The sequence below is a fragment of the Brassica napus genome, chromosome C3, assembly GCF_020379485.1.
Source record: "Brassica napus cultivar Da-Ae chromosome C3, Da-Ae, whole genome shotgun sequence".
NCBI lineage: Eukaryota > Viridiplantae > Streptophyta > Magnoliopsida > Brassicales > Brassicaceae > Brassica > Brassica napus.
In genome coordinates this window covers 59,172,939-59,314,762 of record NC_063446.1, presented here as the reverse complement: position 1 = coordinate 59,314,762, position 141,824 = coordinate 59,172,939, and the positions used below count along the sequence as shown (strand labels likewise).

The 141,824-nt window shown below is 35.1% G+C and overlaps 14 protein-coding genes, 1 long non-coding RNA gene and 6 other non-coding genes across 23 annotated transcripts; 8 read left to right on the top strand and 13 right to left on the bottom strand.

Moving 5' to 3' along the window:
* The first annotated feature begins 17,638 nt into the window (after positions 1 to 17,638).
* Positions 17,639 to 20,424, top strand: LOC106379762 (probable WRKY transcription factor 13). Its single transcript, XM_013819642.3, has 3 exons — positions 17,639 to 18,165; positions 18,668 to 19,018; positions 19,954 to 20,424. Exons 1-3 carry the CDS (start codon positions 17,792 to 17,794, stop codon positions 20,135 to 20,137), a joined length of 909 nt encoding a protein of 302 aa, XP_013675096.2. The 5' UTR covers positions 17,639 to 17,791; the 3' UTR covers positions 20,138 to 20,424.
* Positions 20,425 to 29,259: 8,835 nt separating this feature from the next.
* LOC106381986 (protein BRASSINOSTEROID INSENSITIVE 1-like) lies at positions 29,260 to 33,649 on the bottom strand. 2 transcript variants are annotated; one of them, XR_007320413.1, is made up of 3 exons: positions 32,660 to 33,648; positions 29,798 to 32,575; positions 29,260 to 29,609 (listed from the first exon to the last, which is right to left on the bottom strand). XR_007320413.1 is itself a non-coding variant. In XM_048750331.1 (2 exons), exons 1-2 carry the CDS (start codon positions 33,454 to 33,456, stop codon positions 29,848 to 29,850), a joined length of 3,525 nt encoding a protein of 1,174 aa, XP_048606288.1. In that variant the 5' UTR covers positions 33,457 to 33,649; the 3' UTR covers positions 29,671 to 29,847. The 2 variants fall into 2 exon arrangements, 1 of the variants encoding a protein (XP_048606288.1); XM_048750331.1 differs by lacking the exon at positions 29,260 to 29,609 and having other exon boundaries at positions 29,671 to 32,575; positions 32,660 to 33,649.
* Positions 33,650 to 45,891: 12,242 nt separating this feature from the next.
* On the bottom strand, positions 45,892 to 47,943 carry LOC106381985 (UDP-rhamnose/UDP-galactose transporter 4-like). The gene is made up of 5 exons (XM_013821931.3): positions 47,689 to 47,943; positions 47,323 to 47,481; positions 46,848 to 47,233; positions 46,609 to 46,770; positions 45,892 to 46,487 (listed from the first exon to the last, which is right to left on the bottom strand). The coding sequence occupies exons 2-5, from the start codon at positions 47,450 to 47,452 to the stop codon at positions 46,158 to 46,160; spliced, it is 1,008 nt and encodes a 335-aa protein (XP_013677385.1). The 5' UTR covers positions 47,453 to 47,481; positions 47,689 to 47,943; the 3' UTR covers positions 45,892 to 46,157.
* Positions 47,944 to 49,263: 1,320 nt separating this feature from the next.
* On the top strand, positions 49,264 to 52,641 carry LOC106381984. The gene is made up of 9 exons (XM_048750330.1): positions 49,264 to 49,456; positions 50,045 to 50,163; positions 50,251 to 50,456; positions 50,557 to 50,789; positions 50,865 to 51,081; positions 51,177 to 51,722; positions 51,816 to 51,932; positions 52,088 to 52,257; positions 52,389 to 52,641. Exons 1-8 carry the CDS (start codon positions 49,278 to 49,280, stop codon positions 52,232 to 52,234), a joined length of 1,764 nt encoding a protein of 587 aa, XP_048606287.1. The 5' UTR covers positions 49,264 to 49,277; the 3' UTR covers positions 52,235 to 52,257; positions 52,389 to 52,641.
* A 3,151-nt stretch (positions 52,642 to 55,792) lies between these two features.
* LOC106381983 (ubiquitin carboxyl-terminal hydrolase 27) lies at positions 55,793 to 58,126 on the bottom strand. Its single transcript, XM_013821929.3, has 9 exons — positions 57,822 to 58,126; positions 57,624 to 57,750; positions 57,443 to 57,543; positions 57,140 to 57,376; positions 56,985 to 57,056; positions 56,746 to 56,874; positions 56,523 to 56,660; positions 56,393 to 56,455; positions 55,793 to 56,311 (listed from the first exon to the last, which is right to left on the bottom strand). Exons 1-9 carry the CDS (start codon positions 58,077 to 58,079, stop codon positions 55,973 to 55,975), a joined length of 1,464 nt encoding a protein of 487 aa, XP_013677383.1. The 5' UTR covers positions 58,080 to 58,126; the 3' UTR covers positions 55,793 to 55,972.
* A 3,133-nt stretch (positions 58,127 to 61,259) lies between these two features.
* Positions 61,260 to 61,384, bottom strand: LOC125584848. Its single transcript, XR_007321755.1, has one exon. It is a non-coding gene; the product is annotated as a small nucleolar RNA SNORD14 (small nucleolar RNA).
* A 40-nt stretch (positions 61,385 to 61,424) lies between these two features.
* LOC125584815 lies at positions 61,425 to 61,548 on the bottom strand. The gene has a single exon (XR_007321723.1). It is a non-coding gene; the product is annotated as a small nucleolar RNA SNORD14 (small nucleolar RNA).
* A 55-nt stretch (positions 61,549 to 61,603) lies between these two features.
* Positions 61,604 to 61,728, bottom strand: LOC125584837. Its single transcript, XR_007321744.1, has one exon. It is a non-coding gene; the product is annotated as a small nucleolar RNA SNORD14 (small nucleolar RNA).
* Positions 61,729 to 61,754: 26 nt separating this feature from the next.
* Positions 61,755 to 61,858, bottom strand: LOC125584931. The gene has a single exon (XR_007321829.1). It is a non-coding gene; the product is annotated as a small nucleolar RNA snoR99 (small nucleolar RNA).
* Positions 61,859 to 61,960: 102 nt separating this feature from the next.
* LOC125584826 lies at positions 61,961 to 62,085 on the bottom strand. Its single transcript, XR_007321733.1, has one exon. It is a non-coding gene; the product is annotated as a small nucleolar RNA SNORD14 (small nucleolar RNA).
* Positions 62,086 to 62,756: 671 nt separating this feature from the next.
* On the bottom strand, positions 62,757 to 67,201 carry LOC106381982 (ribonucleoside-diphosphate reductase large subunit). Its single transcript, XM_013821928.3, has 17 exons — positions 66,710 to 67,201; positions 66,460 to 66,521; positions 66,279 to 66,366; positions 65,933 to 66,196; positions 65,606 to 65,846; positions 65,439 to 65,515; positions 65,171 to 65,341; positions 64,996 to 65,088; positions 64,760 to 64,909; positions 64,589 to 64,675; positions 64,338 to 64,502; positions 64,137 to 64,256; positions 63,829 to 64,031; positions 63,575 to 63,724; positions 63,343 to 63,490; positions 63,145 to 63,228; positions 62,757 to 63,062 (listed from the first exon to the last, which is right to left on the bottom strand). Exons 1-17 carry the CDS (start codon positions 66,935 to 66,937, stop codon positions 62,946 to 62,948), a joined length of 2,448 nt encoding a protein of 815 aa, XP_013677382.2. The 5' UTR covers positions 66,938 to 67,201; the 3' UTR covers positions 62,757 to 62,945.
* A 9,057-nt stretch (positions 67,202 to 76,258) lies between these two features.
* Positions 76,259 to 78,136, top strand: LOC111206177. The gene is made up of 2 exons (XM_048749828.1): positions 76,259 to 77,963; positions 78,036 to 78,136. The coding sequence occupies exons 1-2, from the start codon at positions 76,259 to 76,261 to the stop codon at positions 78,134 to 78,136; spliced, it is 1,806 nt and encodes a 601-aa protein (XP_048605785.1).
* Positions 78,137 to 84,620: 6,484 nt separating this feature from the next.
* LOC125583418 lies at positions 84,621 to 88,208 on the top strand. Its single transcript, XR_007320412.1, has 3 exons — positions 84,621 to 85,654; positions 85,770 to 86,377; positions 87,885 to 88,208. It is a non-coding gene; the product is annotated as an uncharacterized LOC125583418 (long non-coding RNA).
* Positions 88,209 to 96,802: 8,594 nt separating this feature from the next.
* LOC106379761 lies at positions 96,803 to 97,350 on the bottom strand (the record flags this gene model as incomplete). The annotated part of the gene is made up of 1 exon (XM_013819641.3): positions 96,803 to 97,350. A coding segment is annotated over one exon (375 nt), but the record flags the coding sequence as incomplete, so codon positions are not given.
* A 15,467-nt stretch (positions 97,351 to 112,817) lies between these two features.
* LOC106381981 (basic-leucine zipper transcription factor A) lies at positions 112,818 to 114,026 on the bottom strand. The gene is made up of 4 exons (XM_022699985.2): positions 113,875 to 114,026; positions 113,421 to 113,746; positions 113,256 to 113,339; positions 112,818 to 113,167 (listed from the first exon to the last, which is right to left on the bottom strand). The coding sequence occupies exons 2-4, from the start codon at positions 113,713 to 113,715 to the stop codon at positions 113,082 to 113,084; spliced, it is 465 nt and encodes a 154-aa protein (XP_022555706.2). The 5' UTR covers positions 113,716 to 113,746; positions 113,875 to 114,026; the 3' UTR covers positions 112,818 to 113,081.
* Positions 114,027 to 115,791: 1,765 nt separating this feature from the next.
* Positions 115,792 to 116,887, top strand: LOC106381979 (glycine-rich RNA-binding protein 10-like). The gene is made up of 2 exons (XM_013821926.3): positions 115,792 to 116,053; positions 116,315 to 116,887. The coding sequence occupies exons 1-2, from the start codon at positions 115,943 to 115,945 to the stop codon at positions 116,702 to 116,704; spliced, it is 501 nt and encodes a 166-aa protein (XP_013677380.1). The 5' UTR covers positions 115,792 to 115,942; the 3' UTR covers positions 116,705 to 116,887.
* Positions 116,888 to 119,300: 2,413 nt separating this feature from the next.
* Positions 119,301 to 120,858, top strand: LOC111204700 (phenylcoumaran benzylic ether reductase 1). Its single transcript, XM_022699984.2, has 5 exons — positions 119,301 to 119,576; positions 119,664 to 119,798; positions 119,938 to 120,175; positions 120,291 to 120,494; positions 120,588 to 120,858. Exons 1-5 carry the CDS (start codon positions 119,394 to 119,396, stop codon positions 120,752 to 120,754), a joined length of 927 nt encoding a protein of 308 aa, XP_022555705.1. The 5' UTR covers positions 119,301 to 119,393; the 3' UTR covers positions 120,755 to 120,858.
* A 938-nt stretch (positions 120,859 to 121,796) lies between these two features.
* LOC111198008 (protein RER1A) lies at positions 121,797 to 123,427 on the bottom strand. 2 transcript variants are annotated; one of them, XM_022699982.2, is made up of 4 exons: positions 123,272 to 123,427; positions 122,601 to 122,953; positions 122,275 to 122,455; positions 121,797 to 122,009 (listed from the first exon to the last, which is right to left on the bottom strand). In XM_022699982.2, exons 2-4 carry the CDS (start codon positions 122,951 to 122,953, stop codon positions 121,968 to 121,970), a joined length of 576 nt encoding a protein of 191 aa, XP_022555703.1. In that variant the 5' UTR covers positions 123,272 to 123,427; the 3' UTR covers positions 121,797 to 121,967. The 2 variants fall into 2 exon arrangements, with proteins under 2 accessions (XP_022555703.1, XP_022555704.1); XM_022699983.2 differs by having other exon boundaries at positions 122,601 to 122,959; positions 123,272 to 123,387.
* Positions 123,428 to 123,692: 265 nt separating this feature from the next.
* On the bottom strand, positions 123,693 to 124,735 carry LOC111204699 (40S ribosomal protein S25-4). Its single transcript, XM_022699981.2, has 4 exons — positions 124,594 to 124,735; positions 124,422 to 124,496; positions 124,077 to 124,211; positions 123,693 to 123,959 (listed from the first exon to the last, which is right to left on the bottom strand). Exons 1-4 carry the CDS (start codon positions 124,594 to 124,596, stop codon positions 123,846 to 123,848), a joined length of 327 nt encoding a protein of 108 aa, XP_022555702.1. The 5' UTR covers positions 124,597 to 124,735; the 3' UTR covers positions 123,693 to 123,845.
* A 166-nt stretch (positions 124,736 to 124,901) lies between these two features.
* On the top strand, positions 124,902 to 125,923 carry LOC125583417 (protein FIZZY-RELATED 2-like). Its single transcript, XM_048750329.1, has 3 exons — positions 124,902 to 125,266; positions 125,411 to 125,533; positions 125,612 to 125,923. The coding sequence occupies exons 1-3, from the start codon at positions 125,222 to 125,224 to the stop codon at positions 125,738 to 125,740; spliced, it is 297 nt and encodes a 98-aa protein (XP_048606286.1). The 5' UTR covers positions 124,902 to 125,221; the 3' UTR covers positions 125,741 to 125,923.
* A 1,828-nt stretch (positions 125,924 to 127,751) lies between these two features.
* On the top strand, positions 127,752 to 127,835 carry TRNAY-GUA. The gene is given in 2 exon segments: positions 127,752 to 127,788; positions 127,800 to 127,835. It is a non-coding gene; the product is annotated as a tRNA-Tyr (tRNA).
* The last annotated feature ends 13,989 nt before the right edge of the window (positions 127,836 to 141,824 follow it).

Sequence of the window (141,824 nt, the reverse complement as noted above, 5' to 3'; positions counted from 1 at the left end):
CAAGAGGCCTATAGGATGAAGATCTTTATTCATCGTTGCTCTGTTCTTTTTCATTACCATGTTTTTTACATTTTTATTGATCATTCATGGATGTTAGTTATTTGATGGTTACATGATATGGACCAGACCACATATACATTTGCCTTTTGAAACCCTATTCTGAGTAAGTATGATGTCTTCCAACTTTTGTAATATACAACCTAGGTTTTAATGCATTACTCTCTAAAACTCCAAATCACAATTTGAAATTTCCTTATTTTTTGTACTATACAATCTTATCTTTTGATCTCATTTCAATTTTAGTTCAAACTTCTTTGCTAGAAAGAAACACAGTAATATTCAACTATTCTGGAATCTCATCCTGAAACTTAGAGTTTCTTTCCAAAGTTTGTAATATAACGTTTGCGGTTAAATTCATTTATGTGGACACATATATCAGATGATTCACCTCGGCCTAGCGGCTAAACCACCTATATTTCCAAATCTGAAACACTTGTCCTGACCTTGGTTCGATACCCCTTGGAATCAGATTTTTTTAAAAAATTATAGTTGAATACAGATAAAAGAAATATATTCCGTTACTTACTTCACCTAACGATTGAAACACACTTGGTCTAGTGGTAGACCTTATTCTGCCTTTCCTCCCAGACATTTCAGGTTCGAATCCTGGGAGATGTGTATATTTTTATTTATTTTTTCTCCAAATTTTGCTAATCACAATTTGTACGGTTAAATATGTTTATGTGGAAAAATCTACTAGATGATTCTCCTCGGCCTAGCGGCTAAACCACCTATCTTTCAAAACTGATACACTTGTCCCGACCTGGGTTCGATTCCCCTTGGAATCAGATTTTTTTTTTAACGGTTCCTTTCTAAAATAGACATCATATATCTCAGTAACCGTTTAATAATCGAAAAATTACTTTCTAAACCATTTTATAGTAATCGAAGGGTTACTTTTCGTTCTATATATACAAGGGACGATATCATATCTCTTTTTTTACTGACTTCATTTCTTCTGTGTTTATTCTTTTCGATCTGAGTTAGTTTTTGGTTTTTCTCATTCATTCAATTTACAAAATTTTCTCATTCATCAAGTTTCAATGGAAGGTTCAAAGAAGATGATGAAGCGTCCCATAAAGGAGGTTTACGGATCTGATGCTTCTGAAGGTTTCAACAAAGGAAAGGCGGAAACTGTGGAACGTTACATGGCTCTTCTTCGTTTGTCCAATGAACACAGGCTATCCGAAATTGAATGGCATCAGGCAGCCAGCAAAGCAAATTCCATTGCTTCCCAAATCGAGTTGCTTGAAGAGATTATCAAGGCTAAAGGAAAATTTGACTTCACTGCTGAGTTGGAAAAACTCAAAGAAGAACTCATGGAAGCGGATGGAATGCTTGCTGATGTGAAGGTAAAAGTCTCTGATTGGTGTAAGCTTGAGGAAAAATGGCTGTTGGATGAGTAATCTCATGTTATGATCTTCTCTTTTTTTATGTTTTATGAAACCACATTATGATTTGTTTTAAGAAACCACATTATGATTTATTTTAAGAAACCACATTATGAGTAATCTCATGTTATCATCTTCTTTTGTGTTGTGTTTCAGTCAAAACAAAACAAAAACACTGATTAGAATGTAGAGGATTAGTGGTCTTATATCTGGTTAATCTCGGTTTCATATTCGTCTCTGGAAAGTCATCCTGAATTTGACAAATGCGGTTAAATTCATTTATGTGGACACATATATCAGATGATTCACCTAAGTCTAGCGGCCAAACCACCTATCTTTCCAAATCTGAAACACTTGTCTCAACCTGGGGTCGACTCCCCTTGGAATCAGATAATTTTTTTAAATTATAGTTGAATACAAATAAAAGAAATATATTCCATTACTTACATCACCTAACGATTGAAACACACTTGGTCTAGTGGTGGACCTTATTCCGCCTTTCCTCCCAGACATTTCAGGTTCGAATCCTGGGAGATGTGTATATTTATATTTTTTTCTCTAAATTTTGCTAATCACAATTTGTACGGTTAAATAAGTTTATGTGGAAAAATATACCAGATGATTCTCCTCGGCCTAGCGGCTAAACCACCTATCTTTCAAAACTGATACACTTGTCCCGACCTGGGTTCGATTCCCCTTGGAATCAGATTTTTTTTTAACGGTTCTGGAAAGCCATCCTGAATTTGACAAATGATATACTATGCTTACTTATTTCAAAGGTAACTCTATTTTCAATTCATTCACACTCATATTCAGCTTAATCTCTCGTAAATCTACAAAAGTATAAAACTTTGTCCAATCATAAGCATGATTCATCAACAATTTAAACTTTTAACCGTAGATTCACATAGAGAAACAAGAACAGACTGCTTAAACAACAGAGCAACCATCCTAACACATCAGAACAGAGCACAATCCTATGAAAGAAGACATTAAACAGACACAAACATCTAACAAAACTGAATGATCACCTTCTGCAACCTTCCTGGAAATCTTTATCCATAAACTGATCGAACATCTTACAACATAGCTTGCTTCGTAAATCCATCGCAGTATCATCATTTATACTGGACATTTTCTTCAATCCTAATGACCTGCATTCTAGCATCTTGACAACAAAGAGACCATAATTGAAAGGAAGTTTTGTCTTCGGGAGCCCTTCTTAACTTGAAACGGGAAGATATCGTTGAAGTTTATCTCTTCATTCATCATTTCCAATTTTATGGCAGGAATCAACACTGTCAGAACACCAAAAAAATGTTTTCATATTCGTTTTTGGAAAGTCATCCTGAATTTGACAAATGATATCCTATGCTTACTCATTTCAATGATAACTCTATTTTCACATAGAGAAACAAGAACAGAGAGCTTAAACAACAGAGAAACAATCCTAACACATCAGAACAGAGCAAAATCCTAAGAAAGAAGACATTAAACAGACACAAACATTTACCTGCCAGTTTTTGGATTAGAGGGTTTTCTTTAACCTTGTGAACGCCACATTGAAAGATTGTGATTGTGTTCTCCATCAGATGTATCTCCACCCCAATGAAGTGATCCACAAGTCTTTCATGAACGACACCATAGACAATGTCAACATCTTGCATCCACATCTTATTTGGACGTATTAAACCTCTCACAACTTCGCCTACCCAACCCTTTAAGATGTTTATTCCTTTTTTATCTGGCTTCTGGAGATTTTCATAACTGTATCCAACCGTTTCAAAGAACTGGACTGGTACAAAGCAAGCTTTTGGGATACCTTGCTCGCTGAACCAAGAAGATTGCTCAATTCTCTTTTGATTTAGCATTGCAAATGCAGTATCTACGTGCTGCCAAAATAACAATATAGTTAGAAGATTTCATAGACACAGTGGAATTTTGACACAATCGAATAAACAAGAATAACATCACGCTATGTAACCACCGAAACCAACTTTATTTTCTGAAAAAATCCACAATTGCAATAACAAGAACATCTAGTATAGCTCAACCTAGTCTCTTCCTATTCATATGCACAAAGAATAGTTGTGGGATATGAAACATATTTTAAATTAATTACCTTTTCTTTGAGATTGTTTTCTGCATAGTCAAGGTATTCAAAGATATCTTTCTCTATTTTGTTTCCATTGATATAGAGAGGCTTGTACTTGACAAAAGTTAAAAGTATCAATCAAATCTCTGTCAAAATAAATTACGAATATTTTATACAAGGACAGAATTTGCTTACACATAATGTATGCCACATAGCTGCATCCAATATCCAAGCCTTGAAAACAGAGGAAATTCAGGTGTCACAAATGGATCAATAGGAATGATAACCTCAGGTGTTAAAGGCATATGAGGGTTTCTAGGTACTATTGGCCTCTTCTCTTCTCGTTGAAGAAAAGCAAGACGATCTACTGGCTGAGCAGTTGCTTTTCTCTTTATACCAACAACATGCTTCCCCTTTAATTGAAAACAAATACAAAGTATCTTAGAAAGATAAAAATTCAGTATCATTTTATCTTTTATTCATGAAAGCCTTCCTAATATGATGTATAAATATTTCATACCTTTTTTGCATGATCTACTGGCTGAGCAGTTGCTTTCCTCTTCATACCAACAACAGGCTTCCCCTTTAATTAAAAACAAATACAAAGTATCTTAGAAAGACCAAAATTCAGTATCATTTTATCTTTTATTCATGAAAACCTTCCTAATATGATGTATAAATATTTCATACATTTTTTGCATGATCGTCTTATCTTGGCTTCACACTCTGAGTCTGTTATACTTTTATCTGAGAAACAAAACCGATATATCAGAATATTGAAGTGAACTTCAATCTAAGTGGATCTTAGGCATTTGGTTTACCTCTTTTTCCATATTCCAAACACCATCTACCCATTCTTTAGGTATGCGCAGATCAGAAAGGTTGAACTGAATGAATTCAGTAGAACTGTTGAAACGGACAGAATATATGTCATTACTTAAAATTATATGAACTTCTCCACTGCACCAGCCGTCATTGTGGTACGCCTCCACCTTATCCATCAGTTCAAAACCTTTTGTATCTCCAGGTGGTGGTTGAGGACGGATACTGTCAATGGACACACTTTCCTAAAGTTTCTTTGTCCTTTTCTCTTTGTCCCGAAACCGTGTTGAGTACTCAACCTTCAACATCTCAACCCCATTTTGAATATCTGTCTTCAACACAATTCTTGGATACCATTTCACATATTTGTCTTCATCTTTTGATGCAATCTCCACACTAGTACCAACATCAAAGTGAGTTTGAACTCTGGGTTCTTCGTTCTGTGAAGATTTTTATTCAAGGATATAAGTCATTTTTGATAGTAAAACAAGAAAAATTAGGAAGGCAATCCTAAATATGTATAACATCAATGAGTAATACCTTATTTTGCTCTCTTAAAATTTTTGCGCGAGCTCGAGTAAGGCGTTGTGTGTCCGAAATGTTTTGTGAAATGTTCTCATTCGTAGGCTCCTTAGTATCCTGAAGTCAGGAATGGGAACATGAACACGTACAAGGGTTTCTAAAAATTAATTGAAAAGTCCAAGATGTTTTTGAGCATGTACCTGTTGCGTCTGATCTGGATTGGCTTCATCTTGTCTGTAAGCCGTCTCATGCAATGGAGTATGTGCAAGTACAACAAAAATCAGGATGGCAATCCTAAATATGCATAGAGAATTGTAGTTCAACTTATCTAAGATATATAAATTACCTCATCTGCCATCTTCCACACTCCATCTAGCCATTCTCTATGAATTCTCAAATCTGAAGCTTTGAATTCAAGTGTTTCCATCGAGCTATTCAGATAAACAGAAAATGTGTTCTCACCCAGAATCATTCTGACTTGTCCACTGCTCCAGCCTTTACTGTAAAATGCCTCAACATTATCCATCATCTCAAACTTCTTTTCTCTGTCATCAGCGGGTGGCTTAGGGCGGATTTTGTCTGCTGCTACAGTAACTCTCTCTTGGTCCGCAAACAGTGTTACTGCCACCTTCTCTACCCCATCACACAGATTTGTAGCAAATACATTTCCAGGATACCAGATTCGACAAGTAGCGTCATCGCTAGTTGCAATCTCAACATCTGCCCCGTTTTCAAAGAGAATAGAAAGTGGTGAAGATGCACTTGTCTGAAGATGTTGTGTTTCTTCAATAACTCGTGAAATTAGTGAAGAGACTGGAGAGGAAGGTGTGTTATGCACAACATGTGTATCCTCCTGTAATAAAATAAAAGAGGTAGTTATTAATGAGTTTCTACGATTTAAAGTTTAAGTTGAAGCTATGAAAGAGTTTTTATGCTTACCTGTTTATTGATTGCTGAAATTATTTCAGTCAAAGGCTCTTTATTGGTTGTTGAAATGATTTCAGTCAAAGGCTACGTAGAGTCATACGTTCCCTCTGTTACCATCTGCAAAACAAACAAAAAAGTCAGAAATGGGATCATGAACAACTACAAAAGCTTCCAAATATTAATGTAAAATTTTTTTGAGCATGTAAATGATGCGTCTGAATTGGAGTAAAAAATGGAGTCTCAATACTCTGTGGAGCTATTGGAGAGACAGGTGTCTCATTTGTTGCCTCTGTTCCCACCTGCAAAGCAGAGAAAAACAGGATTTGGATCATGAACAAACACATATATCAACTTAAACAAAGTTAAGTTGAATCTATGAAAGAGTTTTTATGCTTATCTGTTTATTAGTTGCTGAAATTATTTCAGTCAAAGGCTCTTTATTGGTTGCTGAAATGATTCCAGTCAAAGGCTCTGTAGAATCATACGTTCCCTCTGTTACCATCTGCAAAAAAAAAAAAGTCAGGAATGGGATCATGAACAAGTACAAAAGCTTCCAAAAATTAATGTAAAAGTCCAAGATTTTTTTGAGCATGTACTTGCTGCGTCTGAATTGGAGTAAAAACTGGAGTCTCAATACTCTGTGGAGCTATTGGAGAGACATGTGTCTCATTCGTTGCCTCTGTTCCCACCTGCAATGCAGAGAAAAACAGGATTTGGATCATGAACAAGTACAAAAGCTTCCAAAAATTAATTGAAAAGTCCAAGATTTTTTTGAGCATGTACCTGTTGCGTCAGAACTGGAGTAAAAACTTGAGTCTCAATGATCACAGCCGCAGGCTCTATAGCATCCTGGGAAAAACATTTTCTCATTAGTTTCTCTACCAATATACCATCAACTATAATTTTAGAAAAAAATCTTACTTCATCGCTAAGATTTTATTTTTCATTAGCATTGGATGGCGTCTCATATGATCGCTTTGGGTCATTCTGCAAGAAAATCAGTAATGCCTTTATATGTACAAAAGCTTACAAAGCTACTTGTATACTCCAAGTGTAAATCAATATTTTTGAGCATATACCTCTGGTGTCAAATTAGGAGAGAATTATTGAGTCTGAAGGGAAGTGTCTCATTCAATGGCTCTCTCCCACTCTGTAAAATTCAGGAAAGGTCATCCCAAATGTGCACAAAAGCTTCCAAACATTACTTCAAAACTCAAAATGTAAAACAATATCTTGAGCATATACCTCTCGCGGCAAATTAGGAGAGAATTCTTGAGTCTGAAGGGAATGAGTCTCATTAAATGGCTCTCTCCCAGTCTTCAAAAAATCAGGAAAGGTCATCACAAGTGTGCACAAAATCTTCCAAACATTACTTCAAAACTCAAAATGTAAAACAATATCTTGAGCATATACCTCTCGTGGCAAATTATGAGAGAATTCTTGAGTCTGAAGGGAATGGGTCTCATTAAATGGCTCTCTCCCAGTCAGCAAAAAATCAGAAAATGTCATCCCAAGTGTGTTCAAAAGCTTCCAAATATTACTTCAAAACTCAAAATGCAAAACAATATCTTGAGCATATACCTCTCGTGGCAAATTAGGAGAGTATTCTTGAGTCTGAAGGGAAGGGGTCTCATTAAATGGCTCTCTCTCAGTCTGCGAAAAATCAGGAAAGTTCATCCCAAGTGTGTTCAAAAGCTTCCAAACATTACTTCAAAACTCAAAATGCAAAACAATATCTTGAGCATATACCTCTCGTGGCAAATTAGGAGAGAATTCTTGAGTCTAAAGGGAAGGGGTCTCAGGCTGTTGAGACATTGGAGATAAAGGTGTCCCACTGGATCGCTGTGTGTCAAAAATTAGGAGGGCATTCAAGAACAGTACAAGATTTTCCAAAAATTACTTGAAAAGTCCAAATGTAAAACAAAATTTTTTGAGAATTTACCTGTTGTGTCACATTAGTGGGAAAAACTGGAGTCTGAGTGTGTGGAGCAACATTCTGGTTTCCTTCCAACTCTGACACACGGGCTTTAAGCTCCATGTTCTCTGCTTCCAGTAAGGACATTCGATCCTTCATGCTCTTGGCATTCTCCATCATTAACTCGATGATCTTGTTCAGTTTGGTATTTTCTGAGTCATCCTCAATCGAAGCAGAAGCTTGGGTAGTCTCCACATTTTCCGACATATCAATAAGAGCATCCAATGTGTCCAACGTGTCTACAGACCTATTTTCCCAATCATCGGCTTTAAACTTGTACCCTTTCTTGGATATATCTTTCACAGATTCCAACTCGTCACTATGTTCGTCTTCCTTGGAGACATTATCTTCTGGATCATGAGGAATAGGAGGTAGGATGCATGTGACCTTCAGCTGAAAGCATAAAAAAAGAGAAACCAATGAGAATAAGTTTTTAAAAAGAAGAAGCGAAATAAACAGAGAAAGATATCAAAACAAGGTCACTGTAAAAGCTTACCTTTTTATGAGCTTCAATCTGTAAAACCCGTTCAAGTGATGGATTTTCTAGCTCAGTGTATTTCTCACACAAGTAAATCGGTCCAGGAACATCAACAGTCGGTGCCCAATTACTGAACTTATCTCGTAGCAAGGGAATGGACTCTAGTATCCAAAGATGGAATACTAGAGGATAACCTTGCAACTCGAATTTTGAAGTATCCTCCAGGTGGTTTGCGACAGCTTTTTGAATTGACCTCAGGAGCACCAGGTAAGCGTCTCTTCCCCATGGATACATCATATCCTTTGCTTTGTTGACATACTCCAAAGGGAAAGTCCCTTTGTTGTTCTTCGGCAGCAATATGCTCTCTACCAGGAGGAGCATTGCAGGCAAACTCTCTCATCAGAAGCATCTACTCTTGTCTTTTTGAGCTGGTTCAACACGTCGCTTAACTTATGAGTACGCCCCTTTAGCAAGTCCCACTCATATTCCCCTCGTGGTCCTTCTACTTCACCATTACTTTTCAAACCGGTCACCATATGAAATTCTCTTATAGAGAACTTCATTGGCTAACCAGCGAAATGGAACCAAGCTTCATTCTTTTTGACAGTAACGATGCTTCTTGTGAGAATAACGTAGACAGTCTTTTCTGATAATTTCATTTCACTCCTCCCACTGAGCCTCATTACAGGTCCCAAAAACCCTCGTACTCTCTCAATCTCATCTGCTGTTGGAATACTTTCAACAATGGAGATATACATCGAGGTTGAATGTTGGTTTATTGACACCTTTTTTTCCTTTGGCTCTGAACCAATAGGGTACTTGAGCTCAGGCAGAGTTAGTGTGAGAGGTAATGAATCTCCCATGTGTTTCTATCCTGCGTAAACAAGGGGAAAAAAATTTCAAACTTTTCTGGAAGGCTTTCCTGAAACAATACAAACCCTTCCTGAATTGAGAAAAAGAAACACACACACTTTCACAATCCTATCCATTATCAATGCAACTCTATCAATACCTCAGACCCAAATTCAAAAGCAACACAAACTAGGAAGGATATAAGTCATTTTTGATAGTAAAACAAGAAAAATTAAGAAGGCAAACCTAAATATGTATAACTCTATCAATACCTCAGACCTCAGATCCAAATTCAAAAGCAACATGAACTAAAAACACACACTCATGAACTCTCGGATTTCACCAAGCCTATACACAAGCAAGAAGCAGTAGACAACGAGATCACTCACAAAGAAGTTTGAATCTGCAACATACCTCAAAGAGATGGTTTATGTCAGAGAATATTTGAGCTCCAACAACTTTGTTTTCCCACAATTCAAAAGCCTTTGCTTTGAGCTCCAACAACTTAAGGATATTTGCTTCGCTGGAAAACAAACGCAAGCTTTTCGGGTTAACAGGAAAGAATACCAAACAAATCAAATTCAACTTTTCGATTAGGAAAGCTAAGCTAAACAAATCAAATTCAACATTCAATAGAGTTGAACAAACAACATAAATGAATATGCAAAGTAGAAATCAAAATCAAAAACCCTAATTTCAAAATCCCCAAATTTTAAAGAGAAAACTCTAATTTCAAAAACTTACATCGTGATTTGTTTCCAACGGGATTTGTGTCCGAATTTGAGAGTAAATAGTGTGACAGTGGTGGTTCTGTGCGATTTTTCTCCGGCGGCGTCTCAATGGAGGCCTCGGTGTCGAGAGAGGAGGAACACGATTCCTATTCACAGGATCTTCGTCAGCGTCGTCGCAGATGAAGAGAGTCATATTCGCCGGAGACTATGGAGGCGTGGTGAGTGTTTGAAGAGGATCGCCGGAGACGATGGAGGCGCAGTGAGGGTTTGAAGAGGATGCCGGAGACGATGGAGGTGAAATGAAAGAGATAAATCGATTTCCTTTTTTTACTTTTGTTATTATACATTATAACACAAGGCTAGTAGTGACATTCTAACCTTAATGAATGTCATATATGTGATTTCTCCTTCTAAGGCTATTTTTGAGAGAGAAACTTCAGAAGTGATATTTTGGACAATTGCCCTTCTTTTAAATGGTCGCTCTGATTAGAAAACGTACGGCGCCAATTTCCGATAGTGATGCAATCGATTATTGGGCAAAAAAATGCAATCTACTATTATACATATGATTAATAGAATTTCTATTGTTGGAGAGAAAATTTCACATTAAAAAAGTATAAGAGATTTGAGTAATATAAAAGAAAAATGGACTATCCACTCACTCCCAATAATCGGGTTTGAAAAGTGGTTAGTTGATGGTCTGTAGAAGGTTTAGTCTCGCCAAAATTGTTAAAAAAAATAAAGCATTGTCTCGAATGAGGTATGAAATATTATGCGAGATTAATGGTTAAATGCATCATTATTTCGAGGGAAAACTTATATTAGAAATATGTAAGGGATCCTAAACTTAAAGTAATATGAAAAAGATTTTAGCTATTCCATTTAGATTTAAATTGTTATTGTTAACCATTTACCATTTAACCATGCATATCAATGTTGAAACAACCGCTGAAAGTAAAAAGTAAATTTGCATTGAAAATATGTAAGAGATTTAAGTAATATAAAAAAAACTTGAGCTATTCCATTTAGTTTTAAGTTGTTATTGTTAACCATTTAAACATGCAAATCAATGTTAAGAACACTGCTGAAAATAGAAGATAAATTGCATTCTACATACAAAAAAAAAAAAAAAATTCACTACCTAACTAAAATTTTATCTTTTTACCTATTTTCTCTTCATTTTTCTTCTATTCTCTTTTTCATAATCTAATTTTCTATTTGCGGTTATTTGGCAATTATTTGGCAAATAAACCCAAAATAGAACACTTGGGTCAAAGTGACATATCCACGTTAGTCAAAGAAAAAAAAGTAACATATTTACGTAGTATATATGAAACCTAATTGTTTTTAATACTTTTAAATTTTAAAGTTTCCTGGTTAGTGATAAATTTTGTGTAAGGAAACAAGACGTGTATCAAAACGGTACTATCTACTGCCAGTCGAACGATTTATTAAGGATTTCTAGTTTGAAGAAGTTTTTACTTAACTCAATTCATGTTTTTTCGACCAGTGTTATTTATGTTTTCTAAAAGTGTTTCTTACGGCAAAAGGGTTTATTTTTAGCTAATAAAGTAAAGAGAAATTGAGCTGTGTGACAAAGAAAAAAAAGCCTAATTCACCGAATAATCAATTTCTCTAACAGTTCTATACACACCGTTACATTTATATAATAATACAGTGTTATCCTTTCCATCAACCAGCGCAACCTGATGAAAAATAATTAAATTTTTAATTATTAACTTCAAAAAGTAAATTGTGGCTTATCCGACTTCACATCTTCCTTTTTTACTTCCTTCGGTAACTTCTTTGCATTTGACGGTTCTTCGGCGCCGATTTGCTCCAGAGCGACACCTCTTCATGATTTCCAGATCTTTGTTGATTTCCTCTTCACTATTTTCACTCGCGTCCTTTTCTACTCTTGTGACATCGTCCCACACCGGACGGCGTTGAAGTTGCAGCGGCGGATACTAACAAACCGTTTCTATTCCATAAGATCCATCTTCTCTCTGTTGCCGTTAGATTCATTTATTTTTTCATCACCATCAGTTACTACTTAGTAAAATTTGATCGGAAAAGATAATCTTCTTTTTGTTCTATTCTACATTACACGGAATAGAAATGAAATGATATATGTTTTGAAATTGTATTATTGATATTAATATCGGTTTATACGTTAACAACGCTAACACAAGTGATTTTTTGCTAAATAAACACAACACAAGTGATTTACAAACTCAATTTTAACATTTTATTAACCACATCCACACAAATGATTTTAGTTCACAAGTACATTTCACTTTTTATTTTTATATGGTATAGTTAACATTATAAAATAGTATATATTATTTCAGATTTTACTTTTATTCAAAATATAATAACTATATCTTGTAGTTTACATTTGGATTTGGATTTAGTGATTAGATTTTATGGTTTATTATTTATGAATTGGAGTAATGTTCAATATTTAAGAGATGTGAATGGAGTCATAATCGTATATTACTTCGACCATGTGGAATAGAACATTCAGTGTATATGTATGTGATCATCAATATATAATATTTCAGATTTTAATTTTATTCAAAATATTATAACGTTTACATTTGGGTTTGGGTTTGGGTCTGGGTTTAAGGATTGGAATCCAGGGTTTAGTATTTAGGAGTTGGGGTAATGTTTAATATTTAGGAGTTGTGTATAGAGTTTTAATCCTATACCATTTTAGCTATGTAAAATAAAACATTCAGTGCATATGTATATGGTCAATAAATGTGTGACATGCATGATTTCTTCTCTTTCATCTGAAATAGTTTCTATGCACGTTTAGCCATATAGTATATGGATTATTTGGATACATAAAAAAAAGAATTTACTGAGTAATGACAAATAGAAAAAATATAACCGGATGAATTATGATATAAATGTTAATTTTTTTATTTTGTCAAAATCATTGTTATTTACCTAATTTATTTTTTTAATATGGCTAGTACATAAATAAACCCTAAAGTAAAAAGACGAAAGATATTTTTTTTACTATCAGCCGAAAACAAAACAAAATATATTAGAAAAAAAAGAACTACCTAATAGTTTTATTTTTCAACCAAAGTATGCTGAATTGTTCTGTTTTAAATTTCCCCCTGTTTTTGACAAACCAGTGAGAATTTGTCAAAAAAGACTGCCCCCTAAAAAGGCTATAAATACTTGATGTTATTTTATGGATTGTTTCTATTAATTTTAGAATAATCTAACAACAATTAAACTATATTTGATGTGTGTCTTAATCAAAACAAATGTGATGTGTGATAAATGAATTAACAAACAGATATATTATTGGCATACTAGTGGTATCATGAAACGACTTTTATCAAATGTTCAATAGGACCGTATAAACTTCTTTACATATGCTAAGTTACGTTCAATTACAGCTCACAATATTCCTGAATTAATGTATGAAATAACTAACCAAAGTCATATTTTGTTAAATGGTTATATGAAACAAATATCCTCTAAAATGGATAAAGAAATTAAGGAGGTACTTTGATGTATAAAAAATATGAATTACTTCAACTATAGAAATATACATATGCGTTGTCATATAACTATGGACGTGCAATTTACCTAGTATTAATACATAAAAGCACTTTGGTATGTTATAAGAATGCGGATATGGGTTATCATGCTTGTATATATATATGCACAAATGTATACATAAATGAACAAAAATAAGTTGGCTTGGAATATGATAAACAGTGGGGTTTCTAAACTCGATGAAACTATTACAAAATGCAAATCTTGCAAAAGGTAAAACGAGAAAAAGGTAAGAAACTTTTCTATCTTGTATGATTGTATTTTTTATGAATTTAATCTATCTCCCATTATTAGGTGCATTTTTAGACGAGAAAAGGTCAAATAGGAGCCTAATTCATCAAATCATAATCATGACAACCTCACATAGCATACAGAGGAATAGATATGCACCTAAGATTTTTCATCATTGCTCCTCCTAATCAATATATTCCTTTTTGTATTCCCAAAACAATACAATCGTATAAATATTTGGGTAGTACATCATTTTGTAAGAAAATATGAAATCTTAGCTATAAGAAAGTGATAGATGTGTATATTCCATTATTCCCATCACATCTCCAACCATTTTTTCCATGGAAAATGATTTCAGAATTTAAATATATATGTATGTGAAAAGAAAATCTTTGTAGAAAACGCCAATTCTAGAGGTTTGGATTTGGTTGACAAAAAAAAAAAGAGGTTTGGATTTGTTTTTGGGGAAACAATGATTACAGAATGGTGCAATTATTCCTCTATATTCTTTCAAACTCTTCAAATATCACATAAGGATTTTTTTGTCAAAAAGGTAAAAGTGCTCGACATGTAATCTTCAGTTCATAGATTTCAAAACATGTCTTTTGTCCAACAGATCGTAGTGCCTTTGTATAAGTAAAATAACTAGAGTTTGGATTTCATTAAGAACAAGACTTAGTTTCATCTCCTAAGATGAATTTTTAAATTTACCTCCCATTTTATTACCAATCAAAATGTTATTTAGATTAATAATAAAATAGATTAATTTTTTTTTTAAATCTGAAATAATTAAAAAATAATAATGACGTCAATTTTAATGACGATAACGCCACTAAATACCTAAATCCTAAATTTTAAACCCTAAACCTTAAATTTAAACCATAAATTCTAAACTTAAACTCTAAACCTTAACTCCAAACTCTATATCTTAAACCTAAATTCTAAACCCTAAACTCAAATTCTAAACCCTAAACTCAAATCCTAAACCTAAACCCAAACCGTCAATCTTAAACCCAAACCCTATATCTTAAACCCAAATCCTAGACCCTAAATCCAAGCCGTAAACCGTAAACCGTAAATCCAAACCCTAAACCCAAATCGTAGACTCTAAATCTTTAACCTAAACCCTAGACTTTAAACTCAAACCATATACCCAAACCTAATCTCTAGACCCTAAACTTAAATTGTAAACCCTAAATCCAAATCTTATACCCTAAAAGTTTGGGTTAATGTTGATGTTGTTCCTTTAGGGTTTAAGGTTTGGGTTTAGAATCTAGGTTTGAGTTTAAGATCTAGGGTTTGAGTTTAAGATTTAGGGTTTGGGTTTACGATTTACGGTTTGGGTTTAGGGTTTAGGATTTGGGTTTAAGATATAGGGTTTTAGTTTAAGGTTTAGAGTTTGAGTTTAGAATTAGGATGTAGAATTTAGGGTTTAGATTTAAGGTTTAGAGTTTAGAATTTAAATTTTATGGTTTAGTTAGTGGTATTAGCATCATTATTTTTTTTTAATTATTTTAGATTTTTTAAAAAAATTAATGTATTTTATTATTAATCTACGTGATATTTTAGTCGGTAATAAAAAAATGGGTGAATTTTAAAGTTTATCTCAGAGGGTGAACTTAAGTTTTGTTTTTTCATTAATTAGTATTTTGTAAACGTTTTTGTTTTTAGGTCGGCAACATAGTTTTTTTAATCAACGTAAGCAACACACCATATGAACGCCGTTTCAGGGACGTAGCTGGACGCCGTTACAGAAGCTGGCTGCCGTTTAAGCGACACGACGTTAACTCGCACTATCTCTCTTCATCTTTCGCTCGAGTGCCCTGACGGCTGACGCGTTTTCTCCTTTCTCTTCTTATTTCTTTCTTGATTTTTCTTTTTCTTATCACATCAACAAAATATTCCATTTTCCTTTCTAGACGACATTAGTTCAAAATAATGCATCTAAAGGTTGAAATAACACATATTTATCTCATGCAATTCGTAACAACCCTCGTGAGCTGGCAATTAAAAACACTTTTTAAATATCTAAATTAACTTTTTACCCTTTATTTTAGACAAAATTTAAACTGAAATCAGCTGTTTCTGTATTGTAAAAAGGTTAAGTATATTGCTACAGAATAATCAGTGTTTTACACACACACAAAATTGATTTTAAGAGCGCAAAATCAGATTAATCTTTGTTTGGAAAAGCTAAGTGGACGACAACGGTTCTACCTATGTAGTTTTTTACCAGAACAAATGAATCTCTTTTCTTTTTTTTTGAACTTCAGAACAAATGAATATTGTTATATCGAAGTGAAAGTTGCAAGGCCATTGAACCAATAGTTTTAAAAAATATTAAGAGAGTAGATTGATATTTTTAGACATTACGTGTGAATTAATTAGTAAAATCTTGTAGCATCAACGGCCTACAACTTTTACGTAATACCGTCATACCAAAAGGACACTATAGGTAAAAAAAGGACACTATATACAAATTTATAGTAATTTTTTGGTTGCTTTGATATCGCAACAGGTAATATATAGTCCCATAGATAAGGCATCGTAAACACACAAAAATATAGAGTTTACTATATGGAATCATGGATAATCCAAATCAGTGAACCTAACAGTTTGGGCATATATAAAAAAATCCTCTCAGACCCGTTTCCCTAGGTGCGCCATTTCGGATGGATCTCTTCCTGTCCAACTTCGTCGCTTCTCCATCCTCCCTATGAAGCAACCTTGTTCCTCTTCCATGATCCTGATGGTCACTGCTCCTCCTCCGTTGCATATCAGACCTCCTCCGGATCCGCCTCTGTACGAATATCCTCCGCTTGAAGCTCTCTCCTCCGTCGCTCCACCAGAACCTCCAGACCCTCCAGACTCTGTCTTTCTCCTTGTTCTTCCTCGAAGCCTTGAAGCCTCCGCCAGATTTTCTGCGCCTGATTTAACCCAAATCCTGGAGTTTAAGCTTCTTTGTACAATGGTGGCGACAAATCTCAGTGGTGATGGTGCCCGTCTTGTGTTCTTTAGTGACACTGCTTTCACCTTTGTGTGTTTATCTCCTGTTGTGCAGGTCGTGTCCTTGTTGGTGTGTGGAATGATCTTTTCTTAGACCTTGTCTCGACCTTCCCTTTTCCCCTCCTGTTACAGTCCTCCAGGTTCATCTTAGTTCTCCACTCTTTGCTAACCATTGTTCTGTTGAATGGGTTGGTATGCTAGTCGATTGGATGACACTGGTTTTGTGGCTACTGATTTTAAATGATGTTGTGCTGATGGACTTTGTTTCCTTCGGCTCTAACCTTGTGCCGTTGAGTGGCTTTTATATCGTCTCAGTGCGATCCCTTACTGTTGTATGCAGTTCTCTCATTGTATTCAGTCTGGTTTTTGGTGTTGTGTTGTTGTCTTTCTCTTTTTGGTGGCAGTTAGAAGAGAAACCCAATGGTGTATTTCTTCCAGTGAATACGGTGTTAACGGGTTTTGATTTCCCGGTTGGTTCCTGTCTGGACCACTCTCATCTCCCAATATTTCCTCTTGTATGGAGTGAATTGGATGTCCAAGTGTTACTGGTATTGCAAGGATCTTCCTCGCAGCTAATGCACATCTCTGCTTTTGGTGCAGTGTTTGTGACCTTTGGGGTTACATTAGATGTGATTGTTCAAGAAATTTATGAAATTGTTGTCAAGCGATTTTTATGGTTTCTTTCTGTCATCTGCATCTTCTTTCTATCATATGTTTTACCAGTCTCTTTTATTTGGCTTCTTATAGCTTTGTTCTATCCTCCTTTAATGGAGTGTAAACTGTAAACTCTTCTAATTTAAATGCAAGTTTGGTTTGATAAAAAAAAAAGGATAATCCAAATCAGTGTTAAAATTTTTAATTACAAATAGTGGGAATCAAAAGATGTAAATCTTAAACAAAGCCAAATCAATTGGACCCACCTGCAACTTTCTTTTTCCAACATTTATATATTTATCGAAACACACTGCACACACATGGATGGATTGGCTTGTCACAACCCAAAATCGAACCAAATATCCACCAAACCAAAAAAATCCCTCTCCTCTCTCACACACACACAATCTCATCTCCTTCAAACTTTTGCGTCTCCTTCAAGCTTTTGCGTGAAAGAAAGAGGAGATGGGTACGATAAACCAAGGAGTAAGCTTGTTCGATGAGCCACAAAACATCATAAACACTAATAATACTAACACTCTAGGTTTCTTTTTCTCTTCCCCTAATCACACATTATCTTCGTCATCTTCTCCTTCTTCTCTTGTGTCTCCGTTTCTAGGTCATCACTCCTTCAACTCATTCATTCACAATAACTCCCCTTCCTTTGTAACTCATCCTCGAGATCCCATCAATCCCATGGCGAATCTCCCAGAAACCCTAATCTCGATCTCCTCTTTAGCCTCATCAAAACAAAGGCATGATCATGAGGGTATTGTTAACCTTGATCAGCATCGTCTCACTGGTGATATATCATCCCAAAGACCGTCTTTAAATCCATGGTAAGCTTACTTTTCGAAAGTAATAAAATAATTTAAAGTCTCTATGGATTTATTGATCTAATTATATAAAACAAATAAAAATATAAGGGCCAGTCTATAGGTTGTCTACAGGCTAAGCTTTATATCTGACGGATCTCATAAGATAAAGATATTGATTCCCTTTACCATGGATTTATCATATAATAAATTATCGTATACTATAATAGCTAGGGGGAATTAGCTACAAATAGCTACAAGTTATCAAGAGCCTACAATTCGAAGTGTTTTTAGTGCCTTTTCTAAAGATTCATAGCATAGCTCATATATATCTATGCACACGCCTACTATACATTCCGTCATTTAAAGTGTACACACTTTTGTATTCGAAGAAAGCCAAATTTAAATTATAAATTTCAGAAAACATTTTAAATCCTATATATAGCAGAATTTTTAATTGGTCTGAGTTGCCATGCACACATTACACATTAGCTTATGTCAAATGCGTTGTGTTAATGTAATTTAGGGCATGGAGTAGTCAAGCAGGATACGAATACAACAAGAAAAATAACCATACAAGTGAGATTGATGTTGATCATAATATTGATGTTGATCATAATATTGATGATGATGGTTGTGATGGTGATGGCGATAATGATGATGATGTTCATCAACATCACGAGACTCGTCGCCACAAAATTAACACGTCACCATTGGGAATAATGTCTACTCTGAAGATGAAGAAGCCTAAGACAAGAAAAAAAGTGAGGGAGCCTCGGTTTTGCTTCAAGACACTAAGCGATGTTGATGTCTTAGATGATGGATATAGATGGAGAAAATATGGCCAGAAAGTTGTCAAGAACACTCAACATCCCAGGTTTTTGTTTCTCTTATATGAAGTTAATTACATAGCTAGTTTTTTTATAATGATTCGGAACTGGTTTCCAAGTTTTTAATCTATTTCAGTATTTGTTTAGGTAATACATTTATACATCCGTTATCTATTTTCCTTTCATTATTGCTTGGGGGTTAACGATGACTTATCATAGAAACTTACAGGCTTGAATCAGTAGATTTTTCAAGTTTCAACTTTTAAATGTTAACTAATATGATGAGAATATGAATAGCCTCTTAAGAGTTTGATTATGAGCTATGTAAATACTGAAATTTGCTTCAGGATTTTGCTAATGAATTGAATTTTTTTTAGCAGAATCTTGTTGGTGTTTCTCTGTATTAATTATCGGATATGTTATAAGAAGATTATTGGCTCAGTGGGATTAATAGTTAAAAGTAAGAACAGATAATCGTTTATCAAACAAAAAGAAAAGTAAATGATTTCATGTGGAAGCATTTGAGTATTATGTGAGACATATGGGGTTTCCTTAAGATTCCTCTCTCTCAAGTTGACATTTGACATTTACCAACAATGATTTGTTTGGGTAATTGGTATAGTTCTTGAAAATTATGTTTTCGCTGTTTTGTAAAGTTCTGTCATGAGCTCAGTATTAAAGTTCCATTTGTCATCAGTTTCATATAGCAATAGATATTCGGTTTTCCATACGTAATAATATGTTCCCCATTAAATAAATTCATTTTCCCATATAGCATGATTATATATGTATAAGGTTGATACATAAATCTTGATTCATTTCATAACATGAAATTGTTTTCTTTGGAAATAGAAAGAAAACTATCTTCTGTTTGGATGATTAATAGATATTACTCAAATTTATAATGTATTAATGCACTTTTCAGTAAGTTTTGATTAAATTAGGCTAACTGAGTAACTAATATTTTAATTTTAAAACGCAGGAGCTATTACAGATGCACACAAGAGAAGTGTAGAGTGAAGAAGAGGGTGGAGAGATTAGCAGATGATCCAAGAATGGTAATCACTACTTACGAAGGCCGACATCTTCACTCTCCTTCTAATCATCTCGACGACGATCCTCTCTCCTCGTCTCACCATTCTCCTCTCTCCACCTTTTTCTGGTGATGTTGTATTTTTTTGAATCAAAAACTATTCCATCGTGCCTCGAATTAATCATCGCTATAGTAATCAATGCCTTCTTAAAAGAAAGGAAATAGTAACTACATATATGTTCTCGTTAAGAAAAGGTACGATGATGTTTTTATATGTAATGTGTTCGTGTGGTTGTTTAGGTTTGTCTCTTGTAAGATGATTAATGTGCCTTTTTCAATCTGAGGATTATATATGTGAATGTGTCCGGAGGTGGAGACGACTTGTTATTTGTTTCTGATATGATTGGAAGTTTAGAGCTTTGTATACTTTGACAAAATTAAAATTTTATTTATTTTAAATTACAGTTATAATATGATGTTTGAATTAATAAATGATTACATAGCTAATAATTGCAGAACTATATGTTAAGAATGATATATATATATATACAGTGTTCTAATATACGGTCTAGACGCCCGCGTAGGCGCCGGTTAGGCACTATACGGTAGCCAACCGTACTGTTTTTATGTTATTCAGTGTTTTATGCGGATTTATATAATTCGGGTGAATAATAGCGTTTAGGTAGACATTATCCGTCTAGGCGTATACGCATACGTCTAGACGGATTTTAAACATTAATATTCAAAAAAAAAAACTATTAGTATTATTATTATATTTTATTAATATCATTATTTATATTACTTTACTTATTTTGTGTATTTATATGATTGTAGATATTAGTATAATTAATGCAAAATCTTTTTATATTTATCATTTTTATATATTTAAAATGGCTTTAATTTTTATAATTTAAAACTATTTATATATGTTAAACATATACTTATACATAAAAGTGGATTTATAATATATTATGTTCAGTTATTTCAAAAATAATGTATATATATTAATTTTATACTTATATTTCATATAAAAATATATATCTGTATATATCCTGTTTAGACGTCCGCCTATACAGATAGGCGCTATATAGTCATCTAATCTAACGCGTAATGAACGTCTAGCGCGTTTTAAAACACTGATATATATATAACATGAAAAATGAAATTGATAATGCTTTTCAAATTTTTATGTTCCACTCGCTAACAAAAATTTGATTCTGTCTAGTGTTCTATAACGCCGTGCAGGAGAGTGTCTAGACGAAAATTGACCATTCGAGTGATTTATGCAGAATTTAAATAATTTGAAGACATAATAACGTTTATCGAACATTATACGTCTACAAAGAATTAAGTGGATTTTAAGCATTATAAATTTTGAACATATATTTAAATTTATAATTTGAAACCATTTATATACCTAAAATAAACTGTATTTTTTATTCATAAATTTTACATTTAAATTATATTTTATTTTCAATTTTCTTAAGCCAAAAATATGCTAATTTTATATACATAAGATATATTGTTTATGTAAAATATTTTTTCGTAGTTAACAAAGAGAAATAGTTATTTGTCTAGGCTCTGTTAGGTATTCACGTATAGGCTATAGACGTACGGTGCTAAAGATTCGTTTAACATCTAACAAGTGCATAACGATCTAGAACACAAGTGCATAACAATTTAGAACACGGTTTTGACTTTTGACCAGATATTATATGTATATTGTAAATTACTAAGTTGCACAAAAGCTTCATCGGACATACGATTCCCGTTTCAGAACCGGGATCGGAATCGAAACCTTGTGAAAACTTACGGAATCTCGCTTCCAAAACGTTTTTTAATATTTTCTTTAAAAACACAATGGAAGCTTACGATTCTGTTTTGGAATCACTCTTTCATTCTTTAAAACAAAACACAATGTCTTATATCAATAAAAATATAAAATTATAGTTTTTAATTTATATAAAATTCAAATTTTAATAGTGTTGAATAGATAAATATACAAATATTAAAATTAATATTATAAATTATCTTTATGCATTGTAGTTTTTATTAAAGATAAATCATATATTCAAATATATTATGTCAATTAATTATAAAGCATTAAAAATAATTAATATAATAATTTATTTTAATTTTAATTTATGTGTATTTTCACAGTTTTAATATGAAATCATTTCAAAATTATTATAAATGAATAAATGCTTTATTTTAAATTTTAATCATATAATTTTTAGTGCTAGATTTTTTTAAAAAAAATCTTATATATATATGTGGATACGCTTCCAACATGTATCCGCTTTTTTTTTTTTTTTAATTCTTATATCTATATATATATATATATAGATACTCTTGCTTGATTTCATACGCTTACGCTTCCTTAACTAATCCGGTTCCATTTCTACGTAACATAGGTAACTTATATGTACATAATGTATCTTTACCGGGCCTTAGTTAGTCATTGCTGGACATAAAAATATACTATCTAAATTATAAACTGAGTGCTGAGCCTACGTTTGACATTAATGGGTTTCTTATGTCTCTTAATTCATAATGTATTCATTATAAAAAAAATGTTTTATCTTAGTAGGCCAGAAGTGATTAAATGGTCTTAGATAGTAAGTCATGGGCCTTCTCAAAGAGCTTACACTTGCGCATCAAAGACAGTTTTTCTCGATGGCCCGGTAGACATTTCTAAGTCCACGAGCATATGACCACGTGGCAAACATGGAAAGTTGGCAAATGGAAAAGCGTCAAACCACGTGAGCGTTATTATGACTCCCAAAGTTTAAATACTCCCTCCGTTTTCTAATATAAGTCGTTTTAGAATTGTGCACACAGATTAAGAAAATCATTAATTTCTTATATTTTCTAAACAAAAACATCATTAATTATTTACCTAACCACAAATTAACCAATAATAAAATAGAAGGTATATTATCATTGGTCATATAACATTAACTGTTATTAAATCTTACATAGAAAACCGAAAACGACATATAATTTGAAACATAAAAATTTCTCTAAAACGATTTATATTAAAAAACGGAGGGAGTAATTTTTAAAAGTAGTAACACGTTGATCAACTTATACTTACGGAACCTTATTATTATCAAAAAGAAAAGGAACAATAAAATAATTAGTTAGGAGGACATGAAAAGATGTGACCCGTTTGCTCCGCCGATTTCGAGGGAGACTCCCACGTGATTCCCTCGTGGACCGCACGTCTCCCTTATTCAAAGCAAGGTCCTATAGTTTTTATACTAATTACTATATTTAACAAAATTAATATTTCCTTTCTTTCATAATAGCTGATGTTTTAGAAGATGTTTCTTGTTTCAAAATAGATTAAATTTTGATATATTTACATTATTTTTAATTTTATTAAAAACTGTGTAATCAATTAGATTTTAGAGTCATTTTTTAATTGGTTAAATAATTTTTAAATTATATTTGTAAAATTTTTTTCTTTTTTAAAATAGATTTTTTAATCTTTGTGCAATGAGTCAAAACATCCTCTTTTGTTTTGTGAAATACAGGGAGTAACTTATTTATTGTGTTACATCATCTCAAGTTTTCGATAAATGATTTCTCGTAATTTATTTATTACTACTAACTTAATAACATTCTCTTCAAGCAATTCTAATAGGAGTAGTTGGAAGCAAACGTAAACGTGATACTGACTCTCTAACATTAATATTGAATTAAGTAACTACTCCATTTGTGTGAAACAAAGTAAATTGTTCAAAGGAGATTGGGAATCAAAAGCGAGAAAGCTGGGGCTGCGAGGAGATGAATATAATATTTGAAGAATCACTAAACGATATTGGCGAAATCTGAGCGGTCACTTTTTGTTTCTTTGTCTCTTCTTCGTGAAAAGAAGGAAGATTCCAAGGGGAGATGAATCCACCGATTTATTTGAGTAAACTATCTTTACCATATGAAAAGTACAATTAATTATATCTTTATTAACCTGTAATAGTTGTTTCCAGAAGTCTTAGCAAAATATATATATATATGGCAGAGAGCTCGCACTCATGGGAATGGGTTTGCAAACATATTTCTTAATTATTGTCTTTTTGTAGCTTTGTGTGGTTCGTACTTCGTACACCATCGAAACCTCAGAATCTGTAAAGTAGTTATTTAAGAACGAGCATTCTCGCACGTGAGGGAGAATTGTACGTGAGATAGAAGCCTCGAGTATGAACACAAGTACGATTAAATTAATTCTTCAGATTTCTCAGTCCCATATGCAGCTGTATGTATATATACCGTTTTGTGTAGTACGTACACAGTACACATCGCAATCCTCCACTAATATCGATACAGAAAATTTTAAATGCATGTCTAGAGTATTTGAATGTACTTGTACTTAACATGCAGATACATGAATTTCAACGTCAATATTTGATTTAGATAATATTATGTCAATTGCCTTATTATATGGAATTGTGAATTATGTTCAGGTATTCTGTAATTTACCAACTTTATGATATACAAGAAACATCATTCAAAAAAAAAGAAAAAAAAAAAGAAACATCATTCTTTCACGGGTTTGCAAACTAATTATGTTTCCTAACAAGGTAACATACATTTTTAATATTTCCTATTTTGTAATTTATTAAGGTTTTATTTAAAGGCTTTGTATTTTCCTAAGGCTTACCTTCAACTTCTCAATTTTCTATAAATTTTATCACTTAAGTTTTTTTTTGTGTGGATGACTTAGGGTGTTTAGGCCCAAGCTTAGACTAATTCTCAGAGATTGGTTCTCCGATAACATGTAAACCCGATTATCCTCTAAAATTTATATTCAGATAATGTTTAAAATATTTCTAAAATTTAATCAGTAATATTTTGTATATTTTGTGATGAAAATAAAAATATATGCATATCAAATATTTTTGGATCTTTTTCAATTTTATTTATTATATTTATAATTTTTTTAATATAAAAATATAAATTTTTAAAAAAAATTGAACCCCTTAACTATTAATATACGGGGGACACGGACTTGGAACCAAGACGGTCGCCCCCATTGTTCCCCAGCCGGCCTTGTTTACTTGCAAGGTAATTTTGTTGGTTAGTGGATGTTCGCATTGTGCTTATTCATGAAATTAATTATGTCTTTATTTCTTGATATCAAACAAAGAACAATGAAAGTCACGTACGTAGCCCCAATTATTCCGCGTTAGTAACAGTATTATGGACAGTTGACACGTTGTCAACATAATACTGTCAACATAATACAAAAATCTTAGGCATATGAAAAAATGTATTAAGAATATCTATTTAGGATTTAGGAAGATAATAAGTTAGTTAAGAAAGTTGTATGGATGAGAAAGATACATACGTGGGAGAGAGAGAAAGAGGTCCATTCGGTGGAGACAGGAAAGGGACGGCGGTCCACGGCGGAGGGAGACGTTGTTATGGGAAGTTACCGACAAGAACAGCTTGCATGCATGGTGGTCCACGTGCTTCGTACCCACCACCGTCGCGCGTGTTTGAGCTTGATAGCTACTCATCTGAGTATCTCTCTCCCTCTCCACAATTTCACTAGTTTAAGCGAGTGCGTTTAAACAATATCTATCTACACGCGCGTACGTCAGAGTGTCGTCTATACAGAATTGCACATGAAGCCTGTAGGTTGGTATGTAATGTATGATACATATATGTAATTATCCGTCATTTTCCAAATATTTTGTTCTTGGAATATATGGGTTAACTCATATTCATATTAGAAGCATGAATAATTTATTGGTAGGTTATATCTTATATATTTAAAACAGAAGTCACAGCTTTGATTCATGTGTGGTTTTTTAAAAAATGAACATATTCTTAGAAAGTCATGTTACATTAATTTCTAATCTTATCATTTAAATTTTGGGTCTACCAAAAATTTTTATTAGGCTATCAATAATTAGATTTAAACAATAGATAATCCATTAGATTTATAGATAGTATAAATTAAATAGATATAATTTAATGTTGTAATACTATACCTCCATATGTTAATAATTTAATAAATATTTGTCGCTTTTAACTTTTAAAATTATAAAGATTTTTTTAGATAACAAAAATCATATTATCTAACAATGATTAATCTTTACTACCTTAAACCAATGAAAACAAATTTTAACTATATAGTTTATTTTAAAAATTAAACAAAAAATAAATGTTTAATTATTTACTCGATAATATAAATCTATGAAGAGAAAAGTTTAATTTCTTAAAAACTATCTAAATTTGTGAAATGTTACATATTTTACTAATCTTTATATATAAAGTTACGATTTTAGTAATGAAATAATAATCCGAAAATATATATATTGAAGAAGATACAAATACATGTGAAAGTTTGAAATAATCAATTCAGTGAAAAAAATATACCGTAAACTTATTATGTTTTAAAAATTGATAGACACAATATATATTATAATATATACATATTTAGAATTGAAAACAAAATGTTTATCTAAAAATAAATGAAAACAAAAATATGAACGGATCGAGATCTAGTTAATCTTAATACTGCTTGCAGTGTATATATTGATTGATACAGTTGTCTAGACTCTAGACTATTCTAGTTTCCGAGAAAGACACAAATTATTAAATATATAGGTTTAGATCTGTATGGTAATTGGAGGATTCTGTAATTACCTAAAAAATTTTTTATAACTTAGCACAGCAGAAAGTCTGATTCAATTCAGTTACAAAAAAGGTCTGATTCAATAAAACCAAAAAAGACATCACGACATGAAAACATCTAAAATGAAATCGTACAGACTTGTAAGAAAGACGAAGAGGTATTTATATAATAAGAAGAGACGAAGCGTCCGATTATTAGGGTTTTCTTCTTTCTCACATGATCAACGGCCCGGATCTACCCGGATGAAAATCGAGATGCATATAGTAGTAATGGGCGATATTTATTTTGCAAGGCCATTTTATTTGGGCTGAAACACAATCACTTGTATCTTTAGATGCCCATAACTAAATATCTTTGCAATTGTCATGTGTGTTGTTAATAAGAAAACACTCTACACATATGTAATTTACTGAACAAACTAGATTAAACTTGCGCGGAATAAACATTATATATATAAATTATTTTATGTATTATATGTTCTTACATATTATGAAATAATAAATATATATTGAATAATTAAAAGTCAGTAACTATTACATATATAATTAAATTGATGCGAACGTATAAATCAATTTTATTAATCCAAACAATTTTTTTAAAAAATTGATAGGATATGTAATTAAATTTAAATGAGATTAACATAAATAGTATATTTTTAATATTAATGTCTATTTTTTTTAATGATGTATTCTACTCATATGTTTTTTTGATCATGTGTATCTTTAACAGCAAAAACTTTAAATTACTGATAACAAAATTTTCATTGTGGGATTAATAGTTTTAGTAATTGATAATTTAAAAAACATTATCAATGTTAGTTCAAAACTTTTATCAAAAAAATTAAACAAAGTAAATTTTGAAACTAAAATATTTATTTATTCAATATGGTTTATAGTTTAATTTAGAATGATATATATACATATATATTTTAAATCTTAATGATTAATTAAATTAGACTTTTACTTATATGATTTTGTAATCATTTGTATTTTGTCATAACAAAAATTTTAAACCATGGATCGCAAAATTTGAATGTGAGACTTTTAACAGTTTTAGTAATTTATAGTAATTTTTTCAAAATTCAAAATATAAAATATACAGAAAAATCTAAATTTTTATAATGTGGTTATTGTGTTTTAAAAAAAATTATTTTAATAGTTTTAAATTAAACAAATTTGATAGAAGATATTTTTTTTATCAGATCTTTATTATTCAAAATCATTAATTGTCATATATACTTTACCCACATTAGGTAATTCTGTAATCTTTATTTAAGAAAATAATAAATGATATTAATAATGAATTTATGGTTAGTTTAATAAAAAGCTTATTATATAATTAGATGAACAAACCTATTTTTCTAATAATTCACAGAATCATCCTAGTGATGACATGTGGCTACAAAAAGAAGTTGTAATGTTTCACAAATAATATATAGGGGATCTTATCATTTAAATTTTGGGTCTACCAGAAATTTTTATTGGGCTATCAATAATTGGATTTTAACAATAGATGATCCATTGGATTTATACCTTCATATGCTAAATATTTAAATATTAGGTTAAGATCTGCGCCTTGCGGGGGATGAACATTATATATAAAAATTATTTTATGTATTAAATATTTTTACATATTATGAAATAACATATATATATATATATATATTGAATCATTAAAAGTCAGTAACTATTAAATATATAATAAAATTGGTGCGAACATATAAATCAATTTTATTAATCCAAAGAATTTTTTTTTTTATATTTGATAGGATATGTAATTAAATTTAAATGATACTAACATACATTGTATATTTTAGTATATTTTTAATATTAATGTCTATTAAATGATGATTTCTACTCATATAGTTTTTTGATCATTTGTATCTTTTATAGAATTTTTTTTTTAAATTACTACTGATAACAAAATTTTCACTGTGGTATTAATAGTTTTAGTAATTTATAATTTTTTTTAAAAATAAGTTGTCAATGTTAGTTCAAAACTTTTATAAAAAAAATTGTTCAAAGTAAATTTTGAAACTAAAATATTTATGTATTTTATATGGTTTATAGTTTAATTTAAAACGATATATATATATATATATTAATTTTAATAATTAAATTTTAAACCATGAATCACAAAATTTGAATGTGAGACTTTTGACAGTTTTAATAATTTATAGTCGTTTTTAAAAATTCAAAATATAACATATACAGAAAAACCTAAATTTTATCATATGTTTATTGTGGTTGTTTAATTTATTTAATAGTTTAAAATTAAACAAATATGATATAAGATATGCTATTTTTTATCAAATCTTTATTATTAAAAATTATTAATTGTCATATATATTTTAGTCACATTAGGCAATTCCGTAAATTTTATTTAAGGAAATAATAAAGTACATTAATAATGAATTTATTGTTAGTTTAATAAAAAACTTATTATATAATTAGATGGACCAACATATTTCTCTAATGATTCTAAAAATCATCCTAATGATGATATGTGGCTACAAAAAGAAGTTGTAATGTTTCTCAAATAATATATAGGGATGGTTGGAATGTCGTTTCTGATGAATTAACTTTGTGAGACTATTTCGATTGGTGAAATTCTTAAACAAAGGAATTTTATAAAAAAAAGCCTTGAGAGCAACGTCATACTATTACATAGTTTTAAAAGAGACTTGTTTAACTCTCACACACGAATAACAAGACAATCTTATACTCTACTAGAAACTAGATTACGTTATATTGTACTTAACACTGCACAAATCAACAGACACAAATGTAAATGAGACGCTTTTTGATCAACTTTATTGTTTCTTCTCTACTGTTAATGTTTTAACTTCCACAAGAGAGAGTCCTCACGGTTTGTCAAAGAGCAAACCATCTGTGCCATCTTCGTCTCATTGTCTTCTTCTGTGCCTTCATCCTCTTTGGTTACTTACATCTGGCTTCTCCTGCATCACACGCAAATGTCAATTTGGCTGTCCAAGTAACAACAGAATTAACACAAAAGAATTGCTGTGTCTACTGTAAACTTAATTTCATCTGCTGCAGCACGCGATCGCATACATTTAGAAAAATAACATATACATTACATTTAGAATAAAGTAGAAAAATACAAAACGTAGACCACAGGACTGACCCTTGGATGATTGATGTTCAAAAGAATCAGCTTTGGCTGTGTCCCAACTCTCAAAACTTTCCTTCCGGAACTTCTTTAATACTCATATCGACCATCTCTATTGATCCAATGGTGGACTGCGAATCTAGCCCCAACCCCGTTTGTATCTCCTTAAACATTGCCATGACTTCTAACATGGTCGGTCTTCTCCAAGCCCGATCATCCAAACACGCAACCGCAATTTTTAAGTGTTGTAAAAGTTCAATCTCTCTCGCTGGATCTTCCTTGATAAGTTGAGGATCGAACACGTCCCTAATCTGCAGTTTAGCATGCTGTCTCACCCATCCAACAAGGTTATTATCTCCAAAATCCGGCGAATCGGTTGGCCGTCTACCCGTAAGCAGCTCGAGCAAGACCACACCGTAACTATAAACGTCTCCTTTCGTTGAACACCTGAAACTTTGGTAATACTCAGGAGGGACATAGCCCGGCGTACCGGCTAACGTACTGACACTCAAATGCGTGTCCATGGCGCTCATCAGCCGCGCCATGCCAAAATCCGAAACCCTGGCTTCCAAGTTCTCGTCCAACAACACGTTGCTCGATTTCATGTCTCTATGGATGATATGTGGGATGCAGTTATGGTGAAGAAAGGCGAGCCCTCTAGCCGCTCCGATAGCGATTTTCTGCCGCGTGAACCAGTTCAGTTTCACGCCAGCTTTCTTCTTGGGGTCGTGCAGTACATCTTCCAAGCTACCGTACTTCATGAACTCGTAGACAAGAAGCCGCTCTTCTCCGACTTTGCAGTAGCCGAGAAGCGGAACGAGGTTCCGGTGTTTGATCTTCCCGATCGTTTCCATCTCCGCCATGAACTCCCTATCGCCTTGACCACTGATCTGGATCAGTTTCTTGATGGCCACGGCTGTTCCATCTTTCAAAACGGCTTTGTAGACATCTCCAAACCCGCCGGATCCAATCATACTGTTCACATGGAACCCGTTCGTAGCCTTGAGAAGATCCGCGAAAGTGAGTTTCCGCAACGGCTTCTCGAACGCTGCGAGGTTAATACTCAACGCTTCTTTCGCACCAGTCAGCTTCCAATCCGTGTTGTTGTTAGCTGTCGTTCCATCACCGGGGTCCTCCATCGCCGCCTCTCTCATCCTCCGCCGCCTCCTCATCTCTCTACCGAAGAGTATCAGCCCACATATGCATACAAAAGAGAACAACAACCCCATCGCCACGCTCCCCGCAAGAGCCGGCTGTTTCCTTCCGTGAGAACGGTGTGCAAACGCGTCTGCGTTTGCATCACCGCACCGCGGAAGCGGATAACCGCAGAGACCAGAGTTGTTCAAGAACTTCCCGGGCGGGAAAGTCTCGAACTGACCCATCTCAGGAATCGGACCTGTTAACAAATTGTTGGACAGGTCAATCTCAGTAAGCATGGTAAGAGCCGACATCGACTGAGGGATCCTCCCGTCCAGCTTATTACTCGAAAGATCAAGAATGTTCAGCCCTCTCAGATCACCAACCTCGTCAGGGATAGAGCCAGAGATGAAGTTATGACCCAAGTTGAGAATAAACAGATACGGCATCGAACCGATCTCCTTCGGTATGTACCCAGACAACATGTTGTAAGACATGTCGAGGAACATCATCGAGCCGTTGTTATCAAACGTCGGTTGAGTGTGACCTCCATACACTCTCGTGAAATTACACGGGTTCCGGGTCGAAACCCGGTTAAGCTGCTCCGGTCTGATTCCTTGGAACTCAAGCAAGTTACCAGCTCCGTGGCACAGTTTATTCATCCCGTCGTTTTTTATGTAAACGTATCTCTTCCCGGCGATGAAATTCGCAGCTATTTTGCCGGACTGTTTGAACATCTCCGGAGGGATCGTACCGTTGAAATAATTAGTGTTGAGATCGAGCCAGATTAGGCTCCTGCAGTCCCCCAGCTCAGCAGGAATGTTACCGTTGAAAGAATTGTTGCTTAGCTTGAGGATGGCGAGATTCTCTAACCGTCCGATCCAGCGAGGAATCTGACCGGTTAACCGGTTATTGGAAAGAGAAATCCAATTCAGATTGGTGCAGTTGCTTAAACCGAAAGGGATTTCTCCGGTTAAGTCGTTGAAGTCGAGGATCAGAGTCTCTAAGGTGGTGAGATACATGAGCTCTCGAGGGATCTCTCCTTGAAGCATGTTCATCCACAGCTTCAAATCTCGGAGCTTCGTTAGAGAGCCGAGACTCGACGGGATGGTCCCGGAGAGGTAGTTGAAGCTCAGGTGGAGGGAAACCAGGTCGGAGCAGTTGCTTAACGTCGGCGGAATCTTCCCGGTGAAGGCATTGTTCTGGAGGTAAAGCTCCTGGAGCGTGTTTTCACCGTTACGGCAGAGAGTCTGGAGAATCTGACCGGAGAAGTTGTTGGAGCTGAGATCCAGCGTAGTGAGGGAGAGATTGGCCAGAGACTCGGGCAGCTCGCCGGAGAACTTGTTGAAAGACAGGTCGAGCACCTTGAGCCCTCTCATCTTCAGCAAAGTATCCATAGGCAACTCGCCGGAGAAGTTGTTGGTGGATAAAACGAGTGACTCCAGAAGAGAGCAGGAGGCGAAGAAAGGAGGAACCGTGCCGTGAAAGTCGTTTCGGGAGAGATCGAGTCCGGTGAGTGTACCGCACGCGCCGGAGAGAAGCTCCGGGATCTCGCCGGTGAATTTGTTCTCGGCTAGAGATAGATACTCGAGGCTTTTGAGCGGTAGTGAAGAAGAGATGGGTCCGGTGAATGCGTTGCAGGAGATGTTCAAAGACCTGTGAGAGAGTTTAAAAAAGTGTATTTTAGTTTACAAATAATAATATAAAACATAATTAAATTTTTTTTATTTTGAACCGAACCTTAGGTTTGTGCAAGAGGAGAAAGCAGTGGAGAAGTCACCGGATAATTTGTTACCGGAGATGTCGAGGTGTTGAAGAGCGGAGCAGTCACCTAGATAGGGAATCACAGTGGAGAAATTGTTGGAGGAGACATCGAGAAACTCGAGATTCACGCAAGGAGAGACATCCGCATCTCCACTGATCTTGTTCCCGCTTATATCCAAGTGCTTGAGCTCTCCACAGCCGCCGGAGACAATCCAACCAACGAGGTTAGCACCGGATAACAAGTTCTTGGAGAGATCCAGAACTTCCAAGCTGCTGCTACTAAGCTTCAACCCACCACCTGAGATTTTCCCCGGAAATTCCAGAGAGTTGGAAGAGACGTTAAGAGACTTCAGTCCGATGCAAGAGCCGAGGCTCGACAAGGCTGACACAGGACCGGAGATGGAGTTTCTCGACAGATCCAAGCTCGTGAGAGAAGCAGAGCACTTGGTGCCAGAGACGGAGCCGTTGATGTTGGTGTTCGAGAGAAACAGGGACTCTAGACCCGTGAGAGACAATAGAGAGGAGGCCACGGCGCTGAATCCGAGGTTGAGTGGCTTGGAACTGAGATCAATTGAAGAAATCTTGTCGGCTCTGCAAGTCACGCCCTCGAAGGTACATGGGTTCTTGTTGGGAGACCAGTCTGGGAGTAGATTCTTGTCAGCAAGAGCGTTTTTGAAACTTATAAGCTGATGGGTTTGAGATGTGGAAGTTTGAGAGGAGAAGGATAAGGTTAGAAGGAAGAGAAAGAAGGTTGGGAGAGTTTTCATTCTCATGATTTTGAGATATAAGTGTGGAAGTTTGAGACTAAGAAAAGAGGGATCTAGGGTTTTGGTTCCACCATTAGAGAGGAAGTGGGAGCTCTAGAGAGAGAAGAGAAGAGAAGAGAAGAGAAGAGGAGATGGATGAAGGTGTTTAATTATTTTATCAGACATCAACGATGGGAAGAGTGGTCACAGCTGTGCGCTCACATGGCATGTCACCTCTTCTTCTGACTATTACTATTATTGAAATGTTAATTTTAATCTTGCTAACAGATACAAACAAATAATACAACTTTTCATTATTGAATGTGTTAAAAGAATAATCAATGCAAGAGGATACAAACTACTATTAATAAGATAATGGCATCGCAAAATCCTTAGTCTCAAAGCTTTTTTTAGTTATGTTAAAGAAATGACGCAAGTACCTGTGAAAGGTGTTTAATTAACGTGAGATTTGGGGATGGGATCAAGTATTTCACAAGCTATATAGCATCTTAAATCTCATCTTAGACTTTATTCAATTAGTATATTCTACCTCAATCACCTAGCTGTTTCCAAAAAGGTTTAAATACAAGTCTAGTGTGATTTTTGGTTTGCTGCTTGTTTAACATTTTTTTGTTCCAACATGAGATACCCAGCAACTAACTAACTCCACATTTGTGGAGTAATGGTTAAAATTTCAGTGAAAATGGAACATAGAATCTAAGGGGGTGTATTCAACTGAGAGTTTTAGGTGATTTGTGTTAAAATGATAAATCCACTGTTATTGAGAAGTGAATTTTAAAAACTCATTTAAAATCCACTGTTATTGAACTTGACATTTTATAAAGTACTCTGAAATATACTGTTATTGAAAATATTTTAAGTTGTGGAATTTTAAAGTTTTCATGTGATCTAAGATTGTTTGGATGAAGTTTCTTAGTTAAAAAAATTAAAACTCAAATCTCATAGTTTTAGGTGATATTCTAGAGTGGTTTAACAAAAATCATTTTATTCTCTGCAATTCCTTAAAATCATCTAAAACCTCGTTAGAAATCCAATCACCTCAAATTTTAGATTGAATACACTCCCAAAATTCTTTTTTATTGATACTCATATACAACAAGTTTTGAGGCATTGAAATGTGATGGTAAGAAAAAAGTTGAAATTTACTTTAATGCTAATGTAATTTACATTAATAGTTTTACATGACTTTCAGACCAACCACAAACATTTTAAATCAATACTCGTATCTTGTTCACTCGCACTTGTGTCTGGAAAAAGTGGAGGAGAGGTTGTCTCTCTAGCTTTTTACAAAAGAGAGAGAAAAAAAACTAGCGTACGTGTGAGCGACGATTGGGACATGAGTGTTATCAATGGCAGATTCCATCTCTTTTTAGTATAAATTATTAAGTTTGTTATGCATACGGAGGATATTATTATTAGTCTTTGCTAATTAATTATTTTTCTCATTAATACTATTATTATCTTTGTTAATTAATGCACTAAATTAATCCCTCTTTCTTTTAATTTCAGGCCTCATTCGTGTTCTCTGGCACTTACGTAGACGGATAGATTAGACCAAACTTTACATTTTCTACTATCTTTTCCTTTCTCGCAGTTTTTATAAATGTGTTTCGTAATTATGTTCAAAACCCCACGTGCAGCTGTTTTTGGTGAATACACGCGTTATAGCAAATTTGACAATATTCTTTTCAGCTTAAATAATCCTCCGGCTTTTCTCAAAAAAAAAGAAAGAAAGTATTTTCAATATTTTTGCTTAATTTTTAGAATATACTACTATTTTCCTAATTTGCTGAGAATTAATGATACTCTATCTATGCAGATACAAGCCTCTAGTATGGGTGGGCGTTCGGGTTCGGATCGGGTATTTCGAATTTTTGGATATTTCGGTATAAAGATATAGAGGTATAAAAATTGTTCGGGTATTTCTACATTTCGGGTCGAATTCAGATATTTTAAGTCTGGGTTCGGTTATTTCAAGTTGGGTTTGAATATTTAGATTTTGAAAAAAAAATTAAATTATTCATTGTTTAAGTTTTTTATATTTAAAATATATACTTTTAACTTAACTGATTTTTTAATTTTTAATAGATTAAACTATTAATAAGTTTGAAGATAACATTTTAAAAATATAAATACACTAATTTAATTGTTATTTTAATATTTTGGATGCAACTTTTGTTAATCAAAGAAATAAGTGGTTGATATGTATTTTAAGTGATTAGCAAATAATTTTGTACATAATTATATGCATATTATATGGTTTTGAGCCATGTGCAAAATCAATATAAATATTTTGAATACAAATAGAGAAGTAAACTAAAAATATATAGTCAAATATTCATATATTCGGTTATCTTCGGATATTCATTCGGGTTCGGATATTATATGTTCGGGTTCGGATATCCAGTATTTTCTAATTCAATACTCGTTCAGGTATTTTGCTACTTCGGTTCAGATTTTGGTTTGATTTTTCGGGTCGAGTATGGATATGGATTCGGATATCGGGTAAGATATCCACCCATAGCCTTTAAGAGCATCATTATTGTCGAGTCCTTAATAATTGGTCCTTAAACTTTTTTTTTATCCGATTTAAAAAAAAATTAAAAACAAACCAATCGCGAGCCGCCACGTTTCAGTGGGGCCCGCGAACAGTACATGGACCAAGCCAAAATGTCTCTTAGTTAGGGACTTTCTCCCTCAGTTCTGGTGTTTTTGTGGACTCCTTCCTCTTGAGGACCAAACTAAGGACTGCAATAATGTTGCCCTAAGATACTATAGTTATCTAGTACTATGTTGGTACAAGTAACCTTTTTACACGAACTAAAATGAAAAGTGTGTTTACTGATGTATTTATTTTGTAAATATCTGATAATAGAACATTGTATTGTTTTTTTTTTTTTTTGAAACACCGAGCATTGTATGGTATATATATAACATCAAAGTTAGGTAAAAGGCCAAGAGATAATAGATTCTTAATTTCCGGAAGAGACGAAGCTGTCCTCCCCATACTGATTAAGCGTTCGTGTGGCCAAACACCCACACTCTCTCTTCTTGCGTAAGACACAGACGATGTCTCTAAGCACGGAGCTATTACAACGACGTGTGTGTTACAGGCGCTCACGGAGCCGAGTTTAATTGGTGGATAGTGGGTCTAACTAAAGTGTGACTAACATAGACGTTCGTAAATGTTTTCAGTGCAGTGTAGTACACTGTACGAGATGGTCCCCAACGGTTTGAAACCAATCCCAGCCATTGATGTCATCTCAGCAGTAAATAAATGCTGATTTGCCTTTTCATTCTTCCTCAGTTCTTCGGTGAATCTAATGTAACAAACCGTTATATGTATCTAGCAGTAAATCTAGTGACGATGTTGCTGACTTATACTATATAATTTTTTTTTGATCAAAATACTATATAATATGATTTAGAACATCAGCATCATTTCTTATGCCCTTCAGGAGCAATTTGGAACATCAGCAAAAGTCTTTCTTCGTCTTTTTTTTTTTACTGGCAAATGCCTTTTTTGTTACTAAACAGCTAGCTACTTACTGGCAAACGCATCTTATTGTTTTCAAATATTTTTCATCTCAAGATTTTAAAGTTTAACTATTTATTGACACTATCATAAAATATCCTTGATAAAATTTGGAATTTCCAAAAAAAAGGCAATTCTCTCAGATAGTCGTTTTAAGTTTTTGCCACAAAAATAACCCTCAAGAAAAAAATGACCAAAATAGTCTTTTTATTTTAAATTTTTTAATATTTATTTTCTATTTTTTAAATTTTGAAACCTTATCCCTCAAACCTCACCCCTTAACTCTAAATCCTAAGTCTAGATTAGTTAACTCTAGGATAAAAATACATTTTACATTTTAATAAAACTTATTTTGATTATTTTTTTCGTTGAATGTTATTTTGTGACAGAATCTTAAAAAAAAACTATCCTAGGAAATTTCTAAAAAAAAAATTGGAATTCCCCTTTAAAACTTTATATGAAAAATTTATTACAAACAAATAACCAATTTTTTTAAAAAAAAATTAGAAACTTTAAACTACGGGGGTGTATTCAATTGAGAGTTTTAGGTGATTTGTGTCAAAATGACAAATCCACTGTTATTGAAACATGAATTTTAAAAACTCATTTAAAATCCAGTGTTATTGAACTTGACATTTTATAAAATACTCTAAAATCCACTGTTATTGAAAATATTTTAAGTTGTGGAGTTTTAAAGTTTTCAAGTGATTTTAGAGTGTTTGGGTGGAGTTTCTTAGTTAAAAAAAAATAAAATTCAAATCTCATGGTTTTAGGTGATATTTTAGAGTAGTTTAACAAAAAATATTTTATTCTATGTAATTTTTTAAAATCATCTAAAACTTCATTAAAAGTCAAATCACCTCAAATTTTATATTGAATACATGTTGGCTACTTGCAACAATCAGACTAAAATAAATTTCCCACGAAAAATGGGCGACCCTGTATTGGTAGGCGATATAATAACATAAAGCCAACAAAAATCTATTCATAATATATGTACCCCCTTGATTATATGCGTAACGATGGTAAACAATAATAAACGTTTTTTCTTCTTAAAGTGCAATCTCTCAATACACCGTATGCAGTTGTATTTGGACCAAATTATATAATTATTGATCAATCATTGTAATAGGAATCGCCGTCAAGCACAATTGTAAATAACCTTCTTTTCTGCTTAAACAAATAACCAATTATTTAATTTTTTTTTTTTTGAGAAAGGGCTTCCAATTATTTAATTTTCTACCGTGGTATAATAAAGATAGATTAACACCATAAGTCCATAACATTTTGACCCCCGATCTTAATCTAGATAGCTGGCTTAAATACAAAACCACAAAAAAGCATTGGTAGAAAACATTTACAAACTAGCACCAGAATAATATGAATTATCATTTTATTTCATATGCGTTATACCCACAAACGCATGTTCCAGTTTCATATTCAAATTAAACTATGTGCCATGATGGTATCTAATGCTCAATGAACACTACAAGAAAACAGCGGTATTCTGACGGGCATTCCAACGGAAAATGAAATCCTCGGAATATCCCGAGGAATTTTCGAGGAAATTCCGAGGAAACACAAAATTTGGTTTCCTCGGAATTTCCTCGGAATATACCGACGGAATTCCGAGGAAATATCAATCCGTCGGAATATTCCGAGTAAATTCCGAGGAAAAATGTGTTCCTCGAAAAAAACCGATGAATTCCGAGGAAATATTATAGCCGTTGGAGAGCCGTTGGGGGATTTTACAAAATTCCGAGGAAATTCCGACGAACTAGCCGTTGGCGTCGGAATTCCGTCGGAATTTCATCGGTCTGTCGGCAGGATTAAAACTATAAATACAAGCAGTCCTCTTCCTCTTCATTCACTCCATATCTTCATCCTCCCTCTTACTCTATTTACACACGAATTTGATTCATAAAAAATATGTCTCTTCAAATTATTTTCGTTCTTGGATCGATCGACCTCATTTGGATCCGAACACGAGATTGGTTACGGAAGAATACCAACGAGGTATAACCGAATTCATGGGGTTAGTTCACCGACAACCGGAAGCAAAAACAGGTATGTTAAGATGTCCTTGCTCTAATTGTAAAAATAGAAAGGTTATTAAAGAGTGGGATGTTTGGACTCATCTATATTTGAGTGGGTTTACACGAAGTTACAAAATTTGGTATCATAATAGGGAAACTGATTATGAACATGGTAGTACTAGCGAACCTAGTGTATACCAAGCCCCAAGATGAGAAAATTTGAGTAGATTGAGTGGTCAGTTAGTTTGAATCCTTTGAACATTCTTAAAAGCATGGATGTTGTTGGTTGATCAATGAATGTGGCTTTTCCATGTTTCACAGCCTGCAGTTGATAGCTGAAAGAATGGTACTCAGATATTAGTTATTTGGTTTATCTAGCAAGGCAAAGCTGAATACGAATTAAAAACTACTCAAAACACAACCAAATAAAACGAAGAAACCATGTAAAAGAAATACGAACTCATAATTAAGAAAAAAAATAAAAAAAAAACTAAGTTCAAAATTAACCGAAAAGGTTATGGCAGATTCCTAAATGGAACTATTACAAGTACCCTCCCCCAGACTTAGTTTACACCGTCCCTGGTGTGACAACATAAAATAAGACCATAAAACGTTAGAATAGAAAAGAAAATAAAATAGCGCGGTCGGAAATCAAATGGCAATCGATCGATGCGTTTTTGTACAAATACGGATCGATCGATGCGTTTAAAAAAAGGCTCCCGAGATTTTGTTCGATCCATCGATGGGATAATCTAATCGATCGATCACATTGTTACGCTTTGGTCCATCTTAGTGATCGATCGATGCGTTTTCGGACATATATCCATCGATCGAGCCGTTTATAAAAAAACTTACAAGATTTTCCGAGGACATTCCAAGGAACGCTTGAGATTCTCGATCGATCGATGGGATAATCTAATCGATCGATCACATTGTTACGCTTTGGTCCATCTTAGTGATCGATCGATGCGTTTTTGGATATATATACATCGATCGATCCGTTTATTAAAAAACGTACGAGATTTTGTTCTCGATCGATCACATTGTTACCCCAAACCCTGTTTCCTCGGAAAAACCTCGGAATATTCCGAGGAAATTCCGAGGAACACCTGATATACTCTATCGATCGATGCGTTTTGGTACATATATCCATCGATCGATCCGTTTAAAAAAAAAATTGACGTATTGAAACCCAAAACACTAGTTCCTCGGAATTTCCTCAGAATATTCCGACGGAATTCCGAGGAAGAAAAGGGTTTCCTCGGAATTCCCTCGGAATAATCTGAGGAAATTCCGAGAAAATAGAGTTTTTAAACCGAAAACAACGTTTTGCGGTTTGAATAACACCTATATAACCCTTATTAAGTGTCTTACGTTCATTATGAAGTCAAAAATTTGTTCCTTACCGTATAATTAACATTTTTCCGATTGTATGAACGAAATCCCACAACATAAAAGAAACACTTATACCTTTTAATGAACGGTAAAGGGAATACTTTCAATTAGTTTTGAAATTTGTTATTTCATGGTTTATGCTCATCTATACAAAGAATCCTCAATTGTATGCATTACAATTGTATAAGAAATGAAATACGGTAAAAAAAATTGATGTTTTGAAACCCCAAACACTAGTTCCTCGGTATTTCCTCGGAATATTTTCATTTTACCGGGCAAATATTTCGCGAAAATTGAAATTAGAATTTCGACGGAATTCCGACGGATAATGTCCGTCGGACCCTAGGTTTTATAACCACGAGCCCCTTCTTCTTCCCCATTTCTCTCTTCTTCCTCTGCGCGACTCCTCTCTTCTCTCCGGCGATTTTCCCCTGAAATCTGACGATATCTCCGGCGATCTCCCTCTTCTCTTACACAAATCATGTAAGGACCGTATCCCACTCTCTTAGGTTCTATTTGTTAGGTTTTTGTTTAGTTTTGATAGATTTTTGTTAGGATGATTGGTTAGGATTGTGATTTGGTTGTATAATAGGTTTAGAATTGTGATTTGGTTGAATAATTTGTTTTGTTGAATTGATTTAGAATTTTTTTATAATTTTTTTATTTTTTTTGTATTTATAAAATAGATTTTTGTATATAAAATTGATTTTTGTATTTTACAAAACGATTTTTCTATATAAATTCGATTTTTTGGATTTTATAAAACATTTTAATATCTATAAAACTTTTTTGTGAGTAAAAACTATTATTTGGGATTTAAAAATATTTTTAATATATATATATATATATATTATTATTAAAAATATTTTTTGTAATTATTAAACTATTTTTTATTTATTAAAACTATTTTTTGTTTATTAAAACTATTTTTATATATTTATTAAATATTTTTAATATCTATAAATCTTTTTTTGTGATTAAATTATTTGGGATTTAAAAAAAAATTAATTTATATATTTCTGTATTTATTAAATATATTTTTTTAATTTACAGGTCTCATGATGATCAGATCCGGCCTCGACAGCATCCTTGAAGGACAAGGATGATCGCATATCTTTGTTGGAGACCCAGATGGCGGCTCAACAGGCGGGCTATGAGGCACAGAGGAGGCTGAACCAGCAAATGATGGAGATGATACAGAGGATGTACCCGAACGAGGTGTTCCCGGACGTGCCAGACCCGTAGTTTTTTTTTTTTCCAAAAACTCGGAATGTTTTATTTTTATTTGTGAAACTTTGAATATTAATTAATGTGATTTCAATTTTAATTTTAATTTTATATTTTCGAATTTAAATTTCAAAAATTTTATTTTTAAATAAAATTAAATTTTTTTACATTCGGAGGAAATTAATTATATTTTTTACTCGATCGATCGATGCGTTTTTGGACATATATCCATCGATCGATCTGTTTATAAAAAACGTTCGGAATATACCGAGTGACATCTTCCTCGGAATATACCGAGGGACACCTTTCCTCGGAATATACCGAGGGACATGTTCCTCGGAATATACCGAGGGACATGTTCCTCTGAATATTCCGAGGAAGATGTCCCTCGGTATATTCCGAACGTTTTTTTTATAAACGGATCGATCGATGGATATATGTCCACAAACGCATCGATCAATGAACTTTCGAGAAAATATCCCGACGAAGTTCTCCCTCGGTATATTCCGAGGAGATTTCCGACAAACTAGTGATCCTCGGAATTTCCTCAGAAATTTGTTTCCTCGGAATTCCGTCGGAAAATTCCGAGGGATTTTCGAGGAAAGAAGAAATTCCGTGGAATTATTTTCGAGGATTTGTTTCGTCGGTATGTCGTCGGAATAACGTTATTCCGACGAAATTCCGACGATTTTTTCCTTCAGTATCGGAAAAATCAAATTTCTTGCAGTGGAAGCGTCCTTTCAAATCAAATTTAAATAATGTCCGAGCTGTTTCCAGCAAAAGCATTGATACATGATTTTTAGGCCAGATTAGAATTTTGTATGAAATATTATATTAAGATCCCAAACCCATATAAAATCAAATGTACTTCAGGTTATCGAATAATATGTTCAAAAACAATTAAAATAGTACAAATTAGCCTCCGTATATTTTAACTATAGCTAACATGTATGGTACATATTATCCAGCTAATGCAAGCTCAATACAAGTTGACTTTTAATATGAGTGTGTATATTAAAATAATATTCTTTTTGTGTCCTAAAAGTTGTTATTTTCCTATCAAAACATTATTTAAGCTATTTTTTATAACTGTTGAACTTAAAAAACAATATTAAACTAGGTGTTTTCCCTGCACCATGTGCAATAAAAATTTTTTTTAAATCTAACTTATATTTAAAAATAAAATTTATTAAATATTATAGATTTTACTATTTTCTTACTAATATTTAATATAGATTTGATATATGTTAAATCAATTTGTATAAAACTAATAAAAATGTTATAAAATTGTATAATTATCAAAAATTTAGCCTAAAAATTATTTATAATATTTTAGATATATAAGAAACTAATGATCTTACGATTAGATATTTAATTATTTTTTAAATTGTAGAAATTTTTGAAAGCTTTGGTAATACAAATTGTATAATTATACAAAAGTAATAATATTTCAAAATTTGAAATGTTATATATGAATATATTTATTTTATAGATGATGTATGAGCTATTACCATATTTTAAAAAAGTTTACCAAAAAGAAATATCAATATTAAATGTAATATATGAAGTATTACCATATTCTAATAAGTTTGCCAAAAATATAAATCAACATTAAATAAAATTATCCGTATCATATTTTTTCAGAAACCATGTCATCAATTTCAGTAGCCATGTCATATTTGTTTTGTGAAATTGATTGTAGAGATGACATGTGACAAAATCACTTCTCAAATATAGTCTAGGGGATATTAAAACATGGACTTATGATATTCTGAATTTGATTTATGCAATTCAAACAAGTGTTTTACAACTCATTTAATTGTCTATATCAGATGAATCTCTATAATATTATTTGAGAAGTCAATTTTCTATGTGTCGCGCTCACGTTAGTTCTTATAATGGTTTATAATATTGTTAACATTAATTAATTAATACTATTTTTAATTGCCCTATTTTTTTCGTTTTTAGTATATATATGTATATATATAATCATATCAATATCATTAAAGAAATTTAGTATCAAAAAGGAAATATCTTAAAAGTAAAAATAAATAGCGATTTGTTATATTTTTTTTTTATTTTTTTTTACAGCAAGAAAATTTACAGACTCATAAAGACTCCGTAAACCAAGGTGGTAACTCTGTATCCATGTGTATGACGAACGACGGTTGTATCCTAGCACTACGTGCCAAGCGATCCCCCATTTTATTGTCCGTCCTCGATACATGAATAACTTCTGAATTGGTGAAACTTCTTCTCAAAAGCTTGATATCCTCCAGGTAACTCCTAAATACTGGTCATTCCCCTGGTTCCGAAACCATCTTCACCAGTTGAGAACAATCCGTTGCAAACGTAACCTGATACTGTCTAAAATTTTTCATACATTCCATTACCCAAGTTAGTGCCTCTATCTCCGCATGTAATTTGACAATAAGAAAATTCATTTTATATAAATCTCAATTTCATAAACTATTTTACTAATTTCCATTACTAATCTTATCTATTTGTATTTTTGTTTTTCTTAATATGTTTTTTTAAAATCAAATATCATATGGAAATTTAGTATCAAAAAAATCTTTAAAACATATTATTTAAAACAAATGAATTTCCTTTTATATAAAACCTCACTCCATAAAAAATTCTGGAAATTTTTGTTCAAGAACATTTTTATATGATTGTTAATAACGTTAGTTAAATATTTTTCATTTAAAATATAATAATTTTCATAAGAAAAAGTCAATTTAGTTACTAAATCAGTATTTACTTTAATACACTAAAGAAAGTTCTTTTTTTTTAATTATAAATTTTCTTAAATATTATTTATTTTTTTGATAGTTATTCAATCTCTTATTTTAAACAAATTCTCTCACAATTTCATACAATTTTTATTTTCATAATTATAGATTCTCAAGCCTAATATTAGGCTAATACTACGTGAATGTTTCAATATCTATTAAAATAAACAAGTAATTATCTCAAATCCAATTCCATTAGCAAATTGTTTTCCTATGAATGTGGTATTTAATAAAAGTAATTAGGTTACTATTAAGTCTAAAAACTCTAATGATCGACGTGGTTTTAAGAGATTTCAATTTGATTCACTTATACAACTTCTGATAAACACTTCAAAATTTTCTCATAAATTTAAGCCAAAACAAAATATATCAATTATTAAATACATATTTAGAAATTTGAGAAAATAAAATTAGTTATATATAATCTGATTTAGTATAATTAAAATTCAATTGGAAAATATATACAACTCAACATACAAAAAATAACTTAACCGATCCAAATTATTATACCCAAAATCAAATATTTAAACAAGATAACAAAATAATGTAATTTAAAACAATATTATATTTGTCTTTCTAAAATATAAACTACAAAGGAAATTAAACTTATCAATAAATAAAAATAAAAATTAACCAATTATAATGATTTTATTATTTTGTAAATGTTTGCATCCGTGCACGGGAAAATCCCCTGGTAACAATTTATTTCACATGATATCAAAAAATGCATTTAACTTTTGTTTCTTTTTATCTGTAGAGACAAACTCAGGTTCTTTTCTTTAGTATGAAAACATGATAATTCGTGTGGACTTCCATCCGATAACGGGTATTATTTTCCCCAAATAAAATAACGGATTAACGGGTATTATTTTCTCCAAATAATAAAATAAGTGTCACACATTTTGTCCTTCAAACAATCAAACGTCAAATAACAGACGCACGTGCGAGGAGAGATCCGTTCTAACACTACACGCACACGTAAGCAGACTTTTCCCAGGCATTAAACTGAGATTTACCCGTGTCAACACCGTTCCTTCTATCTCCAGTCTCTATCTTAAAAGTTTCAAAACACGTATTTCTTTTTGTTAAAAAAATACGTATTTATTTAAACATCTCATAACCCGTCGATAGCGGGGCGAGTCCATGTGCTTGAAATATAAAATTATCTTTTTTGCTTAATAGAAAATCATCTTCGAAGAACTATTTTTCGGTGCAAATCTTCAAAGAACTTTATACTAATATATTGTTAATGACATAAATAAAATGTTACGTAAAGTAAACACCATGATATCTCCAACCATATATGCATACAACTTTCAAGGAATCACTATAAAATCCCGTTCATTTTGAATGCAAGTATTTCTTTTAGGATGAACACTCATTGACCCAATAAATAAATATTCACGTAACAAAAGAAACGTAGATACTGAGGGTGAGGACAAAGATTAGCATAAAAAATAAAATTGAGATTTTATTCAGTAGCATATATCATGTGTGAGAGAATTAGTAAAAAAAAATACAAAATGCAAAGGCCAAAATTGATAACCAAAAAGGAAAATGCAGAAAACAAAATGCTATGTAAGAAAAGAAAAATATGGTCTGGAAATTAAATAATTAAAACCATTTGTTTGTAAATATTCCATATGATATTTTCTACCTGTTTTGTTTGTATCTGAGACGCTTGTTCTTGTTTCTATGTCAAAACGATCACTTCTTTGCTTAGACCTTTCCATCAGACTCAGATGTTTCAGATAACACGTTGAGTTTCTGTGCCTTGGTTATGGGGATAGAGAGGCTACGACGCTCTTTACCTCCCGGTTTAGAAGATGCATTACCGTACCAGATCATACCGAGAATCGCAATGAGCATTCCAAGCACCACTTGCATGTTTAAACCTTCCTTACCGAAGAAAGTGAATCCCAAAACCAAAACCAGGATTGTCTTCATGTGACCAAGTACTTGGAAAGACACCGCCGTGAATCTTCCTATACAGATGAACTGACTCAGATTGGTCCCGACCGCGATACTACACGAGAGTATCAAGAAGAACTGCCACCAACAAAAATTGAATTAGACGAATCTCAAACGTACCAAGAACTAAGAGCCTAGTATGCATCTTTAGAATCACATAATTAAGATTCTGTCAAGAAACAGAGGAAGAAACTTTTACCAGAGATATAAAAGAAAAGTTGAATGCATCAACTCTTTGGTTAGTCAACCAGTAGTCTAGAAATGGCCCGACCAACAACAACGATGCAGCTTGTACTGGAGCGGTATGCGCCAGTAAATTGAAAGAACCGAGCGAATATTTCCTTTGTAAATAATGTACATACTGCAAAAAAAAACACAGTATCATTTGTTAGAGATCCGACCTCTCTGTTTTGGGTTTACAAGCAAATTAAGGCTTACGTATTGCTGAAGGGCGGTGCTCCAGACAGCAATAGCGGCAGCGAGGAACCCGTTGAGGTTAACACTGACATCGGTAACAGTGCAGACGGCAACACCAGCAAGAACCAACAAAATGCTAAGCTTTGTATCCCTCGAATACCTGACGTTGTCAAGAACAACTTCTAGAAGACAAGAAACTGGGATCATACTCAGCTTCGCAATCTGGTAGAAGCCAACGGAGTTCCACATGAGGCTGACGTTCATCCCAACGATAGAGAAGTTAGCGAACAAAACGAACTTGAGAAGATCGGGCCAGGGAAGCTGAGAAGGCTGAATATAACCAAGCCATGTCAAGAAAGTTGTCAACAATGTCGTTGTTCCGAAATGCAAACCGGTTAACGTCGTAGCTGTGTGTGTCAAAACCAGATCTTAGTCAGTTTAGTCATGTTCGAAACCAAGTCAACACCGTTGACTATTAAGATAAAAAGAGACAGACCGAAACTAAAGCCGTAACTAGCCATCAAGGCTTTGTTAACGAGGATGATTCCAACGGAGGTAACCACATTGAAGAGCCATGATGCAATGTCTAAAGCCGCTTTTTGATCCGTCTTGCTTGTTGCAGCCATTTTTTGTTTTTAAAAATCAATTCAGATCTCTGCAGAAGATTTAAACCTTCTAATTAGAAACATACGAAGAGAGTAGAATCAAAGTAAAAGCTCCAACATGAGTCTCTCTAACTATAAAATTCAATCCAGATCTAATACTCATACGACCCTCAGACAATAAAGTTTGCACGTATCTAAATCGGAAACGACACATAAGTGTGTGAATCTTCACGAGAGAGAACATGAATTTTTTTTACCGGGTAACGGAGATAAACGAGCCTGAGAAGACGACGGTCGCTACCGGCGCGGTGACGGAGGAAGACGATAAAGTTAAGGCTAAATCAACATGAATTTAGAGGGAGAGAAAGAGAGAGAGATCGTGGAACTTCGAGTAATTTTATTATTTTTTTCTCTCTTCCGTTTTTTTTTTTAATTTTTATTTTTCAGTTATGGAGGACTTCACATGAGAGTCTCCTTCCTGCCATTTAAGAGAGAAGACAGAGAGTAGAATCTTTTCTCTTTTTAATTTTTTAATTTTAATTTATTTGTTTCTTTCCCTCGCTTTCTTCTTTAAAAGCTAGCGACATCAGTTAAAATTTAGAGATTTTGTTATATAATAATAGATTATTTTACAAAAAATAACACAAGTGTTCAGTATATTTAAGAGGTGTATTTCTTATGTTAAATTTAAATTTAATAGCGAAAAGATCTACATTGTTTAGAGTACCAAAAAAAAAAAACAAATGTTATTTTCATCACATAATAATCACTGGTTTATTCGAATTTTTTTGGAGAAAGTGTATAAAAGTGGAAAAAGTGGAGGAGAGATGGAAACAAGGAGTGTGGAACTAAAAAGGCGTGACCAATTTTCTATTCGACAAAAGGACAATCTATGTAGTGTGGGACAACCCCAAAAATTAAAAGACAGAGGTTACGTTTGGTTAAAGATCCAAACACACACTAAACTTTCTTGTGAGTTTCTACTTTCTATATATATGTTTTCAATTTTTAATAAAAAAAATTGCGTGTTTTGTAGCTCCGTTAAGTATCTCAGTCTCGTTGTCGCTATTCGATGCTTTTCATGTGAACTGTTTTTCTTTTCATGGCAAGTTTCAGCTAGATACCAGGCGTTATTATCATAGATTCATAATACAAAAGTCACATTCTGTGACCGTATGAAATACATGTGTTTATATCAAACCTGACTGTTTTTTTTTTACATAAGCTAGTACATCATTTTTAAAGTCCAATAACAACAAAAATAGCGGGGATATCCTTATCCGTATGATGAAACTAATGAAATATGTAGGTCCTGGAACACAAATTTTGGTCAGTTAGACTATGATTGGTAGGCAAAAGAAAATCTATGGACTGATCATTTAAATCTTGAATTGAATTGAATTGAAACCAAGTGTATTTTATTCCTATTGAATAAATCTCATAAAATCAAATTAACTATGATTCTACAAATAGTTTTTGAAAATGACGTCGAATTGACTTGACAAAAATCAATTCCAGAGAGAGAGAGAGATCACATACCGTAGTTTTAACTAAAGGCGCTTACATTATGGCGAAAGAAACTCATACTCATGTACATATTATCTTCCTTCTTATTTTCCTTGTTAGTACGTCAAAGTGTGAAGCAGCATTTAATGTGTCAACCAAATTATACTGTCTTGGAAGCTCAAGCAACCAATCTGCTTTAAATTTCAGAATATAAAAAACATGCCACTCTGTTAATTAAGATTGAAGCTGGTGGACTAAGATTTTAATTAACGGGCCACACATTTGGCCCATATAAACAAACCAACCTCTGAATATCGTTTTGATGGTAATAGAAAAAGCAATGGAGGGAGGAATTTTATTTTCAACATTTTCATTCCCGCCTTACTTTTTTCCACTCCCTGCTGCTCTCGGGGATTCTTTTTTGCCGATCGCCTCTTCTCGAAGGTCTTCGTCTGACAGCTCCATCGTATTCTCCTTCAATAAGCTCTCTCTCGCGTCTCAGATTCGACAACAGATGAGGTTTGTGACTGTGTCGACCTCTCAGATACTTTTTAATTCCCGATTTTTTGTTTTATTTTGACTTTTCTCCACCGATCGTTCATCTGTTGATTGATTTTGAGACGTTACCGTAATAATTCTCATGCTCTAGCTTGTTATATCTGGTTACGAATTTGAATTTCTTCATGCCTAATTGATTTTTACATGTTATTAAGGATTCTGAGATTTTCGTTCGGTTGGATCATCGAGCTCTGGATTTCTAGGGTTCCGATTAGAAAGATCTTATTTGACCATAATAAGTGTGTGTTGTTAATCTTAATTTCGAATTTAATTATCTCCGGAGATTCGTTCGGTGGTGGATTAAGTGGAGATTTGAATTTCTAGGTTTGGATCCTGTGTAATCGGGGAGGTTTTGCTACTGAAGAACGTGACGATTTGATTTGACTGTGTTTGTTAACAATTATGAATTGATTTTGATTGTAATTATGTGCTTATATGAACATGTTGATAAAGATTAGTTCCGTTGTGGATGAATCTAGATCTCTGCGAGGCATTTAGGTTTTAAATGAACGGGATGATTTTGACTCTTTGAGTTTTGATTGTTTCCAGAATGGCTAGAAAGAAGACTGAGAGTTCAACTGAATCCTCAAAGGAGATCAAAGCCAGAGGAAAATTCACCAGAGCCAATAAGTGTATGAAAACAACTACTAAGAAAGTCAACGAGTCTGGTAATTTTAAAATTATTCTTACCAAAAGGATGACAGACTTGTATTGTTTTTTATCTTCTTATCAAGGATTTGTTGGCATTGTTTTAGGAAAGCATAATAGTAAAAGAGAGAAGAGGAAGTCCCCTTCTGATTCTCCATCCTCCCAAGTTCAAAGGTTAATAATGAATACCAAAGACGGAGCTCAACAAGTACCTGTTCTTGCTCTCCATTCGGACAAAGATGTTAGACTTTGTGGAAAAATGAAGTTGCAGCTCTTTCCCTTGGATGTTCATACACGTCAAGGATTAGAAAAGGTAAAAAGTCTAAGATCTGACTACAAGACATGGACTTAATAAGTATACACATTCTGGTGGATGTTTTTCTAATTTTGTTTGTTTTTTGAAACTTTGCAAGGATGGCTTTCACCCATATTTGGAACTCACTCTTAGCTCACGGAAGAAGGTTTCTTCAGTGCTTCAACACATTCACAGTAAGTGGGGCAGCTCAGAGATTGCTCGGGGAGATCCCACCTTGTACCCATTTGATCAATCGAGACTCCCTTCTGCTCCTAAATGGACAGCAAACAGCAGCATTACGATAAGGGATGTCTATGTGGCCATTGGAGCTCCATCCCTATTCCGCTTAAGGTTTGCATCTCTATTATACCTTTCAACGCATCTTTATAAGCATAGCCGCGTCTTATGAGTGTTTATTTCGTTTAGGTATGGATGGTCCTCTGAGACTTGTAATAAAACAGATGAACCGCCATCTCCATCAACTCCGGGTATCACTTCTTTTCCAAATGTAGAACCTCAGAACATCTTCAATAACAGAAGAGAGAATGGAAAGCAGATGTTTGGTTTAGATAGCCTAACTCAAGTGACTGACCCGCCTCTCTCTGAACACACTCCACCTGATGGACCAGTCGAGTCAGCAGCGGTATGCTTTGTAAAAATAGTTTTGTTTTTTTCTCTTGTTTTTGGACTCAAATCTTATAATCATGGTATACATCTTGACAACTTTTGTTTAACCAGGAGAAGAAGATGAATAACGGATCTGGACCAACATTTTTTCAATGGGATGATGGTTTAACAAGCTTAAGTATTGGCGGCTTACTTTCCGAAGTATCTTTGAAGGGGAACTTCGGAAACGGTTCTAAAAATTCAAACGCGAACCCAACTCTCTGGGACGAAAATCTTACAAACATAAGCATTGGAGGTCTGTTTTCCGAGGCATCTTTACAAGGCAGACGCGGTAAAGAAGAATCAACTCATAATCATAACGGTAATCAGCAGCCAAGTGTTAGCATTGGAGCCTTTCTTTCCGAAGCATCATCACGAGGAGAGGGGAGTAACAAAACATGGGAGACCAGGGGAGCTACCTCACAACAACCATTACCTCTAATCTCTGATTCATTAGATGCATTCCTTGTGAACCAAACAACAGATCAGCCTCGAGGTCCATGTCATGCACCCCCTCCCCCCGAGGTGTCACATTCGTCTATACTCGACGCAGAAGACACATGCCATGCATTTTCATTCCGAAAGCGCACTACAACCTCACCCAAGGTTCTTGAGCAGGTTAAAGCTTTCCCATGTTTTAATTTTTTCAGTATTCATTTCTGACTAGTTTATAACTTGCAACTCGTGATTATGTGGTTTGAGTTCTGTCAGGTAAGTGAAGAAACTGAGGAGCAGCAACAGAAAGATGAATCGAAACCTGCAAAAGGGTTGTTTGGTTCAGGGGTGTTTAATCAGGACAGCAGCCTTGGATTTTCAGGAATCAAGTGGGTAAGTGAGATTTCTAACTGTCTGGTCTCTCTCTCTCTCTGCTTTGTTTGCTGTAATTAAATACTTAAATGGAAGACTCGCATTAATCAAACATGTTAGGTTAAAACTACAGTTTGGATTCCGGAGTAAATAATTTCTGATTTTCTTAAATGCAGGCTGACTCACGAGGTCCATTTGATTTTGGCTTATCTTTGTCGTCCCGAAAGTTTACAAATGCGGACAGCGTAAGCTTTGGTGCTGCGGTAAAAGATCTACGGGAAGTGGAATCTTCAGAAGAAAAAATAAAGCTTCAAAAGCATTGAAGCTCATTACATTGAATCCACAGGTAAAGTAAAACAAAATCAATAAACAGCAAAGATTACGGCCTAAAAAACCCTGAACTTGCTTGCATTTCTAGTAACACTCTTTGGTCGTTACATGTCTAGTAACTCATTTTTTTTGTTCTTTTTCATACAGGAATCTTTCATAAGAACGCGAGCAGGGAGGGGGATGTTACATTCCTATTCGTTCCTTTCATGTAAATTTTGACATATATGGCACAGACACAATTCCTTTTTTTATAGAAGAAAATGGAAAATAACAAAATATAGTATAAATTTGTTATCTGAAATTAGAACCAAAGAGAAAATTATCTCTGTTTAATTTTATAAGGTTTTTGATTTTCCAAATTGTAAGATATTCTAAGATTTTAGGTTGACTTTTAACTTTACTGAAAGCTTATCAACTGTTAAGAGTTTTTTTTAAAGTTTGGTTAAATCATTTTTAATCTATATTTTATTGATGTTTGCTAGAGAAAAGCTTTCAGTAAAGTTAAAAGTCAACCTAAAAATCTTAAATTTTAACAGTTGAAAAGTTTGGCTATATATTTATAAACAAACTTATAAATCCTAAAAATCTTAGGGTTAACTGGTGAACATTCTGTAAACAAGAGGAATTAATAGAAAATGAACGAAAATGAACGGATATTCCTTCTCAAATTTTAGAAGGAATGATTTTGTTCTTTATTTCTGTACCGAAAAATGAATGAAAGGGAATTAGAGAGAAAAATAATTTCTTGTGAATGGTGATTTTTTTTAAGAACATTAGGGAATGTATTGTTCTTCGTCGTTCCTTGGTCACAATTTATGCCATTCATCCCTTAGAGTTACTGAAACTGAAAGTCTTTTAATTTTTGTGATTTTTAAATATAACATTTTACATCATAAAACAAGGTAATTAACATTTATTCTGAAGTCTCCCACGTCCATGCTTCTATTGTATATGTTAAACTAGGTGTTTTGCCCGCATGTGCGGACATTATCTTCTTACGAATAATTTTTGGTTTATGTCTTATCAATTCAAAAACTAATATAATAAATAATTATTAATGATTTAACAAAAAGTTTAAATCAAACATCAAATATATATATATATATATATGATAAATATTTCCATCAAAATATATATGTTTATTACTGTGATAATTTTTTTAAAGCACTTATATATTAGAAATATTTTTGAAAATATTTTATATAAATATTTTTGATATATTAGTATTTAATTATAAATGGTTCTATATCTTAATGTTTTATAATAAAAAAATATTTCCAGATAACAACAAAATATATATATATATATATATATATATAAGAATTATCTTATTTTATTTTTAAAAAATATATGTTTTTATTTTGATGATTTTATCATATTTGTTTATAATCAATTAGCTAATATAACATATAATCTATTATTATTAATATACAATTCTTTTAAATTATATATTAAGCAAAAATATCTAAAATCATGGAGAATACGACACACAAACAAAATCAGTTTTTGATTGATTAATATTTAATTAGAAATTGTTCTATGTATTAATCTCTTATAATAAAAAAAATTATTTTCCAGATAACAACAAAATATATATATAAAAAATTATCTTATTTAATTTTTTTTTATAATTTTGATAATTTATTATATTAATTTATAATCAATTTAGTAAAATAAAATATAATCCAATATTATTAAAATAATAATTCATTTTAATTATATAATAAACTTTTAAAAGCACTTATATATTTGAAATATTTTATAAAAATATTTTTTATTGATTAATATTTAATTATAATTTCTTTATATCTTAATGTTTTATAATAAAAATATTATTTCAGATAACAACAAAATAATATGTATAAGATTTATAGTATAGAATTTTTTTTTTTGATCATTTATCATATTAATTTATAATCAATTAGGTAATATGAAATACAATATAATATTATTAATATAAAATTCGTTTTAATTATAGAATAAGTCAAATGCCTAAAATCATGGAGAACATGACACGTAAGCAAAATCACTTTTCAAATAATAGTATAAATAACAAAGTTATTATATCCTCTCTTTTTTTTGCATTTAAGATATTGAAGCATATATAATTAATTTATTTGGCATTACCTGATTACAGGATTCATATATTTTTGGACTAATGAATAATGTTATCGAAAGTGATACACACAAACGAGAATGTTTTTGAATTTTGGCTGTGGATTGCCATTCTAATGAAGGATCACATATTATAAAATATCAATTGTATACAAAACATAAAGGATGGTTTGGTTTCAATAATAACTAGATTGAGATCCGCGCAATTGCGCGGGATGAATGTTATATATAATAATAATTTTTTCTATTATTATTTATTTGTATTCATTTATGTATTATGTATATAACTAAATTAGAGTAAAGACATAAATCAAAACAATACATCTTTTTTTTACGATACTTATTTGGTAAATAAATTAAAGCAATCATTTTATTTATTTTATATGGTATATAACTAAATTTCAATGACATGGACATATATATAATATATTTTAATATAAATATTTATTATTAAGAATTCATATTCATATGATAAACACAAAATTTATAATGTGCGATTTTTTGAATGCAAATTTCAAAATTAAAATATTAAGATTTCAATATTTTTCAGTACAAATTTAGAAATTATCATATTTATGTATTTTTCTAAGTTATATAGTTTAATTTTAATCTTTATTAATATATAATATTAATGTCTAGTAAATAAGATTTCATATTCATACGATTTATGATCATTTATATCTTATTATTACCAAAAAAATTAAACAATTGATCAAAAAATTTTAGTGTGAGACATTTAACGTTTTTAGTAATTTATACTCGTTTTAAAAACTCAAAATATAACATATAAGAAAATTTTAATTTTTTTATTATACGGTTAATGTGGTTGTTTAATATCTTTTAATAATATAAAATTACACAAAAAAGAGCTAAGATACAAAAATTATTATCAAATATTTATTATTCATAATCATTAATTGTCATATATACGTTAATCATATAGGGCAATTCTGTAGCTTTTATTTAAGGAAAGTGAGAGAACATTCTTTTGTACACTATTTATCAATTTAATAGTTAGTTTAATAAAAAGTATAATATAAATTAAGATGAACCAGCCTATTTCTCTAATAATTCTGAATTTCATTATCAAGCTGACACGTGGCTATAAAACAATGTTGTAATGTTTGTCAATTAATATATAAGAGATAGTGTAACACCATTCCATAACTAAATCAGTGTTAATACATTAGTGGATTGTTTGGCTACATGGGAATCCATAAATACAAGTTAGTCGAAAAAACAATTTCACCCACTAATTATTTAATCTTTTACTCTATCCACACCACATAACTAAATGAACATTAGGTTGATCAGCTCATTATGATAAACAAAATATATTTGAAATGTTCTGAAAAAAAGAGCTATTGGATGAAAAACTCAACTTTTATTTTCAGTTTACTTTATCATCTTATCTTTCAAAAAAAAGTAAAAAAAAATGAAAGTACTACATGAGTGTTATAGACTAAATGAGAATTCATAAACTCATGTTACATAAAGAAAAACTCTTCAACCACTAGTTGTATTAATATTCACTACGTCAAGTTCACAAAAAAATAAACTTGGAAACACAAGAATCAATACTCAATCCAAATGAATAACCAAAACTGTCTTTTTGATTAAAGCTTCTCATAGAAGAGCAAGCTAGCTTCAGCACCAAGAACATCACTCTCCGATACTCTGCCAACTTCTGAATCAGATATACTAAACCACCTCAATTCCTCACAATCTTCTTCTTCTTGTGATGCCACTCTCACACTTCTATAAACAGTATAGTGTCCGCTTCCGGTCATACCAAAATGTTCCACCACTGTCACAAGCCTATACATGCCACCATGGTTTCTTGATGATGCTTCTGGATTTAAGTACTGTGACATATCATTCTTTTCTATGTTTAATCCTATTGAAGACGGTGAAAATAAGGAGAGGTCCAGGACAAGCGGGAAGGCAATATGTCCCTATAATTCATAAACTAAGATTAGAACACAACTAGTAGTAGTAGTAAATAGGACTCATGTAGAGAGGCAAAGGGTCTCTACCGATAGCTTGACCGACTCTCCAAACATGTTCAATGAAGCACGTTGCACTTGAATGCATAGAAGCTGTAACAATTCAACTCTCTCAGGCTTCATACTTAAATTTCAGAGTTTAGTTTCAATAAGCAGGTACCTTTGGGAAACGGGCGATGGTTAATTGCTTTAATATAAAGGAATAGCTGTTTGACCATGGCATTCTCTGTAGATGATGAGAAGCTTTACAGTCACATTGGTCGTCTCCACCACAGTTCTTGATCTTTTCGATATCTGTCTGATTAAACCATTTTTCAAAGTGAAGACGAGTCAGGTAGAGTCGTGAAGCATGTTTCAATAAGGTTCAATAGAGATTAATTTACCTCAGTTGCTCGCATCGCAGATAAATATTTCACAGCAGCAACATGCCAGCATCTATGGCAGAAGTAGTTTTCAACTTTCTCAGCGCCAAGAAACTTCTTCAAGCAATTCTCCAAAGTGCATCCCAACACCTATGAGCAAACCCAAAAAAAACTTGAGAAATGTTCTTTCTGGAGAAGTTTTAAATTCCACAAAAATGGTAACAAAAACAATGAAGAGATGGACCTTCCGTAACACATACAATGTTGGAACTACCACTATATAGCAGAGGAGAAAGAGGCAACGTATGAAAAAACTGAAACTCCAACGAAATCTACAAAAAAATCCAAGAAAAATATTAAGAGAATATAAAAAGGGTGAGACTGAGATTATCTAATAATAAAAAGCCAAAATCACCTGAGAAGAACAAGTTCGACACATCAACGTACTACCAAGAATCCCATCGAACGGTCCACGCAAATGTTTGTGCCATCTCTTCAAATCATTGAGACCTTCTTCACTAGGCGCAGCAACCATCCTCAAGTTGCGAGAAAACATTATATCCGAAAGATTACTAGTTTTGGTAGGACGATAACAAACAACAATCTCTTCTTGCAAAGAAGAGATAAGATGAAGAAGAGCTTCTGCTGCGTCCTAATGTTTCAAACAAGATCTTTAGCTTACAGACTAAGTATGATCAAACTCAAGTATTTTTAGCACCTGTTGACATGTCAAATTGAAGTTTCTGACGTAATGAGTCAATGCCAACATGACTTGACGAGGGCTAGATACAGATTGTCTTCTTCCAACAGTGCAGAGCTCTGGCGGTTAGATTAATTAACCGTCAGTTAATACCATTTTCTAACTCAAAAGATAAAGAGAGAGAGAGAGAGAGACAAACCTTGTAATAAATCAGACAAAGCAAGCGTAAGAGGGAACTGTTCATCTTCTTGTCCTGAGACAGTTTCACTCGCATCATCTATAACCCATTGAAGATAACTCCGAAAGTCTTTGCAGCTCGCGAGAGCCTGTTTAAAGGTCAAATTCAAAAGATTACACAAAAGATGGAAGAGTCCATAATCAAATACTATTCGAGTACCTGAAGGATGACGTTGAGGAAGCAATTGTTGCCGAGATTTTGAAGGCCCGGTACGAGAATAGCATCATCATCATCATCTTCGTCGCCTTGTCTTGTACCAGAGAATAAGAGATTTAGGTTGCGGAATCTACCCGACTTCAGGGCGTATAAGAAACCAGCTACTCCGAGTAGAGAGGCGACGGACAAGTGCGAAGCCCTAAATGTTTGGGTGAGGATACGGACAATCGCCTTTGTGTCGGAAACTCTACGGGGAACCATTGTCTAATTGTAAGCGAGAGAGGGATATTAAATCGCGTCTACTGTCTTCTAGGCTCCTAGTCGTTTGAGAACCTAAAACCCTTTAAGTCGTCTGGAAGGTTTTGATAAAGGTAAAACGTCAAGTGAAAAAATAAAGTCCGGGTTAATTCAAGTGATTTTTTTATTTTGTTTTTTTTTTGTTAAAGGGTTTAATTCGAGTGAATGATTTGAAAGCTTTATTATTTAGAATTTTGAGTAAAAATTTATAGGTAAACGATAACATTCAACCTTTTGACAATGACACATGAAAGCAAAATTAATCTTGTCGACAATTAAAATTTCATTGAAAAAAAGTTAGGTGATTGTTTTTTTTTATTAGTACTAGGATAGGATAATAGGTTCGTCTTACGCATAGTAAATTTATATAAAAATTATTTAAAAAATATCGTATGGGAAAATAAAATTTATATTTTTGATCGAATTAATATTTTTGGCCCTTAAACAATTTTTTAAAAACTTTTTTGTTAATTACATAATTTGTTTACCGATGAGTTGATCTCATTTATAAAAATATTTTAGGTCAAAAAATCACTTATCGCATGAGAATTTAACGTTTAGGCCGAAAAATCTGATGCCTACTATTTGGTTACAATGAAACTATGTCAGTTTGGTTTTATATCATGATTTATCAATTTAAAAATAAATTATGGTCATGAGAAATTTACATTCACGTGCCAATCATATATATCTTCAATATTTTTCTCATTTTTGTGTCGTTTTTCATTTTGGTTATTGTTCGATATAAATATTAATTGTTGAGTTTATTCTCATTTTGTTATTTTGTTTTGGCCTAAAGTTTAGAAAATGTTTAAGATTTGAAATTATTAAAGAGATATATACTTAGGTTAAGATCCGCGCCTTGTGCAGAATAAATATAAAATATTTATTACTTATTTTATGTTTTTCTGCATATTATGAAATAATAAAATAATAATTATATATTAAATATCTAAGAAATCATATACTATTATGTAATAAATTGGCGTCCACATATAAATCAAACGACCGCTCTTGTTTATTTGCAATCATTATAGGGTAAATAAATCAAAAAAATCAATTTTATCTATCGTATATGATATATAATTAAATTTAAATAATATTAACAAAGATATATAGTATACTTTTAGTATGAATATTTATTAAATGAGGTTTCTACTCATATGATTTTATGATTATTTGCATATATGTATAACAAAATTTTATACCAACGATTTTTTTAAATGTAGAATGTTTAGTGGTTTCAATAATTTATAATCATTTAAAAAAAATTGAAGATTTCAAAATTAAAATATTAACTTTTCAAATATGTTCAACGCAGATATCAAAATATAAATATGTATTTTCATATGATGTATAGTTTAATTTAAACGATATGACATAAACACCTATTGAAAATAAAATTATTTGTTCATGTGATTTTATAATCATTGTATCTTATTATAGAAAAAAAATTAAACCTCGATCATAAATGTTTATGTGAGACTTTTAACAATTTAGTAATTTATACTCGTTTTAAAAAATTTAAAATACAACATATACAAAAAAAAATCTAAATTTTTATTCTATGATTAATGGAATTCTGTAATTATTTTAATAATAACTGATTAAACAAAAATGATACCAAATATACATATTGTTAGCAAATCTTTATTATTTAAAATCATTAATTGTCATATATATCTTAATCACATTAGGTAATTCCGTAGGTTTTATTTAAGGAAATAATATATAATAATTTCAATTTGATAAATAAATGATTTATAATGGATATAATATATAATATAACATTTTCTAGCAATTTAATTTTGGACTAACAAAATTCTCAATTGATTCTCGAGCTGCCACGTAAACAAAATTTGCATTCCAATTACGCAACAACTCAGCATGATATTTTTTTTAATTAGTACAAACTACCTGTAATAACTTTTTAAATGTTTTTATATTAATATATATGAGATTATTATAGATACAGTATCAACAAGGAGATGAGATCTTTTTTTTTTATCGATCAGAAAATGAGATCTCATTAATAAACTACTGAACCCCAAATAGAGTAATGTCTGAAATCAGCTTTTGCCAGAACTGATTTTGCTAGAGTCTACCAATACATTACTAGTACGAGAAACATGAAAAAAGGATAGATGATTGAAGAGAGAGACAAGGTTCCAAATGTCACAAAGGAAACCCGCGATCTCGTTCAAATCAGACCCTATTACGAGGGAATCCGAAAATAGGTTGAGATTTGAAAGCCCCATGACTGCCGCCGCTCTGAGAGCTTGCTTTACTTCTATTGCTTCAGCGATGAGGGCTGAGCCCACAAACGATCTGGCGGCTGTCTTTAAACACGGTTGTGTTGTCAGGAACTTTGATTATCCAGCCAAAACCTCCACAATGGGATGAAGCGTCCCACACCCCATCGACCCAGCAAGAGAGTAGTCTTCATTGGATCTGCTCTTTGGTGGGGGAAGGACACGATGTTTCTTCTGAGCAAGAGAGTTTGCAGCTGGGATCTTACATCTTAGAATGATATAATTTTCTTTATTATATCAGCCAATATTATAGTACAATTTACAAAAGTACAAGAAACCATGGCAAATATGGTCCAAAAGCTTGAAAGGCAACATGGCAAATATTCAAAAGATACATATGCACAATTGATATGAAAGAGAGAATAAATGAATGATCTCAGCAATGCAAGGGAGGATAGAAGAAGCTGATAGAATCAGCATGATCTTGTAAGCGTAATTGCATCTTTTATCATTGGCAGGTTGTTTAAATTTAGATAATTCCAAAAACAAATGGATAACATCAGACATGCAAGGAAGGACCGGGAGGCGCTTTACATTATTATTTGAATGAAACAGGTAACTAACAATGGAATTTGAGTGAACCTGTAAAGCTCATGAATCCGTAATCATTACCAACTATGGAAAATTCATAACATATACATGGAGCTGGAACTTAGAAAAGTTAGATTGACAAACTATAGAATTCAAAATAATGGTTTTAATTAAGATTTAATATACATGGAGATTGCAAAGCAAGGACGCAAACATCCTAAAATACCTGCACAATGGAGAAAACACAAACAAGACAGGTAGGAAATATACAATTAACAACAAAACCAAACAGTGAATGAAAGATCTCAGACATCCAAGGAAGGATATGAGCTGCATTAACTCTCAAGCCCGGCGAAAGGCGAAAGCTTTAGGCGGCCACTGCGAATGTTTCGAGAAACAAGCCTTTAACATTTATCCTCATAGATCTTTCATTAAACTAATACACAACATTCATAGAATAAGAATCGGTTTCAGACATCCAAGGAAGGATATGAGCGGCATTAGCTCTCAAGCCTGGCGAAAGGCGAAAGCTTTAGGCGGCCACTGCGAATGTTTTGAGAAACAAGCCTTAACCTTTATCATCATCAACCGATAATCACAATAATACAAGCAAACAAAAAAAGAAAATAGTAGTTTTAAAAAACTGGTCTCAGACATCCAAGGAAGGATAAGAACATCATAAGCTCTCAAGCCCGGCGAAAGGCGAAAGCCTTAGGCGGCCACTGCGAATGTTTTGAGAAACAAGCCTTAAACGTTTATCATCATCGACCAATTATATAATTCTAAGCAATCATAATCATATCCCATCATAAAATGATCAGCAAGACACCAATTAAGACTGCTGACAAAGTGAAACAGATGGATTACACTATTTGGGACTTTGTTCAATCCTATTAGCACTAAGAAACTAAATTCTGCTAAAATAGAACTTAATATTAAAGTAAGCCCCAAATGTAATAAAACTAAAACTAAAGCAAATTAGAATCAAAGATAATAATACTAAGTTTCAGACATCCAAGGAAGGATAGAAGCAGCATTAACTCTCAAGCCTGGCGAAAGGCGAAAGCTCTTAGGCGGCCACTGCGAATGTTTTGAGAAACAAGCCTTTGGATTTATCATCACTAACCAAACTCAAAAAACGGATTATATTATAGCACAACATAAAAACAACTACGACACGAGAACATACTAGATGAAATCGGACAGGCTTGTAAGAGAGACGGAACACTAACTCGATGGTTTTAAGGTTTGAGAAGGATGAAAGTATTTATATAAGAAGAGAGGAGGCGTCCGATTATTAGGGTTTTCTTCTTACTCACACGAGGAACGGCCCAGATCTACCCGATCTTTTTTCCTTCCTTTTTCCTCGTAGAACAATCGAGATGGTTATAGTAGTAATGGGCTATATATTGATTTCTATAAGGCCCATATTATTTTGGGCTGAACACACATTCACTTGTATCTTTGCCTACAACTAAATAATTTTTTATTTTTCATGTGTTAATAAGAAAACACTGTTGAACAAAAAAAATTATTGTGAACATAAACTACTGAACAAATTTTTAATTGCAAAAAGTGTAATTATAAGAATGGCTATCCCTGTTGGCTCTCCTCTTTTTTTTTCTGTCTAAGTGAGCCTTGTAGGTTGTTTTTGGTCAGCCTGGCGATAGAAGTTGATTCTTGTGGTTTGGATATTGGTAATTTAGTGTTTTAAAAAGATTGATAGAATGCCGTGTCAGCCTGTCAGGTACTGTAGGACTATTTCGTTTGGTCGAATTCTTCAAATCAAGATATCTTATGAAAAACAAAACGAGAGCAACTTCTTATAGAAACTACTTTAACTTTCACACAAGAATAACAAGACAATCTTATAGAGAAACTAGATTACGTTATATTGTACTTAACACTACACACATCAAACACAAATGTAACAGAGACGCAAGCACACTTGTTTGATCAACTTTGTTTCTTCTCTACTGTTTGTGTTTTAACTTCCACAAGAGAGACAGTCCTCACGGTTTGTCAAAGAGCAAACCATCTGTGCCATCTTCGTCTCATTGTCTTCTTCTGTTCCTTCATCTTCTTTGCTTACATCTGGCTTCTCCTGCATCACACGCAAATGTCAATTTCGCTGTCTAGGTAACTACAGAATCATACAGTGACAGACCAGTGTTGGTTGTTTTTACCTTTAGCATTGCTGTGTCTACTGTAAACTTTATCGCATCGGCTGCAGCACGTGATCGCAAGTAGTACATTCCCGTTTTCAAACCCTTTTTGATATTCACAACAATAACACTTGTGAGATCGATTGATGCAATCATATTGAAACATTCCTACTCGCAATAATATTGAGATTTAAGTACAGCATAAAGATAAGTTGTTACCTTTTTCCAAGTGTGGAAGTGTAAGGAAGTGAGTTTCGCAAAGTTGGGTTTGTCCATGTGTATATTCAAACTTTGGCTTTGATCTATAAAGCATCCACGATCAACTGCCATATCAACCACTGTTCTCTGCTTAATCTCCCAAACAGTCCTGAATCAATTTTTGCAGAAAAAGGTTAAACAACATGAACAGCACAAAGTGACCAGAGCATAAAAGAATGAGCAAAATCTCTACCTGTAAATTGCTTTTAACTCATCAGGAATCTCCGGGACGTTAATAACAGAACCATTCTCATATATTATCTTATTTTTCAGAGTAGGAGACCAGAGTCCCATATCAGTCAAGTCGTGGAGAAGATGCTTGTTCACAACTACAAACTCACCACTAAAAATACAAGGAATACCAATGATTAAGCAAGCTTATGTAGGTGTAGCAAACAAGAAACATAACTTAATGAAGCCATTTTACTTGGTAGAACAACGACATACCTCAAGACTCTGCGACTATAAATATTTGAGGTATACGGTTCAAAGCATTCATTGTTCCCAAGAATCTGGCTGGTTGAAGCAGTTGGCATTGGTGCTACTAGAAGAGAATTTCGAATTCCATTCTTTGATATCATATCCCTGAGAGCAGCCCAGTCCCAGCGGTCAGAAGGAGTTACATTCCACATGTCAGGTTGAAGAATACCCTACAAAAATCATCCAGACGCCAAACAAGCAGTTAGCAACAAGAGCTTATGACAATGCTGAACATATATATTTTTTTAAATGCTTGTTGAGATTATGACACATACCTTACTCACAGGACTTCCTTGGTATGTCTCGTATGTACCTTCCTTAGTAGCAATCTCTGAAGATGACTTGAGCGCATGGTAGTATATGGTTTCAAATATGTCTTTGTTCAGTTGTTGAGCCTGAGATTGTTGCAAAAAAGCTGCTCAGACCAGAGAACAAAACTACTTTGAAAGCTTGATTCGCTTGTGTTAGAAGTTTACCTCTGGGGAATCAAATGGCATTCCGAGAAGGATAAATGCATCGGCAAGACCCTGTACACCAATACCGATAGGCCTATGACGCATGTTTGAAGTTTTGGCGGTCTCCACAGGATAGTGATTCACATCAATAATCTTATTGAGATTTACAGTAACGGTTGCAGTCACCTGAAGATACAGAATATAGCTAAAACGTCAACATCAAAATTGCAGACATGGAAGCTAATCGAAATGAGCTAAAATAAACCGCTGACCTCTGCTAGCTTGTCAAAATCAAAGTAACGATTCTTTGAGCCCAAACTGCCTACGATCTTCGATGGATGTGAGTCCAAGGGGACATCCTGTTGTGAGATGCAAGAAATGTCAAGAGTCAAGCACTAAGTAACAAATCAATATCAAACACGAAAACACCATTTTCAACTCACCTTCTCCCTGACGAACCGGGGTAAAGCAATAGATGCAAGATTGCACACAGCAGTCTCTGTTGGACTTGTGTATTCGATGATTTCAGTGCATAAATTAGAAGATTTTATGGTCCCCAGATTTTGCTGGTTGCTTTTCCTGTTACATGAATCCTACAGTAAATTTTCAAAAAGAAAGAGTGAGAAGCTGAGGTTATATAATTATACAGAGTTGCTACATAGTTACGACAGTTGCTTACCTTGAAGAGCATGTATGGTGTCCCTGTTTCTACTTGGGATGTCAAGATTTCGTACCAGAGCTGCTGTGCCTGGACAACTTTCTTAGCCTTACCCTATAGATAAAAACAACCAGAAATGGTTCAAATCCATGGATTCTGAAAGTGAAGTAGTATAACCGAAGATGAAATCACTCACCTCTTTTTCATACTGAGTGTACAATCTCTCAAAATCTGTACCCCAACAATCTGCTAGACCTGGAGCTTCGTTAGGACAGAAGAGTGACCACTGCCCATCACTCTGGACCCTTTCCATGAAAAGATCCGGTATCCAAAGACCGTAAAACAAGTCTCTAGCCCTGTGTTCTTCCTGGAATAGAACAAATATAAAATAAAGTATAATGTGAGAGTGAATTAACAACTTCCAAACTATATTGTAGGGAAAGTGAGTGATCTCGCGAGGGTACCTTCCCATGATTCTTCCGGAGTTCCAGAAACTCAAAAATGTCAGCATGCCATGGCTCCAGATATACAGCAAAGGCTCCTTAACCAATTGCAAAATAAATATACATAAGACAAACTGAACTAGCAATTCAGAAACGATCATGATAATACTAGGCCATGAAATGTATACCCTTTCTCTTGCCTCCTCCTTGGTCAACGTAGCGAGCGGTATCATTGAAAACACGCAGCATTGGAAGAATACCATTAGATGTTCCATTTGTGCCACGAATGTAACTTCCAGTTGCACGGATGTTGTGAACTGAAACACCGATACCCCCAGCTGATTTACTTATAACAGCACACTCTTTCAAGGTATCATATATTCCCTCGATGCTATCATCCTTCATGCAGATCAGGAAGCAACTGCTTAGCTGCAAATCCAAACATTTCAAACCGACCATCAGTAAAAAGAACGCAAATAAGAGTTCCAGTGTAAACGGAAATATATGTATATTACCTGAGCCCTTGGAGTTCCTGAATTGAAGAGAGTCGGAGAAGCATGAGTAAACCATCGCTGAGACATTAAATGGTAAGTTTTGATTGCGGAATCAATATCTTCTTTGTGAATGCCAACAGAAACCCTCATGAGCATGTGCTGAGGTCTCTCAACCACTTTCCCATGGACTTTTAAGAGGTGTGATCTCTCAAGAGTTTTGAACCCAAAGTAGTCGTATTCAAAATCACGATCATAAATGATTTCACTGTCTAGACGTGTAGCATTCTGAAACAACCAAAGAAAACACAATTCAGCATACATTCCATCTAAAAAATCTCATAGAATCAAGACTTGAGTGTCAAAATACCTTCATAATGATCTCAAACACATCATCAGCAATTAGAGGAGCAGCAAGTCCAGATCTCTCATTGACATGATTGTACATGTCCTTAATCCTGAAGAAGATACCCAAAATCAATTAAAGTCAACTCATATCAATCACTGATAGCCCCAGAGAGATAGAAATAAAGATCAAAAACAAGACTCACGTCTCGGAAAACGACTTCTTAGTGTTCTTGTGGAGATTAGAGACAGCAATCCTTGCAGCCAACTGATACATAACCATTGAAACAATCAAAATACTTTAAATCAAAAACAATCAAAAGCTTAAGCATCGCAATAGCTTGATTACAGTTCTCTATTTGGGTACACATCAATCAGGTCAATCAACAATCCAATCAGGAAGATGCAATCTAGTATAATCCAATTGAAATTTTAAAAAGGGGATTGAGAACTAACGGAGGCGTAATCAGGATGATTGGCGGTCATAGCAGCGGCGGTCTCGGCGGCTAGCTCGTCGAGTTGAGTGGTGGTGACGCCTTTGTAGACACCGGCGCAGACTTTCTGGGAGACGAGGACAGGGTCGCAGTGGTCAACGCTGAGGCCATAGCTAAGCTTCTTGAGACGCGCGGTGATCTTGTCGAAGTGGACAGTCTCCTGCCTCCCGTCACGCTTCACAACGTACATCTTCCTTCTCTCTCAGAAGAATTCTATCGAACAGTTGGTGGGCGTGTGTGTGTTTGAGTCTGATGATGAGAGAGAAGAGGGAACGTCACGCACAGTGTGCTAAATAGATTAGAGTGGAGGGAGGGAGGGAAGAAGCGCAAGTGGGTGGGTGCGCTAGGGTTTCTTTGTGCCTTTTTTTTTTTTTGTTCTTTGATTTTGACTTTTTTGCCCCGCGCGAATGTTTTGAGATTTTCCCGCCAGCTTCCGAGATAAGGAAACGTAAGAGCTTCTCTTGGAAGTCAAGTGGCGGGTAAATTGATAAACAAAACAAACTTGAAGCGCTGAATGTGGGTCCCGGCTCATGGGGGATCCGTGAATGTGATTTACACAGCCCGTTGTTTCATTGGGCCCAGATTATAAGATGATGTTTAAGATAATCGTAGCAATTGACTTTTTTTTTTGTTTCGTAAACTATATTATTAAAACAGCAACATAACCGGTCAATCAATGTATAGTCCAACTATTTATTTTTATATATTTCAAAAATGAATATTACTCTTTATTTTTTGTAAACGTACGGATGTAATTAGTAGTGGTTGTAGGTGTTGTCCATAGCCTCATTTATTTATACAGTACTAAATTCACATCAATCAACTTTAAAAAAAATTTCAAAATCACAGCTCTTGAAATAACTTACAGCTGTATTGTACAAGTGTTCTATAGAGTCAAAAATGCAGAGCAATTTTTTGGAGCTTTTTTAAAAATCCTAAAACAATAAAATCTAAAACTACAGTAAAAAATCTACAGATTTTTTTCTACAGCAAATTTTTTAAATTTACAGTCATTTTGGTTCTGAAGTTGAAAACTACAACTCCCTATTTATTTTCGGCAACTTCTTTTTTCTATTGCAATCGTACAAAAAATAGGGACCTACGTATTTGATTTATTTTTGTTGGCAATGCTTTTTTTTTGTTAGCAATGCTTCTAATAAAATAATGGTTTTATGTTTAAAAGGAACTAGATTCTGATCCGCTATTTCAAAAGACGGGTATATTTTTTGTTTCAATTTTTTTTTAAAAATGATTTTTATATTTTAACTATTTTTTGTAATCATATTTGTGTTTAATATTAATTTAATTTAATATAATCTTTGGTAACTATATTAAATATGTCAAGTTGCATAACTATACATTTGTGCTATATGTATTTCAGAAATTATTTTTAAACTTTATTTCTAAAGTTTGTAACATATTATATTTCTTAATAGTTACTTAACATAATTAGTTAAGAATATTCGTACCCAAAAAACTCGACTCAAAATCGTCCAAAAATCAAAAGTTTCATACTCTTTTAGACCTGGCATATATACTCGAACAATTCTTAAAGTATTATATCCGAAAACGAATATCAAATCCAACTAGCAGCGAAAACCGAACAATTTTTTTGAAAAACGTTTGAAAAAAATAGTTTTAAATATCAATACTATTAAAACAACAACATGACCACTAGATAAAAGGTTATGTCCAATTTATTATTTTCCAATGCAATATATTCAAAAATTAAACCATATATTTTATAGAGAAATTAGAGTGTATATACATCATTTAGACCCAATCACTATTACATGGACTGTACATTTTTTAATACTAAAATAAACCCTACGGCTCTACAAGCCTACGTAATCCTAGGTTGGATTTTATATCAGAGCTTAGACACACTAAAACGTTTTTTTTCAAATTCTCTGAAAATTAAATTCTCCATTTTCAGACCTAGAAAGAAGAGAGAGACAGAGAAGTAATCAAAAGAAGCCATTATTAGATCTAATTCAGAAAACTGAAGAGACACTTGTTTTTGCATCCAAGATTCCCAACTGCTCCTAATTTGTAAGTAACATCACTATCACTATGTCATTATTTGTTTGTGATATCTTCTCATTTTGTTTTAATAGTTTTGTCCTCTCCAAACCTAACCGTAAAACTACTGGTTTTATTTTTTGAAGATAGATAAGATACATTATCTTTATAGCTCAATGCATGTCTGAATGAAGAAGACAGAGATCTGGATCTTTTGTTGGGAGGTTAGAGTCTAATATTTTTCATCGACGTTAACCTATTGTTTACCACTTAACATAATATTTACTCACTATATATTGTAGAATACTTTGTAACCTATAGTGATAGTGATTTAGTTAGATGGTAACCCAAAGTGTATATAATATATTATATATAACTTAGTCGATAATTTTTTTTATTACTCTCCAACATATGATTATATGTTTGTGATTTATTCATCTACTTTTGTTATTTGACAAGGAATACCTATTCTATCACGATATCTTTTCAATTAGCTAACAACTTATATTGTAACATTTATTACTCTTCATTAGATTTTAATTTAGAAGAGTATAGTAGGTCATCTACCGAGGATGACAAAGTGTCGTGGAGTATAGATAGTTAGATGGTATTCCATACTGTATTCAATAATAATAGTTGTAGACTATAACAATCTTGTTAGACGTTACGGAATTTTGTATTTGTTATTATACAGTATACATACACTACAAGAAAACATATTTTTTACGAGGGCGGTATTCGTTGTAAATTCGTCGTAATAGGGGCTTTACGACGAATTAACATCGATACGCGTTTCGTTGTTAAACGCTCGTCGTAACGGAGGTTTCGTCGTAAAGTCCTAGTTACGTTTACGAGGAAGTCACTTCCTCGTAAAGCGGAAGGAAACTATTCGTCGTAATGACCTCGTAAATGGCGATGTAAATACCTCGTAATAGTTCGTTGTAAAAGCCACGTAAGGCTTCCACGTAAAGTCGATGTAAACTTTATGAGGACTTTACAACTACTCCATGTAAATTCCTCGTAAATGTTACGAGGACTTAACGTGGAATTTTACAACGAATTTACATCTCCATATTTAAAATATTAATTAATTATAATAATTATATAAATTTTATAAAACAATAATTTTAAAATTTAAAATATTTGAAATAAAATTAAATATGAAACCAAATAATTTTTTTTAAAAAAAACTATAAATTCATTAATTAAATAGAATTTAAATTTTTTATACAAAATAAAAGAAATTAAAAAAGGAAACTAAAGGCCAACATCATCGTCATCGAAGTAGTTGGCTGAGGGGTTCGGGTCTGTAGACGTTCCTGCTTCGGGATCCGGCTGGCTCATCCCGAGAGCTGCTCGTCTCTCCGCCAAAGCTCTCTGCAAAGTTGGATTTCCCACCGCCATCACATCCAGCAAACCCTCGAGAGAGTCCAAACGCTGCTGCTGGGTATCCATGCGAGCCTGCATCCGGTCGTTGTCGTGGTCCCGTCTCGAATAGTATGACGAAGTCGCCCTTGCAACTTCGTTAACGGAACCTATTCCGACCGTCCTTCCCTTCTTTCTAGGAGCCACCTATATGTATATATATAAAAACGTATTTAGAGTTAATAATAAAATAAAGAAAAAAAATTAAAATTATTAAATTTTACCTCCTCGAAGATCCGGTCGACCTCTTCGGTTGACAACTTGACGGGTAATCCATCTGCAGACTGTTGGGTAAGTTGCCTCTCTTGCTCTTCAACCCGAGATGCCACAGCGTTGAAGAGTTTCTCGGATGCAGGATCCACAAAAACCCCATCTGGTGAGGCGTGAGTCATCTTGAATAAGTCCGAGAGAGATGGCAAAACTCCAGTCTTCTCCAACTAATAAACAACAATAATAAATAAATTAAATATAATTAATAAATACAAGTTTAAAATAATGAAAATTATAAATTTAAATAAAACTTACAGCTTTGAGACGAATTCCGGCATGGGGTTTTTGGCCGGTTCTATGAACCATGGGCAAATGGCCATCTTTATACCTCGTTCTTCGGAAAGCGGAGCAGGAGTTGGCTTTGCGGATGGAGCTGGGTTCATTCCAATAGGTGATGAGGCCATCCCATGCTTCCTTTGTGAGCCCGCTCGGCTTCCCCTCATAGCCGTAAATCTCCCACTTGTCCTTCCAATCGGAGACGGTGTTGCAAAGATGAGTTTTCGCCGTTGCAATAAATTCGCTCTTCACCCTCTCGGTGATTCCTACGGACCAGTTCCACCTTTGCTGAAAAAACAAACATTTTAAAAGATTAGAAAAAAAATATTAATTATTTAATTAACAATATAAATATTAATAATATGTAAATATAATTACCACAAAACATTTAAACCACGTCGTCTTGACGTGATCGGGAGTCATGGTCCAGTTGGGATAAGGGCCGTCATAATATCCCTTCATCGTCTCTGAAACGCTCCGGCTAACCCGGTTGTTAGCCCCAAACTTGCAAATATAACAAATTTGTTAAAAAATTGATCAAAGATTTTAAATTTAAAATTAATAATTTTATGTACTTACCAATAAATACCCGGGGGTCTATCGGGGTCCAGAACGTGTAAACCCTCTCGTCCGGGCTGGGCAAGCAAATCCTCGACGGTGTATCTTGCGAATGGTGCATGAGCTGGCACCCGCAAATCGGGATGAACTGCAGCCGGTGGGGCAGGCTGATCCGGGGCGACAGGTGGAGCTGGTGGGGGAGGCATCTGAGATGGAAGAGGAGGAGGGGTCGAAGAAACTCTCCGAGATGTGTGAGAGTCTGGAACTGTCCCGGAAGAAGACGATGGACCGCTAGAGGAAGATCCATCGCTAAACAAATCCGCATACGTAGGTGCAGGAGCTGCTGGTCTCGGTCTAGGAGCCATCTAGAAAATTAAAAAAAAATTAAATTAATATATATCTTAAACGAATTGTTTAAAATAATTTTCTAAACTAATCATCTAAACTAATTCCGTTAACTAATCACCTAAACTAATTCCCTAAACTAATCACCTAAACTAACCACCTAAACTATAAAAAAAAAAGATAGAGAGAGAAAGTTACCTTAGAGGGGGAGAGGAGTTAGGGAGGAAGATACGAGCAGTGCTCGTCTGAAAGACTTCTCCCATATATATAAAAACGGTTTCCTCGTAACTTCGTCGTAATGTTACGAGGAAGTTACCAGACCCGTGTTTTCGTTTACGACGAAGTTACCAGACCCATGTTTTGGTTTACGACGAAGTTACCAGGCCCGTGTTTTTTCATTTACGACAAAGTTACCAGGCCCGTGTTTTTTCATTTACGACGAAGTTACTAGGAAATAATATTTTATGTTACGACGAATTTACATGGAAATAATATTTTATGTTACGGCGAAGTTACCAGGCCCGTGTTTTTATTTACAACGAATTTACGAGGAAAGTATGAAACCCCAAAAATCAAATCCCTAAACCCCAAAGTTATCATCTTTACCATTATCACTCATTAATACTTTCATCCTCTTTATCCAACTAAAACCCTTAACTTCAACAAAATAAAATTTTTTACCTTAAGAAATAGATATTATACAAGACAACTTATAGTACACATACATTAAGTATCTCACTTAAGCAATAAAAAAAACATTGGGTACAATATTTTGTAAAGATAAAAACAACATTTGTTACATATATTACATCATTCTGAATCGTTTGAGTTCTCATCAACATCTGAACAGTCATCGTCGTCACTACAATCGAACTCGTCTTCACGTGGTTCATCTGTCGCATCTTCGGGAAGATCTTCATATTGATGGTTATTTGGGAACATATTGGTGTTGACATCCACAACACCAATTGGTGTTGAGACATGGAGGAGGACTATCTCTGACAACTGTTGTCCGGTTTCCTCCACGCGGCACCGTTTCCAGAGCTCCATAATAATCAATTTCTGCTAGGATCTGTTGTCCGGTGAGATATGGAGGAGGACTATCTCTGACTAATTTTTTGTATCTAAACAATGTCTTATTTCTTCGGTACGGATGGGAGATGGGAAGAAATCGACGATGACAATCAAACCAACAACTCTTTCTACCATTCTTCAGTTGAAAAACATCTGTCGATCCACGACAAATTGGACAAGATAATCTTCCATGAGATGTCCACCCAGACAATATCCCATAAGCAGGAAAGTCACTAATCGTCCAACTCCGTATCTCGTAGATATTGCATCCATCAGCCATTTTTTTTAGTTGTGTTTTTCAGTTTGGTAGGTAAAGGTTTAACAAGTATTTTACAACGCAATGTATTACTACGGATTTACAACTTTTTTACAAGGATTTTACATCCACTTTACAAGGAATTTAGTTAGGTATAAAGCACACTTAATACACGTTTCGACCAAGTATAACGGTAACCCGATTCGTTGTAAAATACTTGTTAAATTACAACGCCATTACGAGGAAATGTAAGGAAATAGGATTCCTCGTAAAGTCCTTGTAACATTACAACGTCTTTACGAGGAAAGATAAGGAAACATGATTCGTCGTAAAGTCCTTGTTACATTACAAAGCGTTTACGTGGAATTTAATTTTCCACGTAAAAGCGTTGTAACTTTACAACGACTTTACGATGAAACAGTTTCGTTGTAATATTACATCCGCTTTACGATGAAACTGCTTTTCGTCGTAACGTCGACGTAATCTACTTGTAAATTTACGAGGAATTATGTTCGTTGTAAAACTTCGTTGTAAAGCCAGTGTTTTCTTGTAGTGATAGAAACCAAACTATTTAACTTGCTGCAATACTATTTTTATATCCTGGGATTCTGTTTATATTGTTTGTTGTATCAAGTATTAATAGTTATAGCCAATATCTTTTTTTTCTTTTATTTTTGCTAAGAATGTTAATATCATTAACTGGTAATCAAAGTGATTACAAGTGGTGAAACTTGAAATCCAAAGAGTTTCAAGAACCTAATTTGGTTATACAAGCCGCAAAAAAAGATTAAAAAAGCTTCTAGAACATAATAGGACTAATCTAGTAGACTAGATTATTGCTAAGGCTAATGATGTGTTTCTTTGCACTCATCATTTGAAGAGTTGAAATGGCTGAGCCACCTTAAGCTGGAACCTGCAAAAGGAATTATATGCCTCAAAGAAGTCTGATAACCAGAGTCCCCTTGGGTGGGAGGCTGCAACTGCATTAGCCGGAAGAGGTGACCAAGCTCTGCATCAGCTTATACAGCGCTACCAACTCCAGAAATACCAGCAACAGCAAGCCTTAAGAGACTCATGAGCTTCACGGTGTGGAAGCAGGCGGTAGGGAAACAACAGAAACCGGCCACATACCAAGTCGGAAGGCTCGACGAGACTCAAAACAGGCAGCTAACATCTTCGGGCAGCCATAAAACAATCAAATGATTTAAGGACAATGTGAGCAAGAGCTCACAAACCAGGCGAGAGCTACTACGAAGGTGAGAAACTCCAGACGCCACAGCGGCTTAACTACGGGACAGCCCAAGATCCCTTGCCAATCTGCGAAGAGGAGGAGCTCACCAGAACCGAAAGCACCAAACGCGCTGTTGTGCAATCAGATCGAGCGATGGAGAATCCTCCACGATGGCCCCTACACAGTTCACCTGCGGGAAACATAGAAGAGGAACTCACTCTGATCAGAGGTTAAAAAATCGACGACAGAGGGTCTGGAAAACAGAAAGGAAGGTTCCAGGAGAGGCAGCGACGCTCTCCATTCCCGACAAACCATGTACCCCTAGATCTGACCCAGATCTAAGAAAAGACCCTTTTGATGAGGTTATCCAAGTAGAGGTTCCCATAGTTAGACGCGGTCCGACTACCCGGAGTGGAACCAGGGCTTTGCGAGAAGGTTTCACCAAGGCTGTCCAACAAATCCTTGATCGAGATGGACAGACTGACCAGGACCAGCTGCTGATTGAGGAGATGGTCCAGTTGAAGATTCAAGATCAAGCCGGCCCAACAGAGGTTCATGACGCGACCGGCCCGATCCAGTTCAGACTCAACCAAGCCGGACGTCTCATTTCCACATCCGAGCTTGGACCAGATCCCATTTCCAAATCATCTACTCCAACTCTTCATGGTTCTGAGAACTAGCCGACATCAGAAGGATTGGTATGCTGTTGTACTCTTTTTCCTTATCGGGTTTTGTCCCACTGGGTTTTTCCGAAAGGTTTTAACGAGGCAACATGCAAGCATACTATGAATTCTGGTTTAGGCCTTCTCAAACCGACAACCAGTTGTCTGGTTTATCTTTATTTTTATTTATTTATTTGGTTAAGACTTTGGGCTTTTGTTTCAGCCTTATTTTCGGCCAGCATGTTTTAAGGCCTTTTTATTTTGAGACCCAAAAGGGAAAAACCCTATATAACTCTATGTGCTAGGCGATTTTTGGCCTCATGTCTTTATGAAATAATTTTGCCTTTGCAAACTCAGAAACCCTAAGTCTTTTCCCTGTGAGAAACAGAGAGAGCAGCCGAGTCTTATCAAGCTCCAAACCACCAAGCTTGTGGCGATTCTTCACTTCCATTCCACCCATCGATTTGTCTTGAGAGTGATATACATCCAGCAAGCCAAATCCCATATCTATCCACCTCCATCCACTGTTCTTGTTGAGAGAGACACACATCCAGCAACAAGGATCCATCCCCCATATCTCTATCCTTCTCTTACTTTGTTCATTCTTGCATCATATAGTTCTAGATTTCCATTTAATTTAAAAACCCATAAAAAGTCATATTTGTTTCTGTTCTTAGTTCATCATTTTAGTTTTCTTTCAGTTCATCATTTTAAATCCATAAAAAAACTCACAAAAATAGTACTCATCTGTTTCAGGAACCAGATCGGTCATCCCCCTCTCCATCGCATCCGCCTAGCCGTCCATAGCCGTCTGTCCGATCTGTCCAGTCCGAGTTCTTGAACCTCTGGTCGATCCTTGGTCTTGCTTGATTCTCAGCCTGTATCATTTTGGTATCAGAGCTCAAAGCTCCTACGCCTACGGTTGTATCCTACCCATTTACTTTTGTTATTTAAAAAAAAAAAATTTGCACTTGTTCTTTCTGTTCTTGGCGAGTTCAAACCGGTTTTGTTTGCATATCTTTTGATCCATTTTTGTGCATCCATCAATCTAGAAATCTGTTTTTGGCATCCATCGATTTCAGTTTTCCTTTTTGATAGGATTCTCATTTAATTGCATTTAATTTACTTGGCTTGCACTTTAAGTTTTCCCATATTTTAAAAAAAAAAATGTACTTTCCATTTTTTTAAAATTTCGATTTTTACTTTCCTTTCTTTTGATTCGGATTTTCATTTAATTGCATTCAATTTGTCTTGGCTTGCACTCCAAGTTATTTTCCTATTTAAAAAAAAAGAAAGGAAGTTTTACATTCATTACATGCCTTAGATAAATATTATTTCATTCTCTTTTGTTTCCTTGCAAATCACTTGTTTCTTTCTCTGGTCGCAGGAAACATGGGCGACCTAGATGGAGCACCAACACAAGCCGAGATCAATGCTCAGCTGTTGGCTAACCATGCTGAACTCCAAGCCGCACTGGCTACGGTGACTGAGCAGCTGGCTCAGATAGCCGGGAGAAACCGAGCTAATGCTCCACAGCCAAGGAGGAGAAACCAACCCATTCCAGAAGAGCAACAATCCCAATCCAGTGAGGACAACTCAGACACTGACCGTACCGAACCGGACGAGCCGCGGTATGAACGGGCTGGGCGTGGGAACCGGCGGGAGTATCGGGTCCAAGGCGATGGTAGCCCGATCCGTAGGAGATTCCGAGATGAGGAGGTCGCTTGGCAAGGGGGCAAGGATCTCAAACTTACTCCACCAACCTTTGCTGGAAAGGTTGACCCGGACGCCTACATTGAATGGGAGAAGCGCATGGAGTACATCTTTGAGTACTACCGCTATACCGATGCCAAGAAGATCGCCCTAGCCGCAGCCCAACTGACGGACAATGCCCTAACTTGGTGGGACAGGGAAGTAGCCGAGGTTGGCCGGGTCTATAGGATCGAGACTTGGAATGAGATGCGAGCTAAACTCCGAGCAAGGTATATTCCCTCTTACTATCAGCGGGACTTACTAAAACGTTTCCGCAAGTTGTCTCAGGGTATTATGACCGTGGAAGAATACTTTGAAGAGTTCGAGGCTCTCAAGAACAAGCTCAGGACGCGCAAAACCGAAGAAGTTATGATGGCACAGTTCTTGGAAGGTCTTCAAGACCGCATCGCTCGCAAGGTGGAGAGGCAGACTTACGTCAACTTCAACGACCTCCTCCACTATGCCGTCCAGGCCGAGCAGCACATTAGGAGGAAGAACGCCTCTAGTGCCAGGAACAAGACGCCATGGGCTCCATCCGGATCCAAAGGAGCTGAGAAAAACAAGTCCGTTGAAGTGGAAAGTCGGTTCAAGAAGAACCAGTCCGATCAGTCCAAACCCGGCTCATCCGAACCAGGTAAGGGACAAACTCCAGCCCAAAGAACCCGTGATATTACTTGTTTCAAATGTCAGGGAAAGGGGCACTACGCCAGGGACTGTCCGAACAAGCGTGTCATGAACCTTAAGGCGGACGGCGAGTATGAGTCCCAAGACGAGGTCGATGTAGGGTCGGCTGAATCAGAAGATGAGATAGTGGAGTATGCTGAGACTTGTGAGCTACTGGTGGTCAGACGAGCTCTCAGTGCTCTCTTTGATCCAGAGACCGTCCAACGAGAGAACATCTTCCATACGAGGTGTAGCGTGGAGGGCAAGGTATGTAGTCTAATTATTGATGGTGGCTCTTGCACTAATGTGGCCAGCAGGTACCTTGTTGACAAGTTAGGGCTAGCAAAGTCGCCACACCCCAGGCCATACAAGCTTAAATGGCTCAATGATGAGACGAAGCTTAAAATCTTGGAGCAAGTTGTTGTGCCCTTTTGTATTGGTAAGTACCAGGACCAGGTGAAGTGTGATGTGGTTCCTATGCAAGCCGGACATCTGCTGTTAGGGAGGCCTTGGCAGTTTGACAAGGATACCATTCACCATGGAAGGACTAACACCTACAGCTTCACCCACAACAACAAGAAGCACAGCCTGGCTCCTCTCAGCCCCCAAGAGGTCTACGAAATGCAGAGAGCCATGGACCAGTCTGGGCTGTTTAGTAAAACCAACCTTTTCATCTCTTCTAGTAAAGTGATTAAATCATTGCAGCAAGATACACAGGTGCTACTAATGGTCTTTAAGGAAGGTTGTTTTGCAGGTTTTGAGGCACCAGATTGCCCAGCTGAGATGCAAGTGCTAATGGACAAGTACAAGGACGTATTTCCTGAGGAGATACCAGCCGGCTTACCACCCCTCTGAGGCATTGAGCATCAGATAGACTTTGTGCCCGGTGCCCCACTTCCAAACCGAGCCGCGTACCGAGTCAATCCGGAGGAGGCTAAGGAGCTGGAGAGACAGGTCCAAGACCTCATGGACAAGGGGTACATTCGAGAGAGTCTCAGTCCATGTGCAGTTCCCGTCCTCTTGGTGCCTAAGAAGGATGGTACATGGCGTATGTGTGTTGACTGCCGAGCCATCAACAACATCACCATAAAATATCGGTACCCCATTCCTAGACTTGATGATATGTTAGATGAACTGAGTGGTTCCACCATGTTTTCCAAGATTGATCTTAGGAGTAGCTATCACCAAGTGCGGATGAAGGAGGGTGACGAGTGGAAGACAGCTTTTAAGACCAAGCAAGGCTTGTATGAGTGGCTCGTGATGCCATTTGGTCTTACCAACGCCCCTAGCACCTTCATGAGGCTTATGAACGAGGTTCTAAGGCCCTACATTGGTAAATTTGTGGTTGTCTATTTTGATGACATATTGATTTACAGTCAGGGCTTATCCGATCACATTAGTCATGTAGAACAGGTTCTGAAGGCGCTCAGGCAGGAAGGACTCTTTGCCAATCTCAAGAAGTGTGTCTTTTGCACTGACCAGTTAATATTTTTAGGCTTTGTTGTGAGCTCACAGGGTTTGAAGGTCGATGAGGAGAAGATCAAGGCCATCCAAGACTGGCCCACGCCAACCACTATTGGGCATGTCCGAAGCTTCCATGGCCTAGCCAGCTTCTATAGGCGGTTTGTCAAGGACTTCAGCACCATTGCTGCTCCCATGACCTCAGTGATCAAGAAGAATGTATCCTTTGTTTGGGGCCCTGCCCAAGAGGAGTCTTTCAACAAGCTTAAATATAGTTTAACTCATGCACCCGTTCTTACACTTCCTGATTTTAATAAAACTTTTGAGATTGAGTGTGATGCATCAGGTACATGCATTGGAGCTGTTCTTACTCAAGGAGGCCGACAAGTGGCATTCTTTAGTGAGAAATTGAGTGGAGCTGCCCTCAACTACCCAACCTATGACAAAGAGCTATACGCTCTAGTAAGGTCCCTTGAAACTTGGCAGCATTACCTTTTGTCTAAGGAATTTGTTATTCATACAGATCATGAGACACTTAAGCACTTGAGGGGACAGACCACGCTCAAGAAGAGGCACGCCAGATGGCTCGAGTTCGTGGAGACCTTTCCCTATGTGATCAAGTACAAGAAGGGCAAAGACAATGTGGTGGCCGATGCACTGTCCCGGAGACACACTCTCATTGTGACTATGGAGGCCAAGATCATGGGTTTCGAACATATTAAAGAATCTTATGCCACTGATCTTGATTTTAATGAAGCTTTCAGGAACACTGAGAAGGGAGCTTTCGGACAATACTACCAGCATGGAGGGTTCCTGTTCAAGGGAAAGAGGTTGTGCATTCCCAAAGGAGCCATGAGGGAACTGCTGGTTCGGGAGGCCCATGGTGGCGGCCTCATGGGACACTTTGGTCGGGACAAGACCTTGAGTGTCCTAACTGAACATTTCTTTTGGCCAAACATGAAGAAGGACGTGGAGAGCATATGTGCCAAGTGCACTACCTGCCTTAAAACCAAGTCCAGGTCACATCCTTACGGTTTACAAATGCCATTGCCAATTCCTAACCACCCTTGGGTAGACATTTCTATGGACTTTGTGCTGGGTTTACCCAAGATAAACCACAAGGATTCCATTTTTGTAGTGGTAGACAGGTTCTCCAAGATGGCCCATTTCATAGCCTGTAACGCCACTAATGATGCTACTCAGACCGCCGACCTATTCTTCAAGGAAGTGGTCCGACTACATGGTGTTCCTCGAACCATTGTGTCTGACCGAGATACCAAGTTCCTCAGCCATTTCTGGAAGACACTATGGGGCAAGTTGGGAACCAAGCTGCTATTCTCCACCACTTGCCATCCCCAAACCGACGGCCAGACTGAGGTAGTAAACCGTACACTCTCTCAACTGTTGAGAGCTACGGTCGGTAAGAATTTGAGAAATTGGTTGTCTTGTTTGCCTTTTGCCGAGTTTGCTTATAGCCATGCTAGGCACTCTACTACTAACCTGTCACCTTTTGAGATTGTTTATGGGTTTCAGCCAGAGACTCCTTTAGACTTCACCGAACTGACCAGCTCCATGTACCGCAGCCGTGATGGAGCCAATAAGGCCGGGTTTGTTAAGAACATGCACTTGAAGGTTAAGGAGAGAATAGAGGCCAAGACGGCTAAGGTCAAGGCCAAGTATGGCCAGAAGAGGAAGGAGGTGTTGTTCGAACCCGAAGATTTGGTGTGGTTACACATGCGGCCCGAGAGGTTTCCAGAAGCAAGGAAGTCCAAACTCTCTCCCCGTGGGACATGACCATTCCGCATCCTAGATAAGATCAACGAAAATGCCTATATCCTTGACCTCCCGGCTGAATTTAAATTTTCACATACTTTCAATGTCTCGGATTTGTCTCCTTTCCATGCAGATTGCTTTGATGATTTTGCAGATGATGGTGTTCTGAGGCCAGAACCTCTTCAAGGGGGAGGGAATGATGAGGCCATCCAAGTAGAGGTTCCCATAGTTAGACGCGGTCCGACTACCCGGAGTGGAACCAGGGCTTTGCGAGAAGGTTTCACCAAGGCTGTCCAACAAATCCTTGATCGAGATGGACAGACTGACCAGGACCAGCTGCTGATTGAGGAGATGGTCCAGTTGAAGATTCAAGATCAAGCCGGCCCAACAGAGGTTCAGGACGCGACCGGCCCGATCCAGTTCAGACTCAACCAAGCCGGACGTCTCATTTCCACATCCGAGCTTGGACCAGATCCCATTTCCAAATCATCTACTCCAACTCTTCATGGTTCTGAGAACTAGCCGACATCAGAAGGATTGGTATGTTGTTGTACTCTTTTTCCTTATCGGATTTTGTCCCACTGGGTTTTCCCGAAAGGTTTTAACGAGGCAACATGCAAGTATACTATGAATTCTGGTTTAAGCCTTCTCAAACCGACAACCAGTTGTCTGGTTTATCTTTATTTTTATTTATTTATTTGGTTAAGACTTTGGGCTTTTGTTTCAGCCTTATTTTCGGCCAGCATGTTTTAAGGCCTTTTTATTTTGAGACCCAAAAGGGAAAAACCCTATATAACTCTATGTGCTAGGCGATTTTTGGCCTCATGTCTTTATGAAATAATTTTGCCTTTGCAAACTCAGAAACCCTAAGTCTTTTCCCTGTGAGAAACATAGAGAGCAGCCGAGTCTTATCAAGCTCCAAACCACCAAGCTTGTGGCGATTCTTCACTTCCATTCCACCCATCGATTTGTCTTGAGAGTGATATACATCCAACAATCCAAATCCCATATCTATCCACCTCCATCCACTGTTCTTATTGAGAGAGACACACATCCAGCAACAAGGATCCATCCCCCATATCTCTATCCTTCTCTTACTTTGTTCATTCTTGCATCATATAGTTCTAGATTTCCATTCAATTTAAAAACCCATAAAAAGTCATATTTGTTTCTGTTCTTAGTTCATCATTTTAGTTTTCTTTCAGTTCATCATTTTAAATCCATAAAAAAACTCACAAAAATAGTACTCATCTGTTTCAGGAACCAGATCGGCCATCCCCCTCTCCATCGCATCCGCCTAGCCGTCCATAGCCGTCTGTCCGATCTGTCCAGTCCGAGTTCTTGAACCTCTGGTCGATCCTTGGTCTTGCTTGATTCTCAGCCTGTATCACCTTTGTTGCGAGAGAATCCCTACTGGCGCCACCCATCGCTTCAGCTTGCTACACCTCGATTGCTTCTCCTCCAGCGGCTTGACATACGCCCGCCTTGCCGTTGTTTAGTCACCGGTGAACCAGAGAGGACCAGAGGAGAAAAGCATATCGGAGCAGATTGAGAGGAGAAGAATGATGGAGAGAGGCAAGAGAGAGGAAGAAGGAGACGCCGCGGTGGCGGAGAAGACCCGCACAACAACCTTGCCGTCGATCTCCTCCACCGGAACAGAGATCAGATGTTGGCGGCGCTAGGGTTTCAAGAGATTTGGGGGAGAGACTTTAGAGAGAAAAGCTTTCTCTACTCTCTCTTTTTTTATATATAGCCGATATTTATTTAGTTTATTGTTAACATTAATTGTAGCAGTTACTGGTAGATATATGCTTTAAACTACAAGCTTATTATGTGTTGTGTTTAATGTCGTAGGTGGAGATAATGTCTCTTGTAAAAAAAGCTGGAGACATCCTAGCTAAAACCGATTTTTTGGTCGTATGATTAGGTAGCAAACGTGTATGTGGACAACATAGTTTGGCTTATCAGCAAAGGGCATGTTTTCAAGAAGACTATGTCTCCCTAGGTGGTAAAATTCTGACTTCTCAACACCTACGCTTCATCGGATCCGCTACCGATCAACCTCTCCCACATCGCCGCCTCCGATGCACCCTTAGAATAAACTAGTAAAATAGCTACTAATATTGTATGAGGCCACTAAAACTTTTGTTAACACTTGCAATTAGAACACCGGTTCAACTATTCTTATACAATAAATGATTTTTTGACATGTAAGTTAAATGTTAACATGATTTCATTATAGTTAAAATTTTACTACCATGATTTCATATCTGTTAAAATGTTACTATCATGATTTCGTAACCGAATGTTAACAAATTAGATGCTAACTTGCACATAGATCATCAATTCAACTAATCTTAAACACTAACTTATTTTTTGACTCGTAAGCTGTAAGTTAACATACTATGTTAGTGCTGCATTTATGTTTGACTTGAAAATTGTTCTATATTTATTTTCTCTATAGAGGACACGTGGTGTAGGAACCTCCTCATATACTGCAGACCTATGAATTGAAAATGTAGCTATGTTATCCTAGTTAACTAATCTACAGCAGACCTAAAAAGATTGTAGCTATGTACTGTATCGTACTTGTAGATATATTAAGATATTTTTCCCTATTTTTATCACCAACATCTCTCCTAACGTGGCAGCTGAGAAGGATAATTTAGAAAAACCATCCAACTGTGCTACAGGGTTTCGATGGTTTATCATGAAAATGGGTAAATAGCTAATTTTGTTCCAAAAGTGGTACATCTACCAAATTGTCTCTATTTTATAACTCCTTACTTTTATTCCTATATTCTAGGATCTAGGATCCAGGATCCAGGATCCATAACTATCATGTTTACAAGAGTGTACATATAAACAATTGATATACTTTGATTCAAATCTGCATAATAACTACATCACTTTTTTGAAAACATCTACACATTTTGTTAGAGACAATATATGTTATAACCATAAATAATACTTTACTTATACATTATACATTAGTTAATCCAGTGAATTAATATGTACCTTTATTCTTACTATTATGACTACTAATATTTAAAATCTAAGTTTATGCTTTATATTTACCAACCCTGCCCTTTTAATAAAATAGATAATATATTAGTATAATATTATTTACCATTGAAATAGTTAATATAAAAAGTATTTTTTTTATTTACCAAATACAATTAGAATTTTATTTCATTTTCATGAAATACAAATTATTTGACTAATTTATCTACCAAATTAGGATTTCGCCTTTAAATAAACAAATTATAATTATCATGAAATTAAATTAAATTTAAATTAAAAAATAAAAGATCATTAGATTTATCTAGGTTTTTCGGGTTGGCTTTTAACAGGATTTTATGAAGTTTTTAAATAGAAATTTTATAATTTAATCCAAAATCTAAGCTGGATTATATGCAGATCACTCGATTTACCTTTTTTATCGTCGATTCAGATCAAATATGAAAATATCGCGAAAAGATCTAAAATTATATTATAAATTAAATTTAGCAAAATTTAGATAAAAACAATAAATTAATATTTTTGAGTATATAGGTCGGATTTAATCGGATTCGGGACCCATACTTACGGGTAGACTCCACATTGGTATTCCGAGTATGAATATTATTAATTATATTAATAATTCAAAATGCTAAAAATGCAAAATATCATGATTTTATTAAAACCTACTTACATATTTCATCATCAAAATTATTCCTGTTAAAATGTCAAAAATATTATAATCTGCACAATTATAATACTTTCTTTGTAGCATTTAAATGTAAATAATAATAAAAATATAACTTTATATCAAATAAATTTGATTTGTTTTGGAAATAAATCCGCACTTTGAAAGCGCACGGGCATACGGGCATATGATTACAAAGAAACGGGCATACATGCATATGATTACAAAGAACCAAGTGTATGTCGGGTCAATTTTTTAAATTGCTATTATTTTATAAAATAGACTTTGATTAAGATTTATACACAAATATGATTACAAAGAAAAACACAAATATGATTTCAAAGAAAAAGATAAATATGAAATTAAATTTCTAAAAAATAAAAAATAAAAAATATACCCGCTCTTTTGAGGGCGGGTCAGAATCTAGTTTATTCTATTAAAAGTTAAAACAACAACATGACCTATTGATATATGTGTAGTCCAACTATTTTAATTCAATTATTAAAACTTCTTATTAATCATTTAAGATAAATATTATACAAAAAAAACACAAATATGGTTAAAAATACAAAAATGAAAAATTAAATTTGTAAAAAAATATAAAATAAAAAATATATCCACTCTTTTAAGGACATGTCAGAATCTAGTGAACAATTAAATTATCGAATGTATGTTTGTAGTTTATAACATTTTGAGAATTTCTTTACCTTTCGTCAGAGATAAAGATGCTAGCAAAAAAAGTTTTAATATTTCTGTCAAAGAATATGTATAAGTACGTGACAGTGGAAGCTTTAAAATATTTTTTCTTCAGCTGAACAACCTAAATATGATGATATTGTATGAGAAGTATCATATATTATTGTTTCCATTGATCATTTTCTGTAATAGGTAGTTGTGACTCGTGAATTTTTGTTAGTTGTTAATCATCATAGGCTTCTATTCAATCCATGCGACATTTCATGCAATGGAATATTATTATTCTCCGCGTGCCTTAAAGCACCTTTATCCCAGTTTCTGTTGGAGGTTTTAAAAGTTAATGGTACATTTAATTAAATGAAAAGAAATTAAATGAAAAGAAATTAAATTGTATGTAACCGATAGGGGGATTTTTGGAACCACTTACAAAGTGGGCTCTATGTGCACATGTCAGCTAGCTAGGAGTGGATGATTTATTAATGTTTTTTTTCCTCCTCTCTTTCTTTTTTCGTCTTCTCCGTTTCTCTCTTCTCCCGTGTTCTCCGAAGGACGAGGAGTCTGATCCGTCGCTAAGCTGATGCCATCCTCCGCGTGCAATCTCATCGCCTTCTTCTCTAGCTATTCTGTCAGCCCAAATTCGATCTCCACTTTCCTTCTCCAGCTACACTCCCAAAACTCTAGTATTCTCCAGAACCAGAATACATTATCTTCCTTCTTCTGTGTTTGCTTCCCATCGACCCCGCAATTTCATCAACGTAAGATTTGATTTTTCTTTTATTTAGTAGATTCGATTTTTTAAATTGTTTTCGTGTAGACGATTCAGTTTCTGGGTTTTGAACAAGGGGATTTGTGCTGTTTTGTTCGTTGCAGGTGGGTTTGTTCAGGGGATCCTTTCGTTGTTGTGGATCTTGAAGCCTTTGTCGAGGTAAAGATTCATGCTTTAGTCTTGTTGGAGGCTTAATTAGGAGCGGATTGTTTTGTTGCTAATTAACTGATTTAGTATTGTGGGAGGTTTAAATTGATTGAGATGTATCTTCGTATTTGGGTTAACTGACTTTTGTTGAAGAATGTATATGTCATAGTTAAGAGCTTTGTGTAATGAGTTGTTCTAGTGAATGATCTCTGTTAAGTAATTCTTTTTAATGTCTTGATAGTTCTTCAAGGCTTCTATTCGTGTGTGTATTTGCCTAATAGAATAGCATCATCTTGAAGCTCTTATGCTCGTTCTGTTTCGCTTGTCTATTCGTGTGTGTATTCGTTTGTGTATTTGCATAATAGAATAACATCATCTTGAAGCTCTTATCAGATCTCTGTCTTTAACTTAACCTTGTACATAGATTATTCATTCTGTTCATTAATTCCTTTTAATGTCTTCATTCTTTTGCGAGTCCTCTATTGGTGGTTGAGATTATTGTGGCATAGGATAAAACACATCACCTGTCTTGGAGAAGCAACCATTACCGGTGCCTCTCGGTGAGGTAAATTTGCCAAACTTTGTCTTCTTCAAGTCTTGCATTTTCCTTTATTGCTTTACTGTGGATGGTAGTAGATGCAGTTAATAAATGCTTGTTAGAGTTAGATTATGGTTAGTTAAAACGCGTGTGATCAATGGTTGGTTTAGTTTAACATTAGGATTGTGTGCAATGTAATAAATATGGTATATTCATGTCAACTCATCTTAACTCAACTCAAATCCAAGAGTAAAGTCGAATGCTGCTTTAGGATGTGTGTGATGAATGCTTCTTTCTCTTCTCCTCTATTAAACCCGGATCTTATTCTTTCTCTCTTCTCCACATTAGTACTTCTTTATCTCTTCTTCACATTACTTCTTCTTTCTCGCTTCTTTCAGATTACTTCTTCTTTCTCTCTTCTTTAGGATATGGATTCTACGAATCCATATAGTCATCAGAACTCGAGTTTTGTTGACCTTTTGAGCAGTCAACAAGAGCCGTTTTGTTATGAGGGTTTATCACAACTCCCTGTCTTTAATAGTCGGTCTACTGCAACTTCAAGCTTCAGTGAAGACACACCTACCGAGCGCAAAGAAAGGAAGAAATGGACTCCCACAGAGGACGTAGTGCTCATAAGCTCATGGTTGAACACGAGCAAGGATCCCGTGGTTGGCAATGAGCAAAAGGCGGGAGCTTTCTGGAATCGAATAGCAGCTTACTATGCAGCCTCACCAAAGGTTGTAAACAGTGAAAAGCGAGAGGCTATTCAGTGTAAGCAAAGGTGGCAGAAGATTAACGATCTTGTTTCCAAGTTTTGTGGCTCATATGAGGCTGCAACAAGACAGAAAACAAGTGGGCAGAACGACGGTGATGTTGTTAAACTTGCACACGAAATCTTTTATAACGATCACAAGATCAAATTCAACCTTCACCACGCATGGGAGGAGATGCGCAACGACCAGAAATGGTGTGAAATTGCAACAACTAAGCTTGATGGTAACTTTAAAAAGAGAAGGTGTGAGGATGGTGCACAATCTGAAAGCTCTCAAGGAACTATCAATCTAGATGATCCACCCACCAAACGTCCTGTTGGTGTTAAGGCAGCTAAAGGAGGAAGTAGTAAGAGAAGTATGGAGGATGGCAAGGCTCTCTCCGAGTTTCAGACCATGTGGTCTCTCAAAGGGAATGACTTGGCATGCAAGGAAAGACTGTCCAAGATGGGTCTGCTAGACAGACTCATTGCGAAAACAAAGCTATTATCTGAAGAAGAAGAAGCTCTAAAGAAGAAGTTAATCACAGAAATGTTTGCTAATTAGTGTAGCATGTTGAAAACGAGTCTCTATGTTTCATATTTTGTTTCTTGTTCTTATTTTGTTTCTTGTTCTTGTTCTGTATCTTGTGTTTCTTATTTATGTATCTTGTGTGATGATGTTCTTTAATGGATTTAAGTTCTAATGGAATTAACTGTCTTGTTCTTAACTACTTTTAAGTTTCTTGTGTGGTGTTGTTCATATACATTGTTATTTTTTCTCAGCAGGTAACATGACACAAGACGGGAGCTTGGGTGTGGAAGTCATGTTTTGTTTCTGAAGTCTTGTTTGAAGTGAGAACACGAGTCACCGACGTGGGGGTCATGTTTGAAGTCATGTTTGATCATGGACTGAAATGAGCTTTTTGAAGTCATGTTTGATCACAGACTGAAATGATCTCTTGTTTGATTGTGTAATGTATTTGCTTTATGTGTCACGGACTGAAATGGTCTTGTAAAGTCTCGTGTAATGTATTTGTTTGATTGTCTGTAAAATGTTTTGTAAGTTTATGTCACGGACTTGGTAATCAAACGTCAGCTTGTCTCTTATTTTTAAGTCTTATAAAGGCTCGTTTTCTCTCTTGAACCAGTGTAAAGAACCATTTTTAAGTTCTATTCAGCTTCGTATCACTTCTGTTTTTGGCATTCATCTTATAAACGCTTGTTTTCCCAACTTTTGTATTCAGCTTATGTCTTATTGTTATTCTCCTTCTTATTCTCCAACAAATCAAATCTTATTGTTATTCTCCTTCTTATTCTCCAACAAATCAAATCTTATTCACAAAGGCTAAGTAAACCACATCTAAACACATGACATATTCTTCTCAAAACACATTTGAAGGATCAATTGATGAGGCTTTTGATCAATATTTTGATCAACATTTTGATCAAACATTTGAGAATTTTTCTATTCAATACAGTGGTCAAGAAGATGAGAGAAAAGAAAGAAAGAAAACGAGTTTATATCGAAAGAAATCGAGAAGCCGATCATATATGTTTATGGAATGATTATTTCAGTGAAACTCCAACGTATCCTGAAAATTTATTCCGATGACGTTTTAGAATGAACAAGCCATTGTTCGTGCACATTGTTGATCGACTCTCCAACGAAGTTCAATTCTTTCACCAAAAGAAAGATGGTCTTGGAAGGCTTGGTCTCTTTGCACTCCAAAACTGTACACAGCAGCCATTCGTGTCTTGGCTTATGATGCTGCGGCTGATACGGTCGACGAATACCTCTGACTCGGGGAAACTACAACTCGGGCATGTGTGAAAAAATTTGTGGAATGAATAATCAATTTATTCGGTGATGTGTACCTAAAAAGACCAACATCGGCTGATCTTCAACGTCTACTTGATATTGGAGAGCATCATGGATTTCCCGGGATGATAGAAAGCATCGATTGTATGCATTGGGAGTGGAAGAATCGTCCCACCGCTTGGAAAGTGCAATATTCTCGTGGTTCGGGTAAACCAACAATCGTTTTAGAGGCTGTTGTTTTATATAATCTCTGGCATGCGTTTTTTTGTCCTCCAGGTACCTTAAATGATATCAACGTTCTTGGCCGCTCACCTGTTTTTGATGACATAATAAAGAGTCAAGCTCCGCAAGTCACTTACTCTGTCAATGGAAGAGAGTATCATATGACTTACTATTTCACCGATGGTATTTATCCGAAATGTGCGACTTTTATCCAATCTATTCCAGTACCACAAGGACCGAAAGCAGTTTTATTTGCTCAACGTCAAGAAGCTGTCCGAAAAGAGGTGGATCGTGCTTTTGGAGTCTTGCAAGCTAGCTTTGCCGTTGTAAAAAATCCGACACTTTTTTGGGATAAAGTTAAAATTGGAAAGATTATGAGAGCATGTATCATACTCCATAATATGATGGTAGAAGACGAACGAGATGGATACACTCAATTTGGGGTTTCAGAGTTCCTACAAAGAGAAGACACCGGAAGTTCACATGTCGATCTCGATTTTTCTCAAGATATGCCTATAAATATCGCCAATATGATGAGTGCTCGAATTAGAATTCGTGATAAACAAATGTATCAATAACTAAAAGCTGATTTGGTTGAACATATATGGCGTAAATTTGGACGTTATGCAGACAACAACTGAGCTCAAATGCTTCTTTCAAATTATTATCGTTTATTTTACTAGTTTTTGTTTTTATTTTAAAATCTATATTTAAAATGTTATCTTTCGATATGTTTTATTTAATAAAAAAATTAATCTTAAAAAAAAGTTCATTTTTTTTAAGAACATTTAATTAAGAAACTACCATTGGAGGCACAAAATCAGAGGGTTTCTTAACGAGAGTTCTTAAGCCCACTTAATTACATTTATATACTAAAATAATAATTATGAAATACTAATGGGTTTCTTTGGATAATGGTGCTTTTAGAGCATGTTCAACGCATGGAGCTCCGGCACGAAATCATAGGTAACTTTTTTGATTTTTTTATTATTATTTTTTTGGTCTGATAAAAAAAACTAATTAAAAAGAGAACCAATTGTGGACCGCCACGTATCAGTGGGGACCGCGAACAGTGCAAGAAACGAAGGGAGATCGGTCCTTATATACGACCCGTAAGACAATGGGACTCACTGATTTTTTTATAAAAACAATGGAACTCACTGATTTTTTAATTATTTTTTGATAGGAACCCAAGGCAAAGAATATGCGTTGAACATGGCCTTAGGCATATGATATTATTTTATTTTTCTATTAGCGTGAAAACATATAATATGTTGTGAAACTAGAGAATAGAATCTCTATGTTTTTTGTATTATTCATAAACATAAGGACTCCTTTATATATAGGGAGTTACACCGTCATAGAATAATGGAAAGACTAGAAAAGGAAATACAAATATGAAAATAGTACAAATCATAATCTAATAAGGAAAAGGCAAGATGTCGATTCTCTCTCTCTCTCTCTCTCCTCACGGTCGACTCTCTCTCTCTAGCATTGGGCCGGTTATGACCCGGGCCGGTTATGGACATCCACAATATGATTGATAACACTTCCCCTTGGATGCCATAACCATACATGGATTGTTATACGCTTTAGATGTTGTCTCATTAAAACCTTACCAGGAAAACCCAGTGGGACAAAACCATGGTGAAGGAAAAAGAGTACAACATGTATTACTCCCCCTGTTCTGAACAACTCACGGCTGGCCTCATGAACAGCCAAGATCTCCGAATGGTTTGAAGATGTGGCCGCGATCGTCTGCTTCATGGAACGCCATGATATGGTCGTTCCACCATGTGTGAAAACATAGCATGTCTGTGATCGAGCATTGTGTGGATCCGAAAGACAACCTGCATCAGCAAAATCAACTAAACATTCTTTGTTTTGGTTAGTATAAAATAAACTCAAGTCTTTCGTTCCTTGCATGTAACGAAGAACATGTTTAATCTCGTTTCAGTGCCTTTGGGTTGGACAAGAGCTTAATCTAGACAATAGATTCATGGCAAAACATATATCTGGTCGTGTGACTAGCCAGATACATCAAAGCTCCTATGGCACTGAGATATGGCACTTCGGGACCAAGGACATCTTTATCGTCCATCTTAGGATGGAACGAATCAATGTTCAGGCCGAGGGACCTCACGACCATGGGGCTAGATAATGGGTGAGACTCGGCCATGTTGAATCTCTTGAGTACTTTTCTGTATATGACATTTGATGCACAAGGATTCCATCTCTTATGTACTCAAGCTGTAATCCCAAACAAAACTTTGTTATTTTTTTCTAGATCTTTCTTCTCGAATTCTTTCTTAAGATATTCAACTGTTTGGGAAATCTCTCCAGAGGTTCATAGGATATTCAAATCATCAACATACACTGCTATAATCACAAAGCCCTGGCCGAATTTCTTTATAAAGATACAAGGGTTGATCGGATCATTCTTGTATCCTTCTCTCTCTCTAGGTACTCACTTAACCTATTATACCACATTCGGCCTGATTGTTTCAATCCACAAAGTGACTTATTCAACTTTACACTGTGTTGTTCTCAAGTACTCGATTTGTTTTTCAATTCAATACCCTCTGGTACTTTCATATATATCTCATTATCCAGTGGACCATATAAGTATGCAATTACTACATCCATTAACCGCAAGTCTAAGTTTTCTCTTATAGCCAGACTTATCAGGAATCTAAAAGTAGTAGCATCCACCACAGGGGAATATATTTCCTCATAAACGATTCCTGGTCTCTGTGAGAATCCTTTGCAACAAGCCGTGCTTTATATCTCACGACTTCACCATGTTCATTTCTTATCCTCACAAAGACCCATTTGTATGCAACTGGTTTAACATCATATGGTGTTCGAATTATAGGACCGAAAACACCTCTTTTTTAAAAAAGAATTTAACTCCACGTTTATAGCTTCTTTCCATTTGATCCAATCTGATCGTTGAGTGCACTCATAAATAGACGTGGGTTCATGATCCTCGTTTAAATCCATAAGTTCAAGTGCTACCTTGTATGCCAATATATCATCAATGTCGACATTCTTTCTGTTCCATTGTATCCCAGACAAGACATAGTTATTGAGATCTCATTATTATCAGGACCTTCAGTACCTTGAATCTTGGCATCCCAAGAATCAGTATTCGATACATCAGGCCCGACCGCATCTAAGCATTCATGATCGGCCGCGATCGCTATTAGGGTTTTGGGATCGGCCGCGGCTAAGTCCCGGGATTTAGGAACAGCCGCGGTCGTGTCTAGGGTTTCAACAACCTCGGTTTCATTCTCTGCACCTTTCTTAGTTTTCCGAGGGTTCTTATCTTTGGAACATATTGGTCTACCACGTTTCAAACGTTGCCTAGACTCTCTAGCAACTTGATTGTGTCCCTCTTGAACATCAATTCTGATTGGTGCATTAGCAGCTGGTATATATGACTTAGTCACTCTTTTCGGGCCAGCAAAGGAATCTGGCAATTGATTAGCTAGCTTTTGTAAATGTATAATCTTTTGGACTTCTAAATCACATTCCTTGCCAAGATAATGATGTTTGATTCCATGTAATCTTTTTTTACCAGCTTATTGCTATCTCCCCCTAATGTTGGATGTTCGGATTCATCAAAGTGACAATCCGCATACCTGACCTTAAATAAATCACCCGTAGTTGGCTCAAGGTATTTTATAATCGTGGGGGAATCATATCCAACATATATCCCCATCCTCCTTTGAGGTCTCATATTTGTTCTCTGTGGTGGAGCAATTGGTACATACACGGCACAACCAAATGTCTTAAGATGGAATATGTCTGGCTCATGACCCGTAAGCAATTGTGATGGAGAATATTTATGTTCACTTGACGGTCTGATACGAATCAGTTCGGCCGCATGCAAGACCGCGTTTCCCCAAGCTGTGGCCGGAACTTAGACCTCATAAGCAATGATCTAGCTATTAGCTGAATTCGTTTTATGAATGATTCGGCCAAGCCGTTCTATGTATGTACATGTGCGACGAAGTGTTCCACACTTACCCCCATGGACAGTAATCATTAAACGCTTGGGACGTGAACTCACCAGTATTGGTCTCTATCATTCCGACCTTAGCATAGTAAAAGGCCAGTAGAGAGCACATGTATAGACTGTAGGACTTTCTTATAGCCTTGGCCGATCTCTATGATCTGAAGGAACTCTTTGTTTCCTTCGCCCTTAGTCTCAATATGAAAACCATTCATTCGAATGTCTTTAAAGCTCAATAGGCTTCTCTTAGAGCTGAGTGAATACAATGCATCAGATATCTCTAGATGCGTAACCTTAGACAACATGATGTTAGCCTGGCCGTAGCCCTCTATGAGACTGGTTATACCCGGAATGATACTTTAGAGACTTCATATAAAAACTTTCATTCATTAATAAAATAAGTTCAAAACAATCAAAACATAGAAAACATAAAGCAAAGAACACGAAAACATAGATGTCGAATTCAACTTCTTTATTTTAAACAATCTGAAGTTTCATAATCCATAAGACCGTCTCGTTCATGATTGAAATCATCTTCACCATCTTGATAAGTCATATGAGCTTCAGGATTCTTCCCTTTCAAACTCTCTTGGTAGAGGTCAACAAGATGTTTGGGAGTCCTACATGTCTTAGCCTAATGATTATCCATACCACATCTATGGCACACGGATTTGGACGAGTTTTGTGGTTTTAATGATGTACCACGGCCTCGGCCATGACCACAGCCTCCATAAGAGTTTCCTTTGCCATAGCCATATGAGTTGCCTCGGCCTTGACCAAACGAGTTTCGGCCTCGACCACCACGTCCATGCCATTTTCCACGACCACGGCCGTGTTGGCTATCAATCTGGACATAGTTCGACTCTTTCTTATCCTCTACGGCCACATGTGCCTCAGGTAATGGATTTGTTCCAGGAGGTCTCAATTCACTGTTTCTCATCAACAGTTCATTGTTCTGCTCAGCGAGCAAGAGACAAGAGATCAGATTAGCATAAGTTGTGAAGCCCTTCTCTCGGTACTGTTGTTGTAACAACACATTGCTTGTGTGGAAGGTGGAAAAGGTTTTCTCAAGCATATCCTTATTCGTTATATCCTCACCACACAGTTTCAATTTAGAAACTATCTTAAACAGGGTCGAGTTATACTCGTCCACGGACTTGAAGTCCTGGATTCTGAGATTCCTCCAATCATACATAGCCTTTGGTAATAACACCGTTCTCTGGTGATCATATCTCGTTTTCAACTCTGTCCAAAGGTCTAGAGGATTCTCAATTGTCAAATACTGATCTTTGAGACTCTCAGTAAGATGATGGCGTATAATTAATATAGCTCCATATCTATCTTTCTCACTTGCATTATTGCCCTCGGTGATACATTCACTGAGTCCCTTGGATTTTAGGATGATCTTAGCATCAAGTGCCCATTGCAAGTAATTATCTCCAGAGAGATTTAGGGCATCAAAATCCAAGTTGTTGATTTTCGACATCTGAAATCATATATTTCATTCTTAGGATTTATAATGTTCTTATAATGCATACAAGACAATCAGATATATAATGCAAATTGGTCACACGACCAAACGGATATGATGCATTTAGTTCATACGATTATGCATGCATGATATGCTAAAAAGCCGCACGGCCAAACAATCCGAACATGCATAATGCAAGACCAGCCGCACGGCCAAAAGTATGAACAATCTTAGCAATCGGTTTCTATATGATCTTAATGCAATCGGTTATTCATCTTTAGCAAGAACGATTCAAAGTGATCATGAAAGCTCAATAAAACAATCAAGCAATGCATCAATGGGTTTAGTTACTATCAACCTAACGATCATATTCAATGAGATTAATACAATTAGGGTTTCAATATGAACAAGCCGGTCGGTTTCAAGTTTTAAACAAGATGAGAACTAATCAACTTAGGCAATTTATATCGCAAGATAACACTCAATTAGTTCATCAATTCAATCAACCAAATTCAAGTATGAGATTAATCAAATCCTAGCAATCAGTTCTATGTGATGATAATTAGATTCAAAACATTCAATCACATAAACGATCAAATCAAATTTTGATTAGGGTTTGCATGGTATGCATGCGGCTAGGCTTTAGGGAATTGGGGTTTCGATTTTAATCAAGCAATAAGATTCAATTTTGGTTATTAGGGATTGGATCTATTGCCTTAGGGTTTGGTTCATAGGTTTTAGTTTTACCTAAACCTCAAGTCGGGTTGAATGGACCACCGAATAGAGAAGGACGTGAGCTGATCGTTGCTGTCGGGTCGCGAACGGGTTTGCTCTATGTCGCGAACGGATTGAAGCTGAGACGAGTCGCGAACGGGAGCAAGCAACTATCGGGTCGTGAACGTGATGGCTATCGAACTGTATCTGGTCGCGTCGAGCAGGCTGAGATCGTGTCTCGCGAACAGGCTGAAGTCGCGAGCTGAGGAACGGACTGAGGTCGCGTGCTGAGATCGGGAACGCTTTGAGTATGGGGTTTTAGGTTCTCGATCAGATTAGGGTTCGTCGTCGGGTTTAGGGTTTATCGCCGGGATGAGATTAGGGTTTTAGGGTTCGGACTTTAGCTTAGGTTTTAGAGCGTAATCGTGCTGATAACGTGTTGTGAAACTATAGAATATAATCTGTATGTTTCTTGTATTATTTATAAACATAAGGAGCCCTTTATATATAGGGAGTTACACCGTCATAGAATAATGGAAAGACTAGAAAATGAAATACAAATATGGAAAGAATACAAATCATAATCTAATAAGGAAAAGACAAGATGCCGATTCTCTCTTTTTCCTCACGGTCGACTCTCTCTCTCTAGCATTGGACCGGTTAAGACAATATGATTTATATTACATAATAACGTTTATTTAAAGCGACAGTTGTTTTTAGAAGAAAAAAGTAAGCAACATTTTTGCTTCCAGCATACCTTCTGATTAATAAACGCTAATGGGATCATATCACATACAAATAGCAGAAACTATGACATAAAACACGATTAGGTGTCTTCTTCCACCATGTGCAGTAAAAAAATTTAAAATATTTTTTAACAGATAAATATAAATTATATTTTAAAATAAAATTTTATTAATATTGTAAATTTTCTTTTTTGTATCAATATTTTAATATAAATTTGATTTAATTAAGCATAAAAATTATATTTAAGAATATGCATGTATATATTTGAAATTATAATCTTAGATAGATTTTTCTATCTATTTATTTTAATTAAATATATTAAATAAATTTGTAAAAGTTGCATAATTATCAAAAATTAAAATTAAACAATATTTATAAAATTTGTTGAAATATAAGAAAGTAATGATTTTACGATTAAATTTTTATAATTTTCTAAAAAAAATTGTATACATTTTTAAAAATTTTAGTAATAAAATTGTATAATTTAAAAATATATAATTATATTATATTTCGAAATTTATAATGCCATATTTGAATATATTTATTTTAATGATGATTTATGAGTTATTCCCATATTATAAAAAAAAATTCAAAAATATAAGTTGACATTAAATGTAATATATGAATTATTACCATATTTTAAAAAGTTTACCAAAAATATAAATTAACATTAAATGCATTTGTCCATGCCATATTAAGAACTATAAGACTTGTCATCAATTTCATTAGCCATATCATATTTGTTTTGTGAAATTGATTGTAGAAAGAACACGTGACAAAATCAATTCGCAAATATAGTCTAGGGGATTTGTGCAAGGGATTTGTGCAACGTCACTAAAACGTAAAATAGCCATCAACCCCAACGTCACTAGCTACTAGCTAGCTACCTCATCTCATTCGTCGCTCTGTAAATACTCGCGAGAGACCGAAACTTCTTTTTCTTATTTCTCCCTATGATGATGTTGGTTTCTTTGATTGCCGTCACAAAACTTTGTCCGTCCGTATCATTCTTATGCATCATCCGTATGCCGTTGTTTTGCTTATTTCCGACCATATCATAACTCTCCGAATTAACAACATTTTCATGTCTCTTCGCATTGCTTCCGCCTTCGCTGATACTCCAGCTTGTACCGCTGCAACAACTCAACGTATCATCTTCGCTCAACTGCACTATCTGCTCCGCCGCTTCCATCTCCGTCTCTGAAAACGCAACTTCTGTTTCTGCCGTAAAACCAATCACCTCCATTTGATTGATCGTTTATAAATCAAATCAACAAGACACTCTTGATTCTCGATCGAATATTTATCTCTCGACGACTCCTTTTTCTTTTGCTACTCTAATCACTTTTACGCGTATCGTTGTTGTTTTTCTCGTCTTTTATATAAGAAAAGAAAAAAAATTAATCGAGAGAAAAAAAGGAAAACTATTAAACCAGGAAAATAAAAAAGGAAACCACTGAAAACAGATAACAACCGCCTGGCTGTTCTTGCACCCGAATTAATATATTTAAAAAATTTAATAACTTTTTGACCAAAAAAATTAATTAATCACTACATCCTGAACCGTCAAGATTAGTAACCCGACTTTAAGATTTGGTTAAATTACTTGATCCAACGGCTTCCTTTGTGTCTATCTTTGATGAGGTCGTTTACTAAATTTCATTTGTCCTTCTTTTTTAGAGATATGCGTTTGACTTTCAATTATACGATTTGATGGAGTCCATGTATAGCCATTGCGTTTTCAATACGGCATATACACGTATTTGGGGGCCCTTATGTTTCATCTGACGTGTTCTAATCTCGATCGTCGTCTCATCCTTTGCGTGACATGCGGTGGTTTCACAGGCGCCTGATTCGGCTTTTCTTTTGAACTTTGGCTGTAGATGTATTTGAGCAAGCATTTTGAAATGGGATAATCTATCAATATCAATGTTTTATATTTTAATTATTTGGTAATCTGCCCAAAAAGGTGGATAGAACCCAAACCTATTCTTTTTATTTCTCTCCATAAAATAGAGTAATTCTATAATAAAATTATTTTCTTTTAGAAAAAGTATAGAAAATATTATTGAAGATAATCTTAGAAAACGAGTGGATATATAAAAGCTGGAAAACGGTAACATCCATTATTAACAAAGTAGAAAATAAAAGCAAACAACTCTATCTATGATTATTATATATAATCTCTCCAAACAGAAACTATCAATCTATACTATTATTTATGAAGTGATTTTGCTTAGCTGTCATCTTTTCCATGATTTTAGAGAATTTTGCTTATTTATCATGTTTTAGTAATTTTTAGCTGAGTCATTAATTCATTAATTTATATAATATTATTATTTTTTAAATTAAGTATTAGTAAATGTTAAAATATTTACAATAAAAATAAAAATTAACCAAAAACAGAAACATATAATAAAAATATAATTAGTGTATATCTCAATGCTCCATTGATGTAATAATGTTATACGTATTTTAATGGTTTATTTTATGAACTTATATTGTCATGATAAACATGTTATTACAGTTTCTATTTTCAATATGTTCTCACAAACATCATTTTTTTCCTTCTTTATTAAGTTCAAAAAAACAAAGATGTGTAGTTATAGATTAATGAAAAACAATTTTTTTTGTAAATAATTCATTATATAATTAACTAAAAACGAATTTTATATTAATAATATTAGATTTATAATATATTATATAATTTATTATAAAATTAATATAATAAATTTTTCAAAATAAAACATTTTTTAAAAAAATAAGATTATTATTATATATTGTGTTGTTATCTGGAAATAATATTTTCAAAATTAAAATGTAAAAATTTTATTATTAAAATTAATTGAGCAAAAACATTTGAATCATGATATTTTATAAAATATTTTGAATATGTGAGTGTTTTTAAAATTTAAAGTAATAAATATATATATTGATGAAATTTTATATATTATCATACTGGTTTTTGAATTAATAAATTACAAACTAATAAGTATTTCTTTAGTTGTTATCTTCTCCATGATTTTAGGGAATTTTTGCTTATTTATCATGTTTTAGTACTTTTTAGCTGAGTCATTAATTCATTAATTTATATAATATTATTATTTTAAATTAAGTGTTAGTAAGTGTTAAATATTTACAACTAAAATAAAAATTAACCAAAAAACAGAAACATATTATAAAAAATATTTAATTAGTGTATATCTCAATGCTCCGTTGATGCAATAATGTTATACGTATTTTAATGGTTTATTTTATGAACTTATATTATCAAGATAAACATGTTGTTACAGTTTCTATTTTCAATATGTTCTCACAAACATCATTTGTTTCCTTCATGTGTAGTTATAGATTAATAAAAAACATTTTTTTGTAAATACTTCATTATATAATTAATTAAAAACGAATTTTATATTAATAATATTAGATTTATAATTTATATTAAGTAATTTATTATAAATTAATATAATAAAATTTTCAAAATAAAATATTTTTAAAAAAGATAATTATTATATATATTGTGTTGTTATCTAGAAATAATATTTTTAAAATTAAGATGTAAACTAATTATAATTAAAATTAATTGAGTAAAAACATTTGAATCATGATATTTTATAAACTATTTTGAATATGTGAGTGTTTTAAAAATTTACAATAATAAATATATATACTGATAAAATTTTATATATTATCATACTAGTTTTTGAATTAATAAATTATAAACTAATAAGTATTTGTAAGAAAATTATGTCCGCAAGTGCGGGCAAAGCACCTAGCATAACATTATAAATAAAATAATTAATTTAGATGGGAAAACAAGAAAATAATTTAAACCTGTAAGAAAAACTGCACATCTTAATAGTTAAAAAAAACTGCACATCTTTGTTACAACACAATACCACCCAACAACCACCAACAGAGTTCACGTCATCGTCATCAACACATTTGCTTCCAAATCTCCAACACAAACTCCTTTACTCTTCTGCTTATAATCAAATCTTCACCATGAAATAGCATGCAAGGCTTTGTTTTACTACAGAGCTTTAGTTTCCACAGTTCAGACCACATATCTCCAACACTGGTCCACCTTTAGCCACAAACGGATCAACTCTAACCAATAAGAGCGTCAAGATCGAATCAAGAAGAATAGACCAAACCACAATAATACTAGGCATCCTATCTTTCTTCCCAAGCAACCCCTTGAGGAATGGGTATAAATGAACAATGACCAAAGAGCAAAAAAGAGTCTCCCAAACAGAGGTCCCCCAAGAGTCATAACCATTGCTAATGGCATCCGAAATACCGACAATAACTCCGACGATGTTTATGATCAGAAGTATCGTCGGAGGAATCAACAGAGTCGTCCATTTGAAGATGTTAAGCTCAGAGAAAGGTCCATCGTCTGCTGCTTTGACGTGTCTGTGAAGTTAGTGTTGACTCCAGCTAGAACCTTGGGCAAACCTTGAAACAGAGCAAATAGATGCGAAGAGTCTCCTCCTATTACCCAAAACTGCTCGTTTCTCTGCACCAATCGAGCAGTTTAGCTTAAAGACGAATAAAAAATTTATAATATTTTGTTATAAGAGCAAAGGAAATATACATCCTTATTTTAAAAACAAAATTATATCAAAAGATATTATCCAAATTCCTAATGTAAATAGGTTTTAGAGAGTTTACGGATTCCTGACTGCATTAGGACCACATATATGACAATAATTACTTAAAACTCGTGAGAATATGAATTGATAATTCAGTATATAAAGACTTCACGTGACATTGGTGGAGACACAAACAAACCGATAGGAATAATTTCTTACGTGAAAAGCTACCTTAACCACCTAGAAATAATATGCATATGGCGATCCCTACTTCCACATCCATGAATGAAGACGAGCCACCTTTTAAAAAAAGACGGCTAACTTTTATCAGGAGACAGGTGACAATTCTGATGCTTCCTGATGATTTGATACTAAATTGCTTAACCGCATCTCAAGATTGGACTACCCAACTGTTTCCTTAGTTTCCAAGAGGTTCCGCTCTCTCCTTAGTCCTTACTTTGGTGGAGCTTTACCAGACCCGAACCCTATTAGGCTGCACCGAAAGTTGTCTCTAAGTGTCCTTACAACTCCATAACGATCCTAAAACACTACGATGGTTCACGCTTTGCCGGAGACCATATAGCTCAAGAAATATTTTGGCCCCCACTCGGCCACTCCCCATCTCTTCTCCTGGTTCTCTCTGTACAACCATTTTTATAGTGTTTTCCTTCTAGTATTACTTACTATCGAAGTACGATGAAATTTGTTTGTTGTTAAGGCATAAATCTGTAGAAGGTCTGTAGAGAAGCAAAACCAAGATGGACAATAATAAAGCAGTGTTTATGATAGAGTTCTAAACACTATAATAATATGAAAACACCAACGTCTCCAACAAAAGGGAGAACATAAAATTCTTCCAAACACCCAAACGTGTCCAAGTCTTTTTTTTGTCATAAGCTTTTTTTTTTTTTTAATTTAGTCTTCATTGTTTTGCAAAAAAAAAAACTTTTTTGATAGATTTGTACCAAAAAGGCATATCTCTGGTCCACCTTTAGCCAAAAAAAGGATTAACTCTAACCCACGAGAGCGTTAAGATCGAAACAAGAGGAATAGACCAAAAAACAATAATCGTAGGCATTATATCTTGCTTCCCAAGCAACCCCTTGAGGAATGGAGTTGCAGGCAAGGAAACAGAGAGATGTCACAACTTATATTTCATATCATGACTCTGTAAGAATCTTATTATAATATTTTTTGTTTATATTGACTGTTGTTATGAAAATAAGGGGAAAGTTTGTATCTTTATTAGACAATAAGGAACCCTTTATATAGAGAATTACATAAGTATGAAACCCTAATACAATATGAGCTAGGAAATACAAATACATAAGAATATGAGCCTTCGAATATGGGTTTCCACCAGACCTTGGTTTATAACACTCTCCCTTGGAAGACCATCTCCGAAGTGGTTTGTAATACGCTTTGGATGTTACCTCATTAAAACCTTACCAGGAAAACCCAATGGGATAAAACCATGGTGAAAGAAAAAGAGTACAACGCGTATTACTCCCCCTGTTGAGTACATCTCTGGATGTCAGTAACGCCTTATTAATTAGATTCACCAAATCCTCACTTGAGTGAACTTGGACGGACAAACAACCTGTATCACCAAAATAATTTACCTTTCTTCGGGTAGGTTAGTATCAAATGGACTCAAGTCTTTAGTTCCTTGTAGGTAACAAAAATATGTATAATCCCGTTTTAGTGCCTTTGGATCGATCATGAGCTATATCTAGCTAATAGATTACGACAAATTATTTATTTAGCCTTGTATGGTTCGCCAAATTCGTCAAAACTTTATGGCACTTAGACATGGCATTTCAGGACCAAAGATCTCCTCATTTTCTTCATTAGGGCCGAAATTATCTTTTCTAAACTGAGGTTACTTATAATTATGGGACTTGTCAATTCGTAAGCTTAGTCCATATCAAACTTCTTGAGCACATTATCTATGTATGTCATTTGGTGCATAAGGATTTTCTTTTCAAGGTGCTCAATGTATAATCCAATATATAATCTTGTTTTCCCAAAACCCTTCATGTTTAATTCAAATTCTTTCTTGATGTATTCTATATTTGAGAAATTTCTCCAGAGGTTCCTAGGATATTCAAGTCGTTCACATAAAGATATTCAATATTGTTATCAAGAACTTGATGTGTTCGGTAGTTCGATACCCTCTAGAACTTTCACATAAATTTCGTTATCCAGTGGACCATATAGATATGTATTTTATTTGCCAGACTTATAAGGAATCAGAATGTCGTTGCATCCACCACATAGGAGTATGTCTCCTTTATAATTGATTCCATGTCTTTGTGAGAACCTTATGCAATTTCGCCATTCTTATTATGTTTTCTCACCAAAGACTTACTTATGTCCAACTGGTTTGACTACATCTCTTCTCTTAAGAGATTTCATATACCACGTCTTATAGCATTATCAATTTGCTTAATCAATTTCTCTGAGTGCACTCTATGATAGACGTTGGTTTCATGATCCCCGCTTTTGTCAAGCGCTTTTGTATTCAAATATTATATCATCATCGACGTCGATATTATTTTACCGGTTCCATTTATAATCCAGACATGACATAATGCATTTAGATCTTATTATTTTCAGGTACCTGATCTTTATTCATGGTCATGTCTAAGGTTTCCTTTGGAAAACCTTAATTTCGGATCTGCCATTTCAATTGTATGCTCTTCTCATTTTCGAGTAATACATGTATGGTACCGTCTTATCTTAACTAAGTCCAATATCAATTTTATTAGAGCATAACCCGCTGGTATATTTCATTTTGGGTCATCAAACATGTCTGGCAATTGACTTGTTTAAGTTCTGAGAATGATTCATTCTTTGGACTCTTATTCTATATTCATATTTGAGGATCATTATTCATTCTCGAAATCGTTTACCAGCTTATTATTTCTCTCTCTGATGTTGGATATACGGATTTATCTAATCCATGGCTTAGCCTTAATCATATCTCTCGTGGCCTTATGTATTCTTATGGAGATTTATATCCAACGTATACACTTAATTCAATTTCACATCTCATCTTATAACTTTGTGGTGGAGCAACTTATTTAAGTTCTCTATATGGGAACATTAATTCTTGACCCTTTATCAAATTTATGGGAGAGTCTCTATTTGTTCTTTGGTATTATGCGAACAAATTTTGCTGCAACTTATAAGGATTCATAAATCCACTGGTATCACCAATTACTCTTGCAAACTTATTGTAGATTTTGACAAGGATATGTACAACCATATGTCGTCATATATGATGGATAATCAGTCCATCCGTTGGTGATCAAGCCCACGAAATTCCTTGCTTATTTTCAAAATATCATGGTGAATACTCATATTATCAATTCCCTTATTCAAAGGGACAGCATATCTTAAACCATTCAATAGAATGTCGCATACTTAACCGGAATGACATGACCGGTTTGCCAATCATTAATCTCCATATAATATTTCTGTTGTGCAATTTCGTTTTCAGATTTGATTTTGGCCGAGTTCTATTTGGGCTATTGTTGTCGTGGATGCTTAACTTATTTTGGGATTTTGGGATTCTCTGATTCTCCTCCTCGAGATAATCACACTTAATGTTCATTTATCTCGTATTGAATCCCAAACTTAGGTAATTTAATATCAAATTTTGTTCACTTAGACAATAATTTTGAAAACATCATGCATTAAATAATTCAAAGTGTGCAACAAATAGCCATAAATAAATTAAGTCTGATTAGATTAATAGAGATTTAAATTCGGCCAAGATAGATTATTCAAAAGACTTTGGCCAAGGAGATTCGGCCAAGATGATTTTATCAAAATGCTTTGGCCAAGAGATTCTATTAGTTTGAGTAGATTTCATATTTGGCCAATAGAAATTTCAATCTGGCCAAGCTTTTGCCTTCGGTCAAGGTCTTTTAAAGGTTGGCCAAGAGAATTTAGACTTTGCATTTGATCAAGATTTAAGCTAGGCCAAGCTTCTACATTTGGCCAAGGCTTTAAAGATCATGCGATTGTTCATTAGGCCAAACATAAGCTTCGGCCATGCCAAATCCGAATGGTTATAGGATTCTAACAGATTTCGGCCAAGGAGTAATTTTATGATCAGATTTTAAGTTTTAAACAAGTGATCATGTCTTAAAATTTGGCTAAGATTTCATTTGGCCAAGGCTTTGAGAAACGATCCTACAAATGTTCATATGAACATGTATAGTCTTGGCCAAGTCAAATCCAAACAGTTTTAGAATTTGGTTATGTGTTTCGGATTTGCTAGATTTTTCAGCATATGATTCAAGGTTTAAAAAAACACATATAGGTCAGAAAATGTAATCAAATCAAGTTTAGCATATGATGAAGTTTTGATCCTACGGCCAAGCTTTTAATCATGCGGATAGGATTTCATGCAATCTCTATGTTTTAAACAAGCAAGGCATCATTTTCAATCAAGTAATAACCTAGCAAATCAGATTTGGATCATGTGAGCATGTGACTGAGAAATTAAATCTAGGTTCCATGCTGCATGCAATCGAATTTTATCTTTAACAATCAATCCAGATTTTAATTTCTTAGCATGCGAGCTAGGCGATCAAACAAATCAGATTTTGGGTTTGACGCATGCGAATCAGATTTGGTTAAGACATATGATTCAGATTTTAAACAATATCATGTGATCAAGCAACCAAATCAGATTTCAATCAATAGCATGTGATTTAGGCAATTTCTATTTCTAATAGGATTTAATCATGCGATTTCAATTTCCTAGGTCTAATCGATTTTTAATCAATTAGCATATGAATAATTTCAATCTAATCATGAAATTTTATCCCTAGGTTTCATATGATCAAATTATGGAATTCTAATTTAAATTTATTAAGTTTTAAAATTCCATGCGATCAGATTTTAGGTTAAATTTCTAATTCTAATTCTAATAGGATTTAGACACAAGAACATGTAATTATTCTTAGTCTAATTATGCAACCTCAAACATGTATTTATGCATGAAAAATATCAAGTTATACAAACATAAAATCGGCCAAGACAAAACCCTAATAACTTTGTAACAACCTTCCTATTTTTTTTAAGGGTTCTAGGTTTTAGCATGCAATTTCAGTTTTAATGTTTATGTTTTGATTTCTAACATTAAAACATGTAATTTCTATTAGAGATCAGATCGAACAATTAGGTTTTATCAATCCTATCATGTGATTAACAAAATCAGATTTTAAAGCTAAACATGCGATTTAATTTTCTATGTCTAGCATGCGATTTTGATTTTAATGTTTAGCATATGATTTGCAAACCTAAAACATGCAATTTCTATTAACAAACAGATCATACAATCAAGTTTTAATAATCCTAGCATGTGATTAGGTGGTTTCTATCAGTTCATACGAAATATGCATGATGCAATCAATACAGTAATGCACAAACAAATCTCTCGACCAAGTCAAAGATCAAGCCACACAGCTACTTGATGGAATCAATTCATTACCATCCTAGCATAAGATTCTAAGTGTAATTGCAATCAATCAATATGATCAAATTAGGTTATGAATGAATTATGCAACAAGCCGCACGACCACAAGGTGTGATCAAGTCTAGAACAATTAACCTAGCATGTAGTTTCAGTTTCAACCGGATTATACAGTTTCAGATTCAAGTATATCAAACAATCAAGACTAGGTTAAATGGAAACACTTATCCTAACAGGCGGTTTCAATTAGGGTTTCAATCTTGAATCATTCAATCAATTAATCAATTTTAGTTATGAATCAATACTAGCAACAGCTCTATGTGATCAAATTCAAATTTCGATTACAAAATTAGGGTTTTAGGTTTTCGAGTTTGATCTTAGATCAATGAGATTCGATTTGAGATTCAAAACCATTAAAGATTTCGATTTTAATTGATCAAGTGATCAATTTCGATTAGGGTTTGAGGTATCGAACTTTTGAGCTTCGATTTACTCTTTGGGGTTTTGATCTATTACCCTATGGTTTTTGATTCATAAAAGATTAGGGTTTTATGGTTTTAATTCTTTATCAAACAATCCATATTCAATTATGGGTTCTTAGGTTTCGAGTTACCTTTAGCCTTAGACGTTTGTTGAACGGACCACCAAAGGGATGAACCGCAAACTGGAACACGAACGGGACGTGAGCTGACTGCTATCGGATCGCGAACGGATTGAGGCTGAGGTCGCAAGCTGTCCGTGAGCTGGATTTGTCGCGAACGGGATGCTTGCTGTCGGGAACGCGAGCTATCCGGGATGCGAGCTGAGGCTGAGTTCGTCTGAGCTAGGATCGGACTGAGATCGTCTGTAGACTGAGCTGAGACGGATCGGGAATGCCTATGAACTCCTTTGATCTGAATGGAAAAGAGAGTTTGATCGCACGGACAGCAACTCCTCTCGGCTTGAACTCCTTGTTGATATTTGATTTTAATTCCCTCGGCTCATGAAACAACACGAGGAGCATTATATAACATGAACGCCAACAAGATAACATGAATCAACTAAGGTATGATAAACTTATCTTGCACATGAGTTGAGTTCGGCTAGAAATCCATATAGTATTTATAAATCCAAGTAAAATATGCAAATCCGGAGGTTTTCCCTCAGATTTGAGTCTTTGTATTTTTAACTAAAAAATCCAAACAAATCCATTCAAATCCATTATAAAATCAAATATATTAGTAAATCCATACGATTGAATACCACTTGATTTGATATCGAATTTATGAATCATTAAACCAATAACACATGATTTTAATACAAATTTTAAAATCATAGAACCAATAACACTAAATTTAGTTCAGATTTTCAAATCCATTAAAATTCAACAACCAATAACCCCTACTAAGTTTTAAATTTTCAAGAAATTCCAATAAACATGCGATCAGATTTTAGGTTAAATTTCAAATCCTAATTCTAATAGGATTTAGACACAAGAACATGTACTTATTCTTAGTCTAATTATGCAACCTCAAACATGTATTTATGCATGAAAAATATCAAGTTATACAAGCATAAAATCGGCCAAGACAAAAACCCTAATAACTTTGTAACAACCTTGTAACAACCTTCCTATTTTTTTGAAGGGTTCTAGGTTTTAGCATGCAATTTCAGTTTTAATGTTTATGTTTCGATTTCTAACATTAAAACATGTAATTTATATTAGAGATCAGATCAAACAATTAGGTTTTATCAATCCTATCATGTGATTAACAAAATCAGATTTTAAAGCTAAACATGCGATTTAATTTTCTATGTCTAGCATGCGATTTTGATTTTAATGTTTAGTATATGATTTGCAAACCTAAAACATGCAATTTCTATTAACAAACAGATCATACAATCAAGTTTTAATAATCCTAGCATGTGATTAGGTGGTCAAACAAATCAAATTTCAATTAAGCATGCGATTTGCAATTTTATGCCTAGCATGCAATTTCTAATTTTAAAAATATCCAATCAGATTTTCTTAAACAAACAATCAGAATTTAAAGCTTTAAACAACATGTGAAAACAAGTTTTAGAAAGCTTTCAACAAGAGGGTTTTAATTTTAAAGCTATGCGATTTTTAGGTTTAAGCAAATTAGGTTTTAGATGTTTAGGAATCGGTTTTTCAAGCATACCAAGTATGCGATCTGATTATGTCAATAATCAGATCTGAAACTATAGATTTAGGTAGATGATTCAAGTTTTAGAATTATTAGAATCGTATTAGATAGTATAGGTTTATACAATTTTCGGTTTTAAGCATGACATTCGATTTTCATGTCATGCGATTTTAGGTTTAGATTAGTTCTTAGGTATAAAACTTATGACCATGTTTTACTAAGTTTTAAACATATACTATATGATTTATAAGGATATAAATCGAATTATGTATTCATAGTTGGTTAGGTTTTGATTTCTATGATCACATATTAAGGTATATGCGATCGGTTCTCTCTTGTATGGTTCGAGTTTAATTACATTAAACTCGACCTCTAAGTAGTTTTAAAGTTTGTGATAGTTTACTTATGAACTCCTTTTGATCTGAATGGAAAAGAGAGTTTGATCGCACGGGCAGCAACTCCTCTCGGCTTGAACTCCTTGTTGATATTAGATTTTAATTCCCTCGGCTCATGAAACAACACGGGGAGCATTAGATAACATGAACGCCAACAAGATAACATGAATCAACTAAGGTATGATAAACTTATCTTGCACAGGAGTTGAGTTCGGCTAGAAAATCCTTGTTGGAATCGGATTTGGTTTCCAAATCAAATTGGCGCGCACTGTATCTGTGCGTGAGGGCGTGTCGGTGGTCAGATCGACAAGCGGTTTGTACTGACGGATTTGTCTCGGCGAGGGCTTCGATTTGATATCTTGATCGTTTTCTGGGTCCTCACGGTTTGAGATAACAGCCTCTTTGAAGTTCCGAGGCAGATTCCTTTGCGTTTAGGGTTTGATGATTTTCGGTTGAGTTGAAGAATATTTCGTGGGGGCTTAGGGCTAGAGGCTATCATGCTGATAACGTGTTATGAAAATAAGAGAAAAATATGTTTCTTTATTAGACAATAAAGAGTCCTTTATATAGGGAATTATATAAGTATAAAACTCTAATACAATATGGGCTAGGAAATACAAATACATAAGAATATGGGCCTTCGAATATGGGCTTCCACTAGACCTTGGTTTATAACAACTGTGGATATATATACCTAGATGAGTAATAGGTTCCCATTCTGATTTGTAAGCTTCAGATAAGTTCTTTTAATTCAACACTCCAAGCATTGGATCTGCCATCGTGCACACGTATCTGTCTGTCCACAGAAGAGATGCTGAGAATTTGATTGTCTATGACACACGACTCGAAAGTCAAGTGTTGTCCAAGGGAGAGTTTTATTCATCACCTATAAGGCTATAACTCTCAACATCTATTTTTACGCCATGGTAAGTTCGAGACTGATTGCACAACCCGGCGGCGTAAAGAGAGCCTCCAAGAAAAGCAAGAGCCGGATACAAGAAGTCCTCTCCAATATTGTGCACGGTTTCAGCCTACTGAACATTGCCTTACTATAAGACTCTTATCTAGGGATCCGCCTAAGGAGACAACACATGAGCTGATCCCCACAAAATAAGATGTCTACGATGTAGGCGAGAAGGCGGTGTTGAAGCACTTGCATGTCTGATGAAGAAATGCGTGGAACCCTAGAGAGACAGAGAAGCATTTCATTGTCGGTGAGACGTTCACATGGCGCCGTCTCCTTCGCAGTCTCAGCTGGCTCCCATGTTCATCGTCCAAGAAAGCTAAAGAAACATGGAGAGAAAGAAAGAACAGTTGAATGAATGAGTTCGGAACAAAAACAGATTATTTATCTTAACTTTATACTCGGCTGATTTACTTTTATAATAATAATAATAACTTTAAAAACAAACTGATTGCACAAAGATGACACAGAATCATATTCATGACTTTTAGCTAAAGAAACGTGGCTCGTGGCCAGTGGTTGCAGCGGCTAGTATTAGCAAAGCTGCGCGTATTTAGAGTCAAATCTTTTGGAGTAGCGTTGCGGACAAGCCAATTTCTACCAAGATGTGGTCTCATATTTTATTAAAGGCTTCAACTCGTGTGGCAATGCTTCCTCGGCCAAGTTTCGGTTCTTTCTGAGTTAGTAAACCTTTTGTTTAGTTATGTTATTGTTTGTGTAATTGTTACAGTTGCTTCTTCTTTCTCTCCCGGTATTGTTTTAGTTTTTTTTTTCATTTGCTACTAGTTTCAGTGTATCTTCTGAGGCAAAGAAAATTTAGTATAAAATTTAACATTTACAAAAAAAAAAAAGAAACTTTAAAAATAATTTTGCAGTAGTAATAATAAAAGAAATAAGAAAATGAACACAATCATTTGTTGGTTCGGTTGGCATTGTTTAGCCTTATGGTTGTGGGAGTTTAATAAAAGTCATGAATACGATTTCCCCGAGATTTTTGTTGGTGTCTGATGAGATTTATTTAATTGTTTTCTTGATTTTTTGTCCATTATTTATCAATCAGCTAAACATACTTACTCTGAAGTATAGTTAAGATTTTTATACTTTCGAAAAACTCATTGCAGCAAGATAAAAGGAACAGCCGGTAAGTCTTTGTTTTCTTATTACTGAGTTTAGTTTCCACAGCTCAGACCACATACGGATTAACTCTACTAACCCACAAGAGCGTCAAAATTGAGGCAAGAGGAATAGAACCACAATAATCGTAGGCATTCTATCTTGCTTCCCAAGCAACCCCTTGAGGAATGGGTATAAATGAACAATGACACAAAAAGCATAGAAGAATCTCCCAAACTGAGGGCCCCAATAGATTGCTAATGGCATCCGACAATACCTCCGTTGATGTTTCTGATCAGAAGGGTAATCAACAGAGTCGTCCATTTGAAGATGTGAAGCTCAGAGAAAGCTCCATCGTTTGCTGCTTTCTGACGTGACTGTGAAGTTATTGCTAACTCCAGCTAGCTAGAACCTTGAGCAAACCTTGAAACAGAGCAAACAGATGTCTGCTCAAGAAAATCTCCACAGAGGCAAGAGCCCAACGTAGAAGTAGAACTTGATGAAGACGATCCGATAAGTTAATGGGAGCAGATCCTTTAAAAGCTGGACGCTTTGGCATACAGTATACAGATCTCCATCCATGGTAAAGATATCTTCTGTAACCTAAAGCCACCCAATCTGCATGTAAGTAGTAAGTAGAATGAGATCACAAGGAGTTTTGTAGCTTTCTAACATGTTGAAAACCTTGTAATGAGGTTACCTCTTTTCCCCCATTCGGTTTTATCTTCGCAGCCCTATCTAATAACTTGAATGGCTTCTCTCAACAAACACGCAGGGCTTGCGTTTACGAGGAACTCCACCATCTTGCAGAACAGCAGAAGCAACGAAAACTGGAGACTATCCAAACTAATCAATCAAAAGCAGCTATTTTAGTCGATATATATATATATATATTTTCAACAAGATAGAAACCAAACATGAAATGTTGTTTTTGTTGACCTGCAACGATGACACCTTCTCTGATGTTCTCAACAACATGGATCTGCGTTGATGTCACTTTAGGTTCTTTCTTTCTCAACCCAAAACATAGACAACACCATTTAGGCCCAGGTTTTTCCTGGTGGTTTCTTCTTCTTTGGTGCATCAAAACCACGAAGTGCTTGTCTACTAAAGACACAACCTGTCCCAACGTATATTGGTCCTTGTATCCCATCAAGACCTTTCATGTTAATCTGTTTTCACACCAAAAGGCAAATGAGAAAGGAGGGAGAGAAGTAAAAACATAAACAGAATGAAGCAAAAGATTTGTGGATCCATCATGAAACATATAGCTTCTCTAATCGCTTTGCTGTTGTTGATGTAGAGATGACAATTAATCTACGTTCAGAAGGTAAGGATCGTTTGACAGAACAGCAGAGTTACGGATCTTCAAGAAAAGGTAAACATGAGTTCTAGCTAGTTAACGAAACTTTGAACAACCAAAAGAAGACAGATCCATCCTTGACAAAGAGTTCATTGCTCAAGCTTTCTCACGAGAAACATACACTAGACGAGGCAACTCATTCCCATTCTGTATCACGAACTCCACAGTGTCCCAAGAACACCTGCCAAGAAGTAGTGGTGCGCAAACCAAAGCGAAGCGGAGACTTATTACTACCTGAATCATGCCGGGATGGTCTCTGACATATCTTCACCTTAAACTCCTCATAATCTCTCTGCTATAAACAAACAGAAACATCCATAAGCTAGACGCTTTAAGACAAAAAAAAAAAGTGTAAACATGGAAAAAGAAGCTAATGAAAACTTCCATAGCACGACGGTCCCTGACAAAAAAAGCAGGATGGACTTTACTCTTAAAGTAATCCATCTTCTGGCAAAAAATACCACTCAGGTGCTCGTGGCTCAATATCAAACTTAGAACCTAGAAAAACTCGGCTGGGTCAGTAGTAAGGAGTTTCAAACGTAAAGCATGGCTGCTCCATCATCCGATACACAACGCGCAACAGTGTAGTCAACGGCTAGAATCGAAATAACATGTTCTTTCAACGGATTAAACTGTACTCACAAAAGCATCAACAGGAGCTAAACTTATTGTTTCCTTATAGTTATTCAGCAAATTTAATCTCCAACTTAAAAACTCAATTATCTTCATCTACAGAGATAAAATACATGGACTTGGTAGAATGAGATATGAGAGCTGGGATGAGTACACATGTTATAAGTAGTAGACACACGAATACAATGGGATGTTTAAGCCCCAAGTGACAGTTGTCCCAGGACCAGGAGGAGGCTTAAGAAGAAAGACTTTGGCGTTGGAAGGCTATTACAAAAGCCCCCATCATTATCTGTCTTCATTGGATGTAGACTTTAGAGTACTGACAGACCTTCCAAGCACGTTTAAAGCCGCTACACGCTGCATCTCCCTCGCTGTTAATACAAAAAAAATGATCCGATTCAGATGGTTCCTAGCTTACAAATAAAAGAATTGACTTGACGTTTGCTGGTTAAACAGTACCTTCCTCGAGAGATAGCTGAATGGACCTCTTCTCCAAGTCAACCGCATGCTTGCTAAGCTCCGCGGAGGAAAGTGACCAAAGCACTTTAACACATATACAATTCAGAATTAGAGTTTTTTTTTTTTAAAAGGCTTTAAAATTATTAAAGGTGGTTGGACTCTCACTGTGTAGATGATGATCGGTCTGATCAGAATCATTAAGCTTGTTTAGGAGCATTTGAAGATGGTGGTAACGCTCTTCCCATTCCGGAGGTGGTGGTACTGTGGATGATGAGCTGGCCTTGGCCTGCTGCTTAGTCACAGTGTCTTTGGATGCGTCGATCTCGACTTTTCTCCGCACATATACATTGGTGGTGGTGGTGGTGGTGGCTGGAGACTGAGATGGATTCCCTTTCTTCTCCGCGGTCTGAGGCATTTGTTCTTTTGGTGGAGTGCTGCTTGTTCGTTGGCCTGGCTCCATTTTGTTTCCTTCCCGATCAGAAATTCTTCTTCTATAAAAAGATAAGATTCTAAAATAAGCTAAATTCTAAGCGATTCACCCTGACGGGGAAACCCTATCAGAATCGGTGGGTGGACGAAGGAATCTTAACATCGATTAATCAAAGAAGACAATGTTTACCTCAAAGATCAGACTGAGAATCCGCTTTTTACCATTAGGCAGCTCTGAGCTTCTTCTTCTTCTAAGCGAAAAGGAGCGAGATGCGTTTTCATTCACGACAGTACTATCTCATTTATTATTCGGCCTATTATTAAGGCCCAATACGTATACTTATTCGGCCTATTCCGACCGGTGACCATTCCGGAAACCAAAAAAACGAATAAAAAAAAAATGTAAAAAAATAAAATTGCAGAAACCATTGTTCTATCTCAAATTTGACAAGGAATAATTTTGTCATTTATTTCTCTACAAAAAAAAAAAGAATAGTTGAGAATGAAAAAAAAAATTATGAATGATAATTTTTTTTACAATAATTAGGAAATGTATTATTCATTGTCGTTTCTTAGTCACCATTCATACTCTAAATATACAGTTTCTGTAATGGGCAGTGTAAATAATTTAGGAACAAAACTTAGGTTCACCCCTTATGGTGAACTTTTAAATTCACCCCACCCTTTATAACCAATCAAAGTGACACATATATTATTAATTCAAAAATATTAAATTAAATAAGAAATAGCTACAAAAAATAAAAACGCTAATTTTAACGACGCTAACGTTTCCAGCGAAACCTTAAATCTTAAATTCTAAACCCTATACCCTAAATTCTAAACCCAAATCCAAACCCCTAAACCCAAACCCTATACCCTAAACCCTAATCCTAGATCCTAAACCCAAATTATATACTTTAAATCCAAAAATAGACTATAAACCTAAACCCTATACCCTAAACCCAAGTCTTAGACCCTAAATCCAAACCGTAAACTTTAACCCAAACCCTATAGCATCTAAGTTTGGGGTTTGGGTTTAAGGTTTACCGTTTGAGTTTTAGGTCTAGGATTTGGGTTTAGGGTATAGGTTTTGGGTTTAGGATTTATGGTTTGGGTTTAAGATTTATGGTTTGGGTTTAGGATTTACCGTTTGGACTTATGGTTAAGATTTTGGGTTTAGGGTATATAATTTGGGTTTTTTTTTTTTTGGGCAAAATATAATTTGGGTTTAAGGTTTACGGTTTGGGTTTACGGTCTAAGACTTGGGTTTAGGGTATAGGGTTTAGGTTTATAATCTATTTTTGGGTTTAAGGTATATAATTTGGGTTTAGGGTTTAGAATTAGGGTTTAAGGTATAGGGTCTAGGATTAGGGTCTAAGGTATAGGGTTTGAGTTCAGGGGTTTGGATTTGGATTTATAATTTAGGGTATAGGGTTTAGAATTTAAGATTTAGGGTTTAGCCGGAACCGTTAGCGTCGTTAAAATTATCGTTTTTATTTTATGTAACTATTTTTTATTTAATTTAATATTTTTTAAATAATAATTTATGTGTCAATTTGATTGGTTCTAAATGGGGATGTGAATTTAAAGGTTGTGTTCTGTCCATAATTTAGTGATTTGTTTTTAAATACTGCGTTATTCAAATTCAAAAGTGTATTTTTGAATGATTTGGTTTAGTTAACCGGACCCAAACCAATCCTATCATTACTGGTAACATCAAGTAGTCTTAAACAGCAGAAGATCAAGTGTCCAGAATATCAGCTAAAGTATCTACTAATAGTTCAAATCCCATTTCATCTTAAACCTTGCCGTCTAAGAGTAAAACCCACAAAAACTAGCACAAGGCAAACCTCTTTCTGACAACATAAAGTGGCCATCTTAGTTGACGTTCGATTCACTGGGCCGAAACATGTAAAAATTCTAATTAAAAACCTTAGGCCCATAGTTTAGGCCCACTACTATCATACGAAGTGTCGTCATCTAGCGAATAAAGATATTTCTTGGTCAGAACGAGGCGAAAATATCTTTATTTCCCACAATGCTCACATGATGTGGGCCTGTCCACTAACCCATTAAACCGCACATCTCAATCAGAGTACCAATCTCTCGGCAAAAACCCTAGAAAATATCTCAACTCTAGTTTATTAGTACGTCAGCAGCTCTTCTATAAATTATAGCCGCGTCTTCTCATCCTAAATCACAAATCTCTCTCACACACACACACACCCTTTGAAACTTTTAATTAAAATAAAAAAAAAATGTCTGGAGAAACTGAGTACCGGTGCTTCGTGGGAGGCCTCGCCTGGGCCACCGCGGATGCGGATCTAGAGAGGACGTTCTCCCAATTCGGCGAAGTTATCGATTCCAAGGTCCGTTACACGAGAGATCGGACTCCCGGATTCAATCGAGGCCCGATGATTCCGATGGTTCTGATCCTCGACGGATCTGATTCCGATCTGTGTTTCTCTGTTACTTGATTCGATTACTGTTACTAATGTTCTTTGTTACTGTTACTTGATTTTTTCCCCATCGGTACGTTTAATCTTCAAAAGCTTCTTATGAGCTCGGAGAACGATCGATTTAATTCTGCGATTGTTTTTGCTGATTATTGTGTTTTTGATTTTTGACAGATCATTAACGATCGCGAGACTGGGAGATCGAGGGGATTTGGATTCGTGACCTTCAAGGATGACAAGTCAATGAGGGATGCTATTGAAGAGATGAACGGTAAAGAGCTCGATGGGCGTACTATTACCGTCAACGAGGCTCAGTCTAGAGGAAGCGGTGGAGGAGGCCGTGGTGGTGGTGGAGGTTACAACAGAGGTGGAGGCGGCGGAGGATATGGTGGAGGCGGTGGTTACGGAGGAGGCGGTGGTGGATATGGAAGACGTGATGGAGGTGGTTACGGATCTGGTGGTGGCGGCGGATACGGTGGTGGTGGAAGACGTGATGGAGGTGGTTACGGAGGAGGAGACGGTGGTTACGGAGGAAACAGCGGTGGTGGTGGTGGTGGCTGGTAATCAAAGATGATGTGGTTGTCTGCTTCTTCTGCTATGTGTTTGGTTTAGATTTGGTTTCGTATCCATGTTTCTCTGGTTTTTTTATGTTTCTGGTTTGGGGTTCTATGTAACAGATCGTTTAAAAGTCATCTTTGCCTAAAACGAAATGTTAACTTAAATCATTAACTTAGTTTTTCTTCACAATCGTATAAATTAAACCAATTAGTCGCAATGAGCTCACTTATCTCGATAGACTACATCGATTTAATTATAATTAAATCCGGATTTGTGTTCAACCACTCGCTCTTTATATGTTCACCCGGATACTTTTTCATCTTTTGATTAAATGTTCCCCCAGTGTTGCGTTTAACTCGTAAATTCATAGTTTGAGTTGTTTTAGATTTTGTCCAGATCTTTACAGAAAGATATATACGTCGAATATTCTCGTTTCCTTTTTCCACAATCACTTTCTTTTTGGTCGTGATAGGCATCTTCAATTATTTGAAGGGAATAATAATATATTTTCAACTTTTCCAAAAGTAGTTAATATCATATCGAACTAGCAGCTATAACTATAGTGAAGACCCATGGGCCAATATCACCAATGAGTGAGAATATATATTCGGTTCTCAATACCACGCTCAACATGATGTCTGATGATCCTTGGTGAATAAGGGCATGTTTGTTTCACCATTTGCCATCTCCATCCAAATAATTCATTTGTATGATCTATTCAAATGATTCATTCAAATTTTTGTGATTGTTTGTTTGTCCATCTACATAGCTCATCTAGATGAATCATTTAAATGGATCTTATGTTTGTTTTTTTATTTTCATTCTCATTCAAATGAGTTTAGTAAAGAAATTACCAAAATATCCTTGTGTTGATTTAATCATATGTTTAATATTAATTTTAACTATATTACATTTAATTATTTAGTTTAATATATTTACATTAGAATTATTTCAAAATTAACGAGTTTTCTTTTTTCGGTTTGGGCGGGAAAACAAGTTTTTCGGTTTTAGCGAGAAAACACATTTTTTATGTTTTGGCGGAAAACAAGATTTTTCTGTTCTGGCGGGAAAACGATATTTTCCGGTTTTGGCGGGAAAATACAATTTTTTGGTTTTGGCAAGAAAACAAGTTTTTGCAGTTTTGGCGGGAAAACACGTTTTTTTGCGAGAAAACACGTTTTTGCGGTTTTGGAGGGAACCACGTTTTTACGATTTTGGCGGGAAAACGCATTTTTGCGTTTTTGTCGGGAAAACACGTTTTTGGCGGGAAAATGCATTTTTTGCGTTTTTGGAGGAAAACACATTTTTGCGGTTTTGGCAGAAAAACGCGTTTTTGCGGTTTTGGCAGAAAAACGCGTTTTTGCGGTTTTGGCAGAAAAATGCGTTTTTGCGGTTTTGGGGGAAACGCGTTTTTTTGCGGTTTTGGCGGGAAAACGTGTTTTTGCGGTTTTGGCGGGAAAACGCGTTTTCGCGGTTTTGGCGGGAAAACGCGTTTTTACGGTTTTGGCGGGAAAACGCGTTTTTGCGGTTGTGGCGGGAAAACGGGTTTTTGCGGTTTTGGCGGGAAAACGCGTTTTTGCTGTTTTGGCGGGAAAACGCGTTTTTGGTGGGAACACATTTTACGGTTTTCGCGGGAAAACGAGATTTTTCGGTTTTGGCGGGAAAATACAAATTTTCGGTTTTGGCGAGAAAACATGTTTTTTGGTTTTGGCGGGAAAACACATTGTTTGCAATTTTGGCGGGAAAACACGGTTTGCGACTTTGGCGGGAAAGCGTGTTTTTTTTGTGTTTTGACGGAAAAATGTATTTTGGGGGTGTTGGCGTGAAAACATTTTTTTGTGATTTTGGCATGAAAACATGTTTTCAGTTTTTGCGGAAAAACACATTTTTGCAATTTTGACGTGAAAACATTTTTTTTGCAATTTTATCGGGAAAATGCGTTTTGGGGTTTTGGCGTGAAAAAATAGTTTTTAGTACGGGAAAAAGTGTTTTTGTAGTTTTATCAGTTTTCGTTTGTGTCAAAAATGATATTATGTTTAGGTTTGTAATTTGTGAATTACATTAGAGGTATAATAGACATTATACAATTTTGAATGAACCATCTCCATTCAAATGATCCAAATTGGTTCAGCTGAATGAACTTTAAAATTAAGCCTAAATTTTCAAAAGTCATCCGGATGATACATCTGAATGAGTTGCACTTTTAATGCCTAAACAAACAAAACTCTCATCTTCATCCAGATGGTCCATCCAGATGGAGAAACAAACCGGCCCTAAGTGTGGCAGTACACGTTGCGTTTCGTACTATCAAGGGATGGATTAAAAACTAATTGGGCCTTCATAAGAGCCCACTAAAAACTTGATTACAACTATTGGAACCATGATCAACGGCCCAAGATCACATCTCTCCCCCGTAAGACCAGCGAAGGCAACACCACCACCCCTCTCTTTTTGTCGGTGTTAAAAGAGCATCCAGTTTCACCAACCAACCAAACCGCAAATTCTGACTAAATAAAAAGTTAGCTCGAGATGTTGACGACAGGGGTATTATTGTCATTTAGTGATTCAAACTGGGTCTATTTTTATACTACAAATGAAGAGGCAAAGGCGTTAAAATGCCTTAAACTTAGGATCAAAATCTCCTTCAGCTGCACCGCTACCCTGTTTAGAATCAACCTGAGTTTCTTAAAGAAAAATGGCGAATAAGAGTAGCATCCTGTTCATCGGAGGAACTGGTTACATAGGGAAGTATATAGTGGAAGCGAGCGCGAGATCTGGACATCCAACACTCGTCCTCGTTCGAAACTCCACGCTCACCAGCCCCTCGCGATCCACCACCATCGACAATTTCAAGAATCTCGGCGTTCGCTTTCTACTCGTTCGCATCTCTCTAACCGCCTCTCTTCTTTTGATAGATGGTAGTTTTTTAATTTCATATTAACACACATGTGTTGCTGGTCAATAGGGAGACCTTAACGATCATACGAGTCTGGTTAATTCGATCAAGCAAGCTGATGTGGTGATATCCACCGTTGGACACTCTCTCTTGGGTCAACAAGACAAGATCCTCTCTGCCATTAAAGAGGCTGGTAACGTTAAGGTAAAACACCAACTAAACAAACAAACAAAAAGAGTATTATCATATTGTATTGATGTTGCTGATCATTATATATAGAATAGTTTTGTCTTTATATTGGTTTTGGGGGTTTCATGTTACTGATATGCCATGTCCATATCAGAGATTCTTTCCGTCGGAGTTTGGAAATGATGTGGACCGTGCTCAGAGTGTTGAGCCTGCCAAATCAGCGTATGCTACAAAGGCAATGTTCCGCAGGAGAATTGAGGAAGAAGGGATACCATACACTATTGTCTCTTGCAACTTCTTTGCTGGCTACTTCCTCCCTACTTTGGCACAGCCTGGTGCTACTTCTCCTCCTCGGGACAAAGTCATCATTATGGGTGATGGAACCCCCAAAGGTAAAGTGAGAGAGACACCCACTTTGTTTTCATCCAAAATCATCAAAGAACTAGCAACTAGTGATCACTAGCTTTGAGGTCTTTGTTAGAATCTAATAGTCTGTTGAATTTCCAGCTGTATTCAACAAGGAAGAAGACATAGGGACTTACACAATCAAGGCCGTTGATGATCCAAGAACCTTAAACAAGATCTTATACGTTAGGCCACCAATGAACACCTACTCATTCAACGATCTCGTCTCGCTTTGGGAGAAAAAGATTGGAAAAACACTCGAAAGAATCCACGTTCCTGAAGAACAAATCCTCAAACAGATAACAGGTTTTGATCCTAAAATCCATTCTTCTTCCTCCAGTTTTCTTTATCTGTGTGTCCATTGATGGTGTTAGTGTTTTTTTTTTTTTTTTTTTGCAGAAGCTTCGCCTCCACTGAACGTGTTGCTATCACTATGTCATTGCGTATTCGTGAAAGGAGGACAAACAAACTTCGAAATAGAACCTTCCTTTGGAGTAGAAGCTTCTGAGCTTTACCCTGATGTCAAATACACTACTGTCGATGAAATCCTCGACAACTACGTCTAAAGGAGCAGTAGCTTTAACTAAAGTCACCCCATGACACTCTTTTCATAAAACTTATCAGTATCCTTATTTTGTTTCTGAATAAAACCTTTCTGCTTCTCCAATAATTTAGGCCTTGGCATTTTAACCTAGACCCGAACTGGAACCGATCCAAAAATATCCGACCCGGAACCAGACCGAAAATTTACAAGTACCTTTTGTGTTTAAATTTTTTTTACCCGAAAAGGAACCGACCCGAATAGACCCGGACGCGAAAAGAACCGATCCGAATAGATCCGACCCGATAAGAACCGATTTGTACCCGACTTAAAAACATGTATATCTAAAACTATGATGTTTTTGTGTTCTATTTTATATATATTATTTTATGATTTAGTTGAATTTTTTTTTGTTAACAACATTTGTTATTATTTTTTAACATTTTTAAATTAATATAAAGCTTTAAAATGTAAAATTTAGAGTTTTAAAATGTTTTATTTTAATTATTAATAGTTTCATTTAAGTTGTTTTGTAAAATTTTAGATATATATTACAAATATTCAACTAAAGTTGATGGAATTGGGTATATCATGTCCTTTTCAGATCATAAATACCCGAACCCGACCTGGACCCGATATGGACCCGAAAAATTACGGATATTTTATGGGTATTTTAATTATAGACCCAAACCGATCCGGATCCGAGAAGAACCGACCCGAACCGAAAATTTCTAAATACCTATTTGATCTAAATATTTAGGACCCGAAATGACCCGAACCCGACCCGAACGCCCAAGCCTATCCAATATGATAAAATCAATTAAACTGTCCGGTTTTGTTGTAGTACCAAATTTCTTTTTTATATTTTGCTAATGGAACACACGAAGTGAGAAGAGAAATTTTAGTCCACAATCCCTCGGTCTCTTTGCATTGGTCATGCGAGTTTAGTCCACTGCGTACACCTTGGAAGAGGCAAGTATAGCCAACATTGTAGTCCAGTTTTGTGGAGAGTTCTTTAAAAAAAAAACTATTAAAAGGTGGCATTATTGCAACGAACAAGTTAACGCTGAGCTAAAACAAATTTTAATTTCACTTTTGTTTTTCCTCTCTAATCCTTCCTTGTAGCTGCATAGGTTTTTGCCAATGTAAAAATAGTTCAAAATGATTTTCTAAAAACAAATGTAGTGTTCTTTTGCAAAGACAAAAGTGGCCAACATTCATTAAAACTGGTGGTCAGATCAGTCCGCACGTGGGCCGCTACCGCTTCGTCCACCATATTTCTGCCACACAAACAAAAGAAAGTCGTCCATTAGGAATGTATAACCAAGGATAAAGACTTAGGGAATTAGCCTCTAACTAATCTCATCAGTAACTACCATTGATCTCAGCAAAATCTCAATAATGAATGGGGATAATAAGTAGGTTGGCAAAGTTTACAGATGCCAAATGTCAAAGTCCACTATGAGACAGATGAGGAGTTCAGCCAGACTTTTAAAGTTTTCTTTTTTTTTTCAAGTAGACTTGTGATTTATTAACAGCATTTACCTGTTTGCCGAAGCTGAAAGGGATGTACTTGTACTTGATCATGTGGGAGATCTGGCGTCTCATGGTGAGAACAAAGAGAACGATCCAATAGCAAAGCAGGATAGGCCAGAACACAGGAACGTCAAACACCGAGAAGAATGTCATCACAAACGCAATGCAGAATGCCTTTGTCATCGAATACCTGAGATAAAAAAAAAAAGCACAATAGTGATGATTATATATCTACAATTGTCAGCTGCAAAAGCCTCCCTCTCGCATATTAGTGATTCTACATCTATCAACCATTATCAGAAAGCCTCTAAAATCTTTTGAAAAGGGCAAATTACCAGAACTTGAACTCAGGGAGACGGCGGATGAAAGGCTTGAACTCATCAGAGCCTCTGGTAGGAAGAGAAGGTCCATCAGAACCCCCAGCAGCCTCAGGATCAACAAGAGGGGACAAGAACCCGATGAGCAGATTCAAAAGGTAGATCCCAAGTCCATAAGCGATGATGTAGAAGCCCTGGATGTAGTAAACCCTCAAACAGTAGGCAAGGGCCACGACAAGAGTCCCAATCCACCTGTAAGTAGCGTGAGGCGTAGTCTTGTCGAGGTAATGCTGGTAGATCCTCCACGCCTCATGCGCTTTCTGCTGAACAGGGGTCGCCACTGAACCACTATCACCTCCGCCTCCGTCCATCTGCACCTTATCCACAAAGAAAAATCTCAAACAGTAAAGCGTACATAACAAGCTTTTCAACGAAGATCTGATTAAGATCGTTTCTCAATGCCATTGACTAATCGATTCTCAGAGAAACAAAACCCTAATCTATCTCCTCCATCGTCAAATCTAGTCAGTGAACAAAATGAATCGTTCAATTTCAGATCTGTGAGCTCAATCGGTGAAATCTAAAACGTGAAAATCACATGATAAGAACCCTACGAATCGATCGAAACAGTGGAAATGAATCTCAGATCACGAATTAGAAAACTTGCGAGGAAGAAAGAAAGCACTTACGGAAGAAGATGAGATGCTTATCCAAAAAATGAGCAGATCTGACGAAAGACGCAACACGCGAAATGAAGCAAATGGATTTTGATCCGCGTTTTATTTTCTTTTTATTTATTTGTTGGTTGGGTCTTTATATATTGTTTACCTGTAAAAGTTACTCTTTATCTGATTTGACCCTAACCTTTTGTCGAGATCAGTTTAACCCTTGAATATTTACACTAAAAACACCGACACAAGTAATTGCTTTCAATTTAAGTTGAATTAAATGAGTCGGTAGATATTGACCACAGAAAAAAAAAAAAAAAAAAGAGTCGGTAGGTTTTTATTAATTCGATACTAGTTTCCAATGATGACACACTTAAAATTAATTGATGCACAACCAAACCAAGACCAGTTGGATTTAATTGTGAAGCAAGCAAACGTCAAATCGAAAGAACTAAAAACGCAAATGGTTGGATTAAATCGCAATGCATTGTTCAAAATAGCCATATCTCTCAAACAAGATTCTAACGAGTTCCAGCATAAGGGGTGTAATTTAAACAAATCAACGGTCAAGCCGGATCAAAAACCAAAAACATTCTTAGGTGTTGGTGGCACGAGTGTAGATCTGCTGGCTCGAGTGAGCAGCGACCATCCTGATCACACCTTTCGCCATTAGCTCCCTAATAGCCCTCCTTGCTAGAGACCCGTTAATCTGCAAATTTTTCAACATTATTCAATACGGATCACAGAGAGTCATAATATATACTTTTGAAGTTCTAGACATGAACTAACTATGATTAGCTTGAAGAGACAGGAAGTAAATGTATACCCTCATACGGTCGGAGAGAATGGAAGGGGTGATGAGCTTGAACTTGGGAGCTTCAGTGAGAAGCTTGTCGTAAGTAGCCTGATCAAACAACACCATGTTGTTCACCTTCTCCTTTTGCTTTCCCTTGCTCCACTTCTGTTTTTTTGTTTCAATAGCAACAACTTATTAAGCAAAATGAAAAATCCAATGACAATCAACAACCAAGGATACCAATAGCAAAACATGTCTTCACATTGTCACGAGCTAAACTCAGTTACTACTAGTTCAGATAGATCTACATCTATTACACACTCTATTAAAGCCTCAGTTCTGTCGGAAAGATAGATCAATTGAGAGAAAACGAACCTTCTTCTTCTGCTTTCCACCTCCGGATTTCGCCGGCTTTGATGATGGTGGCGGAACCTTGTCCTTCTTTGGCGCCTGTAACAAGAATTACGAAAATTAACGATTCAGAAAAGAGAATGAAGAAACATAGATCTGCTTAATACAGAGCGAGGGGGAAGAAGCATAGAGATACCATGTTGACTTCGAGGGAGACGGAGGAGCGAACGGCGAATTAGAGGTGGTTAAAGATGATGAGGAGGAGGCTAACGTGAAGATCGAATTAGGGTTTGCTCTTATAATCTCTAGGGTTTCTGGCTTAATGTGTATACGGGCCCGTTTTGATCAAAGCCCATATAATGATGTTTTCGGTTCAACGGAAGCCCATATAGTCTTTAATGATTGATTGTTTTTGTAACCTTAGACCAGCTCCATTGGGAGTTTTAAAGAGGGGTTTTTTTTTAAAAAAGGCCAAAAAATAAATCAGAAAATAAGAAAAGTTATAGAACCGGGTCTTAGAAAAGGATTTTAAGAGCTGCTAAAAACCCCTTACGTGTCTCCTCCTCCTTCGATCTCTGTCTCTCTCTTCCTTGTCTCTCTCTTCCCCGTCTCTTTCTTCGACTCTTCGTCGATCAATGCCAACCAATCTCCATCACCATCAAGGTCTACGATCCAAATCCAATTACGCGCTCTTCGATCTCGCTAAAGACAGGAAAGAAGACGGAGCTGCCAGCTTTTACGCGACTCTGTTACGCGTGGCGATGTTGGGTCCCGAGACGCCGGAGAAACGGGACATCACTGACTTTTGTTGTTAGATTCCATTGATGCATGAATCATTATGTGATCTTAGTGATGTGATGAGTGTTGAGGTTAGTTTGATCTTAGATCAGACCAGTCTTGAATAATGATCGTAGTCTTATGGTTACTGATGTTTTTGAGCTTGAACTTGTTATTACGTGTCAGAAATGTTGGTATGGATATGATAACAAAGTCTTTTCTTTGTGTGTTGTCAGATACTAGGTGCACCGGCTTTGCAAGATAATTTTTATTTGAATCTGGTGGATTGGTCTGCACAGAATGTTCTTGCGGTGGGACTAGGAAACTGCATGTATCTGTGGAATGGTTGTAGCAGCAAAGTGAGTGTCCTTTCTTTCCCACTTTCAATTTTCTAAGAAACTTTTCTAAATGTTGATTACTTCATTGAATTTCAACAGGTAACTAAGCTATGTGATCTTGGGGCTGATGATAGTGTTTGCTCTGTGGGTTGGGCGTTTCGTGGAACCCATGGATCCTCAAAAGAAGGTTCCTTTCTGCTTTCTCTTCTTTCTATCTATGTTTGGTGATGAAGTGATTGACTGTTTTGTCGGAATTGTAGACATGCTTTGATTGATAGTTTAGTTGTTGTTTCTGTTCTCATCACAATCTGTGTTTTAATGTTCTGTTTTTGTTCTCATCACAATTTGTGTGTTTAATCTTCTGTTTCTGTTGAAACATTGAGTTTTAATTGATATGCATTGTATTCATCAGTGATCCTTGTGTTGCAATGTTTGTATGAAGATAAACGTTTGCATTTCAGTTGTTTATGTTCTGATCGTGTAAACTCAACTGATAAGCATTTGCATTTCAGTTTTCAAATCTTAAAACATGAAGCTTACATAATTATACATAACTACATAATTTCTTGAGATACATTTGCTTATAATATTTTTCCTTTACAATCTTATCAAATCCAATCATTCAACATTAAAAAAAAAAAAATTAAGAAGTTCTCCCATTGGAGGAGGAAAAATTAAATTAAACTAACTAAGGTTCTTAACCTTTCAAATCACAAAATTAACTACTTAATTATTCTTAAGAACCCTTAATAGTCTCTTATGGACGGACATGCTCTTATGCAGTTTGATAAAAGAGTAAATGAAGGCAAGCATTCGTTTGACTCTGAGAAGCAAGCAAGCAGAGACAAAATAAGTTTAAGTTTTGTTAACTCTTTGTTTTGCAATATCAATTTATCTGGCCATGAATTATATACATAGGTCCAGAAACAAATGATCTTTACAACTACAAAGTACTAGACTAGCAAGATTGCTAAATCCTCTTAAATCCAATTCCTTGACAGGGATCTTTGGCCAAAAGTTGGTTCTGAGGGTGGTCTCTAAGAGCACGAAGCAGTTCCAGCTAGCAGTACCGCAGTGGGCTAAAAGCTGAAGTCAATGAGAATATTTGAAGGTCCACAAGTTCTGATAAGTGATAAGTGTGACCCTCATCAACCTCTTGTTTTGGAAAACAATATTACCTTCCTTTCTTACGTTAACAAAACAAATCTTGTTTCTTACAAAGGATTGAGTTATATTCCTTCAATGTAGTAGATGTTTTGGTTAGAACAAAACTTAGGTTCACCCCTAGGGTGAACCTTTAAATTCACCATACCCTTTATAACCAATCAAAATGACACATAAATTATTAATTAAAAAATATTAAATTAAATAAAAAATAGCTACAAAAAATAAAAACGCTAATTTTAACGGCGCTAACGCTTCCAGCTAAACCCTAAACCTTAAATCTTAAATTCTAAACCCTATACCCTAAATTATAAACCCAAATCCAAACCCCTGAACCCAAACTCTATACCCTAAACCCTAATCCTAGACCATAAACCCAAATTATATACCTTAAACCAAAAAATAAGACTATAAATCTAAACCCTATACCCTAAACCAAAGTCTTAGACCCTAAACCCAAACCCTATATCATCTAAGTTTGGGGTTTGGGTTTAGGGTTTACCGTTTGGGTTTTAGATCTAGGATTTGGGTTTAGGGTATAGGTTTTGGGTTTAGGATTTACGGTTTGGGTTTAGGATTTACCGTTTGGACTTATGGTTAAGGTTTTGGGTTTAGGGTATATAATTTGGGTTTAAGGTTTACGATTTGAGTTTAGAGTCTAGGACTTGGGTTTAGGGTATAGAGTTTAGGTTTATAGTCTAGTTTTTGGGTTTAGGGTTTAGGATTAGAGTTTAGGGTATAGGGTTTGGGTTTAGGGGTTGGATTTGGGTTTAGAATTTAGGGTTTAGGGTTTAGAATTTAAGATTTAGGGTTTAGGGTTTAGCTGGAAGCGTTAGCGTCGTTAAAATTAACGTTTTTATTTTTTGTAGCTATTTTTTATTTAATTTAATATTTTTTAATTAATAATCTATGTGTCACTTTGATTGGTTCTAAAGGGTGGGGTGAATTTAAAGATTCACCCTATGGGTGAACCCAAGTTCTGTCCTTTTGGTTATATTCATATATATTTTCTTTGTTTTCTCCGGAATGTTTCTAACACCTTTCTATATAAAGTTATATAAAGAAATTTATCAATCCGACCTTAGTTCAGTTGGTAGAGCGGAAGACTGTAGTTGTTGCTGTAATCTTTAGGTCGCTGGTTCGATTCCGGCAGGTCGGAATTTTTTTATTTTTTTTTTAAGTTATCACTTCTAGGTTTAGAGATGTGTACTTGACGCGATCGCTTGTGGCCTTCTGGGATTGTTGCATGTAAACTTTACATCTTTCGAAAAGGAAATATAAATTATGAAGTAATTTTATGGACTTTTTCTTGGGTTCACCCTAGGTTCATCAACCAATAGAAAGTTGTCATTTTAGATCTAGTATCTTTTAATTAAGGAAACAAAATAACTTGCCAAATTATATTATGCTTTTAAAATAAAAAATAAAAAATTAAATAAATAAAAATAACAATAGTTCTAAAAAAATATTATTTAAAAAAAAATATTTATTTTTAAGATTTAGAGTTTAGTGTTTAAAATTTATAATTTAGAATTTATCCAAATGTTTAGTGTTTTTCCGAGGGTTTAGGGTTTACCTAATGGTTTAGGGTTTACCCAAGGGTTTAGGGTTTACCCAAAGGTTTAAGGTTTTCCCAAGGGTTTAGGGTTTAGTATTAGAGTTTAGGGTTTAGTGTTTTGTTTACAACATGTTTAGTGTTTTTCCAAGGGTTTAGGGGTTTACCCAATGATTTAGGGTTTAGGATTTGAGTTTAGGGTTTAGTATTAGAGTTTAGGGTTTAGTGTTTTGTTGACAACATTTTTTTTTTTGAATTCGTTTTTTATATATTATTTTTATTTATTTTTAAATTTTATTTTGAAAAAATAATATAATTTGCCAAGTTATTTAGTTTTCTTAATTAAAAGATAGTAGATTTAAAATGACAATTTTCTACGAGTAAACTAACTCAACTTACATCGTGTTCGATTTTCCCCTTCAATTTTTTTTTCTAGCATATATAACAATACAAATGTTAATGGTTACAAAATTACAATTAAGTAATTTCATCAATATGTTTTATGTCTCTAATGGTATTAAAAGGATAAGTTCCAAACTTCCAATGATCTCATCCGATCCAAATCTGAAGACACGTTTCACTTGTGGATGTTATGAATAACGAAGAAACACTAATAATGAATTCTCATTTTAACTTTCTGAGAAAGAAGCTGAAGCTTTTGTCAAAGTGTGTATCCAATAATGAAAAAAAATGAATTTTGAATTCATGAGACCACATCTTGTATTACTATGCTTTTTGTTAGAAAGGGACGAGACACTAAAGAACCAACAACAAAGGATTGTTGACCTACAAGCCCTTTCTCTATCTCTTAATGAGGAAGTAATTGTAATATTAGCCCTTTTTCAAAAAAAAAAAAAAAGTAATTGTAATATTACATATATTCTCAATTTCCTCACACAAAATATATTGCAATGTACTTCTAGACAAATTTTTTTTTTTGTTGGGACAAAATACTTCTAGACAAATATTAAGTTAGAATATTAAGAGTAACCCGACTGAGACAAACAAATAGTATAAGATAAAATCCATAGTTCCATATTAACCATAATATATACACAAGTCATACTAATATACTAGATTAAGACCGCACCTTGTACGGAACAAAAATTATAAATAAAAATTATTTTATGTATTATATGTTCTTACATATTATGAAATAATAAATATATATTGAATAATTAAAAGTCAGTAACTATTACTTTATATAATTAAATTAGTGCAAACGTATAAATCAATTTTATTAATCTAAACAATTTTTTTAAAAAATTGATAGGATATGTTATTAAATTTAAATGATATTAACATACATAGTATATTTTTAATATTAATGTCTATTAAATGATGCTTTCTACTCATATGTTTTTTTTGATCATGTGTATCTTTAATAGTAAAAACTTTAAATTACTGATAACAAAATTTTCATTGTGGGATTAATAATTTTAGTAATTTATAATTTTAAATTTTTTATCAATGTTTATTCAAAACTTTTATCAAAAAAATTATTCAAAGTAAATTTTAAAACTAAAATATTTATTTATTCAATATGGTTTATAGTTTAATTTCGAATGATATATATACATATATATTTTAAATCTTAATGATTAATTAAATTAGACTTTTACTTATATGATTTTGTAATCATTTGTATTTTGTCATGAAAAAATTTTAAACCATGGATCGCAAAATTTGAATGTGAGACTTTTAACAGTTTTAGTAATTTATAGTCGTTTTTTAGAATTCAAAATATAACTTACACAGAAAAATCTAAAATTTTATTATATGATTATTGTAATTTTTTTTAAAATTATTTTAATAGTTTAAAATTAAACAAATTTGATAGAAGATACATTATTTTTTTATCAGATCTTTATTTTTCAAAATCATTAATCGTCATATATACTTTAGCCACATAAGGCAATTCCGTAATATTTATTTAAGGAAATAATAAATGACATTCATAATGAATTTATGGTTAGTTCACTACAAGAAAACAGCTGCATACTGAGGGAAAAAATCGTCGGTATGTCGTCGGAATAACGTTATTCCGACGACATACCGACGAAAAAAATCCTCGAAAATAACTCCTCGGAAATTCATCTTTCTTCGAAAATTCCTCAGAAATTTCCGACGGAATTCCGAGGAAACTCTATTTCCTCGGAATTTCCGAGGACCACAAGTTCGTCGGAAATTCCTCGGAATATTCCGAGGAAGATGTCGTCGGAATATTCCGAGGGATAAACTTCCTCGGAATATTTCCAAAATTAAAAAACAAAATTATAAATTTATTTTTTTAAATTGAAATTCGAAAATATAAAATTAAAATTGAAATAGAAAACATATTTAAAATACAAAAAATAATAAAATAGTTTTTATAAATAAAAAAATGTTTTATAAATGCAAAATTAGTTTTAATAAATATGAAATCATCTTTTTATAAATACAAAATAGTTTTTATAAATACAAAAAATAATAAAATAGTTTTTATAAATAAAAAATGTTTTATAAATACAAATTTAGTTTTATAAATATAAATATTTTTATAGATATGAAATCATCTTCTAATAAATACAAAATAGTTTTTATAAATACAAAAAATAATAAAATAGTGTTTATAAATAAAAAAAAATATTTTATAAATACAAAATTAATTTTAAAATATGAAATCATCTTTTATAAATCCAAAAATCGAATTTATATACAAAGAACGGTTTGTATATTTAAAAATAGTTTTTATAAATACAAAAATAAAAAAATAGTGTTTATAAATCAAAAAAATGTTTTATAAATACAAAATTAGTTTTAATAAATATAAATATTTTTATAAATATGAAATCATCTTTTATAAATCCAAAAATCAAATTTATATACAAAAAACGTTTTGTAAAATCGAATTTATATAGAAAAAACGTTTTGTAAATACAAAAATAATGAACAATTTATAAAAAAGTTCTAAATAAATTCAACACAACCAAATCACAATTCTAAACCTATTACACAACAAATCACAATCCTACCCAATCACCCTAACAAAAATCTATCAAAAACCTTCTAAAATTATCAAATCTACTTAAAAACCTAACAAATAGGACCTAAGAGAGTGGGATAGGGTCCTTACATGATTTGTAAGGGAATGGAAAGGATTCGCTGGAGAGTTCGTCGCGAGAGAAGGTGGAGAACGCCAGAAGGAGAGAGAGATCGCCGGAGAGGAAGAAGAGAGAAATGGGGAAGAAGATGCGTTTGGAGTTTATAAAACCTTGGGTTCGACGGATATTTTCCGTCGGAATTCCCTCAGTATTTTCAATTTCAATTTTCCCGAAATATTTGGCGGCTTGTTTGCCCGGTTAAATGAAAATATTCCGAGGAAATTCCGACGGCCACTTAAATATCCGTCGGAATTTTCTCGGAATATTTTCATTAATTCGAGGAAAAAGAATATCCTGTGCATGTATTTCTATTAATTTATATTGTTCCTTTGAATTTCCTCGGAATATTCCAAGGAAATACCGAGGAACTAGTGTTTGGGGTTTCAAAACATCAATTTTTTTTGCCGTATTTCATTTCTTATACAATTGTAATGCATACCATTGAGGATTCTTTGTATAGATGAGCATAAACCATGAAATAACAAATTTCAAAACGAATTGTAAGTATTCCCTTTACCGTTCATTAAAGTGTATAAGTGTTTCTCTTATGTTGTGGTGATTTCGTTCATACAATCGGAAAAGTGTTTATTATAGGGTAAGGAACAAATTTTTGGCTTCATAATGAACGTAAGACACTTAATAAGGGTTATATAGGTGTTATTCAAACCGCAAAAACGTTGTTTTCGGTTTAAAAACCCTATTTCCTCGGAATTTCCTCGGAATATTCCGAGGGAATTCCGAGGAAACCCTTTTCTTCCTCGGAATTTCCTCGGAATATTTCGAGGAAATTCCGAGGAACTAGTGTTTGGGGTTTCAAAACGTCAATTTTTTTTTTAAACGGATCGATCGATGGATATATGTCCAAAAACGCATCGATCGATCACTAAGATGGACCAAAGCGTAACAATGTGATCGATCGATGAGATTATCCCATCGATCGATCGAGGATATCAAGTGTTCCTCGGAATTTCCTCGGAATATTCCGAGGAACTAGTGTTTGGGGTTTCAAAATCTCGAATGTTTTTTTATAAACGGATCGATCGATGGATATATGTCCAAAAACGCATCGATCGATCACGAAGATGGACCAAAGCGTAACAATGTGATCGATCGATGGGATTATCCCATCGATCGATCGAGGATATCAAGTGTTCCTCGGAATTTCCTCGGAATATTCCGAGGAAATTCCGAGGAACTAGTGTTTGGGGTTTCAAAATCTCGAATGTTTTTTTATAAACGGATCGATCGATGGATTTATGTCCAAAAACGTATCGATCGATCACTAAGATGGACCAAAGCGTAACAATGTGATCGATCGATGGGTATATGTCCAAAAACGCATCGATCGATCACTAGTTCGTCGGAATTTCCTCGGAATATTCCGACGGATTGATGTTTCCTCGGAATTCCGTCGGTATATTCCGAGGAAATTCCGAGGAAACCCAAATTTTGGGTTTCCTCAGAATTTCCTCAGAAATTTCTCGGGAAATTCCGAGGATTTCATTTTCCGTCGGAATTTCCGTCAGAATACCGTTGTTTTCTTGTAGTGGTTTAATAAAAAGCTTATTATATAATTAGATAAACCAACATATTTCTCTAATAATTCTAAGAATCATCCTAGTGATGATACATTGCTAAAAAAAAAGTTGTAATGTTTCACAAATAATATATAGGGGATATATATATATATATATTCTATTTCTGTTTTATGATATTTTATTACATATATACAATGCATGTACATATATTCCACACAACAAATTGCATAACAATTTGTTTCAGCACAGTGATAGTGGGCATGGTTTGTAGTTTGTACTTATCATTCAAGTCCTAGCTACTTTTACAATATAGTTATATACATTAATAAATTTGTGCTACAAACAGATCTCACGTATCAATATCACGGTTATAGCTGCTTTACTGGCTGAGTAAACTAATTATAAGTGGACAAAGTCACTAATATAGTGCGATGCTGCTTTTTTGTTTTTAATCAGAAATAATACAAATATTGATCTTAATCTGATAGCTTTCAGCGTATTAATTATTTGAACCACTAGTCTATCGTACGTAGCATGCCAATATACATGAGATATTTGTAATGATAAGCGATCTTCCGGATTTTTTTTGTCAAGAATGGATTCGCAATGAGCACGTTCTTAAACTTCTTCTAGAATTAGTCATCGTTAGTGATCGTCATAATCAATCGTGCATGCTTTAAATTGATTTCAGTAATATCTCACATATTGTTAACCAACAGAAACCAGCTTTAATAATAGGGATTTTTGCAAAAGTGACTCAGAACTTGGAGTCAAACAGAAAACTAACATTTTCTTTTGACTCCTTTTTTTTGAGATTTTAACCCCACACCTGCATTTTATCTACGAAAATGCCATTAACATTTTTTTTTTCGAAAATGGCTTCTTTACTGTCTCAACCTCATCTTCTTCAAGTATTTATAATATTGCCACTGCAATGAATAGTGGCAACAACCTTGTACGAACTGTTTGGATCTTTTAATACCCTTTAATGCACGTAAATCTCTTTACACTCTCTCTGTTTCAATTGTTATGAACTAAAAACAATATTTCTTTCACTTTCTCTCTATATTCATCCAAAAAACTCAAGCTTTTGATTCAAAATATGGGCTATGGTTGACAGAGCCATATTTCTTTCGTTTTGACTTACGGTTGCTATCGTTTGAGGTTCTGGGTGGTTGGAGAAGACCATGTGTGCAAACGAAGTCATCTCACCTAGTTTAAGGTACGAATTTGAAAATTTTTTCAAAATCTGTTCGCGTAGAAGACTTACTAGTAAGTCATCTGTATGTAGAAGACTTACTGATGAGTCTTCTGGTCAAACGGACGACTTAAATTAAGTCGTCCAGCTTTGTTTGTTAAAAAAAACACTCCAGACGACTTATATAAGTCGTCTACGAGAAACGGACTAGTTTTGCATTTGACCGAATCGTGTCAGATCTTTGACTATTTCGGGACGATTTATAATTCAGTCGTCTCTGGGAAAGTTAAAATTTCAATATTTTATGAAAACTTGACGACTTACGTGTAAGTCGTCCTAGGTTAGTTTTGTAATTGAAAAATAAAACTTGAAATTTAACTTTCTCCAGACGACTTAGATGAAAGTCGTCCAGCTAAACGACTTAATTTAAGGTCGTCCGGGATAAGCAAGGTTTGACCAGAAAATTGGGAAAAATTCTGGACGACTTTGCTTTCCCCGGACGACTTTAAATTAAGTCTTCTGGAGGGACGACTTTATATTAAGTCGTCTGGTTAAAGTTAAATTATGAAGTTTTATTTTTCAATTACAAAACTAACCTAGGACGACTTACACGTAAGTCGTCAAGTTTTCATAAAATATTGAAATTTTAACTTTTCCAGAGACGACTGAATTATAAGTCGTCCAGAAATAGTCAAAGATCTGACACGATTCGGTCAAATGCAAAACTAGCCCGTTTCTCGTAGACGACTTATATATAAGTCGTCTGAAGTTTTTTTTTTAACAAACAAAGCCGGACGACTTAGAATTAAGTCGTCCCTTTTAATTTTCAATTGCAAAAGTGACCTCTTTAGACGACTTACCTTTAAGTCTTCTGGACGACTTAATGCTAAGTCGTCTGCGGCAATGTTTATTGAACTTCTTCATTTTCTCTATGTTTACTAATGTGTTTTATTTTGAATATTTGCAGATGATTTTTCAGTTACATGCAGTGTATGGAGAATGGTTGTTGAGAGATTTCCGTTGGGATTTTGTGGTTGATGATCTCAAAGGAGCAAGATTGTTTTTATTGAATGAAGATTCAACACATGCTGAACTTGTTGCAATGGCTCAAGAAGATTATAACCTGGACATGAGAACAGTGAGTGTGGAGATTAGCTACTCATTACCAGCAGAAATGATGATGGCTCCAGGCAGTCTTCCCATTCATGTTACAAGTGATAGACAAGTTCGAAACTTGCTGGAGATACTCAAAACCCATAGAGTATGTCTTTGTGTATCAAGCCGCAGCAAGGTCGAAACGGTTTCAGAGAAAAGGGATATTGATGAAGCTGGTGAATGGGAAAAAGATGTTGGTGATAATGATGAAGCTGGTGAATGGGAAGAAGATGTTGGTGATGATGATGAAGATGGTGAATGGGAAGAAGATGTTGGTGATGATGATGAAGCTGATGAATGTTTTGAAGATGTTGGTGATAATGAGTTTGTTGAAGATGAAAATCAAGATGGGGAGGAGGAAAATGGGGAGGAGGATGCTGATAATTCTATTGTTGGTGAAACGGATCAGAATGGTGGGGATTACAGTCTTTATGGAAAGGTTCCAGATGAGGACGAGGAAGATGATGATAATATTTGTTTTGAAGAAATCCAAAAGACATATGCTAAGACAAATGCTATTGAAGGAGGAAAATCGAATGGTACCAGTATCTATGTCAACCAGAGTTTTGTTAGCAAGGGTGCACTGCTTTCAGAGCTGCGGTTGGCAGCAGTGAGGGGTAAGTTTTCTTTCAGATTATACAAATCAACGAAAACTCTCGTTGTGGCAACATGTCGGGTTAGCTATTGTGGATGGAAGGTCAGAGCGAGTGTCAAACATGGGACAAACACGTTTTGGGTAACAAAGTATGTGGAAAAACATTTATGCTCAGTGGGAGACCGAATCGCTCAGCGGAGACACTGTACTCCGAAGTATGTAGGTAGTCTTTTCATTGATCGTGTTGGAATCATTGATGGGATAACTCCGCAGCATATCACTGATGCAATGAGGAACATGTTTGGCATGGCGCTTGATTACACCACTTCATACAGAGCACTGTTATATGCACAAAGATTGGTGAGAGGATCAGCAGAAGAAGGGTATTCGCGTCTGGCATCATATCTCGAGCAAATCTCCATTGCAAATCCTGATTCTATCACGGCGATAGAACTTGATTCTATGAAAAGATTTAAGTATCTATTTCTCTCTTTTGGAGCTTCTATCAAAGGTTTTAAGTATCAGAGAAGGGTCATTGTGGTGGATGGAACTCACCTAAGTGGAAAGTATGGAGGAACTATGTTAGTTGCAGCCGCACAAGATGGCAATTTTCAGATATTCCCATTGGCTTTTGGGATCGTGGATGAGGAAGATGTACCTTCTTGGGAATGTTTTTCACAAAATTGGCTAGTTGTATATCTCATGACAAGCCTCTGGTGATAGTCTCCGACCGGCACAAGGCCATTAAAAGTGCGTGTGATAAGGTGTTTCCTTGGGCAACCCGAGGAATATGTTATTATCACCTTCAAGATAACATTGTCAAAAAGTTTAAAGGGAAACATCTCATGTACTTGGTGAAAGGGGCTGCTTATGCTCACACGGTTTACGATTTTGACCGGTACATGGCTGAGATACGGAGTGCAAACCCGGAACTTGCAACGTATTTGGAGAAAGCCGACGTCAGGCTATGGTCAAGGGTTTATTGTAAGGGGAACAGGTTCAACATAAAAACAAGCAACATTGCTGAATCTATTAATTCCGCACTGAAGCGAGCAAGAGGATTTCCGATTACGTTCCTGCTGGAGTTCATAAGGCAGAAGTTAGGAAAATGGTATTGGAAAAGGAGACAAGATGCTTTGAGTCTCACAACTGAACATAGCTGGGGTGTTGAATACTTGCTTGCTGTTCGAGAAGAGATAGCGGATACGATGACGGTCGAACCAATTGATGGATGGCATTTCTTTGTCAAAGGTGGCAAAATGGACTGTGTGGTTGATTTGGAACATGCAAAGTGTGATTGTGGTATCTATGGAGTGGAGAAAATACCTTGCTCTCATGCTATAGCTGCTGGAACACATGCTGGTTTACATATCTCCACACTTGTATGTCCACTGTACTCAAAGAATTATCTGTATGCAGGATACTCAGAGAATATATATCCTATCGTGTCACAACATATTGAGGAATGAGAATGCTTTCCTCCAGAACTAAAGCGTGGTCGGGGGAGACCGAAGAAATCAAGATGGCAATCTTGGTTGGAGCTATCTAGGATGAGAGGACACAAACCCAGGAAGAAACACAGGGCACAGAGATGCTCAAACTGCAAGGAAACTGGCCATACGAAACCACAATGTACACAACCAGTTGACTAGTTGTCCAGACGACCTAAATTTAAGTCGTCCAGTCTTGATTACCCGTCCAGACGACTAAATTTTTAGTCGTCCAGTGTATTTTATTTTTAGACGACCTTCTACTAAGTCGTCTAGTGTATTTTATTTTTAGAAGTCCAGTGTAAGTCGTCCAGTTGGAAAACCTTCCAGACGACTTATAATAAGTCGTCCAAACCTTCTAGATGACTTATTTGTAAGTCGTCCAGTTGGAAAACCTTCCAGACGACTTATAATAACGACTTATAATAAGTCGTCCAAACCTTCTAGACGACTTATTTGTAAGTCCTCCAGTTGGAAAACCTTCCAGACGACTTATTTCTTCCAGACAACTTATATATTAACAAATCTATACAAAGACAAGCTGAATTACAAATACTTCGCTCGTTAAAAAATCATGTTCAAATACAAAGACAAGTTCAAATACAAACACAAATCTAATCATACATGCCCACGAACTTATCACCATCCACATTTTCTTTCAAATGCTGATCAACAAGCTCCTTCCATATATCCACCGCCATATTATCCCTCATTTTCTTCGCGTTGCACCTAGCAAAGTCTTTAGGGTCAAAGGAGACCCCAAGAGCATGACATTCAATGTACTTTACAGCGTACACGCCACAATCACCATTGTTGGCCGTGGGTACACCTTTCAGCGGTCTCTCATATGTGTATGGCTCCAACCCGTATTTGACCCGTATTTCGTCGGTGGCTGCGCACTCAACAAGCAGATAAGGGACCATCTGGAGAAAAGGCTCCGTTATCGCATCCCATGCGTCTGGTACACTAGATGAAGGTATGCTGTCCCAGACGACTATGTGCCTCTTAGGGATCGATATCCAAATAGCAACCCAATGCTTGTCGTTCAAGTTCACTGGCGCATAGATATCATCAATGTCCTCCCCCCACTTCTTGTTTGATTGGCAAAATGAAGGTATTGATCCATCATAAAAATTCGACGCCCCACCAGGTAGAACTCTTCCTAAACCTTTGTGATCAGGTTCCGATGTTTTGAAGAGCTGATACTGCTCTCTCCAAGACTGGGAAAAGTTGTGATCCAGGAAGCACATTCGCTCGCTCCTGAAAGCTTGTGGGTTCTCCTGATACCTCTGCCTTAGCACATTAATCCAAGCATCTATATGCTGCATATTAAATATAACAAGTTAGAAGTTACCAGACGACTTAAATATAAGTCGTCTACGTGGTCGTCCAAGTAGACGACTTTCCAGACGATTTATCTTTAAGTCGTCTGGAAAGTAGTCTACTTGGACGACTTTGTAGACGACTTAAATCGTGTGCAGAAGAGTTACGCAGTCTTCCAGCCATTCTCTGGCTGTCCGGAGGAAGTGGTACCACCTTGTTGGTGATGTACGTGTTTTGTCCTCGGTCTTAGTTGAATAATGACTGCAAACAAAAAAGCAATCAGTTTTGGACGACTAAATCAAGCTATTATGGGTAAAGCAATCACTTACGGATCAGTTTTCAACCAATCAGCGAGTTCCTTCAACTTATCTTTGTTTACTGGCGGAAATGGATTATAGGCTGCCACTTTATCTTTTTTTTTCTCTGCCGTATAAGGAGATCTCACAGTGGGAGCAGGTTTCTTCGCTCGTTTACTCTTTGCACGCTTGTCCAATACAACCAGGCTCGGTTCTGAAACTGGATCGCTTGGCTCGGTGGAAGCGAGGCTCGGTTGTTGATCGGTGGAAGCGAGGCTCGGTTGTTGATCGGTGGAAGCGAGGCTCGGTTGGTGATCGGTGGAAGTGACAACAACAATCTCTTTGGAGGTGACACCATCTGCTTTATCCTCCGGCAAGATCTTATATACTGAGTTCGCCTCGGTTGCTGTATCCTCCGGCAACCATCTCTGCAATAAAAGTTGCACACAAGTTAACCCTGGACGACTTAAATAAAAGTTGTCTGGACGACTAGTTGACCCTGGACGACTTAAATATAAATCGTCTGGATGACTAGTTGACCCTGGACGACTTAAAATTAAGTCTTCCGTGGTCAACTAGTCGTCCAGACAACTTACGTTTAAGTCGTCCAGGGTCAACTAGTCGTCCAGACAACTTTTACAGTCGTCTGGACAACTAGTTAACCCTGGATTTAATACTAACCTCTTTGATTTGAGGAGGCTGTTTCTTTTGAGGAGGAGGCTGTTTCTTTTGAGGAGGAGGAGGAGACTGTGTTCTTTTGAGGAGGAGGAGGCTGCTGTTTGGTTTGATGAGGAGGAGGCTGGTTCTAAATCCATCACTAGCCTTGCCAGAGTAGATCGTGTAGCGGTTGAAAACTTTCTCCCTTCAATGAATCCAATGAAGATGGAGAGGTACGCGAGCCGCTTGCGATCTTCCCTGGACCAATCCCCGCATCTCTTCAGTGCTGCTATTATCTGATCAGTAGTTGGCCCAGCTTCCAGATGAACTCCCAGCATCCCCCAGAAAGAAACCATCTCTTGGGTAACGTCATATTTTGGTGTCTCAAGGTCCTCGATGTACTCGCAGTTTAGACCAGGGAGGTTTTCAAACTCTAACAGTGAAAACCTCAAAGGTTCTGGACCAACGAGAGACCACATCTCATACTTCTTCTTAATGTCCAGCTTGAAACTGAGCATGTAGTGAACCAGCCTTGAAGCCCAACCAAATCCCTGCTCCTTGAACTTGATGAAAACTCCCAAACTCGACTCCTTGAACTCTTCAAATTCGTCATCAGTAAGAGCTTCCCTAGGAGCAGTATGCAACTTGCTGTTATCCGTATGATACGAAATGCTATTGTGGGCTTCTGGCTCTTCCCCTGATGTGTATAACCTACGGGAGAGTTCTGGAATATCCATCCTTTTTGTCTGCAAAATAATCAAAGACAACAATATAAGTCCAGACGACTTAGTAGACGACTTATAATTAAGTCGTCTGGAAAGTCGTCCAACTGGACGACTTTCCAGACGACTTAAATTTAAGTCGTCTGGAAAGTCTTCCAAATAGACGACTTATATTTAAGTCATCTACTAAGTCGTCCAGTTGGAAGACTTTCCAGACGACTTAAATTACTTACAAGTCTTCCAGTACAAAGCGGACCTGATTAGTCGCAGAAGGAGTTGGAGTACTCGTCATTGCGGTTATAGATCTGAAAAAATAAACGTGAAACGGTGATAATGAGTAAATTGATAGAGACAACGTTTTATGTTCATCTTTTCCTCGAGATTGATGACTTACCGGCGTTAGGGTTTACAGAGAAACGGCGCTAAGGTTTACAGAGAAGAAGCGGCGGCGCTAGGGTTTAGAAGAAGCGGCGGCGCTAGTGTTTAGAGGAAGCGGCGGTGAGAACGTTGGTGACCACGGTGGCGAGGGCGACGGTTTGTTCGGAAATAGTGGAAGCGGCGGCGCTAGGGTTTAGAGGAATCGGCGGCGCTAGGGTTTAGAGGAATCAGCGGCGCTAGGGTTAGAAGAAGCTGCGGCGATAACGGTGAGAATGAAGTGAGATAGATAGCCGACGTTGAGAACGATGGTTTGTTCGGAAATCGTGGGAATTCGAAATCGCCTTTGAGAGAGAATTGTTAGGGTTTCTGAATTTCGCGAAAAATGAAAAAAAAAATCACCTTATATATTGGGTAAATAATCCGGTTAGCTTTAAAAGTACATTGGTAAACTTTAAGGTTTGGTCCGGTTTAGACGACTTATTCTGGCTGATAATGTACAACAGACGACTTAATATTTAGTCGTCTGTTTTCAGACGACAAAATATTAAGTCGTCCTAGACCGTAAAATGAACCCCTAAACTAAAATGACTAGATTAACTAACTAACCACGTTATAAAATCAAATTATACTTAAATAGTGTTTACTATACACAGAAATGAACACGCATAAGTAATTTTAAAAATTTTCAAAAACGGTTTTAATGCTTTCCAAAATCTAACCCTAAGAACACATACAATACTACAACATATGTTGATGAAACATAAACTAAAGAATATCATGACTCACTACTTTCACTCATCTATGCTGAAAACAATTGAAATTTGTTATATCTTAATTTATACCTCCTAAGACATATGTTAATTACATAATTCTCATTTTTCACTTATCAAAATATTTTTTACAAAATTTTTAAATTATGTTTAAGACTAACTGTCCAGACGACTTTCAGTTAAGTCGTCTGGACGACTTATTTTCAAGTCGTCTAAACAGACGACTTGCGAGGGGTAGAAACGTAAAAAAAATTCCGTTTTTTTGTTTGGTCACAAGGGGATAGTTGTAATTTCAATAGCCTTTTAGGTTGCCCTTTGACTTTGACCC

Bases quoted from the DNA above. Each gene is read 5' to 3' on its own strand.
- LOC106379762 (XM_013819642.3), top strand. From the start codon at position 17,792: ATGGGTACGATAAACCAAGGAGTAAGCTTGTTCGATGAGCCACAAAAC. The intron at 18,166-18,667 runs GTAAGCTTACTT...AATGTAATTTAG, and splicing joins AGACCGTCTTTAAATCCATG to GGCATGGAGTAGTCAAGCAG. The intron at 19,019-19,953 runs GTTTTTGTTTCT...TTTAAAACGCAG, and splicing joins AAGAACACTCAACATCCCAG to GAGCTATTACAGATGCACAC.
- LOC106381986 (XM_048750331.1), bottom strand. From the start codon at position 33,456: ATGAGAATGAAAACTCTCCCAACCTTCTTTCTCTTCCTTCTAACCTTA. The intron at 32,576-32,659 runs GTTCGGTTCAAA...ACTCTCTCACAG, and splicing joins TCCTCTTGCACAAACCTAAG to GTCTTTGAACATCTCCTGCA.
- LOC106381985 (XM_013821931.3), bottom strand. From the start codon at position 47,452: ATGGCTGCAACAAGCAAGACGGATCAAAAAGCGGCTTTAGACATTGCA. The intron at 46,771-46,847 runs GTAAGCCTTAAT...TTTTTTTTGCAG, and splicing joins GCACCGCCCTTCAGCAATAC to TATGTACATTATTTACAAAG. The intron at 46,488-46,608 runs GTAAAAGTTTCT...TGTTGGTGGCAG, and splicing joins ACTTTTCTTTTATATCTCTG to TTCTTCTTGATACTCTCGTG.
- LOC106381984 (XM_048750330.1), top strand. From the start codon at position 49,278: ATGGAGGGAGGAATTTTATTTTCAACATTTTCATTCCCGCCTTACTTT. The intron at 50,457-50,556 runs GTAAAAAGTCTA...AAACTTTGCAAG, and splicing joins CACGTCAAGGATTAGAAAAG to GATGGCTTTCACCCATATTT. The intron at 51,723-51,815 runs GTTAAAGCTTTC...GAGTTCTGTCAG, and splicing joins CACCCAAGGTTCTTGAGCAG to GTAAGTGAAGAAACTGAGGA.
- LOC106381983 (XM_013821929.3), bottom strand. From the start codon at position 58,079: ATGGTTCCCCGTAGAGTTTCCGACACAAAGGCGATTGTCCGTATCCTC. The intron at 56,875-56,984 runs GTATGTGTTACG...GTTTGCTCATAG, and splicing joins ATAGTGGTAGTTCCAACATT to GTGTTGGGATGCACTTTGGA. The intron at 56,312-56,392 runs GTAGAGACCCTT...TATGAATTATAG, and splicing joins GAGAGTCGGTCAAGCTATCG to GGACATATTGCCTTCCCGCT.
- LOC106381982 (XM_013821928.3), bottom strand. From the start codon at position 66,937: ATGTACGTTGTGAAGCGTGACGGGAGGCAGGAGACTGTCCACTTCGAC. The intron at 66,197-66,278 runs GTATTTTGACAC...TGGTTGTTTCAG, and splicing joins TGTTTGAGATCATTATGAAG to AATGCTACACGTCTAGACAG. The intron at 65,516-65,605 runs GTATACATTTCA...CAATTGGTTAAG, and splicing joins AGGAGGAGGCAAGAGAAAGG to GAGCCTTTGCTGTATATCTG.
- LOC111206177 (XM_048749828.1), top strand. From the start codon at position 76,259: ATGGGCGACCTAGATGGAGCACCAACACAAGCCGAGATCAATGCTCAG. The intron at 77,964-78,035 runs GTAAAGTGATTA...GTTGTTTTGCAG, and splicing joins CAACCTTTTCATCTCTTCTA to GTTTTGAGGCACCAGATTGC.
- LOC106381981 (XM_022699985.2), bottom strand. From the start codon at position 113,715: ATGGAGCCAGGCCAACGAACAAGCAGCACTCCACCAAAAGAACAAATG. The intron at 113,340-113,420 runs GTGAGAGTCCAA...TATGTGTTAAAG, and splicing joins GACCGATCATCATCTACACA to TGCTTTGGTCACTTTCCTCC. The intron at 113,168-113,255 runs GTACTGTTTAAC...TTGTATTAACAG, and splicing joins TCAGCTATCTCTCGAGGAAG to CGAGGGAGATGCAGCGTGTA.
- LOC106381979 (XM_013821926.3), top strand. From the start codon at position 115,943: ATGTCTGGAGAAACTGAGTACCGGTGCTTCGTGGGAGGCCTCGCCTGG. The intron at 116,054-116,314 runs GTCCGTTACACG...GATTTTTGACAG, and splicing joins GCGAAGTTATCGATTCCAAG to ATCATTAACGATCGCGAGAC.
- LOC111204700 (XM_022699984.2), top strand. From the start codon at position 119,394: ATGGCGAATAAGAGTAGCATCCTGTTCATCGGAGGAACTGGTTACATA. The intron at 119,577-119,663 runs GTTCGCATCTCT...GCTGGTCAATAG, and splicing joins TCGGCGTTCGCTTTCTACTC to GGAGACCTTAACGATCATAC. The intron at 120,495-120,587 runs GTTTTGATCCTA...TTTTTTTTGCAG, and splicing joins AATCCTCAAACAGATAACAG to AAGCTTCGCCTCCACTGAAC.
- LOC111198008 (XM_022699982.2), bottom strand. From the start codon at position 122,953: ATGGACGGAGGCGGAGGTGATAGTGGTTCAGTGGCGACCCCTGTTCAG. The intron at 122,456-122,600 runs GTAATTTGCCCT...TTTTTATCTCAG, and splicing joins CTCCCTGAGTTCAAGTTCTG to GTATTCGATGACAAAGGCAT. The intron at 122,010-122,274 runs GTAAATGCTGTT...TTTGTGTGGCAG, and splicing joins CTTTCAGCTTCGGCAAACAG to AAATATGGTGGACGAAGCGG.
- LOC111204699 (XM_022699981.2), bottom strand. The intron at 124,212-124,421 runs GTTCGTTTTCTC...ACAAAAAAACAG, and splicing joins GTGGAAAGCAGAAGAAGAAG to AAGTGGAGCAAGGGAAAGCA. The intron at 123,960-124,076 runs GTATACATTTAC...AAAAATTTGCAG, and splicing joins TTCTCTCCGACCGTATGAGG to ATTAACGGGTCTCTAGCAAG.
- LOC125583417 (XM_048750329.1), top strand. From the start codon at position 125,222: ATGCATGAATCATTATGTGATCTTAGTGATGTGATGAGTGTTGAG. The intron at 125,267-125,410 runs GTTAGTTTGATC...GTGTGTTGTCAG, and splicing joins GTGATGTGATGAGTGTTGAG to ATACTAGGTGCACCGGCTTT. The intron at 125,534-125,611 runs GTGAGTGTCCTT...GAATTTCAACAG, and splicing joins GGAATGGTTGTAGCAGCAAA to GTAACTAAGCTATGTGATCT.